At 49.1% G+C, this 144,179-nt stretch overlaps 1 protein-coding gene and 1 non-coding gene across 7 annotated transcripts; both read right to left on the bottom strand.

Moving 5' to 3' along the window:
• Nucleotides 1-37,229: 37,229 nt before the first annotated feature.
• On the bottom strand, nucleotides 37,230-131,199 carry Prdm2 (PR/SET domain 2). Of its 6 annotated transcripts, XM_048350274.1 has the most exons (10): nucleotides 131,158-131,199; nucleotides 118,882-118,955; nucleotides 104,665-104,782; nucleotides 103,006-103,109; nucleotides 94,253-94,405; nucleotides 88,020-88,146; nucleotides 66,185-66,295; nucleotides 58,716-63,147; nucleotides 39,174-39,310; nucleotides 37,230-38,414 (listed from the first exon to the last, which is right to left on the bottom strand). In XM_048350274.1, exons 2-9 carry the CDS (start codon nucleotides 118,888-118,890, stop codon nucleotides 39,193-39,195), a joined length of 5,172 nt encoding a protein of 1,723 aa, XP_048206231.1. In that variant the 5' UTR covers nucleotides 118,891-118,955; nucleotides 131,158-131,199; the 3' UTR covers nucleotides 37,230-38,414; nucleotides 39,174-39,192. The 6 variants fall into 6 exon arrangements, with proteins under 6 accessions (XP_048206231.1, XP_048206233.1, XP_048206230.1 ...); XM_048350276.1 differs by lacking the exon at nucleotides 118,882-118,955 and having other exon boundaries at nucleotides 131,158-131,175; XM_048350273.1 differs by lacking the exon at nucleotides 131,158-131,199 and having other exon boundaries at nucleotides 118,882-119,377.
• Nucleotides 74,102-74,209, bottom strand: LOC125355838. The gene has a single exon (XR_007211762.1). It is a non-coding gene; the product is annotated as a small nucleolar RNA U13 (small nucleolar RNA).
• Nucleotides 131,200-144,179: the final 12,980 nt, after the last annotated feature.

Raw genomic sequence — 144,179 nt, 5'->3', positions numbered from 1 at the left:
AGCAAGCGAAGGCTGTGATCGTGGGGTCTGCACGGCCTCCCTGCTGTTTTAGTTTCAAGGTCCTGACAGGAGGGATGATGGGGAAATTCCAGGTCCCAACTCTAAAAAGGAAAATAAGGAAGAATTTTCCGGATGCCGCCCGCCGCAGCCGCCCAATGTCTGTGGCAATCTGGAGAGAATGAGCTGAGATCTGGTCTTCAGCCACCGCTCCGAAGGAGCTTGCTGGTTCTCGGGGTGCCTGTGGCTCTTGGGGGGGCAGCACTGGCTGAAGAACTGCTCCCTGACACCCCACTCCCTCCACACCCTCCTCCGCGGCCTCCCCGGATTTTGCCTTTCACCTTTCACCTTTCACCTTTCACCTCCGTGGTTGTGCCCGCCTGCCACAGACAGCAGAGCTCTGGGAAGCACCAGTTTCTCATTCTAGTGAATTCCACACCGATGCAGGCTGCTTTGGGTGGAAGTGGCTGACTTTCGGGGGTCATTGTTCAGCCCGGGGGGTCCTGCTGTGCCTCCACACTGCTAAACATGTCGAACTGATGCAGCACGGGTATTTGGATGGGTTGTCACAAAGCGTATGAAATGGCGCGCTCGTGTGTGTGTGTGTGTGTGTGTGTGTGTGTGTGTGTGTGTGTGTGTTGTAACCAAGACTCAAACTCGGGTCCTTGTGTCCTCACTCAGCCTTCCTACTCGTGGCGGGTGCTCTACCACGTAAGCCACGCCTCCAGTCCAGCTTTGAACTGGTGGTTAGGTTGGCGACGGAGTCTTGCAGACTGGTCTACGCAGAGTGGCTTTGAACCACCATCCTTCGGGCCACACACCTCTCAGTCTGGTGAGTCGTTAGGATTACAAATGGCAGCCAGGGAGTGGCACCCAGCCAAAGCGGGTAGTGGCGAGGGATTCTTGGGGGGGTCGTTGTGGGGCTCAATGCCCAGGATCCAGGTAAATATGTTGGTGTTGCTGCGGCGGCTGCTAAGCCACTGGGGGCAGAGGTTCTCTGGGACCCGGGGCAGGAGGGAGAACACGGGCGTGCGCGGCAGCCCGCTCTAAGAACGCCACGCGCCCTGAGCTCCGGCTCCAGGAAGCCGCCCCAGGCTCCAGCCCAGCCCCTGGCTTCTCCCTACCTCTGGCTCTGCACGGCTCTGCCTCGTTAAGCCCTCTTTTAGGCCACAATGAACGTGTTCATGAAGGCCTGCCAGGGCCTTGCTAAGTGTTGAAGATGAGTTAAGAGGAATTCAAAAGCCCTATGTCCAGCGGGGATCCGGGGACTCAACGCCTGTCATCCCAGCTGCTCCGGGGGGGGGGGGGGGGGGGGGCTGAGATCTGAGGATCACGGTTCGAAGCCAGTCTGGGCAGAAAAGTCCTGGTGAGATTCTTATCTCCAATAATCCACTCAAAAACTGGAAGTGGCTCTGGGGTTGCTGTGTGAGGGCGCTAGCCTTGAGCACAACGAGGCTGAGGGACAGTGGCCAGGGCCTGAGTTCAAGCCCCGCAATGGGGGAACGTAGGTCCTATAATAAACGATACGGGACTCCAGGCCTTCACACACAGTGAGCCCCCCGGAGGAGACGCTGGGGAGAGGAACACGGGGGTGCAAAGCCTGTGTGCCTCAGATCCTATAAAATAATGGCGATCCCAATGAATTCTAGGAAATGGAAACAAGAGGATTTTTCTTTGTTGCTGCTTTTGTTTTCTTTTTGTTTGGGTTTTTTGTTTTTGTTGGGGGCTTGGACTCAGGGCCTGAGCACTGTCCCTGGCTTCTTTTAACTCAAGGCTAGCACTCTACCTCTTGAGCCACAGCGCCACTTCTGGCCTTTTCTATATATGTGGTACTGAGGAATCGAACCCAGGGCTTTGGGCATGCTAGGCAAGCGCTCTGCCACTAAGCCACATCCCTAGCCCTTGTTTTCCTTTTTGTCTTGTTTCTTCTTTTATCTGTCTTTGGGGGGGGGGGGGCACACAGAAATGGCGGGAACAAAAGCAGCAGTGGCACTCACTAGACACGACACTAAAAATGAACTATGTAACTTGTGGGTGGGGCAGGAGGGGAAAACTGGGAGAGAGGGAAGGGAAGGGGTAACACTGTCCAAAAAAAAAAAAAAATACTCGCTACCTGACTTAGGTAACTGTAACCCCTCAGTACATCACCTTTCGTGTTGTTGGTTTCGGGGCTCAGCTCACCGCCTGGACACTGTCCCTTGAGCTCTTCAGCTCAAGGCTAGCTCTCTACCACTTTGAGCCACAGCGCCACTTCCTGTTTTCTGGTGGCTAGTTGGAGAGAAGAATCTCATGGACCTTCCTGCCCTGACTGGCTTTGAACCACAATCCTCAGATCTCAGACTCCTGAATAGCTAGGATGACAGGGTTTCGGAATCCAGGGTATGATGCTCAAATGAGCCGCCAGTGCCTAGCTATCACCTTTAGAATAACAGTTTAGAAAAGGTTTACGTCATAGGTCCTACCCTCCGTGAGTTTACAATGTAATAGAGGGATGAAATAGATATTTTGAATCGGTGGTCTTCTTGGTGGTCGTTTCGCGACTTGGCATAACGTTTGGGGTTTCATCCGGGATAGCCCCAGAGATCCCCGACTCCGAAGCTAAGAAAACAGCGCTGTTCATTTGTCTTGTCCTGTAATTTGTCTATTTTGCTTTTGCTTATTTCTCGAAGGGGTTGTCGAAGCGGACGCGCTTAGTTGGCAATCCTGAGGAGACTGGGGAACACCCCAGACTCTCCACCCTTGAAGGGGGACCCCCTAGAACCCTGCCTTGATACTTGTAGGGCGCGAGTCAGTTCGGTTTGGGGCCGGAACTGACCGGGAGGGCCTCCTAACCGAGACTCAACCCGCCCACCTTGTACTTGGGTCTGCTCCTTCTGCTTAGCTTGCAGGAGGTTGTGGGCCAGCTTGGGAGAGCTCCATCTCCAACTCCTAGCTTTTCTTGTTCTCAGGCCTGTGTGTTTTCCTCCTTTTGTATTAATTGTTTTGTTTTTTGTAGCCTTTTGGACTGAACATCTGATCAGAGCTATGGGTAATGTTCAAAACAAGAAAGGAATTTTCAGGCTGGGAATACAGCCTAGTGGTAGAGTGCTCGTCTCGTATACATGAAGCCCTGGGTTCGATTCCTCAGCACTACGTAGATAGAAAAAGCCAGAAGAGGCGCTGTGGCTCAAGTGGCAGAGTGCTAGCCTTGAGCACAAAGAAGCCAGGGACAGTGCTCAGGCCCTAAGTTCAAGCTGCAGGACTGGCAAAAAAAAAAAAAAAAAAAGGAATTTTCAGTGTAAACATAGACGAGGACCCAGCCTCGTCACAGTGGGTAGGTAGTAGAGAGGAGCAGAGAGAGAACAAGGAATTCTCCTTGGGAACCATGAAGGGTGAACCCTTGACTGGGAGTTTTGGAGGCACTGAGGTTTGACCTCAATACCTTGTATTTGTTGGTTGGTGCCCTACCACTTGAGCCACACTTCCAGCCCTGATTTTGGTGGCTATTTTTTTGAATAAGAGTCTTATGGACATTTCTGCCTTGAACCTCAGTCCTCCAGATCTCAGCTAGGATTACAGGTATGAGCCACCAGCACCTGGCTCAGAGCTGAATTTCATATCAACTTCTGGGTTCTTTTTTTTTTTTTTTTTTTGTCAGTTGTGGGGCTTGAACTCAGGACCTGAGCATACTGTCCATGAGCTTTTGTTGATTCAAGGCTAGTGTTCCACCACGTTGAGCCACAGTGCCACTTCTGGTTTCTGAGAGGTTCGTGGGAGATAAGAGTCTCATGGGGACTTTTCTGCCTGGGCTGGCTTTGAACCTCAATCCTCTGATCTCAGCCTCCTGAGTAACTAGGATTATAGGTGTCAGCCACCAGCGCCCGGCAACTTCTGGGTCCTTTCCAAGAAGATTTATTTCTCTTCAACAGTGTTCTGTTGGATAACGTCTAGAACAAAAGGACCCCGTTGTGGGAGGAGCCTGGGACTGGTCTCCCTCAGCCCTGCAAGGCTCAGGTAGGGCTGTTTCCATCTCCGCTCTGATCCTTCCCTAACCAAGAAGCCCAGGCTGCAACTCTCAAGCGGGAAGATGTTGCATAATTCATGAGACAGGAGGACACTGAGCTCAACTCAGCCGCCCATGAATCGTCTTCCGTGGCCCTACTGAGATGAAGAAAAATATTTTCCTTGGGCCGTAAATGTGGCTTACAGCGAGGATTCATTAAGGGAGAGGCCGCTCACACACAGACATCTTTCTGCCTCGTAGCACAATTTCGAACAGAAGATGATGCCTAATACAAGAGAGGTGTTCCTCCCCCTCCATCCTGATTTAACAACAACAGCAAGAAACCCACAACCTGGCCCCAGTCACTTGCAGGAAGATCGGGGCGTGCATGGATGCGCTCGTGTGCGCGCGCACACGCACATACACGCACCGCTAAGTCCTCGCGAACGCGCTCACATCCCTGCGGCTGGACTGTGCGCGCGCACAGGGGCTCCGCCGGGCTGTGCGGTCGCCCAGGGAAGCCTTCCTGCACCGGGCCCTCGGGGAGGGCGGTGTGCGAAGGCTCGAGCGCCCTCAGGCTGACGCTCGGGAGCCGGCCGGGCTTTCCCGGTGTTTAACGGGATGGGTTTCCGGTGTGTTGTTTCCACTAGAATGTCTGCTGGGAATAATCATCCACAGGGGAGCGAAGGCTGCTTTCTCCTCGGTGAGCCCGTGGCGGGGAGGACTCGTCGTTCTCTGGAGGAGGACGATCATTCGATCGGAGCAGTGTGGACGCGTGAGGAGGAACTTCTTAGGGTCGTCCCGTCACGGGTGTTTAGGAATCTCCTTCATATGTGTTTCTCCTCGAGGATCAAAAGCACGAATGCCTCCCAGGACCCGCCGGGAAATACGGAGGATTGGTCCTGTGGACACTCGGAAAGGATAGAGGCCAATTTGAAGTCCGAGGGAGAACCAGACACCCAGAGTGTCCCAACACAGACGCCCAGGGGCGCAGAAAACCACCCAGGCGGCTGAATCGGGCTTCAACGCGCGGGCCAAAGCGGCTGTCCTGAGCACACGCAAGTCTGAGGGGAAATGGCTTCGGCCCGCGGGACCCTGCCCAAGAACATGAGGACGGTGCTTTCCTTCTCTTCTCAAAATATCTTTCAGTCAGGCACTGGCGGCTCCCGCCTGTCCTCCCAGCTTCTCAGGGGGCTGAGATCTGAGGATCATAGTTCAAAGCCAGCCCGGCAAGGAAAGTCCGTGAGACTCTTATTCCCAATAAACCACCAGAAAACCAGAAGTGGCGCTGTGGCTCAAAGAGGTAGAGTGCTAGCCTTGAGAGAAAGAAACTCAGGGACGGCGCCCAGGCCCTGAGTTCAAGACCCATGACTGACAAAACAATTTTTGGAGCGGCAAGGCAATACAGTCTGCATAGGGTGAAGAGATACCCCACGCAAGGGAGGGTATGGTTCCTTCCTTCCTTCATTCATTCAACCAGCATTCCACGAGAAGCTTCTCAGCGCCAAGCCCTCGACCCAGCAGGGGGTGGACAGAGGCTTTAGGCAGCTCTGAGTGCATCAGGAGCGCCGTAAGGTAGACGCGTGAAGCAGGTCGAGTCAGAGCTATGGCAGCACGCACCAACTGAGCACGCCCAGAGTCCGCAAGGAGCGCGGCTCCACCCCGCGAGGAAAGATGGGGGCCGGCACGGGGCACCCGCAGGCTCCAGCAGGAGCCCCAGCACGCCGGCACGAGCAGCCCTGGCCTCCGTCAGGGTGTGGTACCAATCACACAGGAGACGGAGGCAGAAGGGCCTCCGGTTCAAGGCCCACCTGGGTGAAGGTAGCGGCTGGACCAGCACCAATGCGCACACTGATCTCTCATTCTCACTCCCAGCCTGTGACTTGATCTCAGAGCTCACCCCGGCTGATGGGCTGCAGCCCCGTGCCCAGCACCCCCATGCCTGGCAGGCCCGTGGGGGCGGGGGGGACAGGGTGCAGTGGGCAGCTGGGTTCAGATCCTGGCTCAGCTCCTCTCCGGGTATCCGGGCTTCGTCACGGCGACCCGGCCTCCTGGTGAGGCGGAGCTCAGATCCCTCCGGCCTGGCTGGCGGAGGTGTGGGGAGCCCGGCTGTGGGGTGACCGGCTGTGGGGTGACCGGCTGTGGGGTGACCGGTGGGGGCAGCGGCATCCTGGGCAGATGCGACCTGAGCCAGGCCCGGAGGAAGCTCGGGACCGGAGCTGCGAGGCCCCAAAGACCCTAGGGCCCTGGAAAGATGGCCCCTCCTCTCCCTTCTTCCTTCCTGTGACCCCCCTCCCCCAAGCAACCCCATCTCCAAGAGCAGCTGGGTGCCATGGGGGAGGCCGGAGTCCCACCTGGGAGGGAAGGGGAGGGGGAGGAGGAGGAGGAGGAGGAGGAGGAGGGGGAGGAGGAGGGGAAGGAGGAGGAGGAGGAGGAGGAAAGAGGAGGTGTGGAAGAGGGAGGAGGAGGAGGAGGTATGGAAGAGGGAGGAGGTGGAAGGAGGAGGGGAGGAGGAGGGGGAGGAGGAGGGAGAGGAGGAGGGTGGAGGAGGAGGAGAGCTGCCCTCCCGCCCCAGGCGGCGCTCGCTCTTTTGTTGTCCTCTGCCTCCCCCTCCTGGCCTCAGATCCAATAACCACCATGGGAGGAGGAGCGGGTGTGGAGGACGGAGACCGGGAGGGAGGACGGTGGGAGGAGCAGCCACAGTCAGGAGCACCGAGCGCCGGGAGACCTGGTGACTCGGGGCATCGTGTGACATTGGGGTGTCAGGTGCAGCCGTGGGGTTGAAGCCAGGCCCGCTGCCCGTGGTCCCCGCTCACTGTGCACAGTGAGAGCGGCTCCTAAACCCAGAGGGGAGGGACGGGGAGGAGGGCTGGGAGGGAGGGGCACCAGCACTCATCCACTCTGGGGTGGGAGGACGTCTCCTGGGTGGGGGCAGCCCACCCCCGCCCCCCACCCCCTGCCAGCGCCCAACCAGGCACCAGCCTGAGCTGCAGCCCCCTCCCCCTCCTCCATCCCCTCCCCCTCCCCCCTCCCCCCACTGAGTGGGCAGAATCCTTTACACGCACGCCCCCCAGCCAAGGTGGCCCCCCAGCCTCCGCTGCCCGCTCTCCCCCCCCCTCCCATCCCTGGCTGCCCTCCTGCCCCAGGGCCTTTGCTGGAGCTGTGCCCCTGCCCCACACCCCGCTCCCCAGGGCAGATGGATCGCAACGTCCCACAGACAGGGGTGTGGTGGCCTTTCCTGCCCCGGCTGGCTGTGAACTGGGATTGTCCCATCTCAGCCTCCTGAGTAGCGGGGGTGGCAGGCGGGGCCCCCAGCGTCAGCCAGCCATGGCTTTCCCAATAGGAGGTCTCCCTGTTCTGCCAGGCCCAGGCCAGCCTGGCGGGGCTCATGGGGGACGGCCTGCAGGCCTGGCCCCGGGGGGGGGGGGTGCTCTCCCTGCTCACTGGGGGAGCAGAAGCGCTGAACCCCTTAAAGCAGGTTGCGGAGGGAGGGCAGGGCGCGGATGTGATCACCAGTGGCATTTTAACAGAGAGGGGGAGACACACAGCTGTTATTGACTTCGAAAATTCCGTAATTGCCCAAATGACAGGCTCATTCCTAAAGGAGCCAGAGGAACAGCAATTAGCATAGCATCTTCCCACCCAAGGCCCTGGGTAGAGGCTGCCGGCCTCCCCTTCGGGGTGTGGAGACCGCCGCAGAGGAGGGGCGAGGGGACCCCCGCAGTCTGCAATGTGGCTGGAGGATTCCAGTCCAGCCCTCCCCTCCATCCCCCCCAGCCCCCCTCCTGAGCACACGCCTCAGAGGATAAAAGGGAGGTAAACACCTCATGGCACTCTTCCTCGGCTCTGCTCGCTAGTGTCCACCCCAGGGCATTTGCACATTCTGCTCTGCGGCCTTACCCAGTCCGCTCCCTCCCCAGCCCGCCTGCCCAGCACCCCCACCCTAAGGGGAGGGCAGGGAGGGGTGAGGGGGAGGGCAGGGAGGGAGGCCAGGAATGGTGTCCTGGGCTCTGCCTCCCTCCGGTCAGGCTAGGCCTCACCTGCAAGTCTGGGTACTGGAGACACATTTGGTCAAGGAAATGAACCAGCCACCCCCTCCCAGCGAGCAGGACCGGGTGCGGGGACCGGGTCCCCTGTGCCAGCTTCCAGGGTATTGTGCCACAGTCCCCACGAAGGCGCCATTCCCGCTGTGGCCACCAGAGGGCGCCGTGGCCGAGCGCCGCGGCCCGAGGCAGGGCGCAGGCTCGGACTGCACTCTCGCAGGGCAGCGGGGTGGGGGCGACCCGGTGGGGACGGCCAGGCGGGGCCGGGGCGCGGGGGGGGGGGGGATCCCGAGCCGAGGCCGAGCCCGGCGTTCTGGGGCATCCTCGGCCTGAGGGGCCGCACAGTGCACGCACACGGCGGCGGTGGCTGTGAAGGAAGCAGCCAGAATGACAATTCCTGCACCACTGGCAGAGTGAGCCACGGGGACCTGTGCCTCAGTTTCCCGCCCTGTGTAGTAATAATCGTGCCTCCTGTGGGGTTTTGATGAAGGCTAATGCGGCCTGGCATGAAATAATAGTAATAACAATAACAATAATAATACCAGTGGCTCGCTCCTTGCAACCCAGGAGGCTGCGGCCTGAGGCTGGAGATTCCTGCGAGTACCCCCAGTTAACCACCAAAAAGCTGCAAGTAGAGCTGTGGCTCAAGAGGTAGTGCGCCAGGCCTGGGGAGAAGAAGCTCGGGGACCACTCCCAGGCCCTGAGGTCAAGCCCCAGAACCGGGACACACCCCCCAAAACAGAGTTGTAACTGATAACTACTTGCTACCGATTCCTTTTCATATCTGGAAATGTGATCTATAATGAGACACGTCATTACAGGTTTAACCGCCACCCCTCCCGGCTGCCAGCCCAGTGCCTAGCGGTACCAGCTCCACCGGGCAGCCTTCTGGGAGCTGCCCACCAGGGGCTACCATAAGCTAGGCAGCCAGGAAGACCCAGGCCCTGGGCCCCAGGGACACGCAGCCTAACCAGAAGCCAAACCGCTCACAAACCACATGAATTTAGCCGCAAGGGTTTGAACTCGGGGCCTCACGCGTGGCAGGTGCACTCTCTACCACCTGAGCCATGCCTTCAGCCCTGCGTCTTGCTGGTTGTTTTCAAGAACACATCTCCTGAGCTTTCCTGCCCAGGTTGGCTTCAAACTGCAATCCTGCTCTCAACCTCCCAAGTAGCCAGGACTGTGGCGCTAGGCCTGAGCCTCCAGCTCCCTCCAGGGAGTCACTGCAGATTTTCCCTTCCCAGGGTCCCCACAGGGTGGGTGGCAGGGGTGCGGGTGGCTGGCTCTCCCTCCTGGTCTCCTTTATAAGGGCACAGCATGGAGGCCACAGGAAAGTGGCCTTGAGCAATTGGTGTTTAAAGTTCTAGAGTGTGCAGCCCAGCTCTGGACAGGAAGGATTGATGATGGATGGATGGGTGGGTGGGAGATGGATGGATAGGTGGGTGAACAGTGGATGGATGGATGGATGGATGGATGGATGATGGATGGATGGTGGGTGAACAGTGGATGGATGGATGGATGGATGGGGATGGATGGATGGATGGGATGGATGGATGGATGGATGGTGGATAGATTGCTCCCCTAGGCCCACACTGATCTGGATGAAGATGCAACCCACTGCTCACAGCAAACGGGTCTTGACCAGGTCCTGGGGCTCCCAACTTCCCTGGTGAGAAATACCTAATGTTTCCACTAGGAGGAGCCAGAGGACCAGGGAAGGCGTTGTGCTGGGGAGAGCCCCTCCCAGCTCCTCCCCGCTCCTCCCGGCTCCTCCCCGCTCCTCCCGGCTCCTCCCCGCTCCTCCCGGCTCCTCCCGGCGTCTCCTGACAGCTCTCCTTGGGAACTGGTAAGAGCGAGCGCAGCACCAGCAGGGAGGCAAGCCCAGCTCGCAGACACGCGCGCGTGCTTCCTCTCCTGTGCGGAAGCCAGATCCAGAACACACCGGGGCAGGACGAGTCGCACGGGACTCCAGGCATCCACGGGACACAGAGAGGCCGAGGAGGGGCCCAGGGCCCAGGGCCTGCGCACCTCTCATTCGCCCTCATGAGCCCCAGGAAGGGGAAGCACTTCCAGGAAGTGGAAGTGGTTGCTGTTTTCCTTTTCTTTGGCGTTGTTTGTTCGTTCATCTGCCTTTGGGAGGAGCACAGAGATGGAGGGACCCCAGAGGCGCCAGGCGCTGTGTTGAAAGTGAACTCTACAACTCGCGGGTGGGGCGGGAGGGAAACACTGGGAGAGAGCGAGGGAAGGGGGGGAACACTCCCCCCATGACTGTGTCACTGTGACCCCTCTGTGCCCCGTGGCATCGCGGAGACCGGGCTGGCCGCCTGCAGCCAGCAAACCGTGTTCCCGTCCTCCCCGTGGGAGCTGACTGGGCGCAGGTGGGCTGTGGGCCGGACCCCAGTCACACCGCGGAGGTGCTGAGTCCACGCTGGTCCTCCCCAGCCAGGGTGAGCCTCGGTCCTCCCCAGCCCACGGCCAGCCTGGATCCTCACATGGGTGGCAAAGCCAAGGCTGAGGCGTGGTAGACTCAGACCCGGGACTCACACTGCACAGCCCCAGCTCCAGCTCTGCACCCGGAGGCCCAGCTCCCGTGACGGACGCAGGACCGGCTCTGTGGTCCTCCCTGGGAGCCCCTTACAAAGGCGTGGAAAGGCCCAGCATGGGGGTCCGGGCTTGGAATCCCAGTGCTGGGAGGCGGAGATAGGAAGACCTACCTAGCAAGACCCTGTCCCCTTGCCATCCCTCACCACAAAGATGCTTCTGGAAAGCCACAAAGAGGGGGGGCCCGGCATGGAAGGTCCCCTGCTGCTCTGCAGAAAGAAACCTGCAGGGGTCGTCTAGCCAGTGATGGCTTTCAAAGCCAACTGATCTAGAACCTTCCCCAGGAAGAACTGGTGCTGGCCCAGGTCCTGCAGAAAGTTGCATCTCCCAGCCCAAGAGGTCACACAGCATTTGGGGGAAAAGAACTCAGGAACACATGGCCATTTTATGCCAGCAGATGTGTTGGAGTAATTAAATGTGGTTCTGGCACACATGCTCTCGCTCTCGCTCTCTCTCTCTCTCTCTCTCTCTCTCTCTCTCTCTCTCTCTCTCTCTCTCTCTCTCTCTCTGCAAGTGCTGGGCGTGGAGTCTGCGGTGGATGACACATCTCCACGTCCACCAAGCGTAGCCACCAAGTGAGATGCAGCAGAGCTTTCCAAAGAAGCTTCTAGAGGCATCCATGGGCACCTGAGGGCGGTGGGTGTCCAGGCGCTGACCACAGGCGACCTCTGACCTTAGATTTCCATCCCCCCCGCTCGCTGGAGCCCCACTGTACCGATGGAGAAGAGCTTTGTCCGATCTCACCCAACCCATGAGGGAAACACTGTGGAGCACAGGAAAATGGATTTCCAGATCTAGACTTCGCGGAAGAGCCAGCAGAGTGGGGGAGGGGGTGGGGGGAGGGGTCCCCTCTACTCCCTTCCATCACGCTGTAGCAAGCAGGCTTAGAGAAAGGCACTTAAACCATGGCATGAGCAATTCCGTTGGCAAAAACAAAACAAACAAACAAAAAAAAAACGTGCTTCTGGACGGCAAAAATATCTGAGGCTCTGTTAAACTTTGCTGTCATGATGGAGCGTAGCAGCACATACCTATAACCCCGGCACTCGGGAGGGAGAGGCCCGGGCCAGCCTGGCCACAGAAGAGTCCCTGCCACCAAACAAAGCACAATGACCCTAGGCTTCCTTGGGGTTCACGTTATCTTCACGTATATTATTCATTTTACAAAACCAATAACTCTAGATTTTTTTTTCCAATGGCTGCCCTTGGCAGTGATTTTTTTTTCTTAAATCTCTTTCTGTTTTTCTGCCTTTCCTTTCTACCAGTTCTTCCCCCTGAAAATTCTCTTTGGTGTTTCTTGTTCCATGGTCTGCCGAGCTTTCGTGTTCAAGGCTCGTGCTCTACCAGTTGAGCCACACACAGCTCCACTTCCAGCTTTTCGGTGGCTAATTTGGAGCTCAAAGTCTCACAGACGTTCCTGCTCAGGCTGGCTTTGAACTGTGGTCCTTAGGTCTCAGCCTCCTGAATAGCTGGGATGACAGGCATGAGCCATCTATCAGAGCCCTGCTTGCTTCCCTGACGTTTGCCCATCGGTTCAGCTCTGTGCAGTGTGATTAGCAAATTCCTTAAGGGAATGTTTGCCCAGCCAACAGATAGACTCACACCACCTCCTTCCTCCAAGATCCCAGGGCCCTGGGTGCTGGCTCTTTCAGAGGCCTTGACTGTTCTCAAGCACATACATTTGGTGACAGTTTGGCCTGCTTTTATTTGGACCCAGCTCTTCTGTCTGCAGCAAGTTTCTCTTCTGTTCCGGGAAAGAAAACCTGAAACCCAGCGGTGCTGGTTCTGAAGTTGCCTTTGCTGCCAAAACTGTAGAGTGCAGAGCCCCCACTCCCGGCGGGGGGCGGGGGGAGGCGTGACCTGGGAAAGCATCCACAAACCCCATTTGCTTACTTATCTACCTGCCGGCGAGGGGGGGGGGCGGAATCTGTCTAATCGGCCTTGCCAAGGCTGGGAGCTGAAAAAGAGGCGTGTCCAGTCTAAACAAGAGGGGGGCGGTGGCCAGGTGTACAGAGGACCAGGGTCCCCCCAAGTTGTTTACCATCCGTCACCAGCACAGGGTTCAATCAAGCCCTCTGCTGGATACTAGAAGCTGATGCTGGAATCCTAGCTACTCCAAGGGCTGAGAATGGAGGACTGTGATTCAGAGCCAACCTAGGAAGGAAAGACTGCGAGACTCTTAATCTCCAGTTCAGTACCAAAAAGCTAGAAAGTGGGGTGTGGCTCATGTGGTAGAGCACCATCCTTGAGTGAAAGGGCTCAGGGGCAGAGCCCAGGCCCTGAGTTCAAGCCCTAGATCCAGCACACACACACACACACACACACACACACACACACACACACACTTGTAGACGACACCATAGAGAGAAAGTCTGTGAGGCTCTTATTGCCAAAGAACTAAAAAAAAAAAAAAATAGCCAGAAGTGGCGCAGTAGCTCAGGTGGTAAAGCGCAGAGAGAGGCTCAGGGACAGCGCCCAGGCCCTGAGTTCAAGCCCCAGGACTGGCAAAACATAAATAGATCAATAAATACAAATAAAACATTACTAAGTAGGACTTCCCCCTCCCGACATCACAAAATAACACGGTTAAATTGTTTTGTGTTTTTTTTTTTCCAGTGTGGTTTTTACTTGTCAAGTCCTCAGCCTCAAGAGCTCACCCTCTCTTCCTTGTTCAGGTTTAGTCCTTGTTCACCGGATTGGCACTGCAGGGAACTCGATTGGTCCATCTCCCGGGGATGGGGACCTCAAGGTGGAACGTGATTGGCCTTCGCGAGCGTGTGGGAGGGACCGGAAGCCAGGCATTTGCAGCACAGCTAGCTATAGCTGCGCTGGCCGCTGTCTGGGCCTACTCTGAGCTACACCTGTCACCCAAACACCTGGCTAAAGTCTCCTCGGCGAGAGGCCAGGTCCGCGTGCTCCAGCTGTGTTCTAAGTTGCAGAAATGAAACAGCACAGCTTGCAAAACTGCAACGGGGGTGAGGTTGGGGGGGGACAAAACCCAAAACAACTTACTGGGGCCAGGCTTCTGGCATGGCCTGGGAAGTGCTGGCGAGTGGCCTGCTGCGGACTCTAGGAGATGGAAAGCCAGCTCTGGCTAGACAAGACGTCCAGCGCTGAGTCATGTGTCCTCAAGGTGACCAGGGAGCCACCACTCTAGCAGGAAAGGCAGCCCTGGGCAGGGCTGCAAGCACTAAAGACCCAGCACCCCCAGGCAGCTCCGCCAGCTGCTGTTGGAAAACCAGCCCCCGAGAGAGAGGCAGGTGCAGAGCGTGTTCAACTGATGGAGATGGGGTCTCTAGAGGCGGGAGCCAGGGGGTCCCCATGGGAAAGAGCAAGAGCAACGCCAAGAATTCACGCAACCCTTTAGCTGGACACCCGGGGCTCACGCCTGTCATCCTAGCTCCCGAGGGGGCTGAGATCGGAGGATCACCATACAAAGCCAGCCTGGGCAGGAAAGCCTGTGAAATTCTTACCTCCAAGTAGGCCAGAAAAGCCAGACGCGGCACTGCGGTTCAAGTGGTAGAGCACTAGCCTTGAGCAAACAAGCCCAGGGCCAACAGCCAGGCCCTGAGAGCAAGGCCCGAGACCGGCACCAAACACACAAATACAAGGTTGGGAGAAAAATGCACACAGGCCTGGCTCTCCAGTGGCCCCAATAATAATACACGTAGGAACTTTCAGTATATGCAAAGGATCCAAAAATTTCCTAGAATACAAATGGGAGACATTGAAGATCCATACAGATGAGACAGAGCCACGTGCTAGTTAGTGACACATTATTACCCCAAGTACTACAGCAGAAGCAGAGAACGCCAGCCTCCTGGAGTAGGCCTGGAACCCACTCTTCCTCAGTTCTTTTTTTTTTTTTTTTTTTTGGCCAGTCCTGGGCCGTGAACTCATGGCCTGAGCACTGTCCCTGGCTTCTTTTTTGCTCAAGCCTAGCACTCTGCCACTTGAGCCACAGCGCCACTTCTGGCCATTTTCTGTATATGTGGTGCTGGGGAATCGAACCCAGAGCCTCATGTATACGAGGCAAGCACTCTTGCCCCTAGGCCATATTCCCAGCCCCTCTTCCTCAGTTCTTTCCGGTATCAGACCCAAGTGCATGAGCACAGCTGCATTTGTGCCGGTCCCTCCCTACATGAAGCCTAGGATACAAGAGCAATGGGGAGTGGGGTGGGGGAGGAGAACTTAAAAAAAAAAAAAAAACCTGGCCTCAAATGGCTCAAGGAGATCCAGACAACCTAACTCCGTCCAGCCTTTCCCACCCGCCATCCTTGGATCCCAAGAATCTCCGGAAAACTGCAGTAAGTAGGAGTTTGCTACGGTGCAAGGTGGGCCACACGCATGGGTAAGGGGTCGTCGACAGGATGGAAGTCGGCAGGATTTGATTCCCAGACTTCTGGCATTCGCAGAGCAGGAAGGCGTGGGAGAAGGTGGACTGGACGCGCCTTGGCGACGGTGGGCATAACGGTCCTTGGCCCGCTGCAATTCTGGAGCGCGTTGAATCCCGGTTTATCAGCACGCACGGGGGAGCCTCGATAGCACCCTGGTTGGGGTTTATTGATGGAGGAGTGGTCGGAGAAGAGACACCTCGGGATGACCGTCTTCTCAGGCAGAGCTTAGCAAAGGGTTTCCACAGAGTCCTGCTGGGGTTCGGCTGACTCGCAAGGCCCCCACCGGGAAGGGGGTGAGCCTCCCGGCTGTGGGCACGGGGGAGGCTTTTAGGTCATTGGGCAAGCCCTGGAGGGGGGTCCTGGAAGCCTGCTTTCTTCCCCTCCCTGCTTCCTGACTTCAGGGGACGATTTTGCTCCCCCCTGTACTCCCATCCCCTTGTACTGACTCGCCATGGGCCACGGTAATGGGGGTGAATCCCAGCACGTTTCCTCTGCCGCAGTCACCCGCAGAGATGAGGCAGCACCGAGGCGTCCGGGCCTCACGGGGTCCTGAGCACCCCGGGATTGGAAACGGGTTCCGTATCGCCAGCCTAAAGCAATCTGCCCGCTGTCGTCTCCCCCCAGGTCTTAACTGAGGCCGAATCATTTTTCCAAAAAGGTGATTGGAAGCTGTCCCCTCCCCTCATAAATGCTTCATTACCTCCCCCTCTCCGGCATTTTCAAGCCAGGCCTTAATCATAAGCCAAGAAGGACATTTAATCCTACGTAAGACCAAGCACTATTGATTTGTGGGTGCTGAGATGCTGGTGTAGAAACAGGGAGGCCGCAAGGGGGGGTTGCAGGGGTCAGGCGGCGGGGGTGAGGAGACCTGAGGAGATGGGTCTAGGCAAAGTCCTTCTTCTCCTCGGCCTCTCCATGCTCCAGGGCAAGTTTGGGGCGGGGGGGGGGGCTCTTCTTCCCTCCTCAAAAAGGAGAGAAGCCGCCATCTCTCCTCTTCTCCTTCTTCCCTGGAAGACACACACAGCCTGCTGTAGGTCTGACTTCCGCCTGCTGTTAGTGTCAGGAGGGAGAGCACTGGAGACAAGAACTTGCCAACCCCTCCCTGGTGGAGACTGTCCGGAGGTTGCAAAAGTACAAGCTTTACTGTGCTGACGATGTCGGAGCCAGGGCAGCCGCTCAGTGCCCCGGCTCAAGCTAGATCTGAGGATTACAAGAGTACTAGAAGCAGGGCCTTACGTCCATGTGGACTCGTGTGTGTGTGTGTGTGTGTGTGTGTGTGTGTGTGTGTGTTCTGGTCCCTGGGCTTGAACTCAAGGCCTCGTACTTTCCCTTGGCTGACTTGCCTAGCTGGCACCATACTACCTGATCCATGCCTCTAGTCTAGCTTTTTGCTACTTGGACATGGGGTCTCATGGACTTTCCATCCCAGGCTGGCTTTGAACTTCAATCCATCAAGTCTCAGCCTCTTTAGTAGCTCGGATGGCAGGCGTCAGTCACCAGTTGCTGGCTCTCTATGAAATGTTATACTCCCAAGTCACCCAAGTGCTTCTCTTTTCTTTGGTAGAAACATCTGGAAGGACTCAGAAAGCATCTGCCCGCGTATAGCAAGTGAACCATGGATGTCACCTGTCTCCTGGCCCGAAGAACAGGAGCTCCACCACCTCGGATGCAGCAAACAGCTGGGTGATACTTGTCCTTGTACTTTGATGTATTGACCTTCAAAACTTGCACATCACAAAGGCCTGAGCCGCTTGGCTGTGACACACACACACACACTCACACACTCACACACACACACACACTCACACACTGCCTCCATCATCTCTAGGGACACTTCTGACCTGCCAAATTCTTGGATCTATCAGGTGACAGGAGCAGGGCAGGTGCCACACTGGGCTCCCGTGGCAGCGGCCAACTCAGCCCCACGCAAAGCTCCGAAGGCCCCGCTGGCCGCCTCTGACCTGGCCCAGGCTCCGTGGTTCTATTCTCAAGCGCCAGAGGCCACAGAGGAACTTTTGTGTCAAGCGGGGACAATCGAGGTGATGTCACTCGACAAACTGGATTTTTAATGACTACTTGATACTCCGCAGACGGAGGCATGTGACCCGGTGCAGCCTGAGCCAGACTCGGGGTCACAGAGCGAGGCCTGGGCTGCAGCGGGGAGCTCCGGGCAGTGGCGGGTGCGAGTCCTCAGAGCCCCCCGCCTAACTTTCTCATCACCCTCAGAGAAAAGCACTGCTCCTACTGCAGGCAGCAGAACCTTCCTGGGCCACGAGATGACAGCACCCTGAGTCTTCCCCGTTCCAGGCCCCCCGGAGACCTGGAAATACACCATGTCTTTGGTCCAAAGCAAAGTCTGACAACTCTGTGGCAAGCAGAAAGAAGGACTCACTGCTAAAATGTGGCTGGGGCTTTCTTTAAATTCCTGTATTTCTGCAGGCCAGCTGAAAACAAGATCTCTCTCTCTCTCTCTCTCTCTCTCTCTCTCTCTTTCTCTGTGTGTCTCTCTCTGCTTCATCTTCCTGTCTGTCCAAGATCTAAATCCATCCCAGACAGAGAAGAACTGACTTTCGCTATGATGAATACACCATGCATTCTCTTTTGAGGAAGTACACAATCGTGTGTGTGTGTGTGTGTGTGTGCATGCACGTGTGTGCAGCAGTAGTGGGTGAACTTTGGACCTGGCCCTTAGCTTTTTCCCTCAAGGCTGGTGCTCCACCACTTGAAGCACAGCTCCACTCCCGGCTTTTTGCTGGCTCATTGGAGATAAGAGTCTCCTGGCCTTTCCTGCCCAGTCTGCCTTCTAACCTGGATCCTCAGATCTCAGCCTCCCCAGTAGCTAGGGTCACAGGAGTTAAAACTATGTCATTTTATAACCTCAACTAGCAATGGCACAAGAAGTAGCATCGAAGTCAAAACACTGGCAGTGGGGAAGGGGCTCTGGGGCCCACGCAGAGACTCCTCAGTGGACATGGAGTTCCCATCAGTCCCTCCCAGAGGCTGCTGGGAGAGTCCAGCCTGTGGCACCCACATTGTGAGACTGGGTGGGAGTGAGCGCGAGAGTTGGGGTCAGAAATGGTGGACGGGGAAGACATCAATGACTCTTGGGGGAATGTGACCTTTAGCGCCCCCTCCTGGATACATGTGAGCATACATGCACCTGTGCACACATGAACATATGCCCACACGTGTGTGTAAGCACATGCACACACATGCAACAGTGATTGTAGAAGGCTTTGCCCTCAGGAACACATGGAACTTGGATAAAACCAAACAGCAAAGAGCAAAAAGAAGCATGGCTCCCGTGGCTCACGCCTGTCATCCTAGCTACTCAAGAGGTTCCCATCTGAAGATCACAGTTTGAAGCCAGGCTGGGGAAGGAAAGTGTATGAGATTCTTACCTCCAATTGGCCACCAGATAGCCAAAAGTGGAGCTGTGGTTCGAGTGGTAGAGCACTCGCCTTGAGCAGAACAACTCAGGGTCAGGGCCCAGGCCCTGAGCTCAAGTCCAATAACAGTATTCTCCCCACACACACACCAAATAGCAAAAAGAGACAAGGGGGTTTCTCTGTGTCTGGCTGGGTGATGGACGGTGAGGACCTCCTTGCCTTGAGCCTGCCCTTGAATGACTGGGTACAAAGTTCTACTACATGGGAGGTTGATGCCAGAAATTAACATCGCTAACATTTATGGTACCCTGAGATGAAACCCTAAAACACAATTCCAAAATTCAGGCTATCAAACATGCTGTGTTGGAGGGCTGGGAATATGGCCTAGTGGCAAGAGTGCTTGCCTCGTATACATGAAGCCCTGGGTTCGATTCCTCAGCACCCTATATAGAGAAATAGCCAGAAGTGGCGCTGTGGCTCATGGGGTAGAGTGCTAGCCTTGAGCAAAAAGAAGCCAGGGACAGTGCTCAGGCCCTGAGTCCAAGCCCCAGGCCTGGCAAAAACAAAAACAAAACAACAAACATGCTGTGTTGGAGTTGACTGATGAGGACACAGAAGAATTGAATCCCAGTATGTCAGGAATTAATTACAAAATCCTTTGATCAGATAAACAGGATGTCAAATGGTTTGGTACATTGAGAATCAAATCAGCAACAAGAGAGAGAAGAGATTGAAGCTGTTTACACACACACACACACACACACACACCCCACACACACACCTGGAAGATTTGAAATGACTCAGGTGGAACTTCTGGAAAGAGACACTAAGTAAAAAACAGATTTCCTGAGGCTTGCTGAAGATTAGACACAGCCCGAGAGAAAATGAATGAACCAGAGGATGACTTTTTTTTAAAAAATATATTATGCATGTGTTAAGGAAAACCAAGGAAGACTGCAAAGGGATTTCTAAACAAGAGGGACAGCCAGAATGGGAGAGCATCGGCGCCCAGAGAAACAAGTACCAGGAGGGGACATGGCCATGCCCACCTCTAATCGCAGCCCTGCGAGGCTGAGGCGGGAGGACTCGGGTTCTGGGCTAGCCTGGGCTACGTAATGAGACCCCCCATCTCAAAACAACAAGAAGGTAGCAGGACATTTTCCAGGACGGAGGCAGAATTCGTCACATCTGAGAGCGAGGACAACGAAAATCAGATCCGCTCCCAGACGAGCTGTGACGAAACATACGAGGCCCCCCAAGAATCCTGAGCTTGATTGTGCAGAAACACAGCCCTGAAAGCCACTGGAACTGTCTGAAGACAGGGGCCCAGGTGCAGGAAGAGCGAGGCGGGGGACGCGAGAGATCCATGGAGAGCCCCCCTCCGTGCGTGGAAGCCACCCCGTGAACGCCCCCCCCCCCCAAGAATGAGTGGATGAGCAGACGAAATCCCTGCACGTTAGGGCTTCCCCGGTCCCGCGTCCTCCTGTGAGCTAAGCCTTGCCCACGGATGCGACCTGGGGCCCCCGGAGGGCGGGGTGGGCGGCTCCATTGCGCTTGGGAAGGGGTGGGGTCCTTGTCTGGCTCGGGCTGGGAGAGGATCTGGGCGCTCAGATTGGGAAATCGAGTCTTCTGACGGCAGGAGCTGCTTCCAGCAGCCACACCAGATTCGTTGTTCTGCTAAGCTGGACCGCCAACCAAGTCCAAGGACCAGAGCAGGTGCAAAGGCCCCGCCCCAGGAGCCGACCAGGCCACGCCCCGGCCACGCCCAGAGCCACGCCCCCCAGAGAGGCCGACCTCAGGCCCCAGTCCCAGGAAGCGGGCAATAGCCACGCCCCCGGGGGAGAACCCAATAAGGCCCCGCCCCAGGCTCCGCCCCCAGGAGCAGCTGGCTGTGACCACGCCCCCCCGGAGCCGCCAGCAGAGGCCCCGCCCCGGGGCCTGGAGGACCAGTGTCCACCCGGCCGCCCTGCTCCGCGGCTGCAGGGGCTTCTGCAGCCTCGCACAGATGGAAGGCCAGCGGCCGGACACGGCTGGTGGAGGCGGCGCCTCCCGAGCCTTAAGGCTTTTCTCCTTGGTCTGTGTTTTGGGGACATGCTGCTGGGTGTAAGGCAGGATCTTGCTGCTTCTACTTCCCAAAGTGCTGGGATGACAGGCATGTGCTACCCTACATCCAGCTTGCCGTTTCCAGCATCTTCCCTCCAGCAGACTTCAGCTCTGGGGGTTAAACACACAGCGCACACACAGCTCTCTGTGAGGCGGAGGGGCAGTGCCGGACCTCCCAGCCCCGTCTCAGAGCAAATATTTTCTCCTGTTGGCTTCTTCTTTCCAGCCTTAAGCCACTTCCTCCAGCTCGGATTCTCCACGTTTTCATACTTGACTTGTATTTACTCAGCTGTCTCCTTCTAAGCTGACATAAAACTTAGCACAGAAGGCCTCCTTGAGACTGATTGCCAGATCCCCAGAGAGACCAGAACGGAGCCCCCAGGCAAATGGTTAAACAACATCCTTCAGCTGGGTGGAGGAAGATTTATTTGAATCAGCTTTGTTGATTCCTGTCCCTGCCAGTCAGGGGAAGAACAAACACTGGGGTTTATGTGTTTCAAAACCACAATGATTGGCCAAGAAATAAAAGAGTAACTGAGTACTCAGGAAAAAGAAAAAAAATGGTGCCTATTATGAATGCTCTTAATTCCTAGTGTGAGGAAACTGCTCTCCCAAAACAAGAGTAATTGCACTAAACGGAAATAGTCTAGCACCAGGGACTCACACTTATAATCCTAGCTACTGAGATCCTGAAGTTCATGGCTTGAAGCCAACCTGAGCAGAAAAGTCCACAAGACTCGATTTTCAATGACTAGCAAAAAGCCAGGCTGGAGGTACAGCTCAAGTGGTAGAGCACCAGCTGAGCAAGCAAGGCAAGTGCGTGCAAGGCCTTGAGTTCAAACCCCAATATTGTCGAGAAGAGTAGGAAGGAGAGAGGAGAGGGAGGAGGAGGAGGAGGAGGAGGAGGAGGAGGGGGAGGGGGAGGAGAAACAACAGCAGTGACAGCAGGGTCTATAGAGAAAGCATCCTGGGAAAGGCAGGGTGATAAACACCACACAGAACCACTCAGCATCAGGCCCCACACAGCCCGATCAAGTAGTAAACATGAGGTTAATGCAAGGTCACACAGCTAGTGCGCAGCAGAACTGATGCTTGAACGTCAGCCATTGAGCTCTTAATTCCATACTAAGCTTGCTTCTGACAAACAGGTCTCCACAGAAATAGGCCTGCCACGGGAAGTCCTGCACCGCTCACACCTGGGTGCCTACCACACTGCTCTGATGCTGGAGGCCCAACACAGCGCTGGGGGCTTCCTCTCGCACAAGCGCCGTGGGTAGCAGCTTCTAGAGGTCAAGTTGAGGCCCGTGGGCATCACCGCCAGCGCCCACACCACCCGCCCCTGTTTCCCTGATTGATTCGCAGGGCTAACAGGAGTGGGAAGCAGCTGTGGGGAGAGGGGGTGGCACCTGGCACCCCAGCATAGCCAGCCCGGTCGGTGCCTTTTCCCCTTCAAGGGCTCGGAGGTGAACGCTCAGCTAAATGCCCAGCTGACGGCTGGGATCCATTGTGTTTCCCACTGGCCTCTGGTCCTCCAGCTGATTTCTGAACTAGAAGACCCCTGTCTTGAAGCCGGGCGTGGTAGGGCATGCCTGTCATCTGGGCTGCTCAGGGGGCTGAGCTTAGGAGAGCTGCAGTTCAAGGAGACAAGTTCACAAACAGCCCAATCACTCGCTAAAAGCTGAGCTCAGGGGCGCACGCTTGTCACCCCAGCTTCACAGGAAACGCACGCAGGAGAAGCCCAGCCCAGGCTAGCCCGGGGGGAAAGATTTTACCCCAAGAAAACAAAACAACAACCAAAGCAGCTGGCTTCTGCGGCCACTCGCCTGTAATCCTAGCGAGCTGAGGGTCACGGTTCAAAGCCAGCCTGGGTGTGGCATGAGACTCCTCTCCAATAGACACAGACACAGACACACACACAGACACACACACACACACACACAGCCAGTAGTGGTGCTGTGGCTCACGTGGCAGAGTGCTCGCCTGGAGCAAAAGAAGCCAGGGACAGTGCTCAGGCCCTGAGTCCAAGGTCCAGGGGCAGCATCCTCCCTGGGGACCTCGGGTCACAGTCATTCTGGGAGGCCCACCAGGCTTGCAAACCAGGCCCCAAGCTCCCGCCGGACCTGGCATTTGGGGTGGAAATCGACACCCTGGAAAAGGGGGGGGGGTTGCCATTTCCAAGGTCATGTGGCCATCAGGGACCGCATCCACCTGGACTCCTGAACCAGTGCTCTTCCCACCATCTTCAAAACAAAACACACCATCAGTATTTCTACACCCAGGGAAGCCACTGGGGAGACGCGTGCCCCGTCTCCCCACCGGCACGGACTCTGAAGGGGGAGTTAAGGGAGAGGCAGGCAGGGAGGGAGCCTCCTGGTGGGCGGGCTCCACCAGTTCTCTGTGGGCGCAATGCACACCTAGCAAGATGGCCTAGGCCAGATTCCTCCTCTTCCTCCCCCTTCCCCTCCTCCTCCTCCTGGATGACAACCCTGGGGGGGGGGGGGCTGAGGCTCCCCGAGAGCTCTCCGCGCTGACGGGCAGGGCTGGGGGGCCACGCTCCAGTGGACACTATGACCAGCATGTACATATCTCCAACAGCCAATGGTGGAGATGGGGTCTGGCTCTCACACCGGTCCCCAACCCAAGAAGCAAGTGACAGGGAGGCCCCAGCCGGACCCCTGGCCGCCCCCAGCCAGCCCTGGTCACCAGGCCACCGCCTCCTCAACCGAACCACCCAGGCAAAGGGGAAGCCGTCCCGCCAAGCCCCCCACACTTGGTCTCCCACAGTGACAAGTGCCAGGCTGCCGCGTCCCCAGGAAAGCCGTGCATCAAGAAGAAGGAGGTGCATGTGCACCCCCTTCCCCGGCTGGAGCCCCCCCTCCCCCGGCTGGAGCCCCCCTCCCCTCCCGGTCACACATCCACTGCCTACCTGCTTCCATCAGCCGGCACTGCTGACCAAAGACGTGGGAGAAGGTGACGGGCCCTGGGGCCGAGCCCGAGGCGGCCAGCGGGGACTCCATGGCTTTTTCTCTAGGATTGTTTTGGGGGGGTCATTGGTGTCGGTCACACGGCGGTGTCCCCCGGGGGGCCGCGGAGCTGAAGTCACTTGTCACTGCCCCCAAAAAATGTCCCCACCCCCAAAGTTGATGATCCCCTAGAGGGGCAGCTCAGGACGTCGATGCCAAAGGCAACATCTAAGTTTCCCCCCACTGGGGTGTTTTGGGGGTGCTGTGGTTCGGGGGAGGGGGGGAGCCCAGCGGGACGGCCGCCTTCCTCTCCGGTGACCGCGGGAGGGGCTGAGTCGAGCCGGGCCAGAGCGCTGGCTGCGGGGCGAGGGGTCCTGGCGCTGGGGCTGGCGGCTGAGGGGCGCCCGGGGCTCCCCCGCGAGCAGCCCTGGGCCCCGCGCGGCCGGCCGAGCCCCGGGGCGCAGCTGCAGTCTGCTGGGTTGACCTGGCGGGGCGCGCGGCGCCGACTCCCCTTCACGCCTGCCTCCAGGGGCCCCTGCTCCCCTCGGGGGCTGCGGGAGGCCCAGCCATGGCGGGAGGCCCCCCCCCCACGGCGAGGCTGCGACCCACCCCCGCCGCCCCGTGCACCCTCAGCCGGGATGCCGACAGGACCGGCGGCGGCGCTCACATCCTGGATGCGGGGGGGGGGGGGGGGGGGGGGAGTGCTAAGCGCGGCCCGGCAGGCTCCCGGGCGGCTGTAACCAATTCGTGCCCACGGCCCAGGAAGCGCCACCCGCAGGACACGGCCGGCCAGGGGACCCTCCCGAGGCGGGAAGCCAGGAGATGCCATCCCACCCCCACTCCCAAGTGGGGTGATCCGGACACCCCCACTGAGTGGGTAAACCCAGCAGCGATAGGGAAAGGGAGAAGTGACAGGCTCCCTCCAATTCTCTATGGATTCCAGATGCCCCCCACCCCCACCCCGGGGTGCTGAGTGCCAAGTTTGGGCGCCCTGGGCACCCTCCTGGCCGCTCTGGGGGATCCCGCTTGCCAGGGACAGGATACTGGCAATCCTCTCTTTAATTCCCAAGGAGAAGTGGCTGGAAAGCCCAGCACCCCAGTCTCCCCTGGGACAGCAGAGTTTGCACCCCACCCCTGCCAGCTCTCCACGGAGGAGAGGGAAGGTCAGGTTCCAGCTGACTTTGCAGCACCATCAAAGATGCCCTGCTCAAGTCGTGTCCGGGGGGCCTGGCTAGCTCAGCAGGTCAGGCTGAGCCATGGGAAGCCAGGGCAAAATGGCCCAGGAGTTCAGATAAAGGCTGACTCTTGCACTCTTGGCGAGCATTCAGGTCCCTGTCCCAGAAGGGGCTCTTCGGCACGTCATGGAGCTGCAGGTGGGGTATATGGGATGCCACTGTCTGTGACAGCAGGGGTCTGAGTGGCCAAGGACTAAAAGAAACCCCAACTCACTTCCTCGGAGCCATGTGGAGTAGGATGGACCCCACACGCGACTGCTACCACCAAAGTCCCAACACACGCATCCAACCCACCCACGTCTCCTTGCCTGTAGTGGATTTGAACCACTTCTCCATTGAGGCTTTGCCCATGTCTCCTCCCAGCTGTTCATTGTTCCCCCCCTGCCGTCTTCTCTAACTGGAAACACTGTCATCCTCGCTACTCACGAGGCTGAAATCTGAGCACTGTGGTCCGGAGCCATCCCGGGCAGGAAAGTCTATGAGGACTCTTGTCTCCAGTGAACCGCCAAAAAGCCAGACATGGAGCTATGTATGGCTGAAGACGTAGAGTGCTAGCCTTGAGTGAGAAAGCTAAGGGACAGCACCCAGGCCTTGATTTCAAGTACTGGCACCAAAAATAAGTAAATCAAAATAATAATACTCAGGAGTGTCAACAACATCATTGTGCTTGGGACTTAGAACTGATTCGGGGGTCTGGCATATAACACCTGCCCTCTATTATATTAATTACCATCAGCCCCCACGGTAGTTTTTCCTTCCCTACTTCCATCTACCTGGGATTAGGTGCAGAGCAGTGTTTATGTTTTTATCCACCTAGATTCTTCCCCATGCATAGCTCCCTCTGCAATAGACCAAATGGCAGAGAGAGAGAGAGAGAGAGAGAGAGAGAGAGAGAGAGAGAGAGAGAATGAGAATATTCTTATTTTGAAATTCTAACCCCCATTAAGCGCCCATTAGATAAAAGTCATGTATTTCCTCTCATATGTGGAAGTGAGATCTAAGGTTAAAAACACATAGGAAAATACATGCAGGGTCACGTGCAGATTTGCACACACAAATCAACTACAGTGTGGTACAGGCAGGTAACTCCTTTGCACAATTAAGTTAGGGTGTGACAGCATGGATACTGGGAATCCGGAACACTGTGTGTTATTAAGAGTTGGGGAGTTCACGAAGATGGGGGGGGGCGGCAGACTAGTGGAGACAGGAAGGACAGTCAAATGCAATCATCATATTCAGCGTACACATAGGAAGGTGGAAGGGGTAACTGGAGGGAGGGCTGGGGTTAGGAGAGACAGGGGTGGGGGGGCTGGAGAACCATGGAAGGGGGTGACAGCAGTCAAGATGCATTGTACTAACACACTGACATGCGGACTTGAAACACCTTTGTACAACTACTCAAAGATAATTAAAAAATAGAGTAGAAGATAGAAGAAAGAAGAAAAGAAGGGAGGGAGGGAGGGAGGGAGGGAAGAAGGGAGGGAAGGAGGAAGTCCCCAGTCCCAACTGGATGCACTTGGACAATGAGATCTTGAGGGCGGAGCCTGGTGAAGGACTCCAGCCATTGCCCTTGTTCTTCTCCCAGGTGAACATCGCAGGCAGCCGCAGCCCCTCACCTACTGAGACTCCTCGCCAGAACCACACCAGACCCTCAGTCTCAGCTTCCAGAATGGTAGGGAATAATTGTTGCCAGCTGCCGGAACCGATGAAGTCGCCCACACCCCGTTGATGGGGTCTACACCTGAGCCCGCCCCCAGGAGTCTACGCCCCAGCCCCCTGTCCTGTTCTTTGGAACGCCCCCCCCCCCCACACCTGCTATGCTGTCAGCATTCACATCTCAACATTAGTGACCACTATGTTATTAAGTCTGGATTTCAAATGTTTCCGAGTTGACAGTGTCCACATTGTGTGTCTCCCCCCACAGGGCTTCATGGCGGGGAGGGGGCAGGGAGGCCGGCTGCGTGTTCTACCTAGCCTGGTGGGCATTGCCCAGCCATCCAGACTCTTCTTCACAGAGGGCTGCTTAAGTGTTAGACGGGCCTCCAAGATGAAGGCTGAGAGAGAAAACCACACGAGAGACGTCATAACTGTGACCTCAATATTGATTACATGCTAGACGAAACAGGGGCAGAGAAAGTGGGAAGGGCAGAATTAGGAGACAGTGGGAAGAATAAGCCATCATCCATCCCTCATCCATCCCTCTATCCATCCATTCACCTATAATCCATAATCCATTCATCCACTCATCATCCACCCATCCTTCTATGCGAAAGGGAAAGGAAAGACTTTGTGGTGGAGAGAAGAGAAAGTAAACACCTGAATCAAATAATCACAGAGAGGCTCAGGAATAGAAGTCAGGATCATGCGGATTGGTGGGTGGGTGGATGGATAGGTAGATAAATAGATGATGAATGGGGAGATGGACTGGACAGTGGATGGAGGGATAGATGGATATGTGGGTAGGTAGATGTGTAGATTGGTGGATGGATACATGGATAGGTGGACAGGTGGGTGGATGGGTGGCTGGATGGATAGGTGGGTGGATGGATGGATGGATGGGTGCATGGATGGATAGATTGAGCGAGCGAGTGATTGGCAGATAGATTACACTAGTGGATAGATAGGTGGATGTGTAGGTAAGTAGGTGGATGGATGGATGGATAGATAGATGGAGTTGTTGTAACAGTTAATAATCAGACTAAATAGATTGAAAAATTAAAAACTGATGATCTACATGGAAAAAATAAATCCACAGGTGAACAGGAGAAAATGGCAACAAAAAGCACACAATGCAGAAGCAGAAATAAAACCCACAGGATCCAGTTGGTCTGTCTCCTTGAACTACATGAAGCCATTGACATGAAGGGTCAGGCAATGGCCGCCTTCAGGAGGAGGGAGGGATAAACAGGAGGACTCCGGAGGGGCTGCTGGGGGCTCCCAACGTTCTCTGGGCACTGGTGCTCCCTTTTCTGTCCTTTGCTCCTGTTCATGGAATTCTAATACTGCAATAAGGAAGTGGAGCTGTGGTTCAGATTGGAAGAGTGCTAGCCTTGAGCAAAAGAACCCAGGGATGGTGCACTGGCCTTGAGTTCAAGCCCCATGACCAGGAAAGAAAGAAAGAAAGAAAGAAAGAAAGAAAGAAAGAAAGAAAGAAAGAAAGAAAGAAAGAAAGAAAGAAAGAAAGAAAGAAAGAAAGAAAGAAAGAAAGAAAGAAAGAAGGAAGGAAGGAAGGAAGGAAGGAAGGAAGGAAGGAAGGAAGGAAGGAAGGAAGGAAGGAAAGAAAGAAAGAAAAGAGGGGCTGGGAATGTGTCTTAGTGGTAGAGTGTTTACCTAGCATGCATGAAGCCCTGGGTTCGATTCCTCAGTGCCACATAAACAGAAAAGGTCGGAAGTGGCGCTGTGGCTCAAGTGGTAGAGTGCTAGCCTTGAGCAAAATGAAGCCAGGGACAGTGCTCAGGCCCTGAATCCCAAGCCAAAAAAAAAAGGGGGGAGGGAGAGGGGGGGAAAAATCTAATACTTCAATAAAGTTCACTTTTGAATGTCTGGGTGGATATCCATTCATCTTAACAATCTCCCACCTGAAGCCAGGACTGTGGAGGGAGCTGTCATTCTTACTATTGACAATAGTCCAAAACTGCTATATATAGTGTTAAGGATTTAAATAATTAAATGGGGGGGGGGGGGCGGGGAATACAGTAGCTTTCACTGAGAAAGCTTTCTATTCTCCACCCATAAAAAAATGACTGCAGATTGGAGGAGCGAGCTACTAAATGACAGTGAGGGGTTCTTTATCTTCCTGGTGGCTAAATTTCCCCTTGTTCTACTTACACGCAATAGAAAGCCCACCATCAGAAGGAGGGCGTGCGGGGCCTGGGTTGTGGAGCTAGCTGCACTGGCAGGCAGGGTCGGCTCACAAACAGGCATGGAGGAATGCGCTCAGTCTGAGACCCCGGGGACTGGCATTGTTGCTAAGGGATAGATTTTCACCCCCACCCTCTGCGTGGAGTTGACTTCCCAATTCTGTGTCACTGAAGGGATGGTCTCCTTTATTGCCCAAACTGGGAGCCCTTGGAGGTACAGAGGCCATAGCGATGATGCCGGCCATAAACTGGGACAGTACTAACCAAAGCGGGAGGTCAGCTTGCACGCCAGCCTGGGACCAAGCCCACACCCCAGAAATCTCCCTGCTTCACCCCGGACGTGCTCGGAGATCGGAGCTGGGTTGCCCACTGTTATTCGAAGCAGAGCAACGGGGCTCTTCTTCCTACGGGGCAGCTCCAGCCGGTACATCTGAAATAGAAACCTGGGCTAAAAGCATCTTTTATGGGATGCGCGCACGGCCTTTTGTGTTCTCTCTCTGCGTTATTTACTGGGTGCCAAATGCTGTCACTGGCAGAAGACAGGCACCGTAGGCTTTGTCCTTGTGAGAGGCAAGTCGAAACCTAACTTCATCCTGACTGCCTCTCTCTCGGGCTTCCCCAGTTAATACTGGGGGCTGAAAAAATCTGGCCGGGTAAAGGCAGGAGACCCTAGCTGCAGGAGTTTCATCAAGAGTTGCTAATGTGGGCTGGGGATATAGCCTAGTGGCAAGAGTGCCTGCCTCGGATACACGAGGCCCTAGGTTCGATTCCTCAGCACCACATATACAGAAAACGGCCAGAAACGGCGCTGTGGCTCAAGTGGCAGAGTGCTAGCCTTGAGCGGGAAGAAGCCAGGGATGGTGCTCAGGCCCTGAGTCCAAGGCCCAGGACTGGCCAAAAAAAAGAGTTGCTAATGTGCAATTCCCTGGCCCTCCTCTTTGCAATCCCCCCCCACCCCCCGCCCAACCTCTAGCTTTCATACCCGCTGCTTTTCTGTGCCTGAAATGCTGCTCCCTTTTGTCCCTGGGTTAACTCCTTTCAGCCCTCAGTAACCGGGGCAGGAATCCCAGATGGCCCCAAGACAGAGATGTCTCTGTCTCTCCGGACTCTGACCTCCTGGGAGGACTCTGATTCCGATCTGAGACGCAGTGACCTTTGTTTAACTCGTTCCTGCCCTAGGGCCTGTGTACGTGCTGCTACCTGAGCGGGAGAGTTGCTGCCGGACTCCATCGGGAGCATCAGCAGCCGAAGGTCAGGGCCCTGCGGGCCAAAGCATCGTAGATTGCAGGCTGCTTCGCTGGCTGCTGGCGCCCAGCTCTGGAGTTGGTGTCACTGCAGGTATTTGCTTTCTTGCTGGTCGGGGGGGGGGGGGGGGGGGAGGGGGGGGCGGGAGGAGACGGCACTGCCTCTGCTTAGTCAGGGTAGAGCGCTAGCCTTGAGCTACCGAGCTCAGGGACAGCACCCAGGCCCTGAGATCCAGCCCAGGGCCAGAGGTGGGAGGGGTGGAGACCTTTATTAAGGTTGGGATACTTGGTGAGGTTAAGGAGCGCTTTTAGTTAAATATTGGATATTTTGCCCATAACTTGATGGGGGTTTGAGCCTAATTAAGCTCTATGCCTGCTAAATGGACAGCTCCACTGAGCCATGCCTCCCGCCCTGTTTTGCACTGGTCATTTTGTAAGACAGAGTCTCTCGGTCCAGGCACAAGCCTGAGCTGAGCTCCACCGACTCTAGGTTTCCCGTCCTTGCGGAGATTACAGGCGTGAAGCAATGTGTCCAGCTTCCTTTCTGTGGAGATGGGGTCTCATGGACTTTCATGCACGGGAACTTGATTGCGTTGCCAGAATTTCTAGACTAAACCTGTCTCTCGCGCTGTGGAATGCTAGTTGAGAGAGGGTCAAAAAACTGTTTTCACGCACACAGACCTGAGAAGGTTTCTGCTATTTTATGTAAGTTGGTTTTTTTTTTCCTTTTAGTATTTTGACAAATATGTGTTTCGATTGGCCTAAAAGGGAATCTTTGAAAGTGAAAAAGAAACTTGACCAAAAGACAGTCCCAAAACACTAAGAGCATGTCACCGTGGTGACAGGACCTTTAGGGCAGTGGGAACTCAGGCGAAGGCCCCTAAACATCCACAGTCAAGTGAATATGACCTGACATTGGCAACTGGCTATATCTTTCTGGCAAAATTAAAGACACAACTGGCAGAGACTTGAAATTCAAACCTACCAGCATTCTGGTACGCTTGCCCTACCTACGATATTAACAAAGATACCCCTTCTTCTTTCCTTGTTTTTCCTTGATGATGCTGGGATTTGGGCTCAGGGCCCTGGACTTACTAGGCAGGCATTCTACCACGTGAACTATGCTCCTAGCCCTATTTGCCTTGGTTTTTTTCAGATAGCATCTCACTGTTCCCCAGGGCAGCCTAGGACTGTCGGCCTCCTTAGACCTCCCTCTGGGATTACAGCTGTGCTCCGCTATACCCAGTCTATGAAAAATGTTTTCAGACACTTACAGGCACCTTTCCAAAGGTCCTGCCAGCCAGTGCCCAAACAGGTCCCCTCATCTGGCCCTCTGTCATTTGGTCTTGGTATCAGAGAGCAAGAAGGAGAAGCTGCTTAAACAAAATAACAACAGCAATAACCACACACCAAGCAAAAGTCAGAGCCACAATCCCAGGATGCAAGGGGCAGGCCTCGAGGCCACTTGAACACTCTTCAGAGCCCTGGTGGCTCCACTTGACATTGGGTGACCTGCCCATCCCGGCATGAGTGGCTCTTAAGAGTGGAGATAGCAGCCGCCCAGGCACTAGGTTGAGGGCGGGGGGGGGGGGGGGAAGGGGGGAAGGGTGCTGCAGTATTGAGCGGGAGACCCTCACGCTGACCCAGAAGAGAGGGCCGTTGCGCAGGGGCTCAGCCCTCCAAATCAGCCTGCAAGTCCTGTGAACAGCAGCCCAGAAAGCCCATCCAAGCAGACTTCCTGACAAAGGACAGTTGTCTTCGTGTGGGGCTGTCATGGACAACGTCTGGGACATACTTCAACATTAGACATTGGCGGGTTGACATTCACGTGCACCCAAAATGGTTCTTGCTTTTTGTTTTGTTCTTGTTAGGGCTGACCTGAAAACCGGAGGAACTAAATATATGTTTTAGTGTTAAAATCATAACAGCTTCTAAACCCTGGTGATGACTCCATGCTAGAGGGCTGCACCCCCACCTGTGAGACTAGTTTCTTATAGTTTGACATTTAAAAATGTAGGGAGCACTTGTTCACCTCTATACCTGGGTAGCAACCATGGTAACGGACAGTAAAAAATGATCATAGTCATAGACTATAGAAATAACCATAATAGTAGAAATGCCATGGCAACTGTTGGGTTGGTTTACTTATGACTGAGTACTGGATTGTTTTAGCCCGCTCAAGCTTGCTTAGTGGTAATGGGAAAACATGGTTTCAATTGTTAAAATAAAGTTAGTACTAGGTCAGCCTGACCGCAATATTCTGCTTCTGTAAATGGCTTGCTTAACCCATTTGTGACTTGCTCTACCCCTGTACTAACCCCCTGCATCAGTGCTACGTGACCACCTGTTGTCAATTCCTGATATCGAGGCCAGTTCCCGATATCAAAGCCAAAATAGATAACTGAAAGGGTAGATAGCCAATAGAAATAGGACAAGACTTGCTTGCTAAATGCCATCCAATCAAGTACCTGCCAAGTTGGAAATACCCTGCCCCTGTTGTAATCACAATAAAAACCCTGCCTATCTGAGGGTCGGGACTCTCAGTCCAGATCTGCTGCGTTGGTGATGGTTGGGAGTCCAGGCTCGAGCTTGCAATAAAGAGTCTTGTGCGTTTGCATCGGTATCAGCTCCTTGGCGGTCTTTGGGGACCAGAAATCTAGGCATAACATTCTTAGATGAGGTGGTTGGGTTATTTTTTTTCTTTGGGGGGGGTGTTGTTTGTTTTTGCTTTTGCTTTTGTTTGCTAGTCCTGGGACTTGAACTCTGAGCCTAATCACTGTCCCTGAGCTTTTTTTGCTCAAGGCTAACACCCTACCACGCCAGCCACAGCGCCACTTCTGGCTTCTCCTGTGATTAACTGGAGATAAAGAGTCTCCAGGATTCTCTTGGATGTGGTATTTGTTGTTGTTTCTTTTGTTTATTTGTTTTTTTTTTTTTTTTTTTTTGCCAGTCCTGGGGCTTGGACTCAGGGCCTGAGCACTGTCCTGGCTTCTTTTTGCTCAAGGCTAGCACTCTGCCACTTGAGCCACAGCGCCCCTTCTGGCTTTTTCTATATTTTCTATATATGTGGTGCTGAGGAATTGAACCCAGGGCTTCATGTATACAAGGCGGGCACTCTACCACTAGGCCACATTCCCAGCCCTTGTTGTTATTTCTTTATTCATTTGTTTTGGTGCTAGTACTGGAGTTTGAACTCAGGGCCTGGGCTCTTAGCTTTTTCACTCAAGGCTGGTGCTCTACTACTTGAACCGTACCTCCACTTTTGGCTTTTTTCTGGTTCATTGGGGAAAAAATAGTGTCTCAGGTGTGTCTGTCCTAGCTGGTTTTGAACCTGGATCCATCCCCAGATCTCAGGCTCCTAAGCAGCTAGGATTCCAGGCCTGAGCCCTGGCGGGGGGTGGGGGTGGGGGCTGTATCTTGTGTCTCACCGGGCCATCCCAGCTCTGAAGCCGTGAATTTAGAACAGAAGGCTGCCCTGGAGAGACCCGTCGGGCCGGGCTGCAGGTCCTGGCTCAGCATGGAGGCTGGGAACCCACCTGCATCTTTTCTCCTCCCCTGCCTCACACCATCCTATTCTGGAGCAAGCCTGGGGTGGGGAGGACGGGCGGGGGAGGGGGTAAGGGGGGGGCAGCCTGGGGTGGGGAGGGCGGGCGTGGCGGGGGGCAAGGGAGGGGGCGCTGCCCCGCCCCCTGGGCTGGGCTCCCAGGCCCGCTGATGAGGACGCTGGGGCTGAGCAGCCATCCATCCGGAGTCTCTGGTCCCCTTGGACCCAGTGAGCAAGGACCAAGCCCTAGAGTTGCCTCCCTTCCCTGTCCCCCAACCTCCCGCCCCGCCCCCCCCCCCCAGCCTTCTAGCAGCTTCTGGGCCTTCTGTCCAGGCCCACACACACACACACACACACACACACACACACGCACGCACACACGCACACACGCACGCACGCACGGCCTCTGGGACCTCACTGGGGACCGCGTGAGGGGGAGGGGCAAAGGGGAGGGGGCGGGGCCGCCGAGCCCCCGGACCGCCCAGCTCCTTCCTGCGCGTGCGCGGCCCGCCCCGCCTCCCGGAGCCCTTGCGGTAGCCGTGGCCCCACGGGTGGGCAGGAACCCGGGTACTTACGCTTGGCGACGCCTCGGACTAAACAGGTATAAACTGTGTTGGGAGCAGAAAGCTCGCGGACGCAGGCGGCCCAGGCCACGGCCCGGCCTTGCTCTGATCCCATCCGTTATTGTCTCCTTTGTCTGTGTGTGGGTCCTGGGACCCGAGCTCAGGGCCTGGGCGCTGTCCCTGCACTTTGGGGCTCAAGGTTGGCGCTCTGCCCCGTGAGCCACAGTTCTACTTCTGGCTCTTTGCTGGCTAATGGGAGATGAGAGTCTCACGGACTTTCCTGCCTGGGTTGGCCTCCAACCACGATCCTCACTCAGATCCCAGCCTCCGGAGATCTGGGATTGCAGGTGTGCGCCACCAGGTGCAGCTGGATGCAATGTCACCTCGCCAAACCAGCAGGCGACTCCAGCCACGGGGGCGTCCTCGCCCTGAGGAGAGACTAGAGCCCCTGCCCTCCATGCGCACTGGACCACCGGTGTCACTCTATGTTCAACCAAGGAGCAACGCTGAGCTCCGGGGCCAGCCCGGTCTAGTCCCTGGGAGCTGACCTGGGCTGGGCACAGGTGGCCACAGATCCAGGCTGGAGAGCAAGTCCAGTAGTGCCGTGCTGAGCCCCGACGGCTGCTCAAGACCTGGAGGAGCCGGCAGGGTGGAGACAGAGGCCAAGGCCGGCGCGGGGAATCCCCGGCCCACGATGGTCAGCCGTGTGGCCCTCACCTCACCGCCCAACCGCTCTGGGCAGATGGCTGTGGACAGAGTCGGGAGCTGTGCCGGACAGGCCCCGGGGCTTGGCAATGGTGCCGCAGGGCTGACTGAGCAGGCATGGCTGGGGGAGCGGACTGCCTCTGTGCAGAACAGACGCCGGACGTGCCAGGCCATCTGGAAGCTTCTGAGGGAGGGGGGGGGTGGGGTCTACAAGTGGACACCACCGGCTTTTCCACCCCAGCCCGCCTGCTCTTCAGAAAATGCTGTGATGGATGAATCTTTTTCAGGCCCGATGGGACCTAAGAGAACAGGGTCCCGATCAGGGCCTCTGAGCGTCTGAGTCCCTTCCTCCTCGCGGAAGTCCTCCCGGATATCCACCTGTGTGCTCCCAACCCGGGCAGCACTGGCCTCCAACCTGCTGTCTCCGGAAACTGTCCTCCTCCTCCTCCTCCTCCTCCAGCCTGTGCCAGCGTCCTTCCTGCCCCGCGCCACCACTCGGAGGCCGGCGACAAGGCCTGCCCGGATTGCTCCCGTGCGTGAGCGAGTGGGCGACTGGGGTGGGGAGAGGTGTCCCCTGTGGGGTTCTTCCCAGGAGAGATGCACCCCCAAATCGCAGACAGCTCCCCTCGTGTGGTGATGACCTCCAGCCTGCAGACCACGGGGCTTCTTGTTTTGTTGCCAGTCCTGGGCCTTGAACTCAGGGCCTGAGCACTGTCCCTGGCTTCTTTTTGCTCAAGGCTAGCACTCTGCCACTTAAGCCACAGCGCCACTTCTGGCTTTTTTCTATATATGTGGTGCTGGGGAATCGAACCCAGGGCTTGATGTATACGAGGCAAGCACTCTACCACTAGGCCATCTTCCCAGCCCGTCAGTGGGGTTTCTTGATCTGCATCTCACAGCGATTGGCTGGGTCTCCATCTGCTCTGCTTCCTGGAGACCCCGCCCCCACATCCCATGGCTTCTCCAAGGAAAGCACTTGAGTGAAGAGAGAACTCGGGGCTCTTTCCCTGACGGTCGTACAAGATGCAGACAGGAGCAGAGCCCTCCGGGGGCCCCACCCCAAACCCACCCCAGACGGGGGACCGCAGGGCCTCTCTTCCCATCAAGAAGTCTCCATCCTTGACCCCATCTGCTCCGAGCCCGGCTCCGCAACTCATGACTCACCTAGGATCATCCTTACACAGACACACACACACACACACACACACACACACACACGGCTAAAGCCCCTTCCTGCGGGTGTGTCTGTGCATTAGAGTGGCTAAAACCAAACCAAGACAGCAGTAAGTGCAGACAGACAGTGAGAAAGCCGGGCTCACGTTCACTGCCTTGGGAGCATGGTACAGAAGGGCCAAAGAATCACCGCTGCCCACCTCGCTGCTCACCCCGGAAAATTACCCACACCAGGCGTGTAATGATGCCATCCGTGTGTGTGTGTGTGTGTGTGTCCTGGGGTTTGAACTCACAGCCTAGGTGTGGCCCCTCAGCCTTTTCATTCAAGGCTAGCGCTCTAGTACTTGGAGCCACAGCTCCACTTCTGGCGTTTTCTGGTGGTTAATTGGAGATAAAGAGTTCATGGGACTTTTCTGCCCAGGCTGGTTTTGAACCGTGATCCTCAGAGCTCAGCCTCCTGAGTAGCTAGGATGGCAGGCGTGAGGCCACCAGCTTCCATCTGGGGTTTCTTTTGAGGTGATGAACATCTTCTAAAGCCAGATGTGTCCACTCACACCTGTAACCCCGGGACTCGGCGGGTAGGGACCAGGAGGATTACAGTTTGAGACGAGACCAGGCAAACAGCAGGACCTCCATCTCTAACAGTAAGCTGGGTGTAGTGGTGAGTGCCTGTGGTCCAAGCAATGTGAGAACACACAGGTATAGGTGGATCTCTGTTCAAGCCAGCCATTGGGGGGAAAAAATAAGCTAAAAACCATCAGGGCTGGGGGCATAGGTCAAGTGGTAAAGCCCCAAGTTCAAATCCTAGTCCCAACAGAAGAAAGGAAATGGCTGGCCGTGCTGGCTACACATCTCCAAACTGCCTGTGAACCGGCCGTCAACACAAGTGTGGAAAGCAACGTTTTTCTTTCCGTGTGAAAGGTGCCCCCCGCATGGACGGTCGTGGGTGGCCTTTTCGACTTGGATAAATGGCTTCCTTACTGCCTGGCGGGGTGTCTGGGGGACCAGAGAGACGAGGGGGCCGGGTCTCTAGACAAAAGCCCGTGTCTCAGGCTTTTTGCCACCCACCCGCCCGCCCGCGTGGAGGAGACCCGAGTGGAGATCCACAATGACCACGCCACTCCCTCTCCTCGGCCTTTATTTCCACCGCCTTCACGCGGCAGGGCGGGAGGCCCCCGGGGGTCCCCCACGGCCGGCAGGTCCGCTCCCCACGGGCCAGCCCCGGCTCTGTGAGTGGCGCAGCCGCGCGTGGATGGGGCACCGGGTGCGCATGCGGACAAGGCGGAGCCCTGTGGGCCAGGGTGATGTTGTGCGGGGGGGGGGGGGGCTCCTCCCCCCTTGGGGTGCCAGAGGCCAGGGGACAGTCAGGGAGTGAGGGCATGTACCGGTGAGGCACCCCCCCCCGTGGGGTGCGGACGGGTTTATACAAGTTGAGGACAAGGAACCAACGTGAGCTGGGTGGAAGCCAGGGAAAGGCTGACCTGGGCCACTGACGGGCACTTCTGGGCCCACGTGGCCTTCTTCCAGAGGACCCCCCCCCGAACCCCCATCCTGTAGCCAGGACACGGACGAATTTGATGAGAGGCATTATAAAACTTTAAAAATGGGGCATTTACAGTGGGGGGCATAAATAACGTGCTTTTCCAAAGCGTCTCCATACATATTTACAGCGCGGGGAGCTCGACACGGGTAGCCCTGACAAAGGAAACACATCTCCCTACGGTGTCGCAGCCTCCCCGGTGCTGCCCTGCCACCAGGGGGCCACCACCACGTCCCCAGGGGGACACAGCACCAAAGGGGGGGTCCCAGGGCGCCTCTGCCCCGGGTCCACCCCCAAGGCACCGGGCCCGTCCGCCTCACCGACCCCTGTGTCGCTGAGCCCCAGGCTGGGTCGAGGACAAGCAGGGGAACCCCAGCTTTCCTGGCAGGCAGCTCCTGGCCTCTGAAAGTCCTTCCTCCTCCCACTTTGCTTCTGGTAAATTCTTCCTCCACCCCCCCCCCATTTCCTCTATGTGTGCGAGTGTCTGTGTGTGTGCATGCAAGTGTGCACACACGGTCCTCTGCTACGGTCTCATGGGCAGGAAAGGGGGTTCCGCCCCCCCCAGGGCTGGGCTGAGGATTCAGGCTCAGCCTGTGGGGTCTAGAGGCCACTGACTCCCAGAGGGTGGGGGGAAGGGAGGCGGGGGTGGAGTCAGGGGAATGTGGCCTCTCGGAAGGCCTTCCCCAAGGGAGGACTAAGGCTGACTCCTGGGGTTAACCCAAAGTCCCCACAATGGCCAAAGACAGCTCAAGAAGGAAGAAAGTAAAAAAAAGAAAAGAAAAAGCAGGGCAAAGAGCTCTTGAGAAATTGCATAGTATGAGAGACCCCATCTCTACAGCAAGGCCGAGCGGCAGAGCACCTTCCGGGGCCACATCCAAGGATCAGTCCAGAGGACGGTGGGAGCCAGCTGCCTGCCTGCTCCCCGGGTCTGACAAGTGTGTGTGGGCCTGCAGGCCTAGACACACACACGCGTGCACGCTTGCTTGTGATCTCACACCACGGGGTTGGGTTGCTCCTCCTTGCAGGGTCGACGGCCGGTCCCTTTGGCTTCACTGATTCCAAGTCACTTCCGGTGCTGAGGAGAAACAGGAAACAAGAAACGACAGTGAGGACCGCACGCCTGGGTGGCTGTTTTGTTGTTGTCACGCTGGTCCTGGGGCTTGAACTCAGAGTCTGGACTCCGTCTCCCCTTCAGCTTTTCCTGATCCAAGGCTGGTGGTGCTCTAGCCCCTGAGCTCCACCTCCACTTCTAACTTTCTGGTCTGGGCTGGCCTCAAACCATGATCCTCCAATCTCAGCCTCCCGAGTAGCTAGGATGACAGGCGTGAGCCACGGGGGCTGGGCTGCCTCCTCGGATTTTACCGTCCGAGTCGACATCTACGGGTCGTGGGTGGGAGTCATTGGTGTCTTCAACCCCACTGTGCAATGTTTTGTGGACTTGAAGGTGTGATTATGTTGTTTGTTGTTTTTTTTTTTTACTATCATTGTATCACAGTACCTTAGGCTAACGCCCAGGCACGGTGGCTACGTGCTCTGCGCCCATTTCACTCTTACACTTGGCACGATCGCCTCACAAAGCACACTCTGCACACTCTGTTGTGTTCCCCATTGTGCAGATGTGGAAACTGAGGCCCAGAGATCACATGACTGGAGGCCTGGCAGTCAGTGATCGGCCGCGCTGGGGTTTGACACCCAGGGGCTCAGAGTCTGCGCCTTCAGTCGGCAAGGCCCTCCCGGAGGGGAGCTCTGGACGAGCCCACGCGCAGCCTCTCCACCCCAAGAACCAGCCGCACGACGCCAGGAGACACCCAGGCCACCACTTCCGGCTTCCTACCTGTCGGGCAGGCGAGCGGCTACTCCTTGAGGAAAGGCGCCTGGAACTGGGCCGCGGCCGCGGCCTTGACCTTCCGGCACTGCCTGGTGATGTAGGCGGCCGCCGGGGCGCTCCGGGATGCCAGGCGGAGGCTGTAGCTGCAGGGGAAGAGCAGGGATGGTTACGTGGCGCCCAGCCATGCCCCGACGCCGCAGGAGTCCTGGCCGCCAGCTCCCTGGCCCAGGCAGGACGGTGCCTCCTGTCACTGGGCGGCTAGGTGCTTGGTTTCAGCCCACGTGCCCCAAGGCGTTCTGCTCTGTCTTGTTGTGCCAGTCCTGGGGCTTGAACTCAGGACCCAGACGCTATTTTCCTGAGCTTTTGTTGCTCAAGGCTGGCACTACTGCTTGAGCCACCGCTTCCAGCTTTCTTTTTTTTGGGGGGGGGGAGGGGGGTTAATTGGAGACAAGAGTCTCAGAAACTTTTCCTGCCCGGGCTGGCTTCGAACCATGATCCTCAGATCTCAGCCTCCTGAGTGGCTGGGATTACAGGTGTGAGCCACCAGCGCCGGGCTATGCCATGAGTGAATCTTCAATGCATGCACTGTTGGGTCCAATCGATATGTCCTCTCCCCCGGGGGGCCACAGAGAAATGTGGGCAAGAAGAAATAAAGATCCGTTTCTGAGGCCCCACGATGTTCCCCAGTAGACAGCCAGGAAGAGCTCAGGCTGCAGAGACCACAGCCGGGCCGGCTCTGGCTCCATCTCCCACGCGCCTCCCTGGCCCTCCTGCCTGCAGGGCCTCAGCGCCCACAGGCAGACACACCTGTGCGGGGACAGAAGGGGGGCCGTGTCATGAACCCCCAAACCCAACATCCAGCCTGCATCTCAGGGGCCTCAGACACTCTGGAGGGGGGTGAGAGGAGAACCCAGATCCTTGGAGGCTGGCCCTGGATTGTATGACAGCCCGCTCAGTACAATGCAAAGGCTTAATACATATAATATTAATTATATAATACTTATCAATATATGTATTTTTTGCTTTTGTTTTTTTAATTAAATCTTATTGACAAGGTGATGTACAGTTACATAATAAGGTAGTGAGTACCTTTCTTAAAATATGTGGGTATATATATGTAACCGGTGGCTCATACCTGCAACCCCAGCGCTCAGGGGGCTGAGGCAGGAGCGTCGCACGTTCTAGGCCAGCCTAGGCTACCTACATAGACTCTGGCTCACAAGCCAAGCAACACAATGAGTCTCAGGTGCTGGCCGCGCAGTTGGGCCACGCCCCTCTTGGCACAGCCTGATGTCCTGGGCCATCTCTGCAGACGGACCAATAGGAGGGCAGCAGAGTGGCCATCTCTACAGACGGACCAATAGGAGGGCAGCAGGGTGCAGACGGACCAATAGGAGGGCAGCAGGGCGGCCATCTCTACAGACGGACCAATAGGAGGGCAGCAGGGTGGTGCAGACGGACCAATAGGAGGGCAGCAGGGCGGCCATCTTTGCAGACGGACCAATAGGAGGGCAGCAGGGCGCTGGCCCAAGCCACGGGAGGTGAGATGGCTGGGCAGGGCTTTGGGGCCTCCTGTCCCCCCGGTGGGGAGCCCTCCCTCTGGGTCCTGCTGCAGCCCGGGACGCCGGGGCTGACCACAGTGACTCTGGAACGAATGCGTTCTCTGGCGGTCTACACGAGCGACCTCACCGTGCTGGGTGCCTGCCCCCTGCCCGCCCCCCCAAGTCAGGGCCACCTGCAAGGTGCGAACACTGGTGTCGCCCAGTCTCGGCCCTTCCACAGGGAGGCCCTCGGCACTCCAGCTGCTACTAGCAGGGTCTGGGGGTGGCAGCATGTCCCCCAGAGAGCTGGGGGCCCTTCCCCCCATGCCATCCACGCTCAGAGCGGGCCAGCGATCAGCACGGGTGGCCTGCGTGGGAGCAGGAGGCACCGAGGACTCGCTGGTCACTTCCCCGTCCTCACAGGCTGACTGCCAGCCTGCGCCCCCAGCCCAGACCTGTCCTGGCAGGAGGCCGGGGGGGCTGAGGGTCCCAGCCTGCGCCCCCGGCCCACGCCTGTCCTGGCAGGAGGCCGGGGGCTGAGGGTCCCAGGCCTGCACAGGCAGCAAAGTCTGTGAGACTCAAGGCCAGCGAACCACCACAAGGCAGACGAGGGGCAGCGCCCAGGCCCTGAGTTCACGCTTCGGGACTGGCACACTCACACTCAATGAGTGGCAAAGAGACGCTGCCTGCCCCCCCCCCCCCCAGCCCCACGGCCACTCCTTCCCCTCGGTCCCCTTCAGTCCTCCTCGCCACACAATGACAGTGGCCTCGGAAGGACGCTAGATGAGACCGTGACCCCCGACCGCGTCCTGCCGGCCACCCTCGGCTCCCCCTCTTCCCCATCACTCTCCTCCCTCCGATGGCAGATGGGGCCTGGCCTCCCCCCTCAGCTCCAGGGCTTCTTGTGGCCCCCCTCTGCCTCCCTGCCCCCCCTATGTCTCAGGGATCCACTTCCGTGTCAACATGGTATTTCTCTACGGTCCCTTCAGTTCAGATCCCAACCCACTCTCTCTCACACACACACCTACAATCACACTCACACATTCACACACATCCCCCCACACTCACACACGACACGCATTCCCATAATCAGACACTCATTTGCACACACTCGCCCACTGGATCACACTCACTCTTTTTGGTGAGCCGCTCCCTGCTAGTGTCTAGCAGCAGTGTGGTTTTCTCCTTCCCTTCCTTCATTAGTTCGGGCCCCTGATGGCACCTGGCGTGCCTCCTTCCCTTCAGGGCTCTGTCTCGGGGAGCCTGGGTGAGGCCTCTGGAAGGGAGGGGTCCTGGGACTAAATACAGAGAGGCCGCAGCCCTGGCCACCCCTGCAGGGTGGAGCCTGGGCTTAGTCCTTCACTGCCGCTAGCACTTAACACTTAACACCGCACTGAGTGAACACACGTCTTTGAAACCTGACCTCAGAGCGCATGTGGGTGTGGTTTGCAGAGTCCACAGAATTCCCACGGCAGAGGCTGCACCAAGACGGGCTTAAAGGGCTCCTGCACACAGCCCTCCGTGACGGGAGGTGAGGCTCGCCACTCCGCATGCCAAAGCCAAGGCACTGGGCAGGCAGAGGAAGCCCGGCTCCCATGCATGCAGGGTGCGAGCGCTGGGTGCCGATTCTCACCCACAGTGGCAAAGAGGGGCTGCGAGGAGCCGGCCCCCCAGCTCCGCCTGGACTTGGCGCCCAAGGCAGGACAGCCACCCTCAGGATGTGCTCCTGGCCTTCCAGAAGCTACCACGCCGAGTCACACGTGGGCCACAAGGTCGGGGACCCCAGCCAGCTCCAGCTACCTCAACCAACAGCTTGTTTCCTGGGGGTCTGGCGCCCCTCTTCTGCCATGCCATTACCTGGCTCGCTCCTCCTGATCTTTGCACAGATGCCCCACCCCCCCACCCCCGCCTCTGTCCCCCAGTACCTGGGAGGAGGAGATTAGAGGGTTGTGGTTCAAGGCCAGCCTGGGGAAAAAAGTTAGCAAGACTCCATCTCAAAAATAAGGCAAGTGTGGTAGGCCACGCCTGTCATCCTAACGACTGGAAGGTAGAGCTAGGAGTAGGCCAGCCAGGCACAAGCGCGAGACCCTAACTGAGAAAACAAAGGAAAAGCAAAAGGACTAGAGGTGCCGCTCAGGGTCAAGCGGTCCTAGTGATTTTCGTTAAAGAAGAAAGTCCATGAAATATACAAGAAAAATTGAAAAGAAGAAACAGGAAGCCAGGCCAGCTGGCAGGGAAAAGACAGGGGAAACAGACTGGGGGTGGGGGTGGGGGTGGGGGGGAGGAAGGATTGTTCTAAAAGTGACCAGGAAGGTTCTAGAAATCCCAAGCGGACCAGAGCCACTCCTGGACCCCATGAGGATTTCTCTGAGATGCTCTCCCTCCCTTCCTTCCCTCCCTCCTGAAGCCATCTCCCCAGCACATCACAGACTCCAAGGCCAGCAGACGCAGAGAGTAAACCGGTCATCCCGTGGCCCCTCTGACCCAGGACGGTAATGGACAAAGATGCCTAGAGGGTGGGCCTGGAGGGCAAGGCAGGGGCTGCCGTGGGGAAGAAACCGCACACACACATCGAGCCAGGGCTTGCAGGATTGGGGGTGGGGTGGGGGGAGACGGACCCACACTGGGCCTTCGGCAGAGGAAGGGGGAGCCGGGAGACTGCCACTACCAAAGGCAGCGGGCGACGCCAGGAGCAGCACCTGCTTGCGTCTCGGAGGATGCCGGTTGCCATGGCAACAGCCCCCCAGCCTGGTGGAGATCCGGACGTGGAGGGAGGGGAGGGGGCCACTGCTTTGAAGGACAGGTGGGGGGGTCCCCTGGGGGCTCCTGGGCTGAGACTCCTGTGCGCCCTGGCCCTCCTTCTATCTCTCTGGTGTTCTTGTCAGGGCTGTGCTGGTTGGGCCCCAGGCCCAGCCCAACGGACTTACCTAACCCTCGCTTCTGGGACATTCTGTACTGTGTCTGGAGGGGGAGGGGGACGGCAGGTCGTCCAGTTGCCTGGCGTCCATTCCCCGGAGCTGTCCAGTGTCACCAAGGCAAGGCCCTCTTTGTGCCCCCTAGCCGGGAGCCGGGTGCAGGAGGGGAGGGGAGGGCTGGTACGCCCGGCTCTGTCACTGGCTTGCTGTGTGGCTTTTGGAAAATGCCTGTGCCTCTCTGAATCCAGGCAGACTCATGGAAGGGGGTGCAAATCAGGAAGTAAACGGCGGAGGCAGATGGGCTCCCTTCCCCCATGCCTCCTTCTTAATGGACATACATGGAGGTATCTGAATCTGATTTCTTTAAAATGCTTTAAAAAAAATAAACCTTGAAACTCTTCATAAATGGGTAGAGACAGAAAGAATGAAAGGTATGCGCGGCAGAAGGAGGCCCTACAGGTTATCTAGGAGATGGAGGGGGGCATCACCCATCTTACCCCCTCCCCCCCAAAAGAACCGCTGTCTAAGGCTTAAGAGCTGCTGGATGAACAGACCCGGGTCCTTGCCCGGCTCCGAAAGTGGAGCAGCCACGGGGAGGGGGGAGCCGCCCCGCCAGCCTCTATCTCCCGTTTCCTGCGCGGGGAGCACAAGAGTGCTCGGGGAAGGCTCTTCCAGCCCAGAAACAGCACAGCGGGGCCGGGCTCCCGAGGCAGACCGGTCCCCGCGCTGCCCCGGTCCCGGTGTGTGTGCAGGGACAGGCACCTGCAACCCTGGCTACTCCGGAAACTCTGTGTGATCCAGAGAATCACAGTCCAGGCAGGAAAGGCCCTCGGACTCCAGCTGTAAACCAAAAGCTGAGCTGGGAGCATGGCTCAAGGGACGGAGCACCAGCCAAGCAAGCAACGTGAGCGTGAGGCCCTGAGTTCAGAACACCAGACGGCATTTCCCCATTTAACTGGCAACTCCAGGCTGCCACTCAGCGCTAAGCCTGGGGATCGGGGGCAGGGGGCAAGGCGCATGCTCAGTTTTTAGTGAGGCGCATGCTCAGTTCTCACAGGAGTGAGGCGCGTGCTCAGTTTTTAGTGAGGCGCATGCTCAGTGCTCACGGGAGCAAGGCGCATGCTCAGTTTTTAGTGAGGCGCATGCTCAGTTCTCACGGGAGTGAGGCGCATGCTCAGGAGGCTCAGCGCTCATGGAGCAGGCGCATGCTCAGTATTCATGGGGGTGGGGATTGGGGGGGTGCGATGCGCATGCTCAGTGCTCACAGGCGCCTTCCCAGGACGCGGCTTTGCTCCCGGCTCTCGCCGCACCTCAGGGGGAGCCCCGGAAACATCACAAACATTTCCCAGGTTGATCTTGGATGGAAGTTTTCTCAACTCAGGCCCAGGAAGAGCCCTGCCCTGATGGGTGGGTCGGTCCTCTCGGTCCTCTCGTGGCGCGCACCTGCACACGTGTGTTGGACGGGGCCTCTCGTGGCACGCACCTGCACACGCGTGTTGGACGGGGCCTCTCGTGGCATCCCCCTGCACACACGTATTGGACGGGGCCTCTCGTGGCACGCACCCCCCCCCTGCTCACGCGTGTTGGACGGGGCCGGCTGGACGGCCCGGGAGACGTCCGCGGAGCTGGTGCACCTAACTCTTGTCATCCCGTCCTCCTCTTCCCTGGCATCGAGAGTCCTCGATCTAAGGTTCCCAAGCAATGCCACAGTCGTGGGGTGCTCAAGCCCCTGATGGAAAATGGGGCGGTGCTCTCACCTGTCATCCTAGCTTCTCAGGAGGCTGAGATCTGAGGATCTCATTCGAAGCCAGCCCTGGCAGGAAAGGCCGTTGAGACTCTCCTCTCCGCTAAGCTACCACAAAGCTGGAGGTGGGGCTGTGGCTCAAGGGGCAGAGCGTTACATTGGAGCAAAAGCAGCTCAAGGGGCAGCGCCCAGACCCCGAGTTCAAGCCCCAGGACCAAAATACCCAAAAAATGAGAGTAAAATGGGGTGGTATTTACACGTACTTGGTTGAGAATTAAGGAGATGTTTGTGCGTGGCAAGGGCACACACAATGTTTTCTCGAATACTCTCTAAGTATAGTTGGTTAAATGTGTGAATGCAGAACCCATGGCCAGATCCGGTGGGATGGGCTCAGCAGGCCCAGCCTGAGCTAGCACCCTGGGCTCCACCCGTGTGGGGCACAGGTTCTAGAAGGAAACTGTTATTTGCATAATAGGTAACACATGGTCATTGTGATTAGCACAGGGGAGGGTAAATAGGGCCTGCAGAGCTCAGCTCTAGAGGCCATGACGACGCTGTGTGTGTGTGTGTGTATGCACGCACACACCCGTCTGTATTCCTGTGTGCACAGCTTGTTCACACCCCGACGCTCAGCTCCCAGAAGAATGTTTTGATTTTGCTTCACTTGGTGGTGCTGTCTGCTGTTTAACGGTGTGGGGACACAGGGAAGAGAGTTCTAGCAGAGGATCCCTTCTGCTCATGAAGGCCACAACTGGGAAAGAAAGGGGGGCTCTCTGCGGTAGCCCACCCCATTCCTCTCCTCGCTGTGTCTGAGTCTCCTGAGACTCCAAGCAAGGCTCCCGAGGGGACACGGGAGCTGCAACTTGACTGATTGTCTCCTCCGGCCATTTTCTGAGCAGTGAAGAAGAAATCTGGTAGCCAGGGCCATTGGCCTTTTACAAGCAATGGATCTGTGGGCTTGGGAGCAGTGAGGAGAGCTCAGGGGATGAGGTCATGCCAGGCCAGCTGCAGGCGGGACCCCCTGCCCCACCCAACCCCAGTGTACGGGGGCGTGGGGGGGGCTGCCGAGGACGCGCTGCTGTGCACACCCAGGCCGCCTACGGTGAGGTCATGCAGCGTGGAGTGCACCTGCCCCGGGCCTGCGCACTGCAGAGCCACTCCAGCCCTCTCAGGTCCCTGTCCCCGTCTTCCACGCTCCATTTGCCCTGGGGCTCCTGAGGCAGCATAGGCTGTGGGGAACCTGGCGGTGCAGGGCAGTGTTCTCATGACCACCAGACCGCCCCGGATGGTGGTGTGACCTGGCTGAATAAGGGGCCACTGGGGCAGGGACTTCACACCAGCCAGGCCCCCAAACACCCCACCCCCCACCCGGCTGGACGTGTGCATGCACCCACCTGCGTGTTGAAAAAACAGGCATGCAGTCCTGGAGCCCTAGCTACCCCAGAAGCTGAGATCTGAGGATCGTGGTCCAAAGCAAGGCCAGATAAGTCAAATGGGAGAGATTCTTATCTCCAGCCAGCAAAAAGTCAGAAGGAGAGGTGTGGCTCCAGTGCTAGAGGGCCAGCCAGGAGCAACAAAGCCAAGCCAAGAGTGTAGAGGCACTGGGCTCAAGCTTCAGTGTGTGCGCGTGTGTGCACACACACATACACATGAAATTACTTTCAAAGTACATAAACATACAGTTCATTACAATGGTGAAATGATTCCACACAGCACATACTAGAAGAACGAGCAGTCCAGACGACTCATGCAGGTTCCTCCATGAAGGCCAGGTTCCCCCAGATCCGTTGCCCCAACTCCACCAGAGATCACTCAAAGGCGCCAAAGGCAGGCAGATGGCCTGAGTATGAAATTCACACTTGACATGATTAAATAAGTTACACAAAACTTCCAGTCACTTCCTGAGTCAAGAGGAGAAACCGAGGCACAGAACAGACCCACAGTCTCCCTCAGGTAATGAGAAGAGGAACCCAGGCTCTTCCCTGGGTCTGAAAGGACCTGGGGATCAAAGCTATCAAGATCCAGCCACCGGGGAGCCCTTGGCACTCCCCTGACCGCACACTGGATGGAGGGCAGTGGCGAGAAAACTCTTCTTTCAGAATCCAGCTCTTCCCGGGAGTATATCCCATCACCCTCACAAAACTTCCATTCTGTCCACAAGTCACTTATAGGATGTTTAAGAACTCACGCAAGCGAGGAGTGGCGGCACACCCCCAGAAGCCCAACTACCTCAGAGGTGGAAGGAAGGATGGGGTCTGAGGCTAGCTGAGGCAAAGATAGTAAGAGCTTCTCAAACCCAAAATGCCACAGGGGCAGGGCACTCGCCTAAACTAGCATGCATGAAGCCCTGGGTTCAATCTCCACTACTGCCAACAGGGGGAAGGAGCAAACACCACCGTCGCCATCTTGCATCCACCAATGCCACTCATCAGCAAAGAGCCAGGAGGTAAGACCGCCAGGGTGTGGCACGGCACACCGGCTGGCCAGAGATGCCTCGGCTACAGATCCTGCCTAGGACTTCTGCCCGGCTCCAGGTCCAGGAGGCCGAGGGTGGGGGCGGACGGCGCTGAGACGCGCTCATCCCAGCAAAGTTCTCGTCTTCAGCCTCTGGGGATGGGTGTCCGTTCCTCCATGGGACGGCCACGTGCCTCCAGAGCCAGGCGATGGCTTTGCGGAGGCCTTGGCCCTCCCACGTCCACGGCCGACACAGGTGTGCACCCAGCTCCTGCAGAGTCCCAGGCAGCCGCTACACGCATGTGCACATGCTCACTGCTGGGGCTTGGAACAGGGTTTTCAGGTACTCAAGGCCACGCCCCCCACAACCGCTAAGATGCTTTCCCTTCCCCCCCCCCCCCACCCCCGCACACACATTGCCCTGAGCCCAGGGAGGGCCGCTGTCCTCCTCCAGCTACTTCTCAGTCGCCCAGGCTGCCTGGTGCTCCCGTGTCCCTTGGCAGCAGGCCGGGTCTCCTGGCACCCCGAGGCTGTGGCTGGGAAGAGGAAATGGGGCGTGCTCACGCCCAAGACACCAGCAGGCCAGGGTAGGGAAACTCAGGATGGAGGCACCAGCTTCCTGGCTGGGGTTCCAGGCTCCAGCTCTCGCTCACTGCGCTCAAATCACTCCGCCTCCCTATTCCTCAGTTTCCCTGCCTTTGACATGCGAGGACTTCCAAGTATTTACTTCACAGGGCTCCCCGGGGAGACTGAACGGGGTCACATATACAGAGCCGCGAACCAGTGGCTGGCAAGATGAGAAATACTGGCAATGACAGAAGCGGTGACAGAGAACAGAATGCACATGGAAACTGATTTGTTGAACGGAAGCCCCTCTGCACACCCACTTATGCTATCAGCAGCCATCGGTGCGGCAGAATTCTGTCATTCAGTTTTCACGGTTGCAGCTGGGCACTAGCTACTCAGGAGGCTGAGATCTGAAGATCCCAATCCCATGCCAGCCCGTGATGCCTTTATCTCCAGTGAACCGCCCCAAAGCTGGAAGTACAGCCGTGGCTCAAGTGATGAGTGCCAGCCGAGTGACTAGGAAAGGCCGAGTCCAAGCCCCATACACACACGTACATGTACACACACACACACACACACACACACACACACATTCCTGGTTGCACAGAGCTGTTTTCTTTTGAAGTCATTTAAAAGTTTACATTTGGCACTGATTTTATGAAGTTCACTGACTTGAAAAATGACTTCCGGTCCAACACCTCACTCCTGTTTCTTGTGTTCTGGTAAGCTTGGGAGGCAGAGTGGGGGGTGGGGCACCCAGAAACAAATAGCAATGGTGTCCCTGGCGGCAGAGCCACTTAAGAGCTGTCTCGGCTGAGGAAGGACAGGATTAGCGGGTGCTCTGGCTACTGCATTCCAATCTCTCCTGAAATCTTACACCAACCACTGTTCCTCAGGTTCAAGTTGAGGTTCAAGAGGACCTCTTTCAACAGCAGCAGGGCAGGGCTGTGGCTCTCAGTGGTTGGCCGGCCTCTATCTCCTCCATGATTCTCTGTGGGCACAAAGATGGCCCCAAGTTTACAGAAATGGAACCACCTCTCCCCCACCCCCACCCCCCAAGAGGGTCAGTCAATAGCTGGCCGAGGATAAGTGCTCAGAATAAGTACAGGGTAGAGCCAAGGAATCAAATCGTTTATTCAACCAAGACTTACGGAGCAGCTCCTACACACAAGGCACTAGGGGCTGTACCCAGAGCCAAAGCTCCTGCCGCTTCCAGGATGGGGAGCCATTTAGCACACAAGCGGCTACCACCACGCAGAGGAACCTAACCCCAAGGACAGCGAGGCCGGTGGGCAGAGGGGCAGGGAGCACTGTTCCTCCGAAGGACTCTTGTTCCTCAGAGTTCCTTCTGCAGCCTTCTCCTTGGTGACCCCACACATCCACCCCTGCTCACTTGGGCAGATGACTGGACATCACCTGGCCATTAACTCGGGGCCGCCTTGAGTCTGTCACTGAAAGCACTCAGGCCGGCAGTCACTGCCACCATCGCCCCGGCCAGCAGCCACCAAGTCTTGCCTAAGAAACTGTGCCACGTGGATCAGAGCACGCACCTGGCCGGCTCCAAACAGGTACCTGGGAAGGAAGTGCCTGCCGCGGGAGCTCTAGGGCAATGCTTACTCTCCAACCACACAACCTCCCTGCAGCGAGACCTCCCGGTCACCTAAAACCGGGCCCCTCGGCTGGCACTTGCAGAGCACCCCCCACAGCTCCAGCCTGAGAAGCCTGTCCCTCCCGGCCGTGGAGAGCTCAGGGGGTTCGTGGCCGTCGGTCCCAGCCACTGTGCCGAAGGCCGGGCCCGCCCCACGGCCTGACATCCTTTCCATCCACGTGGGCAATGCAAGGATTTTTTTTTTCTTAACTTTGAAAAACCATATTGCTGCACGATGTGCTTAAGCTCACAGTTCCATTAATAGCTCAGGAAAGGCAGCCATCTGAAAATGTTCCTTCACTCTAGACGGGCTGGCAAGCGTTTGCATGCCATTATAAAAAGGGAGACTGTTACCACAAGGAAAATTGCATCCTCGTGAGTCTCTAAATGATTTCATTCCCAAAAAGAATATTACATTTTTTTTTGGCAAAATTAAGTACTAAGAAATGGGCAACTGCTTTCTTTCTATTAAATTTGTTTTTAAGTGAAAAATGAAAGTTGCTACAGCGGTACTCAAGGCCTTGCTACCTCTTGCTGAATTAACTTACCGTGCAGCAAATGCCAGGTCCTGTTTAAAATGTCCATTTGGACTCAGTGTTAAAACTATGTCGTGTTCAAATACAATCCTGTCCTCTCCCTCCTCAGTGACTCTGTACTGCCCACACAGGGAAGTGCGCGACTGGTACCCAGCTCGGGACGTGCACAAGCGGGGCTTGCAGTGGGCTTTCTGCTTGGTTTGTCGGTGGGACAAGAGAAGGCACATTTATTTAGGCAGCCATGTCTTCCGATTATTTCCATTCCTATCACAAAGACTTGCAAAGAAATCCAGCTGGCACCGGTGAGACAGGAAACGCAAATCCTGTCATCCCCGAAGGCTGGTAAACCTTACTCTCATAAAAACATTGCCAAGTTCCTTCAATGGTTGGCCACTGAGCTTGTTTTGCTAGTGTCAGTAACTATGCAGAATCACGATGGTTTCCCAATTCTTTGTAATCCAGGCAGTAAATGAGACCCCCCCAACACCCCCGCCCCCCAAGGCTAGTGGCAAAGTGAGCCTGGACCAACTGTTTGGGCATGAACCCAGCAAGTCAGGTCACATTTCTTTGGGGTATCTGAGGCCTGGGGTGCCTTTTAGTCCTCTCCCCAACCACAAGCCTTTTGTGCCACTGAGCCTGTTTTCCACTAGACCTGAGGAGGCAGCAGGGAGCCTCGAACCTGCAGTGGTGGGGGTAGGGAGCATATTCCTCCCGAGGGGTCAGGGGTCAAGGCCATCTCTAGTTCCGGCTAAAGTTCATGCTGAGGAGCGGCCTGCTGTCCAGCATGCTCACTGATGCCGGCAGGCTTTCACGGAGTGGTGTCCAGGTCGGAATTCTGCACTAAGGAAACTAAAGCCACTAGAGACAAGCGAGAGGGTGGCAGCCAACACTTGTCAGTGCTCTCCCAACAGAATCACTTCCAGTCTTCCAAGTCACTGCCAGTGACAGCCCCACCCGGCATGACAGCATCTCAAGTTTCTGAACAGCTTACTCAGCACCGGGAAGTTGGAAGAGGGCTTGTCTGGCCTGTGTGAGGCTCTGGACTCCATCCCAGAAAAGCGCTTATCCCAGCACCCAGCAGAGCAGCCTGGGGGGCAGGTGGGAGGAGAGGTGGTGTGAGACTGGTGGTGGCCGGAAGTGGGGGCTGGCCCCGTGGCATGGTGCCCATGAACCAGCCAAGGAGCAGTCGTGTCTGTGTCTGTTTTCCCCTCTGGGAACTCACATCCACTCACAGAGCTCACGGGCTGGTCCGTGTCACTACTGGCTTCCATCGGGTGACTCAGTCTAGAATGTTGTTACACATCAGAGGTGACACCCACCTGGATCTCATTTCTGTCAGCTGACCTCACAGCGCGTGTGTGCAGTCCCGCGTAAGGCCAGCCCTGCAGGAAGAATGGCCACATCCCCAACAGGGCTGGCCTGGCCACAATCACAGCCTACAACCCCAAGGCCCCTCCCCCGCCAGCACACAGGCCTTCAGCCTGGGGGATCAACTTGTAAGCCAGTGGCTCATGCCTGGGGGTAAAGGTACTGGAGGCTGAGATCTGAGGATCCTGGTTTAAAGCCAGCCAGGGCAGGAGAATCCATGAGATGCTCATCTCCAATTTACCAAAGTCAAAGCTTTGGGTGAAAAAGCCAAGGGACAGCACCTACTCCCTGGGTTCAAGTCCCCTAGTACTGGCAGAAGAAAAAGTGGCTCCAGAACAGCCCTGGTTCTTTACCTCTATCATCTCGCAGCCTTTAGACAAGGGCACTGGGCCACACAAAGACCTGGGGATTGCATGTGGCACTGAGTCTTGCTGAGTCTACCAGCCCTCCAACAATGAAGAAACAGAAGCATCCCTCATTTCCCAGCATGTGCTCAGGTTCTTCTGTGTACTCAAACTTCCCAGAGCCTATAAAGGCAGAGCAAGGTCTAAATAGTAAAAGGCTGGCCCCAGGTGAACCACAGCAGTAGCGAGCTATGGAGCAGTGCAAACTTTGAAACCAAATCAAAATCTCCTTCAATGCGACCTCTAACCCACGAAGTGAGCTCCATGGAGTGCAGCCCTCCAGGTGTCAAGTGAGTGCTCACTCAGGACGCCGGAACCACCGCTCTGAAAATGCAGGACAATCCAACAGGGCCGGGAATGACATCCACTCTGCCCCTCCTGTGTTCTAAGATCCAAAAACCCAGCCTAGCATGTACTGAATATACTCAAGCCATGACCATGGCCCTTCTGCAAAACCAGCCTGGACAGGAGCCTTCACTGCACACAGACTTTGACATAAAAGCAACCCAAATGAGGCAGCAAGACAGGGGGGTCAAGCAACTTGCAGGGCCCAGCTGTCAGGGCCAGGGTGGTAAGAACTGGAGCCTCACCAGCTCCGTGGAGCAAGTGCAATCACAGGCTGTCACATGGGACATGGGACCCTTTGTCCTCAGCTCTGTAAACTGGGGACTACGATCCAGAAAACAGAACCCCATGGCCATCCCTCCAAAGCAGGGACTACCTGCTTCCTGAAGACCTGGGGAGGAATAGCAGGCAGATACACTGAGGGACCCCCAGGTCTCCTGCCCAGACAAGGGGTCTGCTCCCCATGATACCCAGTTCTTCCACAGGAACGGCTGTGGTTGATATGCACCTAAGTGTTTAAAACCGCAAGGCTGAAGGCCATTTCTGAATTCCCACTCTCCCACAGCCCCCTCCCTAATGTAAGGAACCTAGGAGGCCTCAAGTGTGATACCCTCTCAGGGGTGGGGGAAGCAAGCTGGCCATGCCTATAGGATGCCGGATGGGACAGGAAGTGCTATGGTGCTGCCCACAGGACATGACTGATACCCCTACCACTTCGGTTCTTAAAACACTGCAGCTGGGGCTGGGGATATGGCCTAGTGGCAAGAGTGCTTGCCTCTTATACATGAGGCCCTGGGTTCTATTCCCCAGCACCACATATACAGAAAATGGCCAGAAGTGGCGCTGTGGCTCAAGTGGCAGAGTGCTAGCCTTGAGCAAAAAGAAGCCAGGGACAGTGCTCAGGCCCTGAGTAAACCCCAAGACTGGCCAAAAAAAAAAAAAACCAAAAAAACAAAAAACACTGCAGCTGGAGGAAACCTTAGCACAAAGGTTACAAGGTCTTTGACTTCTTGTCAGGATAGTCACAAACTATATAGTAAGCTCAGCAACCCCCAAATAAAATACTGTATTCACACTTACCAAATTCAGTCCACAAGGCACTTCCTGGCACTGCTGTCCAACTACATGTCTGCCCTCCAGACACGATACAGCAACTGGAATTAGCACATTTCCAGCCAGCGCCGAATAAAAGAAGCAGGCAAGGGAAGACCTCTGGGCCGGCCACATACCACGCGCTGTACTTAAAACACCATGCTTGCCTGGCTGCCCAATGTGGTGGTACAAGGCCCACAGAGGCAGAGTTTTTTTTGAAAGACTGATTCGAGGTCAGCCTGGGCAAAAGACATTAGTGCATCTCAACAGATAAGCCTGGTGTGGTGGTGTGTGCCTGTGATCTCACCTAGGTGGGATATAGCACGATGATATCCGTCCCCAGGCCAATCCTGGACAACAGCACAAGACCTTATCTGAGGGGCTGGGCTGCGGCTCAAGTGGCAGAGGCCCTGAGTGCAAATCCTAGTGCCACATACATCCCCCCGCCCAGGTGCTCCTTAGCCTTCCTCCTGCCCTTCACTGCTCCCACTGGTACAAAATGCAGTCCTTCCACAAGTGTTTACAAAGCTTTTATTGGTTACAGTGATATAAAATGTGTCATTAAAATTCTCCCTTAATGACTAGGTGTTTTGTAGTCATAACATAAGACATCTCTTTTTATACAGACAAGTCAAGGATGTATCTCCATGCTAGTAGGGAAAGGTAGTGACCACCACTAGAACCAGCTTCTCTCTCTCTCTCTGTCTCTCTCAAGGCTCTATTAGTTAAAATCAATGAGCAGCCTCTTTTGTACGTCAAATTGTCAATTTTAATGTTTTCATTAAAATAATCTTCTGTAGCACTTTCCGACAATAAAATAACTAACAGCAAACTTCAATACAAGACACTCTCCAGATTAACAATGCAAACAAAAATGAAAACGTAAATCACGTATGATACAATTGAAGCATCCAAAACAATTTAAATAATTTTAAATAGTTTATTTTTAAACCGCTACAAATGCATTTGATACAATATTTCAACATGAAGTCCTCATAACAGAAATGTAACAAAATGGGAATGACAGTGAAAGAGTTAAAGTGGCACGAGTTCACCAAACAAGTATTCAACTACAATCTTTAAGAGGTAGATTACTTTTGAAGTCGATAACAAAAACAGTATGAATAAAATGCAGGCATTTTCCACCAACTCAGTCATTAATTTGGGGGCAGGGGAGGCATAAAAATGCATGGAGAATGATACTGCTACACATAGAGAGGCCAATTTGTTGCTTTTAATCTCTGCTAGAGACTTGTGTGAGCCTGGGGTGTGCACTGATTTATACTTACGTGTGAACCACCCAGGCCTGCAGAGCACTCTGCGCACTGACATACTGACTGCTACATCGTCTCTCATAATAGAATAGCTATAAATTAGTGCCAGATACCAATCTGAGAGGACAATGTCCATTTGGATATATACAAGACATTAGGCATAAACGAGGCGTGAGAGTCCATATCCAATGTGGTTTCCTCTCCATTATGCTGGCAATCTGCTTATGATTTTTAAAAAGGGGTGAGGGAGGGATGGGAAGAGATCAGCCACCAAGTGCCTCTTCTCTCTCTTTCTGTGTAATTCACGTAACAGAAAGGCATCAAGAGCTGGTGTGTGAAGGAACGTTTTAAACTGAGTGCGTATTATGTCTGTTATCCCTGAAATCTACAATCAACTGCTGATAGAGAACTTGCTTTGCAAGGTTCAATTCAAGCATTCCCTTCTCCGCTATGTGCCAAACACACAGGGGGCCACACTGAGACCTGAGTCCCAGTCGTGACGAGGAGCTCGTGCGGCTAGCCCGTCTGCCAGTGCCCTTCTCTTTGGATCTCAGTTCCCTGGGAGCCCAGCTTGCCTGTGGGCACCAGTGAAGAAGCAGATGCCTGACTCTAACCAGGGCAACAAGGAGCCTGCCGGCACGCAGCTGTGTATTACAGCTTTTAAGTCAGCTTCAAATGGTCTTGCAAGGTTGGTAGATTTCATATCCTTTGCCGTAGTGCTTATCCTAAGTTGAGCATGCAATATCTTTTAGTCAATTAAGGGCTGTTTTGTTTGGGGGGCTTTTCTACAGGAAGTTCCTAGAAAATAAGAAAACTGAAGATAAATGACAACATAACACAATTGTACATGAACTGACCATGTTTAAAGAAAAAGGTGAAGGGACCATAAGACAAATGTTATCAAGACAAACAGAAATGACTCTGAAGGCATTCGCATTCGGATCTCGGGTGTCCCTACTCCAGAGCCGCAGGCAGGGACAACCACAGCAGGCTCATTTCCAAGCCACGTGGCAGACATGCATCAGGGGAAGTGAGTGCTTTATTCCAACTCAGTTCATCATAAACAGGAATCTGGTCTGGCATTTTGTCTGGCTTTTCTACCTTTCAGCTTTCTGGACTGGTTGCAATGGGAGCTTCATACAAAAACAAAAGCCCTGCTCAAGTTGGGGCATTAGAAAATATAAAAGCATCTTGGGATCAGTTTACATGAGCAAGAGCAGACAAAGGATGCAGCTCTACCCTCTCCTCCTGGGGACTTACTGGGCCATAGGAAGAAACCCTCGGCACTAGATCTCAATTTCCTACCATCCAGCTCAGGTAGGCTGAGTGCTAACTCTGGCAAGCCACAGCTTGCTTTCCTTTGAGGTTTTGTCTGAAGAAAAGGATTTGGTTCACCTACAGCTTTTGTGCACCCTGAATGGAACAAAGGCTGGTGCTCCCAGAAGTGACCAACTGACCAAGTCTGCAGAGCCCTCTGGTGAATGGCAAGCTAGCTACAACCACATGCTGGTGGCAGGCAGGCCTTAAGCTGGCTTTCGAATGGCGGCTTTTTATAAAGAAATAAGCAGGAAAAGGATATACCGCTATTTTCAGGACAAGAGCCCAGGATGCATGCGGAGGGAGGGAGAGTGAGTTCTTGGCTCACAGCAGGCATTCTGCATCACAAAACCAGCTCTACTTTGCACATGGAAACATACTGAAGTGAGAAGACAACTGGAAGGAAAACCATTCCATACCAGTTAACAAGCACATGGAGATGAGGTCTGCTCAGATCAGCCAGGAGGACATGTCATTATCGACATGCCCCGGGGTCTGTCAAAGTACTAAGACAACCCAGGTAAGCTCTGAAGAAATGCCCACCACTCTCGTGCCCAGTCAAAACAGGATGTTCTCTTGGACACTTGGCTTTTCAATTCCCCAAAACACCTCACATGGTCACTGGGCAGGTGTCCTGGGCAACAGCTGTGGTCCCACAGCTCCAGTGCCTTGCAGGGGACAAGCAGCCAGCAGGGTGACCACTGCTACCATCTATCTGTCTGCCTATCTACCAGCTGGCACATGACCTCATTTTCTTATCTGATCCATCTTTTCAGGCCAAATTTCACTCAAACAATGTCATCTTCTAACTATGAAGCAAAGCAAAACCATTCACATTAGAATAGAGGGGGGAGAAACACTTCTTAAGGCACGCTAGCCCTTAGCAACTTTAAGGGCTCATTAAGTAAGTACTATGAAAGAGTGAACAAACTTCACAAATGCGTCATTTCTTGACAGCTTTTCTTATCAACTTTATCCCTGAACTCTCACTGTGCTGCTGGCAGGGGACCTCTACGACACAGGCTGAGCCCACACAGGGACAGAGACCCATCCGTGGCTACAGGCAGGCAGCTCGGCATGTCAATCTACAGCTCGCCCTGGCCACATGATGAAATCCACCGCACGTTCCTCGGGATTTCGCTCCTTCACTTCCACAGGAAACCATGTCTTTAGCCTTGCTGCAAGGCTCACCAGCACCAAGAATTCAACACAGTAACCACCTCACCTCTGTGTCTGCCTTTCTCCAAAATGAGAGGACACTCCAGTTAGGCCTAACTGTCTGCTTTGAAACTCTGAAAATTGTAGCTATGCGAGCCTAGCGCCAGGTCAGGCTGCACACACTGGAAAGAGAAGATTCAAAAGCATTTGCAGAAATGCCATTTGATGACAAATGAGACACACACAAGAGACTAACCTATAGGCATTATTTGGGAACCAGCAAGAATTCTAGGAATGTGCATCAAATCAGGGTAAGTGGCTCAGAAAGCTCTGGAAGTCAATGTCACAAACTTAACGAAGGCCACATCTTTCCATCTGTCCCTGAGAACAGTTCTCAATGTGGGAAGAACATGGAGTAAGGCAGAAAAGTCAGCTCAAATCTGAGAGGAGTCATTAAACATCACTACTGGGGAAAAGGCACTGACCAATGGCCTGCTCTGGTTACCACCGGCCCAACAGAGCTGGGGGCGGGGGGCTGGGGGGTCCTGCCTCCCTGTAGCTCTGAGCACTCTCTCTTCCTCTCTTCACCTTTGGAACCTGGCTCGCTGGTCAATTGCCCTATGGCTAGAGGCAGGGAAGGGAAGGAGGACCATAAGGCATTTACAGAAATATAGTGTTTTGTTTTGACCAACATGACAAGTGCTTAAAATTCAAACTATCAGTGAGAGAAAGCATCGATCCTAAAAGCTGCACCAGTTTATTGCTAACTGTGGAAATGGCAACTACTACACAAGACCGGTTTGCTAATGAACTCACTCACATCCCGCCTAAACCAAAGACATGATCTACGATCAGGAAATAATACAAGTGACTGAGAAAATATCCAAGACATACACCAAGTGTGAGAAAACCTCATCTTTTCACATAGGGCATTTTCAAGGTCTTTCCCATGGATTCAAACTCAATTAAAGAAATGGTACCACTTTTTGAGTCCTTGGTCTGAAATAACAAATATTTATTTATTCATCTCTACAAGAGTCAAAGCAGTAACCATTCATGCCTACAGCTTATACAACAGCTACTCCTTTTGAATGCTTATGTCAAAATCTTGCAGGAGAAGAGTTAAGCAAGAACACACGCACCGTTTCCTGCACCATCCTTACCTCCCCCGAGCTCTGGGCTTACCTGAAGTCCTTCAGCTCGTGCCTGGCACTGCTGTCCTCGCTCCTGTTCTCACTCAGATCCGCAGCAGCTGCCAGCTGAAGGCTTCGGGTAATCGGGCCCCCACTCCGTTCTCTAGATTTTACATTGAACCGGTCTGTTCTCTTCTTACTCGCCAGAGCAGACTTACTTTGCAAAACAGCTTTGCTTTTCTGTACCCTCACGTGCAGGGTCCGGGACGATTTGCTTGAGAGTGAAGCAGCATGGTTCTTGGCCACAGCTTTGGATTTCCTGCCCTCCATGTGGGTCATTTTGGCCATTCTTACTGGGCTGGAGTTTCTTAAAGAGGAGGAGTTTGGTTTTTTGGCCTTGACCGAAGCTGCAAACTTGACGTTCTGCTTGGACCTGAAGGATGAGGAGGGCAGCGCGACTTGTCCAGGGCCTGAGCTGCGAGCTCTGGTCTTGCCCAGAGGCGCCTGCGTGCTCTGCATCTTGATCTCGGCATCTGCGGTCCGCCGGCGGTGGTTGCTGCTGTGATTCTTCTCTCCACTGGCAGAAGAGGGGTGGCCACCTTTCTTGGAGTGAGAAGCTTTTCTTTTGGAAGGAGAAAGGGGCTTTTTGGGACAGCTGAAAGCGGCGTGCTTGTTCAGGCTGCCAATGTACGTGAACTCCCTGTTGCAGTAGGGGCAGATGTGTGAGGACGACTCGGAAGCGTTTCTCAAGTCAGCCTTCTGCTTGGCAGATTTGTTTTTTTGAAGGATTGCTTTCTGGACAAGCTGATTTTTCTTCTTCAAGGCATTTAATTTCAGCTTGTTTGGTGACATTTTGCTGAGCTCCACACTGAAGTTCAGTCTTTTGGGCTGCCCCATTCTTCTGAAGGCATTTTTCCCAGGACCCTCTGACACAACCACTCCGTTTTTGGGCTGCACAGTTTGTTTCAAAGGTACGGGGTTTTTCTTGGGGGTGTATCTCTTCTTGTCGCTGGCAGAGGCACATGCCAGGATGTGTTTGTGCAACTCAGGCATGTTGTCAACACCTTTCCCACATTTTGTGCAGCGGATGGCTGTGGTGAAAGTCTGTGGGATATTGTGGGTAGTGAAGTTTGTGGCTGTCACCCCAATACCCATGGGATTTCGGTGATGGTACTGAAATGGGGGTGGCTTAAAGCTTGGGTAATGCTGATTCAGACCCAATCGAACATCTGGATCTTTCGTCTTTATTCCAGAAGCCATTATTTTTATGGTGGTATAAAGCTCCTCAGAGGAATCATTTAATTCCTCCTCTTCTTTAGAAGGTTCCAGAGGATCTTCTGGCAAGTCCTGCATATGCTCCATGTGGGCCTTGCTGGGGTCTGTAAAGTTCTGGGGTCGTAAGGTCCCGCTTTCGAACTCGTGGTGTGTGCACACCTTGTCTGGGTGAAGATCTCGCTGGTGTTGCTGTAAATTGCACAAAAAAGCAAATTCTTTTTTACATACGGAACACACAAAGATATTCCCAACTCCATGAAGCATAAAGCGATGCTCTGATAAATCAGTTTTAGCCTTAAAAAGCTGGACACAGAATTCACATTTGAAGGGCCATTCTTCAGCATGAATAGATAAATGCTTGGTTAGATCTTTAATGGAAAGAAAAGGTGATTCACAGACATTGCAAACAAAGTTTTTGCTAAATGTTTCCTGAATGACATCCTGTTCAACTGTAGGTTGGGGCTCTTCCCTGGGCTTTACACCTTCAGTCTCCAACTCCTCCTGTTTGAAAGTTATTGAAGGGAGAGAAGCCTCCAGATTGTCCCCAGAGGAAGCGACCGAAGACACTGCTGACAGAGGGGGTGGTGAAGGGGAGGAGGAGGCAGGGGAAGACGAGAATGAGGAGGAGGAGGAGGAGGCAGCGGCGGCGGAGGAGGCAGAGGAGGAGGAGGAAGAAAGCTTTGGAGGCCCAGGAGAAGCAGCAGACACAAGTGGCTCCACGGGAGGAATGGGAGAGGGGGCAGGAGACACCGTTGGGGACAGAATCGGAAGGGGAGACTGGGCGGTGGCATTTGAGAGTGGAGAGGGGCATGGGTGAGGAGAGGCATTGCACGAGGGGGCAGGAAGAGGGACAGTAGGCAGCAGCGGAGGGGGCGGGGTGGCAACAGTTAACACAGGAGGGCAGGGTGGAGGAGAAGACGGGTCTGTGGGGACCAAGAGAGGAGGCAGCTGACTAGAAGACAGGGAAGCGGTCTGGAGGGTGGGTGATGAAGGACAGGCTTCAGGTGGGGACTCCACAGCAGGGGCAGAGAAGCCAGAGTCGGGACCCAGGTCAGGGTCCGCCTGGGCATCAACGGGTTTACAAGGACTCGGGCTCCTGGCCACGTCGGGAGCGGCTTCCCCAGGCACGTCGATGCCGTTGTATTCGTTGAGCAGGACCTTCTGCAGCATGCACGTGGTTGGTTTCTTTTTCTTTCCAGCACTACATGCTGGCGGTGCCAAATGGTTTTCTTTGAATTCCTTGCCCTCAAGGTCCAGACAAGGCTTTTTATGCACACTGAGATCTAAGACAGCCTCCCACTGGACTGGGGTCTTGCCTGTGCCTTCCGTCTTCTGTTTCATGCCGCTGGACAAATCCAGGGGCTGCTGGTTGCACACACTGCTGAAAGTAGAGGAGGCTGCCCACTCTTTTGACATTTTGTATTCTTCAAAGCAAGGAGGGCTCCCAGTTTCTCTCTCATCTCTTCCAGACAAAGTCCAGGCAGGCGAGTCGCCATGGCTTTCTAACCTGGGCTTCTTGGAAGTCAGAACTGCATCTGTCCACACCACTTTCGGATCACTTGGCTTCCCAAAGTCCCGAAGGGCAGGGCTGTGCTGAGGAGAGCTGGGTGGGGAGCTGGTCCGCCTCTTAAATCGACTGGAGGTCCCAGGTAACATGGAAGCCGGTGCAGACACACACACAGGACCTAACTTAGGGATCTCAGTAGCTGACACCCCTGCAGGAGGAGTCAGCTTGTCCTGGGTTTGGAGAAGCTGCTTGAGCTTTGATGACAAATACACACTCTTCTCTTTATGGAAAGACACTGCCTCGGTCGTTGCTACACTAAGTGGTAGAGTTAAGGAGCACGGTGGGGCCACAGGCTCAGGATCCATTTCCATTTTAATCTTGGGGAGCACGGGTGGACTGGCAGTCCTCCGTTTCTTGGACTCACAGTTTGTGCTGCTGGGGGGCTCCTTTGGAAGATCATCGGTCACCGGGACCTGGGTAGTCTTTATATTTTGAGTAATCTCCACCGTAACTGGAGTGAGAAGACAATTTATGCCATACAAGTCTGCCGAATTAGACTCCATCTCAATTACGTCACAATTACTAGTGCTGCTGTTGGTCTGAATCTTACCGTCAATGTAGTAATTTAAGTTTTCAGAGATATTGCTAGAAATGTCCATGATGTACACATCATCTGCCTCTCCTTCCTCCTCTGGCTCGGTGCTTGGAACGTAGACATTCTGGGTGGGCTGGGCTTGTTCTGCCGGGGGCTGCGGCTCTTCCACAAGGCCTCCTTTCCGCCGGACGCCTTTGGGAATCAGGTGGCGTTCGTGAACTCTGCGCTGATGCCGTCTCATATTGGTATGCGTCCCGAAAACCTTCTTACAGTATTTGCATGGATGAAGTTCTTTCACTTCCCCGTTCTCCTCTACAGCAGAAGAATTCACTGTTTCCTGGGAGGCTTTCTCTGAGTTCAAGGTCAAACAGTCTTGCCCAAGTGGAGGGGGATTTGATTCATCTTTAGGAGGAGCCTTTTCTCCGGAAGCTTTGCCATCAGCCAGGTCTTCTGGTGGTTGTAGAGCCAGGCTGGGTTTTCGTTTTAACCCTGCTTCGTGGCGACGCTCATGCCGCCTCCTGTTGATCTGTGTGCCAAATGCCTTCCCACAGTACTTGCACTTGAAAGCATGATTGACCGTAGACATGTGGATATGCATGTGGCGTTCGAGCCCCTGCTTGGTTGTAAACTTCCTTTCACAATGCTGACAAGGAAACATGAACGTGTCAAGCACATCCCCATTGGCTTCCTCCTTAGTTCTGGGGGCTTTGGTAAGAGGTGGCACTTCCCCAGAGTCTTCGGGGATTTCTTTTGAAATGGTTTTTGGTTCTTCTAACAAATCCTCTAGCTTCTCATCACACCGTATTTCTGGTTCTATTACAGAGCTTTCGTTCGGCATGTCAGCTTCTTCCTCCCCATCTTCTTCCAGCTCATCCTCCTCACCATCCATCTCCTCTTCCTCCTCCTCTTCCTCCTCCTCCTCTTCCACTTCTTCCACATCATTGACCTCACAGCCTGTGGCTTGTTTCCCGGCTGGCTCTGGCTGTGGCTCACAGGCAGGGAGAGGAGCAACCAGCTCTGGAGGCAGGTCCTGACTCACCACCTCTGGGACAAGAGCTGGCTTTTCAGGCACTGAAGCCAAAGGCCTCTCTTCCTCTTCTTCAGGACCTAGAAGATACAAGGAAGCCAAAACAAAGGTAAGGGCAAAACTAGGTGCTGTCTCTTAATTCCTGATTCCAGCTACTTCTCACCTAAAATGCCCAGGAGTATAACTAACAGTAACTTCCATTTACATACTTCATCTATAAACCTTTCATCTGCTCACTGCACAAATCTGTATAGAGTACCTATTTTGTAGCAGGCAACATTCTGTGCGCACAGACATGGTGGACATTCTTTTCTGTGTCAGGTCACACACACATAGATCTTTCTTTGCAGAAATTATAAACATTAGTATTCAATATCACATTTAAGCAGGTTGATTCTATGCCCAGTCCCATCTCGAACAGACAGGAGCCAGGCTGCAGGGTGGGTGGGGGTCTCTAATAAAGTGACAACAGAGTCAGGCAATTGTGTTCCTCCTGTAAATCCTACCTACTCAGGAGGCTGAGGTCTGAGGATCGTCGTTTGAAGCCACAGGAAAGTTCACGAGACAATTATCTTCAATTAATCACCAGAAACTGGAAGTGGTGCTGGGGCTCAAGGTGGCACTAGCCTTAAATAAAAAAGCTCAGGAACAGTGCCTAGTGCCCAGGCTGAGTTCAAGTCCCAGAACTGAACCCCTTCCTCCCACAACAAAAATGACAACCTAAGAAGCCATGCAAAAATCAGGGGAGCCAGCAAAGGTACAAGCTCTCTGGAGTCAAGAGGCTGTGTGAGACAGGTTTAAGGGAAGAGCTATGAAAGGATCCTTAGAGGATGGAGTGGTAACCAGGGGCCTGGTTACCTCTACCCACTAGCATAAAACATCACAGGCTGGTGGCCTTATTTTTGTGTCAATAGGGACCCACCAGAAAAAAACCAATGGGCAAGTGAAATGACTTAAATAGTCAAGAGAATCATGTTGGTTGCTAGAAGGAAGGTGGACAACTGGAGGTGGCCAAGGGAGGTAGGCCGAGTATTTTAGAAGGGCAGGGTGGTGACATGCTGGTGGCAGAGTGGGGGAAGGTGGTGCAAGTAGTCAGACTGCAGACATAGACTTTGGAAATGAAGCTGACGACTTAACACTGGAGCCAAGCAAGGGCTGCAGGACAAGCAGGTGTGGTCTATGTACTCCTGCATGCAGTGGAGGTGGACGAGGGGCCAGGGAGAATTGCTGCTGCAAGCTCTGAAAAGCTCAGTATCCACTCCATCCCTCTTGCTACTCAATAGCAAACAGGCCCCGCTTTTCTACTATTATTTGTAGTCCACCACTATATCGACTAGTGACGATGCTCTTGTTTCTAAATAGAACTAACTAACCTCTCCCCTAGACAAATTTCAGAAATTCTAAGAGTTTTCCACAAACCGGAAGCTCACTCAATTTCAAATTATGTGTCTTCTCAAATATATTTTCAACAAAACACCTAGAATGTTGTTCCAAGACAACAACAACAACAACAACAAAATGTACTTCTAGGGCTCAGGAATTGCTTCCTACAAGTTCATTTCCTGTTACCATTTGTGGCTTCCTGGGATTAAAAAAGACAGTGAGATAAAAGCTACAGGAAACTAAATTAACACTGACACCCACACCAAGGCGTGTCTATACACCTTGATGTGGTCTGCTGAGACCTGAACATAAAGAGATGTGAGGGGAACACAAAGCATAGTCTCAATCATTTGCTCATCATATAAACCATTTGCTGAGAACAATGTAAAACACCCAGGGAATTTCCAATCACACTGTTCAGGACCAACCTCATTCTGATCAGCAGTACATCAAAACAGGGTATCTATCTATCTACTGTCCTTTTCTCTCGGGAAATTTATGATACATCAGGAAAAATACTGTTAAAACTGCTCAAGAAAATAAGTCTGGTGAATTTTTATAATTCACCACAGGCAATAAAGTTTTAAAATAATTTCCTTGTTGTTCAAAAACATGTCTTGGCAAATCTACAGTCAGAAAGTAGAACTTACATTTACAAAGCTCTCGTCTATTTTTAAACTTTTTTTCTTATCTTCAACGAAGTAGGTATTTGTAGCTGACATAAAGCATGCAGGAGGGTTTGGGAACAGAGGTGGGACAGCTTTGTTCTTCTCCAACAATTCCTTGTCCTACATCACACTGACCTACCCCCACCTGCCTCTCCAGGCTACCCTAGGTCATCTGCACTTTGGTCCCAATGAACTTCGTATCAATGCCATGATCACAAGCACTGCTAATAAAATGAAAATAAAAAGTACCCAAAATATTGTTGCTTTTTTAAAGCTCTACAAATGTTTCTTGAGTCACAAGCTTGTATTGTGAAATCTACCTGTTTGTGTTACCATAAACAACCCTTAGGCAAAAGCTCCATTTGTCTGTAACAAATTGGGACACATCTCCCTCATTTCATTTCTACAGCAGTAAGACTCAATATGGTGGTTCAACTGCAACAAGCAAACTGCTTCACTGACTCAATCCCTGCCTCTGAGAATTCTTACACAATCAAAGGCCTAGAATATTAATGCTCAAAGGGTCTATAAGAAAATCTTGTAGACACCCACAGGAGATAAAAATAACCAAAGACTTTCATTGTTTTATAAATTTTAAATGTAAAGCACACACTTATTAAAGTGGACAACTTATAAAATATACATATAGCAAGGTAATTCTTATAAAATAAATGTCTATTTAGTCAGTGCACACAGATCAGCAGTCGAACACTGCCTGTGTCCTAAACCTCCCCCTTTCCCTTTCAGTCCTGCCTTCTGTCATCACAAATTTGTGTTGATGGCTGTGCACTTCATTTTCTTTGTAAATGCAAATGGGAGGTTTCATTTTATTTCAACGAGAGAGTAAGTTTGTGTTTAATGAAGAAGCTCTTGGGTAGCTGCTTGAAAGGTAAGATGTGGAAGGTTTGGGTCACCGGATTAAATGTCAGCAGTTTTGTTTTGTTTGTTTGGCTGTTTCATTCCTATAACTGTTGGATAATTTTCAGAAGAACAAGACAGGCAACAGTAAGGAGAATTCATTGGTGGTACATACCCAAATCAGACCACTTCTGCACCACGAGCTTACCTTCTTCAGAGTCTCTCATATTTGCACAGGTGGAATCTGGATCACTGGCTTTCAGCTGTATATTGTGGGCTTTATTTCCTTTGTTTTTATTTTCCTGGGATTTTTTCTTCCCTGCAACACAACATTTATTTATTTGCTCACTCATTTGTCATCACTCTGAATTTTGGAAGGAGATGATTATTAACTCAATCATGGTACACTGTGTATTTTTGTAGGAAATTATTAACACTTTGGATTCCAAAAGAAAAGAATGCATGATGAATATATTTTTAGGTCATCTTGGGTATTCATTTCCTTCACATCTACAGTACCCATCAAGTTCATAAAAACATACGTACAAATAAGAAAGACACAGAAGCATATTGGAGAAAAACAGTACAGTATAACATAGGAACCCTCTTGGTTAAGATATAACTATTCCTAACTGTCAAAGCAAAACAAGAGCAGAGATTCCAGAGTTGTAAGGGCTATGCACACACAGGGCAGGTATCAAATACAGAGTAATTATGAACAAATCACACAGGTCAGCATGTCTCTCAAAGGGCCCTACAGAGGAGTTTGACTAAGTCCAACACAGTTTAGCATTTCACTAATGGTGCAAGGGATGAAGTTCAGGAAATACTAATGGCAGCATTTCAAGTCATCTCACACTTTAGGAACTGGGAAAATGAACCAAGGGAGAGAATGCCATAAGGACGTGAATATGCTATTGGCAGGTTCCAAGGCATAGGCATCACCCACAATTGCTACCCTGCCTGGTGTATTTTTTTCCCTGACAGCTGGTGTTCCGCCATCTCCAGATGCAGGCAGATTCACACATCTCCCTGGAATACTTCCTTCTCTCTGGACCACTCTCCTCTACAGACCCCTTTTGACACAGCTGTTCCCCTCTTTAGGAACAATCCACCTTTATCACCACATTAGCAAAATGAAAAACAAGAACCCATTCACAGGTTCTGAAATGCATGGAAAATTACATTCTCTCCAATAGAGAATCAGCAGAGGAACATGTGGAAAGCAGATAACATAAAGCAGCACCAAAAATACATACAAAATAATAATTAGGATTAAGCCAGGTGCTAGTGGCTCTTGATTGTAGTCATGGCTACTCAGGAGGTTAAGATCTGAGGATCGCAGTTTGAAGCCAGGCAAAGCAGGAAATTCCATGAGACACTTATCTTCAATTAACCACACACAAAAAAGAAAGCTGTAAGTGGAGTTGTGGCTCAAGTGGTATAACATTAGCCTTGAAAGAAAAAAGTAAGGGACAATGTGCCTAGGCCCTGAGTCCACGAAAAAAGAATACAGAAGATTTTTAGTTTGGTTGGCTTTTGTCCCACCTCATCCCTTGAAACTATATAGTATGTAAGGTTTCTCTGAAATTCCTAGTAATAGGTCTGTTTTTATCCCCAGGTATTGACGATGGCTTGAGACAGAAGCACATGCTTCACTACAGCCACATCTGGTGCAAAGAAGAGAAAGGGCAGAGGACAGTGGAGGGCAATGGATGCAGCCTATTCATGGCCCTGCATGGAGATGGGCATATGCCTGTTCATATGGGCACCTCCCTTTGCCTAACTAACAGCACTTAGCCCAAATCTGATGGCAACAGAGGCTCTGGAGGAAGCCACTTGTGTTGAAGGGAAATATGGGTTGTCTCTCCTTAACCAGCTTTCTTGTCCCCAGTATGACACATGCCCTTCCTGTGTGAGGCCATATTAGATTACTGATACCAAATGCAGTGTTATCATCCACACACACGCCAACAGAAGTGACTACCTGCCCACACGGTGACCTAATACTCTTGACACCACTGCTGCCTGAGAAAAGCCACACTTCTTTCTTACCTATGAAGCACCCCTGGCCCAGCCCTCAACATGCTTCATTCAAAAGTTACACTGTTTTTTCTTGAATGAAAAGCCACAAAAATCTTCTAAGACATCAATCAGAACCACCATATTCCCACAAGCAAATAGAAGAATGTGACTTTTTCTCACTGGCCACTTAACTTTTCTACAATGTATGAGATTTTAAGATCAATTAAAGTGGACAGATAAGGTATCAACACAAATCTTACACAGATTTACAAGTCAACACTGTAAAATGTAACAGGAAAACGAGTGTCACTCTGTTGTGATGCAGTCCCTTCCAGACACCATGCAAAGGTTTCCTGCAGTTCATGGCTGTGCAAAACCCAGTCAGCAGTTCACATGCAAACAAAATCACACAAGTACTGAACAAATGGAATTTGTATGCCTCTAGTACAACAAAGGAAAAGACAATTTTCCTAATACTGTTCACTAAGAAGTAATCAAATGTTAACTGCATAACTATTTTTAAAGCACTATTTTCTTCTTTCAAACCAATGTTATGTGCTCATTTTTGGACTACTTCCCAAAACCTACTCAGAAGTTCCCTTCTACCTCAGCAAAGATATTTGCGTTACAAGTCACGACTGTGGAAGTACAGCCCACTGTGAATCCATCAGAAGCACTTGTGCCCTGCCACAGATGGCTACAGGATATCCAGGCATCTCAGCAGCACATAGGATACTTGGGTTAGGCTAATGCAGGTTAATTCTTTGTTGTGGGCAGAGCTAACTCATCAGAGAATGATGTGCAGCTCTGCTGTGTCAACCACAAGTAAGCAATAGCCCCTCCCCACCTGCAGGTATGACAGCCCCATAACTTAAGACATGGCCACTACCCCCTGGGAATGAAATTTCCCCGTGCTAAGAGCTACTAAGCAAGCCCAATATACTGCATTTGGAAAACACTGAAGACATGTAAGACTGTAGTGTGTACGTGTATTAGCAAGTACTTGAATAACACTGATAAACCATTTATAAAAATAGAGGAATGCAACAAGTAGATTTACCACCAAAGTACTTTGGCAGACAATAACCCAGTGTACAAGGGAGGAAGAGTCCATGGCCCTATGACTCTCTTCATCGAACCCAGACTGCCCACACATCAGATGATTGTCTCATTTCACCAGAACTCTCTCTCTCAAGACCCCAGAGATGAAGGCACTCTGAAAAATCACCTGCCCTATCTGCTACTTTGTAGGAGACACAACGCTGGGGTGTGAATCAGGTTAGAACCAGAGTTCCTGTTCACACTTATGCCTAGGGTCACGGGGTCACGATACCCAACAGTGCAAGGACAGACAGAAAAATCTGCTACATTTCCACAATCAGGAAAACTCTTCCTGATACTTGATTTCTGTATTCCATGTCATCAAATTAAAAGAAAAAAAAAAAACACTGGCAGGACAGTGCCAAGGGGGAGAGGGGACTTGTGAGCTTCCATCTTCCAGGCAAGAGGTGTGGCTGGCACGTGGCAAGTACACAAGTGCACTTACCATCGGGGTCCTGCAGAGTCCTGCATGGCGCTACTGCCAGCTGGCTGCTCCACTTGGTCTAGACAAGAAAGATACAGGAATGAAACACAGGAAGTGAAATGGCAATGAAAACAAAGAACAGCATGAAGGACAGGACAAAAAAATGTTATGTACAGGAAGAAAAGTGATAGGGAAGGAAGAAGGCAGCAGTTATCTACCACAGTAAGACCTCCACACAAAATCTCTGCGTACTTAGCTGCTGATGCCAAGACCAAGGAAGTAGATTCAATTTCAGCCCTGATCAGCATTCATATTTAACCCGATGCCCTTACTACTATGGACTACTCTGTTAAAGGCCCCAAAGTCCCAATCTATCCTCTTCTCTTTTCACCAAGAAAACACTCCTAGACTAGAGATGAGTGATACCTGCCTGAGGTCACTTGGCCTCAGGAGCCACAATTAAAACTCAAAAGACAAGAACTCTTTCTGCTACTGTTAAGCAAAGAGCAACAATGACAATAAGCACATCTTTTATTCTTTAGAGAACACACTTTAAACCTATTGTTTCACTTGGCAAAAGAAAAACAAAGTCATAAAAACTGAACACAGTTCAGTGGCTCACACTTGTAATCACAACTACTTAGGAGGTGATCAGGAAGATAATAGCTGCCAGGCCAGCACTGGCAAACAAGTTAGCAAGAAACAGCTAAACTAACAAACAAGCTAGGTGTGCTAGTACACATCTATAATCCTATAATCCCAGCTACACAGGAGGCATAGGTAAGGGGATCAGTCTTGGCAAGTCCCAGGCAAAAACCACAAGACCCTAAGGGAAAATGACTAAAGCAACAAGCATTGGGGTATGGGGGGGGGGGCATGACTCAAGGGGTAGCTAAAGAGCTTGCTTACACAAAGTGTAAGCCCCAAAGTTAAACCTCAATACAGATAAATAAGTAAACAAGTTACATAAAAACTTTCACTGTATTTGTAAAGGAACACCATCAAGTTGTAACTCAGCTTTTTTCCATTTCAGTTTTTGTCCTAAACAAGATCCTTCAAGCCCAGAAACTTGATCTGAAAGGTCTGCCTGGCAGTGAACAATCTCAATGGGCGGGGCAGGCCTTTTTAGTAAAAGCCATACCAGGACTTTGGCTTCCTTGGACAATGGATGGCCAGCTTTACTCGGCTGGGACCTAGGGTGGGAGTTGCAAAATCAAAACTGCCTAACGCAGCACAAGAGTAATTTAACCCAGGTCTGGACTATGTGCTACTATTCTAATAAACTAGACAAATACCAGGAAATTCTAGAGAATAATGTTCCACTTTTAAAAATGTCCAGGCTGCAAAGAGGACGCAGAATTCCAGAAGGTTTGCTCAAGTTACATTAAAAATTCAACACATGCATTTGGCAATTTCAATAATGGATGTGTAGGTATGCTGTGTCCTCAAAGTCACAAGCTAACTGCAGTATAAAATCAACTACACTCCAGAGCCCAGAAGCCAGGCCACAAGTCTTTCTTGAACTTTATACTCTTATTTACATGCAGAGTTGAGGTGATTCCAAATCAGTCAAGACTGAATTAGAGTTCCACAGTTGTGGCATGGAAGGTCATGGAGGGACAGGACAACTCTGGACAGAATCAACTAACTCTCTAAAGGTGGTCTGTGCCTACTGCCTCCTCCCTGCCCTCACCACCCAGCCAACCCTTCCTCTCGGCAACTCAACATGCTCAGCACTCCAGTGGAAGCCCACCAATCTCATAATGTAACGTCTAGTATCCTGGGTTTCTCCTTGCTATGTTGACGGTGTGACACACTGACCTAGCTTCTCTTTCCTACAATTCTGCCCAACTCTGTGAGGCTGCCCTGAAGCTTGGCATAATCTTCCTTTTTTTTCCTGCCCCTAGTGGGAGGGCCCTGGTGGCCCATCTGAGGACTGAAACTACGCTTTCACACTAGGCTTCAACAAATGCAAACAGCTACATGGAGGGCAGAAAGGCTTGGGGAACACATAGATGTGAGACTATGACGTGAGAGGGAAAAGAGACTGAAAACCATGGAGCAGGGGAGTCTTGATGATCATCCTGATCAGCTTCCCAAAGCTCATAAACATAGCTCCGAGCTTCATGTCATCCCATAAACCACCTCAATGCTCCCATCCAGTCATTAGTGACACAGACTTCAACTCCCATCCAAATCCACCACTCTGACCTTTGTGTTCCAGTAGGACTGGTAGTGACAAGTTCTGGGTTGTAATTTCACTCCTAAAAAAAACAGACCTAACAATGTCATCTGCCTGTCAGGAAAATATGAGAAATTCACTAAAGCTTCAAGTTCATCATATATCTTTTCACATTTTTAAAAGGAATGACAGTAGACTGTTGATACTCAGGCACCTGGTTTACAAGGTTTGAGTTGTAAAAGGACAAGGAAGACATCCTAACATACATGCTAAATGATTCCTTCCTATGGTCTTAAAAAGCTGAAATCCCTGTTTGATTATGCTGGTAAAGGAGAATCGATGTGGCATTAAGAAGTCAAATGATGCTTTATGAGAACCAGCCAGTGGGTGGGCAGTGGTTGTTGGACTGCAGAAGTTTTACATGTGGTAGGTATGCAGAAGATGAGAAAAGCTGGAAACAGGTAAGAGAAGGTTTTCCCCAGGAACCAAGGTTCTATTTCAAAAGTCTGCTTTACATTTAGTGTGTCCAGAAAAACACTACACCCAGATGGCTTTGGTGGAGTCAATAGGGTCATACGGGGGATGTGGTAATAGGCTAACAGTGGGCAAAGGGAGATCAAGGGAGCCAGGCTGGGGGCCCTGTTGGAAGATGCTGCTCACTGTCTAGATGTCTAGACTTTGAAGTTCACCTGATGGAAAGAAAATTCTGCTGAGGTCCTTTGGCAAAATCATAAATCTTTTCCTGCAGTTTAACTTGTCAAGAGCTGCTGTCTGTAATCTTGGAAGTGAATTATAAAAATAAAGCCTGCTTGGTTTTAAGTTCCTTGTGGTATTAAAACAGGGCTGGAGACTTTGCTTCCAACAGAAACAATGGAAAAGTTCCGCATATTGCAGTAAATTCCTGACATAGCTGCTCCCTACCAGGGGGTGGTCGCAGCGCCTGGCTGTGGGCTCCCCACGCTTCCACAGGGCAGGCTGGTAGGAGCTGGCAATGATCACATCTGAAGGGAGTCATGCTTTTAAACTTTTCTTTAAAAAAAAAGAAGAAAAAAAAAGGCTTTTATAGTGGCTCTGACTAGGTGATTCCAAACCCCACAATCGGCTCCCCAAATAAACTTCAACAAACTCAAATTAAGAAAAAATTTAAGTTTTCTTAAATACTTTGAAATCTCAAAAAGACTGTCACTAAGATGTAAGCATACTGCTGCCTGTTCTATTTTATAATTTAACTTCTAATTTCTTCTCATGCTTTTTCCGGTGGCCTTTATCTGTGTCAGTCCTCCTAGGCCATGGAGATCAAGAGGGATTCATTCCCATCTAAAAGCAAAGTCCCTCCCCTCCCTTCCCCTCCCCTCCCTTTCCATTCCTTTCCTAGCCCAGGAACTTTATAATCTCATGAGTTTACTAATAAATTCCATTCATTTTTAGGAATAATAATTTGTGAGTAAATCTAAGATAAAGTACAGTTAAAACACAAAATTAATTCTTTACATAATTGTTTATAGAAATGCACATCAAAGCAAACATCATGCTGTATCATTAACTAATAAAAATCAGTGTAAAATGCATCCATAGATGGAGATTCAAGGAGAACGGGTGTTCAGCAGGCCCGTGACCCCAGGGCTGTGATGACTGGGGTGGGCTTTCCTAGTTGACTGTACTAAGATGAACATAACCTAATAGATTATTTTTCAAAACATAAATGTCATCAAAAGCAAAAATTAATGAGAAAATGAAAATGTTTCTTCTGGTTGAGATTAGCACCCACAATTTTACAAAAGCAGAACCTGGAAAAGGCGTCTATTTCAGCTGTGACTCTACCACAGCGGTACTGTTTCTCTGTCCTCCAGTTCCTTCTTGTACCCAGGTACAACTAACTGTTCCTAAGTGCACGATTCCCAAACCCATACATAACCACTATACACATCCAAATGGAATTTAAAATATTCCTAACTGGTACTAAATAGCCAGAACTGTTTATGCATTTGAATGACTGCTGCTGACCTTTACTGTATATATCCCAAGTCTTGTTTGTATCACATGACTTCAAACAAAAACCTAACATCTCCTATCTCCTTCTTCCAAACAGCCACATGGAGTCATCTTATTTCACTGAACTCTGTCATTACACCTGCCACTATGTAAATAAAAATTCAAACAATCCTGTCTGTCAGTTTTAACGTGAGGGTCAACATTATAGTTATGGTAATATTATCAGCTCTTATTTTGTATCTAGCTTAAGACTACACATTTGAATATGTTCAATTTTGGTAGAGGTTTCTCATTTCTAAGCACTCGAACATTTACAGATCTAACACCTCTTGGTCCTACCATGAAGCCAGGCACTCTTGCTCAGATGTAATTGCAATTCTGTACCATCATTTTTTCCCCCATGTCAGACAGGTAATGTGCCCATGTGATAACAAGGTTTGAGGGAGGCACACATCATATCACATGAGGCCGTGAGACCCAGTCATCATGTGTATGAGCTGGAAAAGGATCTGCTCCATCTTTCCTGCCAGGCAATGCAGTACTTACGCTGGCAGCTCTCACTGCCATCCAGCACCCTCCACACCTGTTGCTATGTCCTTACCAGAAACTAAGGACCAGGACACACATGGTGGCTCATGCCCATAATCCTAGCCTACTCAGAAGCAAAGAATCAATTGCTATGGAGGCCCCATCTCAACCAACAAGCTATATGTAGTGTGGCTCAATCTGTAATTTTAGCTAGGCAAGAGGTATGGGTAGCAACAATGGTCAGAGCCAGCCCAGGCAAAAACAAGACCCCCATCTGCAAAACAAACAAACAAAATCTAAAGAAAAATAAAAAAGGCTTGAGAGCATAGGTCAGATGGCAGAACACCTGCCTGGCAAGCTCATAACCCTAAATTCAACCGCAGTGTTACAAAAAAAAAAAAAGGGTGGGATAGGAAGGAAAAACAGAGAGAGGGAGAGGTGACATTGTCCAAAAAGAATTTACTCTTAACCTATCACCTATCTGTATTATCATGTTTATAATAACAATAAAAGATTTTTAAATATTACTCCAACGATCAGGACTAGAATTTGAGTTTATCCTAGGTCAGTGCCCATGGGTGGGGAAAAGGATCTCTCTCAATCTAGTCCCTAGTCCCTCCTTTCACATGTCCCCAGAAGGTTCCCATGCCCAATCTCTCCAAGGCCACACTCCTTTCAAAGAGCTAGTCCAGCCAGGCACTGGTGGCTTACCCCTGTAATCCTAGCTACTCAGGAGGCTGAGATCTGAGGATCACAGTTCCCCCAAGCAGAAAAGTACTATGAGGAGTTAGACAATGCATGTAAACAAGGGCACAGTGCCTAGTACAGACTCAATAAACTCAGTCCATATTAAGCAGTATCCACTGTAGATTTCACTGAACAAGTTGCAGAATGCTTATGCCTGCAAGTCTAAATTGTTAGCAGATGTTCCTTCTTATGATGACAACGCCATTCTGCTTCCACTAACAGTTCCTAAGTCAGCCATTGGTTTCCTTCCATCTTACAAGCCCCGGATTCCCCACCCCCCAACACTCGGGATGTTACAAATCCACCAAAGACAAAGAAAGGAAGAAGAAAGGACACTCCTGTCACTCCTTCCTTATTTTACCACCCATACTGATGCTCTCACAATGTCAGGTGCGACTATATTCATATTTTATATAAGCCTCTGATTTTACATCTTTAACCATTTCTACTTAATTTTAGGGCCTCTGTGAAAATTGGGCTAACACCTAAACCTTCTCTCCAGAAAGCACCTAGCCAAAGATGCAGGCCTCCTGGGACTAGGCAGGTGGTATGATCCAAGCACGTCTTGAGGAAGGAACAGAAGCAAACCACCCTTATGCTGCCTGAGAGTCCCAACTTCTCACAATGCTCAATAAAGATGTACCCCAATGTCACAGTTGTTTCTCTGAAACCGTTATTGTCCACTTAATCACTTGTTAAAAAAGGCAAAACAGGGCTGGGAATATGGCCTAGTGGCAAGAGTGCTTGCCTCCTACACATGAAACTCTCAGTTCCATTCCCCAGCACCACATATATGGAAAACGGCCAGAAGGGGCGCTGTGGCTCAGGTGGCAGAGTGCTAGCCTTGAGTGGGAAGAAGCCAGGGATGGTGCTCAGGTCCTGAGTCCAAGGCCCAGGACTGGCCAAAAAAAAAAAAAGGCAAAACAAAACAGTTCTTGGGGCTGGGAATCTGGCTTAGTGGTAGAGTGCTTGCCTTGCATGCATGAAGCCCTTCCTGGGTTCGATTCCTCAGTACCACATGCTCAGAAAAAGCGCTCTAGCTCAAGTGGTAGAGCCCTAGACTTGAGCAAAAGAAGCTCAGGGACAGTGCCCAGGCCCTGAGTTTAAGCCCATGACTGGCAAAAAAAATAAACAAAAAACAAACAGTTCTTTCACACTTCATTTTTTTCATAATTTCTAATCCAGAAAAGATGGCAAAGAAATCTGTCATGTTACTAGTAATGCTTATACTATTTATTATAAGTTAACAGGAGAGGGCATGAACTTTGTTTTCTACAATTATGGTATCATGTAAAAGTTTATACACACACAACTTAAAACAAAATACTCTTTTTTGGTTGTTGTTCTGGGCCTGGGTGCTGTCCCCGAGCCTTTTGTGTTCAAGGCTAGCACTCTAGCACTTGAGCGACAGCTCCACTCCGGCTTTTTGGTAGTTAATTGGAGATAAGAGTCTCATGGACTTTCCTGCCTTGGCTGGCTTCAATCTCAGCCTCCTGAGTAGCTAGGATTACAGGTGTGAGCCACCCATGTCCAGCTTATTTACTTACTCTTTATTCCACTTAAAGAATTTACTAATGTATTTGATACTTTTTTTGTCCTCCCCAGCCATAACTACTATCTTGAATTTTACTAAATACTCCCTTTTACTATTTATTATTTTCATCTTGTGTATCTAGTCCTACTAATACTGTTTATTCCGTCTGGAGTTCATTGAATTTCTATGAGGATTCACAGTCTTAATAAAATTTACTACAAATTAAAAAAGGTATATATGTCATATACAGCCCGGTAATTGCTTCCGAAGGGTTACTTTCACGGCTGTCACATGAATGTCACATATGTCATAAGAAAATAATACTTCAGTAGAGTTAGGAGTGGAATGATCCACATAAAAGGTAAGGCAGAAAGTAAGCCATTTCTAAATGTGGTACATTTACACAATGGAATTTTATGCCTCTATCAGAAAGAATGACATTGTTCCATTTGTAAGGAAATGGAAGGACTTGGAAAAAGTTATACTAAGTGAAGTGAGCCAGACCCAAAGAAACATGGACTCTATGGCCTCCCTTATTGGGAATAATTAGTACAGGTTTAGGCAAGCCATAGCAGAGCATCACAAGGCCCAATAGCTATACCCTTAGGAACACATAAGATGATGCTAAGTGAAATGAACTCCATGATATGGAAACAAGTGATATATCACAGTTATAACTACTTTCAACGTCCTATGTGAATGTGTAGTTTCTATTATTGATGATGTTTTGTATCACCTTCCTATGTTTGTACCTACACTATCTCTGTAATCTTATCTGAGTATATTGGAAACCGTGTTTACTGGTATTGGAAGTAGGAAATTCAAAGGGAATACCAAATTCGAGAGACACGGGGTAAAAAAAGAGAAATAACTACAAAAGCAATACTTGCAAAACTGTTTGGTGTAAGTGAACTGAACAACTGGGCGGGGGGGAGGGAAGGGGGGGAGGGAGGGGGGCATGAGGGACAAGGCAACAAACAGTACAAGAAATGTATCCAACGCCCAACGTATGATACTGTAACCTCTCTGTACGTCAGTTTGAAAATAAAAATTTGAGAAAAAAAAAAAAAAAAAAAAAAAAGAAAGTAAGCCATTTCTTCACACAAGAAGCCAATAGTGAGACACACTCGCTTCTAACCAGACACATTAACATTAAATCGTGAGAGTCATTTACCCAACTTTTTAAAGCAAGGGTGTCCTAGTTTGGGTAATAAGCAAAACAAAGTAGCTTTGAAGAGAGAAGCAAGCCTCTGCATATGGGGAAGAATGTGTGTGTGTGCGCGCGTGCACGCACACACGCACAACACTAAAAACTCCACAGTTCAATTCTTGCTCTTACTGGGCTTTCTTGCCACAGTAGGAAGTTCTGTAGTGCCATAATGTAGAATTAGTTACAGGTTCAAAAAAGCCCTTTGCAAATCCACATAAGTCCATATTACAAAAGCAAAACATATGGATTTTTTTTTAAGTTAGAAAACACCTGAACTAGGGAAGGGAAAGAAAAATGAGGGTGTGACAAATATGACAAGAAATGTACTCACTACCTTATTATGTAACTGTACCCCCTTTGCACATCACCTTGTCAATAAAATTTATTTTTTAAAAAAAGTCAGGAAATATCTCTGTAATCTTATCTGAGTATATTGGAAACCGTGTACACTGGTATTGGAAGTAGGAAATTGAAAGGGAATACCAAATTTGACAGACACAGGGTAAAAAAAGACAAACAACTACAAAAGCAATACTTGCAAAACTGTTTGGTGTAAGTGAACTGAACACCTGGGGTGGGGGAAGGGAAAGGGGGAGGAGGGAGGGGGTTATGAGGGACAAGGTAACAAACAGTACAGAAATGTATCGAATGCCTAGCGTATGAAACTGTAACCTCTCTGTACATCAGTTTGATAATAAAAATTTGAAAAAAAAAGTTAGGAAACATTTATACTGTTCCTTTTTTCCTAAGTGTGCTGATAAACTCAAGTACCCCCCCCCCCCCGCAATGGTTGATGGCTATACATGGGGAGGCTGTTACCCCATTTTGCAGACAGGTAGACTCTAATGACCAAAATATGTAATCTGTCCAAAGTAAAATGATAGAACTGATATTTGACAATGGTCTCTTAATTCCAAAACTATGTTCTGGGACACTATAATAAATTCCACATTTTGTACACTCAAGATATGGATGAGTCTGTAGTTTTCCCCTTCTCTCCACCAAACATACACATACTAATTTTAGAAGCTTTTAAAGAAGCTATCTGTAGGTTATCTGAATGCAATGAAGAAGAAAAAGGGTAGTATATATTTCCACTCGGCATAGAAAATGAAAGGGGGGACAATTCCACATACTATCCTCATGATGTTAACACCTGGTCTCTCTAAAACAGTAAGTAAGCATCTTTCTCATTTAGTATTTTCTATATTCCACTGCAGCCATCAATTTATCTTGGCATACAGACAGTAATAATTCATATTATTTTCAATCCTGAAGTGCTGATTTTACAGTTTTGATTGAATCATGACTGTAATGGGTATAATAAGTATTTATTTGGCCTGATGCTCAAATTTGGTCCTATCAAGTATTTCTATGGTCCACCTAAACAAAGAAAAGATTTCCTGCAATACTTCATTTAGCAGCTACAGGCAAGTAGATTCAGAAGCCTAGGTCCCTTATTCAAAAACAAAAAGCAACCAACACTGCAACTATGGACAATCTGGTTTACTTATCTGGATGCTAGTGAAAGGGAACTATAAATTCCAACTTCACTCTTAATCCTGTTTAAAAGGCACCCACTCATATGTAAAAAGATAGGGCAACTTCCACATGTGGAAGACTTGGCACAATGACTATGACCACCATGGGCTGCCTGCAGCACAAACCTGTAACTGGGACCTCCCCACCCTAAGGGCCACCAGAGAGAGAATCAAGGCAAAAGGCAGAGGACAGTGAGCCATCTACTGTTCTGCTAGACTCTAGCATTCTGCTTAAAGCCAGCGGTCACTTCTTCCACGAGGAGACAGGCTCTGATAATCTGTGAAATTAAACACAAAGCAATGGGCAACAGACCAGGAAAGACATTTCCTGCTGTTCAACCTGACTAGAGAAGGAAAACTGAACCCAAGAAGCCAACGGAACAACAAAAGCCCAGAAAATGAACTGTAACTTCAAACATTGCACATAAATTCCATTTTGAGACTTAAACATGGGTGAGCAAACCAGTTTGCCCTCATTTTTGTGGGCATGTGATGTTTCAGGAAACCGGTAAAAGACTGCATCAAGAGGTAGATTAGAAACAGGAGAGAAAGTTGTTTATTGTTGTAGCTTAGATGGAAGAAAAGGAGGGAGGGAGATTTTAGTCTAAGAGCTATTTGTTTTTCTTTTTAGTCAAAGCAAAAACAACCCTTCCCTTTTCAACTATTTCAGAACTGGTAACATGCAGCTAATTCATTAATGGGGGAACAGGGCTTTGATCATTCAGATGCTGCAAAATCCATTAACATAAAATTTCAGGTTTTTAAAGCATTTTTATAGGCAGTGTATGGCATGCTATTAATTTATTATTATAATAAATCTCTTGCCTCTGAAATTATCTGGATTTGAAGTCTAGCTTCACCTCACTTGGCTTTGCTTTTCCCTATGTCTCTGTGAGAAAAGAATCCTCTCTATTAAAGCAGTTTGTTAATCTTGAGAGAATTGTTTTTCTGAAGGATTCCTGCTTTGGCCAGGTGGCTTGGCCTTTGTGAATTACATTTTAGTTACATACATCCTTTTCCTGAGCTCTTTAATTAACACACCCTATTAGAAGCTCCTTGTGTTTTAGTTGTATCCTGTTAATTAAGCTGTATCCTTTTGCAGATGGTGAGCCCTAGCTCAGCCAAAGTGAGCAGAGGAGCAGGGCCTGCTGAGTTAGGGGATAAATAGGCAGCTACCCATCTGCAGAAATGAATGTTTTGGGTTTTGTGTTTTTTTTTTGCCCGGGGAGTTCCTGTCTTTATTCCTTTGTGAAACCCCAACATCCAGCATTTTACTATTGCTTTTTGGAAAAGGAGTCTCATGGCCTTTTTTTATTGCTTGGGCTGGCTTCGAACCTTGATCTTCTGGATCTCAGCTTCCTAATAGTATTACAGGCAGAAGCCATTGGTGCCCCTCTAAACGTAATGTACCTTTGAGATGCAATAATTACCAGTTAATGATTAAAATTTCCATTAAAAGTACTGCAAAGCTGAGTGTGGTGGTGCATGCCATGTAATCCCCATGCTAGGGAGGCTGAGACAGGAGGCCTCAGTTCAAGGCCAGCCCAGGCTATAAAAATGGGTCCATACCAAAATGTTTGGAAATTCTGGGATCATGACCAGACATAGAAACAAAAAATAGCTACAATCAGTGCTTCAGAACCTATTTCTAATCTCATCCCTCAGGTTCCTCATAATGTACACACCAAGTGCTTTATGCTCGGGTTCTGCTTGCAGGCAACAGCTGACACTCTACCACTTGAGCTGTTTTTCTCTAGTTAGCTGGTGATGGAGTCCCATGCACTTTACTGCCCCAGACCCTCTGGGTCTCAAGACTCAAGCTAAGGATTATGGGGGCTAGAGCCTCTGGGTAGGACATGTGCTTCAAGTCTGTTTGCCTTCTCCTAGTAAATTTCTGGGGGGGAAAAAATGGTAGAATAAAAACTGCAAGAAATCTGAAACAACAACAACAACAACAAAAAACAAACAAACCCCAGACTGGACGTGGCTATCAGGAGGATCCAGATTCTAGGCCAGTCCAAGCAAGCTGCTATCATTTTCACTGAAGTAGTGACTTCTTACCTCCTAACAAGATAGGCAGTTAAAGGTTAAACCATTAGATGTGTCCATATCAGATACAGCTTAATAAATGAATTCAGCTAAGAACACCTGTAGCATTATGAAACTGGCTTAATCCTAGTGGCAAAAAGATCAATAGCTACTTTCAGTTTTTGCTTAGAGAAACCACAGTAGAATTTTGAAATGGTTCTTCACTTCCCAGGCTCCTCTAGCCATCAACACTAATAAAACTCAGGCTTTGGAGCTGTTTTGGCAGTATGAATATGAACTGGTAACCTGCCTGCCAGCAGAGAACCACACTGGACGTTGCCATCTGCAACCTAGTTCTCTGCTCAACACTTCACTGGGGCAGCTCCTACTGATGTTTGGTCTCCAAAATGGTGCTCGGGCTGCTTAGCCAACCCACACTGCCTCCTTAGAGGCAGCTTCGAATACACAATGGCATCTCCTCCCTACCACAGTCCCACGAGCAGAATGTCATATATTCTAACAATAAAGTGGAATGAGAAACTGCCAATTTTAGAAACAGCTTAAAAATCTGAAATTTAAGGAAAGAACCTGGTATTTGTACTTAAGAGTAGAATAACAGACTGCATTTTTTTTTACTTTCAAATCACAAGCAGATTTCTAAAAAGAAACCCCAGTTCAAATTAAAACCTTTTAAGAAAATGTAATCAAACTTTCAGTAATCAACTCTTAACTTTCATTTACTATATGTACAGAAACAATGGACAGAATCTAACACAGTCCTTAATATTCAATGTTAGCTGAAGCTTTTCTTGATGGCATTATGAAAGAACACTGAAGAGTCACTCACTATGGTTGAAATTTTCCAAGATTTTTGGGAGATAATTTTAGCTAATTCACATAATTTCCCTGTAAATACAGTTATAACTAAGAATCAAGGGCATCAAACAAAAGCACTGACCAATAGTTTAGCCTGAATCAGCAGCAATTCAGTGACAGCAGAAGCAGAATTAGAAATCCACAAAACAATTGAAACTGAGTTTTTAACAACAATCCACCATGGTGGCAGTGGAGCCGGCCCTGGCAGCAGCTACTCTGCAGAGGTGAGACAGTCAAGGCTCAGCACAGGCGCCACTCAGCAGGAAGACAGTGGGAGATACTGCTCAGGCAGTTCTACCAAGACCCACCACACAGGATGCAGACCACCGGGGTCCTATGTAGTCTCTGCTTCATGACTTAGAAGCCATAGAGCAAGCAAGTCCCCTCCAACTGCCCCACACCTTCCTCTGTACCTATAAACAAGAAGTACAAGCAAGCAGGCCCAGGAGGTATTAAGGCTGTCTGCCATCATTCCTGCACACCACAATCAGGCCTCTCTTGCTCAGCTTTGGGCAGGGATCATGAAACAGCAGCCAGCTGCTACAGAGGATGAAGATAGCACTCTACAGAAACCTACCTGTTCTCTGCATTTATTAAATGCATTCTCTATGTTCATTACAAGCTGAAGAACCTTTCTAATCCTATCTAGCACAAACATTGCACATACAAGTGCTCAAAACATAGCAGGTCATCTATAAGAAATAGCACCAGGCACCTGGGTTCAAGAGAGATCCTAGACAAGTCGTTGTCTGAAGCTTGGAGAGAGCACCCCACTAGCCAGGCCAATAGCTGCTTGTGGGTGCTTTCCAGGGAGCAGATCTGTGCATATCTAGGAGGTCCCACAATACCACCAGACCTTCCACATCTGCTCCCCACCTGTTATCTAGCCATTTGCTGTGGCCTCTCGTTCTCTCTCAGGGAGAGACATGCATTAACTCTGCCCTTCTTCCACTCCTCATGTACTCTCAAGTCCTCCACCTCCAAGAGTTAATGCGATAGCCCACTTCCTCTTTCAAGGAACACCCATCAAGAGCCACTGTCATTTGGCTCTAATGACACCAAAGGTATCTAGTGATGCCAATCTCCCCTAGCAATCCAGCCATTTATGGGATGACAGCAGGAAGAAGGCCAATATAGCCACTTTCAGAACTCAGTTTCGTAACTCAAAAATACTCAAATGGAGCCAGGCACCAGTGGATCACATCTGTAATCCTAGCTACTCAGGAGGCTGAGATCTGAGGTTCATACTTGGATTCTAGCCTGGGCAGGAAAAGTCCATGAGACCCCTATTTCTTCAATGAACTACTCAGAAAAAGCCAGAAGTGGCGTTGTGGCTCAAGTGATAGAGTGGCTCAGGGATAGCACCTAAGTTCAAGCCTCAGGACTGGCAAAAAAAACACACACACAAAAAAAAAAAACACCAGAAATCTCAAGTGGGTTTCTATAGCAGCAGAAATGCTACTAGAACCTCCTGTGTCATTTATGCTACAGCCTCAGGAAGGCTCCTTGTCCCACCTGCCCCTTCCTCCCATGCTGCTGGTATTGAGGCATGTCTTGCTCATAGTCCGGGGTCCCCTCGACTCCAGAACTCTTGGTTCTCTGCTGTGTCTGCATCTGACAAGAGGAGAACTTGTTGGAAGAACAGAAGGCACCTCAAGGTACTTGCAACTTCTCTGATGTGCTCACAGCTCTTTGTCCCTCTGAGCATTCTCATCCCACCACCTTTTCTAAAACAAGGCCCCCTGGCAACCCACCCAAACAGGAGTGACTTTTCCTTCCTCAGAAACACAACAGTTCTGGCAGCCCATTCAGTGTGAGAAGAAAGGCTAGCACTTTTCTTCCTCCTCCCTGACACAATTTGAATTCTTCAACACCTTTGGAGATTTCAACCACTTGAGTGTTTTGTGCTGCACCAAGGTTTGTCATTTGAACAATCTGTTGTAACGTCAGTGCTCTATAGCAGACGTCACCTAAAAATGTAAACGTGTTGGTATTTTCAGGCACTTTAGGTCTGATAAAGAATTGAGAATACTAAGTAAACTTAAGGAACACTACTCACTATAACTCATTATTGCATTTGTTATAACTCCTCTTCAGTGTCCAGTTCAGTATAATACTTCCTGCTGCTATAAATAACACCTCTCTAATGTGCTGGACTAGTGAGGTCAGTAGGTTACAAGTAGGCTTCCTTCCAGTAAGGGCAAATCAGCAGACAGAGCCTTAGTGCCGGGCATAGGGAAGACCAGGGAAAGAGACTTGATGTTCTTGTGGAGTTACAAGTATCCATAAATACCTACTGGTTAAAGGAGTTACAGACTCATCTCAGGCTCAGGAAGTCCTTAGCAAACATGCCTGCACACACAACACAAATGGTGCAGCCAGCCTGAGGTGTGGCACCTGTAGTTAGCAAGAGCCCACTCTTTACAAACTGACTTCCACTATCTTGCTTGCTTGTTCTCAACTGCAATGACATTAGCACTGCTACTATGACATGTTTTTAAAGCTGGAGAACGGCACCTCAGTGACTTGACTTGCCCCTAACAGAAACCTGTGACTGTTCCTCATTCCTTCCACCAAGCCCCCTTGCGGAAAGCATCTGTTGCTTCTTGGTTGAAAGGGTTTTGGGTAAGGCTGCTGCTGGCATTGGCAAGAGTGATTACCGGGCTGGGATGCAGTACCATGCGCTACAGCGCCTGCCCAGCATCTGCAAGGCTCTGGGTTCCAATCCTAGCATGGCAAGAAAACCCAAAATCAACTGAAAAGCAACACTTCATCTCTCAGTTCTCACAGTCCCCAAAAGGGACCAGAGATGCAGCAGCTGACTAAAACTTCTAAATGTGGTCTTTCGCTATGCTACTTCAGAGAATATAATCTACCTATAGTTCCCATTCAAATACTCTGAAACATCAAAACACTGAAGCCCTCTTTTCCTGTCTACCAGGAAGATTTATCTGTCCCTTCCAAGATTCAACCATACAGGAACTAGTCAGACATGTTAAAAAAAAAACAACTAAATACAAATACAAAGCAGAGTTAAATATTCTAGTTAAAAATGTGTAGTGTACGTACAGTATGTGCAGCTCTGGCCCATGGCAAAATGGCATGCTCCTTGGTCAGAGACTCCTTTATAACCTGTGTTCTCACAGCGCGATGTTCTTTTCCTTCTTTACATGTTGTTTGTCTTTGTTTGCTAATCAGTGAGTATTTATTGAGGGCCTACTACCTGCCAACCAGCTGTCCTGGTGCTGATCGGCAACTTACCAACACTCTGCTGCTTTGCCAGACTGGATTGCAAGTGCAGACTCCAGAAGAAGAATTACTGCTGATTTTGTGCACAACCCAGCAGAAAGCCTGACACACAGCAAAGGCTTCATAAACATTAGTTTGGGAGTTAATGAGAGAGAGAGAGAGACAGTCAGACAGAGATAGGCAGAGGGAGGAGGGGTGAGAAGGGAAAAGGAGAGGAAGGAGAGGCAAGCAGAAGGAGGAGAGGAGCCAGTTTGTTCTACATAAAGGAATTTGAGTTTTTTTCACTGCCCAAATAGGCAGTGCAAGCTGATGAATTCTGAAAGGCCCCATATTCAGTGCACAGCTGTAGACACTGCTGCTGTCAGGCAAAGGAGCCGAGGTCCAGAATAATGAAAAATTCTGCCCCCTTTTTCCCCCTCTCATCCTTGTCCCCCTCCCCCAAATGAGGAAAGACCCAATGCCAAGCTGTCAGCTCTATGTCTTCAACATCTGAATTTCAGAAAAATGAAAAGCTAATCCTGCTTCTGAGAGAAATTTATGTTGATTTTCTCTCTGACATCATTGCCTGGAAAGGTATTATTTAAAATGTCTGAGGTCATACATAAGACCTAGATAGAAGTAAATTTATATAAGAAGTTTTCCTTTCAGGTCTTTGCAAGCCATACTGCAGCTTTCATGGAATATTCAATTTAAAAATATTTTTAAAAAAATCCCCGGGCACCAGCGGCTCAGGCCTGTAACCCTTGCTACTCAGGAGGCTAAGATTTAAAGCTCATAGCTCAAAGCCAGCCCAGTCAGGTAAGCCTGGGAGACTTCTATCTCCAATAAATTACCAAAAATAGCTGTAAGTGGAGCTTGAGCAAAAGAAGCTCGGGTACAGCATCCAGACCCTGAGTTCAAATCCCTAGACAGACAGACACACACACACTCAAACATAAAGTCCCTAAACTTTACTTTAGTAGGTCACAAGAGAGTAAATAGTAAGTGTCCAAAACAGGCTGACTGTGTGTGCCAAGGATAAGATTCACTCAGGTCTCTTAATTAAAACTGATGACTCAATAGGTTGTATACTGCCCAGAGTCATTAAAAAAACAAATGAAGACAATAAGAAATACTAACTGTTCAATTCAATAATCCAGCAATGAAGGCATGAATGTGTAAGTTCATGTATCACTAATAAACAAAAAGATTATTTTCAGGCTTTTCTTCACATTTAACTAACTAGAACAATAAATTAAGGATAAAAAATACAAAAGAACAAAAGAATGAAACAGCGTCTAGGCATGCACACCCAAGTATGCCAAGAAGAGAAAAGCCTTAATGTGAGGGCTACTGAGCTACAGTCTGAAGTAAATGACTGCATTAGTGTGCAGTGGGTACAGTAAAGAGCCCAATCTTCAGCTCCTGCAAATCACGACTTACCTGGAAAAGCTGCAAACATGAATTGTACACAAAACGTAGTCTAAAAAGAACAGGTCATGTGAAGAGTTTGCAAAAAGCAACAGAATCCCCACAGTTGGAAGAGTTTAAAATTAAAAGGACCTGGAATTTTCTAGACTGTGATCACCCAATACAGAATCAGAGTGTTTAATGACTAAATGCAGCAGCTGTATGAACTTCAATAAACTCACAAGTTAGTGACCACAGGCCCACCAATCCTTTTTTGGGTCAATCTCTCCCTGAATCATTCTGTGAGATACAAAGAACTTGTCATTGAAAAATCAAAATGGACTTCTTGTGTACATTTTAAATACTGCTTCAAAAACTTCCAAGATTTAAGTTTCCTTTATGATTTTATTTACAGTCTGACACTGCGCACTATGTAATGTTCTGGATTAAGGACAAATTCGTTTGTTCCGATATTACAAGAATTTATTTAGGACCTTAGGAGGGCAACAAAAACCTAATGTTTATTATTCTAAGAAACAAACTATCATGTCGTGCCTTGGTATATTCCAACGAGGGCTCTATAAAAGATACCCAAATCCACATTAAAATTCTATATAAAAAGAATTCCAACGACGTATCAGCATGCCAGATGGAAATATGATACAGCCAAGCAAACTATTTTCCTACCCACAAATTATGCCCTCCCTTTGTAAGTGCAACTACACTCTGCCTCCTGTTCACGACCATCAGAGATGAGAGGACACTAGGACCAAGTCAAAATGACAGCGGCCAGGGTCCGGCCGCCCTGGCCCTGTGTTCGGGACCCGCCCCCCCCCCACCCGGGCCGTGTTTAGCTCTGCCCGTCCCGGTCCCGGTTCGCTGCGGCCCGGCCCGGCCTGCGTCCTCCGCGGCGGGCTGTCAGCGGGGCCCGAGGGCGCCGGCCGCCCGCCCCGAAGCGGAGCCCATCCCTGGTCGGGTCGGGCCGGGCCGGGCCGGCAGCAGGCCGCGGCGCGCTCTCCGCCGCGCGGGCGCTCCCACACAAGTTCACACGCAGCCCGAGCGCCCGACACTGCCGTGATTCAGCAGCGGGCCGGGCCGGGCGGGGACCAGGAAAGGTCACGGAGACGCCGCGGGCGCCGCGCCGGCCCGCCACCCGGACGGCGGCTGGAGGGGTCGGCGCGGGGCCGGGCGCAGCGGGCGCCGGCCCAGGGTCCTACCTTTCCGGCACTTCGGGGAGCTCCGCTTGCTCCGGGCGCTGGCTCGCTCTTCCTCAATCGCAGCTGCTATCTCGGGGTTGTCTTCCCCATTGTACCAGACCAGCAGCTCCTCGCCCGGCGCGATTGGCTGCGAGAGAGACGAGACAAGCACGGGGCCAATCAGGGAAGCGGTTGTTGGCGGAGGCGGGGCGGCGCCGCGGCGAGCGGGAGCGGCGCTCCGGTGGCAAACAGCTGTCGGGCGGGCGCCGCCGCCGGACGCGCGCAGGAGGGGCCGGCTGGGAGGAAGGGCTCACGGACGCGCGCGGGGAGGAGGGGGCCGGCTGGGAAGGGCTCGCGGGCGCGCGCGGTGTGGGAGGAAAGGCGCGCAGGAGGGGCCTGCTGGGACGAAAGGCTCGCGGACGCGCGCCACGCGGGAGGGGCGCTCGCGGTCACGCGCAGGGAGGCTCTCGGGCCCAGGTTGGGCCCCGCAGCGAGTCAGCGCGCAAGCAGGGGCCAAGGAGCGCTTCTTCGAGACTCGGGCGCCAGGGGCGTCCACGTCCCCGAAGTACTCGAGCCGAGTCTCGAGCCGTGAGGCCGAAAACCCCCGAGGCGAGGAGGCTGGCGTCCGCGGGCCGCGGCCGCAGGGAGACCCTAGGCGGCGGCCCCGCCGGGTCCGGGAGACCAGTCCAGTCCGTCAGGCCGAGCGAAGACACCACGGCTCCACACCGCAACTTTCGGTGCTCAAGGAAATGCCTAAAATGCCTCCCAGGTTGTTATGCTCCCAGAAGACATTCCTCCCATTCCGGCGAGGCTGGGGCGCGGGATCTCCCCCCCCCCCCACCTCACCCCACCCCCCGACTCACAAGAGAAAGGCGGGCTGGCTCCTAATCCCAAGATGCAAGAAAAGACCACCGGGAACCGCAGGACCAGAGTCCTCCGGCGACGAGTGAACGTGTGGCGAGGAAAAGGGAAGGCCTTCCCTTAATGAGAGAATCAGAAATCCACCCACGGCAATCGGCATCAGAACGCTGATTGGGAAGACTCGCCAATGGATGCTCAAACTAGTAAGTGGAAGTCTGGAGTGTAGCAAAGTACTTGTGCAGTCTAGAAGTATCTCCCCACAAAATGTCATTAATTACATGGGGGATGAGACAAGAGGACATCACAGGTCCTCCTGATAGGATGCAGAGACTCCCGGGAGGTGTATAAGGCATGAATGCAATTTAGGAAGACACCTAAGAACCATTTTTATTCTGTAAAGAAATAATTGCCATTTCTCCTCAAAACTGAATGATTATCAAAGATGAAAGCACCATCCAAACTAAAGAGACAAGACATTGGACATCCGAATACCACAGCCTTCTTTTCTGTAAGGAGATACAGTGAGTACAGTGTAGAGACAATCAGTGGAGTACAGTTTCAGTGCTGGCTCTCTGATTCTTACCACTGTGCCAAGGGGAAGTGAGAGAATGGGCCACTTTGTGGCACTGTCCCTGAGGTTTTTTGCTCCAGGCTAGTGCTTTACCACTTAAGCCACAGCACCACTTCCGGCTTTATTCTTTTGATAGTTTTGGGAGGTAAGAGTCTCTGCCTAAATAGTAGGATTACAGGTGTGAGTGAGCCACAGGCACCCAGCTTGATACTGCTTTTGTTAAAGAAAGGAAAATCCACCTAAAATGACAGTTTATACAATGATGAGATGCTTTGTACTCATAATCAGACTTGTGGAACTGAAGCCCCTTCGTACAACTACTTAAAATTATAATTATTTAAAACCTAATAAATATACAAAATGTCAGTTTGGAGACAATATAGTTCATGCCTGTGCCTTGTTGTTTAGATAAAGCACTTAAGAGTAACATGTAGAACTCCTGGTATGTAGCTCACATTCAAAATACTCTCAATTCTTCAAACTGAAATAAAAAAGAGCCACTGTTTCCTTTACTCCCTCAGAATGGCTAAGCCCTGTCATCTTCTTATCTTTGGTCCAACACATTATTTCCTTTCTTGAGTCGGTTAAACCTTAAAAAAATAATTTATGAATGAGTTAAAATAACTCACAAATACATTCTGGCTCTGACCAGCTAAGCTGTTCCAAAGTAAATTACTTTTTGGCTAAGAATATGGCCTAGTGGTAGAGTGCTTGCTTCTACCCTGGGTTTGATTCCTCAGCACCACATATAATGAAAAAGCTGGAAGTGACGCTGTAGCTCAAGTGGCAGAGTACTAGCCTTGAGCTTAAAAGAAGCCAGGGACAGTGCTCTAAGTTCAAGCCCCAGGACTTGCAAAAAACTAAACAAAGTAAATCATTTTTAAAAAATAAATTATTCCTAGATTATATAAATTCAAAACAGTTTATTCCTCTACCTTTTGGTTGAAAGTGACACAAAATGATATCAAATAATATTTGAAATGGCTAGGGGCCTAGGAAATATATAACATCTTAAAGCCAAAGCGAATGGACTGAGGACAGACGTATTTTAACATGTTTCTCACAAACGTCATCACTGGAATACCAACTACAGTCCACCACTGGCACCCTCAAGAAGCCTCCCAGAATGAGCGTGCCTATTCCTACCTTCCTGTTTGCACATCCAGTCTTCTGCAGGCATCATCAAGAACCTTGGTTATCAGCAGAGCTGGGGAATGTGGCTCAGTGGAAAAGCACTTGCCTTGTTGGTTCAAGGCCCTGGGTTCAGTCCCCAGCACCAAAAATAAGAGAACAAAAAATATTAGCCCAAGCTCTTTAAGTAGGATGGCTCACTCCACTTCTTGTTGCCAAATACACACCATGAAACCACATGAATCTGTTTGTAGGGCATATATAAAACGTTTTAAACACCAATGGGCTGGTGGAATGCCAAAGAGGAACTTGACTTATTTGCTACTAGTTTTCAAAATGGTTGGCAGCCGAGATAGACTACAGAGCAATACATTTCCTGACTTTCATATTAAAGCAACTACACAGATAACAATCCTTTATGAAGAGGAAAATCATTTTTTTTAAAAAATCAAAGACGTTTCCCCCTCCTGTACAATGCTATTTTAAATTCTTTGCTCCTCGCATTTTCAAGATTTCTTGTCCCAAATTGTGGAAGAAAAGCTGTGATACTAAACAAAGGAAGTGGCTGGGAATATGGCCCAGTGGTAAAGTGCTCGCCTAGTATACCCGAAGCCCTGGGTTCGATTCCTCAGCACCACATATGTAGAAAAAAGCCGGAAGTGGCACTGTGGCTCAAGAGGTAGAGTGCTAGCCTAGAGCAAAAAGAAGCCAGGGACAGTGATCAGGCCCTGAGTCCACACCCCAGGACTGGCAACAAAAACAAAACAAACAAATAAAGTATAAATCTGTATTTTAAAAACAAAGTCAAAAGACCATACATAGTTATGCATCTCATGGGAGGAGACGCCTTCAGAGAGAGGTGTCTTTAAGCCATCTGGGCTGCAGGACCACCACCATATGCCCACATAAACTAAGACATTTACGGAGACTGTCATCCTGTGCCTGTGGTACATGATTGTGTTGTATTTTCATATTAAAAATATAGACAAGATTTCCAACCCCTCCAACTTTACCTTTGAGTGGCAGGCTTTATAAAAATGAAGCACACTCCCTTTTCTAAATCATCAGAATATTTAAATTTAAGTTTTACCAAAACAATTAGATGAGGCCAGGTTTTCCTATTTCTGCAGCTAGATGAGAATGCAAAATCACTGCGCACAGAGCTCATCCCCTGTGCCCTCGTTGTCCCCGCCCCCCCCCCCCAAGCCATTCCCTAGCTTGGTCTCTATGTCACAATCAGAACTCAGCCTCAGCTCTGGAATGGGCGCAGAGTTGAAGACTAACATTCCTGCCTCTCCCTGTGGGTCACGGGGCCCCACCTGGCATTGGCCCTCTCCATCTCACTAGCCTCACCTCCTGACTCCTTTCCTTCCCCCCAGCTACACAGGCCTCTGCTCTACTCTAGTAGCAAAACAACAAAACCAAAACAGTCTCTTAAAACAAAAGCTACCTATCTGTCCACACTTCAAGCTATTTCTTTTCCTGGCCCATGTTCCTGCATTCCTCCCCCCCCCCCCCCCCCGCTCTTCTCAGGGCTGCATCCTTTTTGAGGGTATAGTAGAGAGTGTAAGGGGTAGAACTCAAATGTCACTTCTCACAAACATTTGCTCTGACCCCTTGGAGCCAAAGTAGGCTTCCCTCTATCTAGTCACTGTCTAAAGCACTTAACTGTTGACTCATTATTTTCTTCCTTCCCCATAAAACGGACAGATGTTCCATGAGACTAGAGACCTTGCCTGTCCTGCTCATTACTGTACACAGCAGACATGTGACCAATACTTGTCAAATTAATGAACAGATGAGTAAGTGGACAGAGGCTTAACTATTCAACTGTGGAGAACTTAAAACAGCTTCCTTTTTTTTTTTTTTTTCAGTGCTGATGGTACCAGTTTCTTGGATGGAATACAGGGACCAGAGAATAGTACATGTGATTCATTTACAATACCCAGAAGAACACACTTAATTTTGTCAGAGAAGGGGGCTTGGGCAGATAGACACCAGAGGTGAGAAATCAGAACCATGCTGTTTCAAAGATAGGCAAATAACAGTTCTCCAGCCAGTAGGGTAGCATCCTACTTACAGTTACAGTAATATGCTACGTGGTAGGGCTTGGTTAGTTACAACAAATGTAAGAATTTGTTTTAAGTATGCCTAATCCCCAAACTCAAAACCTGAAATGCTCCAAATTTAAAATTCAGCATAAGTGGAAAATTATACACCTAACCTCATGTGGCAAGTCAGTCAAAAGACAAGGATACTAAAAATACTGTGCCAAATGTCTCTGTCTACCTACGTAAGATGAACTTTGTGTTTAGAACCGGGGCCTATCCCCAAGACACCACATTATGTGTATGTAGATACTCCAAAATCCAAAGCAATCCAGAATCCAATATGCTCCTAGTTGCAAGCATTTTGGAGAAGGAACCCTCAACCTGCCCTACTACTTCATCTTCATCTACAAGAAGACTAAGAACAAGATCAAAGAACTACAGAAGCCCGTATCTCTGCTAGAACCCCCCAATGCTGAGCACAGCACCACTCCTCACCACAAGTGACAGGCGTCATCCAATTCTGTCCACATTCACCCATGTGCTCACCACACAACTCTGGTTCATACAACCTCTACCTGTATCTTACCACAAGGGAGCGGAGGCCCAGACAAAGGATTTGCTCACACAAGTGAGGCAGAGCAGACTCAGGGCCACCCTGTTGACCACATCTGGCTTCTGGGCATTCTGCTGTCAGGGGTGAAGCATGTTTAACTTGATGCCTAAGGAGAAAGCTGTGCAGGTGCCCTCCTCTCATGAGTGACTGGCGCATATCATCCATTGTTTTAAAGCATCAACCATCTGGGCTGGGGATATAGCCTAGTGGCAAGAGTGCCTGCCTCAGATACACGAGGCCCTAGGTTCGATTCCCCAGCACCACATATACAGAAAACGGCCAGAAGCGGCGCAGTGGCTCAAGTGGCAGAGTGCTAGCCTTGAGCGGGAAGAAGCCAGGGACAGTGCTCAGGCCCTGAGTCCAAGGCCCAGGACTGGCCAAAAAAAAAAAAAGCATCAACCATCTAGCTTTCTGGCTTCAGGATTCAGCCTGAGAACATTTCCGGGTGTGGTATGCAGCCCTGGAGTATGTGAGGAAGAGCATCTTGCCTGCCTAAGGAAGGCAGAAACACACAGGGCTTCCTAGCTGTAAGGCTCCCAGTGTGTGGAAACTTCCTCGCAGCCTGAAAACAACTGCCCTCTCCTCCCCACTTCAACGCTTCATGCCTTCAAATAAAGATTTGTCCCAAGGAAGAAACATGCTTTGTTTTGAAGCAAAGGAAAACCATTGTGAAGCTTTGTTTGCACTGAAGATGGGCTGTCTTTGGTGAACAAAATACCACCTATACCAATGTGACACAGTCGTGTGTGTGCAGCGGGGGACAGAAGGGGCCCCAGCAGTCGTCACTGCGTGGAGAGTCAGCACTACGTAATTACTGCATGCAGTCTCCCTCACACTTCAGTGCCCTGGCCCGCACAAAGTGGCAGCAACATATATTTAACCAGCACCCTGAGAGCAGGGCTCACAGGACCCACCTCAGACGTACTCCTTCCCTGGCCCCACACCACTACTGTCAATTACAACTCAGACCCAACTTAGAAAAACACATGCAGAATAACGGGCAGTAGGATAATTCCAATGCTGTTACCTTCAAAGTTTTATAGTAGATTGCTCTGTTGATCTCCAGTGGAAACAAATTCTGCTCTTGTCCCGAGCAAGCCCAGTTCACATAGCGCAGCCAGTTTCCCTTCTCTGGATCCGTGGCATCGACGCACATCCACCCCAGGTTCGGGTAGTACACCTTGGCAATGGGAAATGAGCCTGGGTTAAAACAGGGCTCCACTGTCAAGTTCGGGAACAATTCGTTTTCATTACACACAAGTAACTCAAGCATTTCAGAAGAACAAAAGCAAGCAAGCAATAAAGAAAAATACAAGGCAAAAAGTGAAACCCAAAGCTGTAATTCTCATTGTTTTTCTATTGCTTATTTTTTCCTCTAACTGTAAGGCATTGTAGGCAATACACTTGCTCTCCAGATGGGTCCTGCTTTAGTAATAAATACGTCACCTGTACACCCAAGGACAAGTGACAACTCCATTCCCCTGGGTGAACTTAGGAAAATGGCAGCAGTGCCAATGACAGCAACCAAACCCCTGAGTTTTCTGGAATGTTCTGCCGGCCCATGCATGGCTGGATTGCTGGGCTACACAGTTCTGGCAAGTTGGACAAGAATCAAGCACACTTGGTGAACCAGCATCTGTACATGTTTCCATACAGAGCTCACTGATAATGCCCACTCCATCCCCGCACACCCATCGGGCTTGCGGTGCAAGGGGCCTTCTCTGTGCATTATGGTGTCTGGCAGAGAGAGCTCCTCCTCCAAGAGTCACCACGGACCCATCCCACAGCAGCTTCCCATGCTGGCCTCCCCGCTGTGCACAGCACTGACTAGTAAGCCTGCTCCTGGACACTCGTTCTGACTTCTCTGTACGGTGCCTCTGCTACCTCCACCCATGTTGGCCTGTAGTGAGCGAACAGCAGATAATCATGGTATGAATGAAAGGTATCACTGTCCATGACTGTGTGGCCCCAGCGAATGAGCACCTATCACATGAGAGGGACAGGCCTAAAGTGCTGTGCAGTTCATTTATTTAACAGTAAGCCCCCAGATGAATACTTGCACTGTTATATAATTATCCTTATGAGTTTATTTTTTTTTAAATGGGTCATTTACTATTCTAAAGAAAGGTTATCTGTGTTGTTAAAGATGCCTTTCTGCCCCACTATCACACTCTGCTCCTACAGGGACAGACACAGACAGATACACACGCACACATGGAAGACACAATAGCCCCCAAATGGCAGGTCATGAAGAGATAGTATCATAATGTAAAACTAGGCTAAACTTAACACAACCAAACAACAAATGTCACTTTTAGTTTAAATGTTTACAGGGTACTTTGTCATGTTTGCTGGCACAGTAAAGCATGCAGAGTAGAAGGATGGTCATGAAACACTGCCTGTCCACACAGCTCAGAGATACCCCAGTGGACTTCAGGGCCCCCCTTCCCACACACCCTGGCACAATGAGAGAGATCGGCAGGACAGCAGAGACCCACAAATGAAGAAGGCAGCCAGACTTTCCACATGCTCCAGCATCAGTGCAGGTTCTGCTGGAATTTCCTGGCTCCCAAGTCAGTAGAGACCTTTGCAAAAACTGAAGCGTTCTAGTTGACTGAGTTCTTTATGCACAGCTCATAGTGCTCCAAAGGGAACTAGGGGATCTTCTAAGTACACTAGTGTGCAAAAAGAAAAAAAAATCACCTGAACCTTTTATTTTTAAAACTAGGCATATAACTTACAAAGAAACATATAACTGAAACTGCATAAGAGAAGAAACTTAGCCAGGGGCTGGCGAGTCATGCTTATTATCCTAGCTACTCAGGAGGCTGAGATTTGAGTATCACAGTTCAAAGTCAGCATGGGCAGGAAAGCCTATGAGACTCTTATCTGCAATTAAACACCAAAAAAGCCAGAAATGGAGCTGTGGCTCAAGTGGTAGAGTACCAACTTTGAGCACAAAAGCTCAGGGACACTGCTCAAGCCCCAGGACTAGCACCAAAAACAAAACAAAACAACAACAACAAAAAAACAGAATAAACTTAATAATAAAAAATAGTTTCAAAAGTTGTTACCTAGTAAACTGAAAGCAGGTATTTAAGAAAAAGAATACTTTGGAAGCACTGTGTGAAAACAGATACTCTGCCCAAGTATTGATGATCAGAGAACACACTGGCAGGATTTTTCTTCTTTTTTCTGGTACAAGACCAGGACTCAAACTCTATACCTGCTGCCTTCACTGGCTAGTGATGTAACAACTAAGGCATGCCTCCAACTCAAGGATTTTTTTGTCAGGTGTGAGGCTTGAACTCAGAGCCTTTGCGCTGGTCCCTGAGCTTTTTTAGCTCAAGGCTAGTGCTCTATCTAGCACCTTGAGCCACAGCTCTACTTCTGGTTTTTAGGTGGTTAACTGGAGATAAGAGTCTCATGGCTTTTCTGGCTGAATTGGCTTTGAACCCTGATCCTCAGATCTCAGCCTCCTGAGTAGCTGTGATTATAGTTATGAACCTACAACACCCAGCCCCCCAGGAGTTTATTTTTTTATAAAATTTAGCAATATCTGAACTAAAGAAAATGTTCTATATGCACATTTAATCCAAAAATATACTCGGAAGAAGTTATTTTGAGATAACTGGACAACTGTACCCAGACATGTATACAAAGATGTTCATAGCCATGTGGTTTACTACTAACCACTCTCAAATCATGGAAAGATGGAATACAGTATGGCATTAATTTAGCATATTACAGCACGAGCATACAGCAGGATACCAAGACACACTAAAAAGTTGTACAAATGATTAACTAGATTATACAGAACCTTATTTTCTGTTAATTATTTCTACATTGTTTTTTAAACAAACATGCATTATTTCTATAATCAAAGGAGAATAAAAATGCTACATGAAACCCATTATTTTATAGTTAATAAAAATAAATATATGTAACATTTATAATGAATGCATATTTTAATATTTTTAAAAAGGTAAATAGATGTGCAAGTCTATTTACTGAAAAATATTCACAATAATTTGTCACTGAATAAAGTCATTAATGGATAGAATGGATTGTTTTGTCTGAAAATATGAAGACAAAAATAAAGAAAAGCCAAATAAATAAACAAATAAATATGTCAACAATGGTTTTTCCTCCCAAATAGGATAATTTATAAATATTATTTTTTTGGGGGGGGTGTCAGTCACAGGGCTTGAAACTTGGGACCTGGGAGCTGTCCCTGAGCTCTTTTGCTTAACGCTAGAGCTCTACCACTTTGAGCTATAGCACCATTCCAGCTTTCTGTTGGTTAATTGGAGACAAGAGTCTCACAGACTTTCCAGCCCACACTGGCTTTGAACCAGGATCCTCAGATCTCAGCCTCCTAAGTAGTTAACATTATATGTGTGACCCACCAGAGCCCAACTATAATTCCTATTTTCTCTTTTCTTTTTCTGAATCTCCTCTGTCCTTCACTGATTTTTCTTTCTTTCTTTTTTTTTTCTTTCTTGGTGTCAGTCCTAAAGCTTGAACTCAGAGCCTGAGTGCTGTTCCTTAGCCTCTTTGTGCTTAAGACTAGTTCTCTACTACTTGTGCCATAGTGCCACTTCTGGCTTTTTCTGAGTAGTTTAATGGAGATGAGAGTCTCAAGGAATTTTCTGCCTGGACTGGCTTTGAGCCACAATCCTCCCATCTTGGCCTCCTAAGCAGGAAGGCCTGGCACCCGATCCTTCACTGATTTAGGAGAATATGTACCACAAAGAAAGGTTTTGAGAAGAGTAAGCCAGACTTTTGGAAAGCAGGAACCTAAGGTCTTCTGAATGGTAAGTTATGCCCTCCTTTGTATCATTATCCTATACACTGATTTTCTAAATAATAAAAGAAAAAACAGGGCTAGGAATATGGTCTAGTAGTAGAGTGCTTGCCTCGTATACATGAAGCCCTGGGTTTGATTCCTCAGCACCACATATATACAAAATGCCAGAAGCGGCACTGTGGTTCAAGTGGTAACTATCCTTGAGCAAAAAGAAGCCGGGACAGTGCTCAGGCCCTGAGTTCAGGCCCCAGGACTGCCCCCCCCCCCCGCAAAAAAAAAGGAAGGAGAAAGATAGAAAGAAAGAAAAGGAAATAACAGTGAAGCATAGCTTTCTTGATTTTATTGAGCTTGATGTCATAATTAGGAACTTGAATAAAAGGTTCTGATATAATTCACCTCTTAGTTGGTCAAACCTTGGTTTCCAAGGACTTAATTTCACTGACCAACACACAGAACTTACTTTCAAGAGGTAACAAAATAACTTTGTTTAATATAACTATAAATTAAAACTGCCAGTCCTCATCAGCCAGGGTAGAGGAAAGACAGTGGAAAGCTAACTACTCTCGCTTCCTTTCAAGCAAAGAAGCCTCTCACCTAAGCTCTAACTCAAAACCTGCATGTGAGCAAGAAACACTCAGCTCACTTGACTCCAAAGAGAGATACTACATAAAATCAAAGATGGTTTTCCTGATAACTGGATTGTTTTCCAATCCATAAATCCATAATTCCTTTCAACAAAGCAGGGGTCCTACAAAGCACGCCCAACAAGTGAATTGAATTGACTGAAACTCCACACTTGGGAAAGAAGAACCAGCACCCGAGGATTCCCACCATGCCAGGCACCAGGTGTTCCATGTTTCTAGGTAGGCGCCCACCCAGAATACTGAAATCAAACCAAACCTATCCCTAATCCCCAGGTTATCAAAGCCCTCTCTGCCTCTGTCATTCAACAGAGACCAAGCGCTCTTTATCGAACTGTGATTTTCACATCACCCAATTTTCATTCCGCTTAACAGTCATTTTGAAATAGTTATAGAATACAGAATAATCTAAATTCAAAATTTAATACAAAGATGTGGGTGAGCCTAAGGCCCAACTCAACCTGAGAGTTGACAGTATAAGGAAGTATCTTCACTGTCTTAATTCCTGGGTGTGACTTCTGTCATAATTGATTGCCTACTGCAAACTGGGGTTAGTCTAGGATGTTTCTAGCCAAAAGAAAAAGAATCAAGTGATGGTGTCCTTGTGTAAAGTAAATGAGAGGTTGGTTTGTTGTTTTAATTTACAAAGTGAATGAGTATGCTCATACATAGAGCAACAAATAAATGAAAAGTAAGATCATACTTTTTTTTTTTTTTTTTTTGGCCAGTCCTGGGCCTTGGACTCAGGGCCTGAGCACTGTCCCTGGCTTCCTTTTGCTCAAGGCTAGCACTCTGCCACTTGAGCCACAGCACCACTTCTGGCCATTTTCTATGTATGTGGTGCTGGGGAATCGAACCCAGGGCTTCATGTATACAGGGCAAGCACTCTTGCCACTAGGCCATATTCCCAGCCCCCATACTTTGGTTTGTTCTTAGCAAATCTTTTTCTAAATGGCATGAAGTTATAATTTTCGATGTGTGTTTAAAGTGGAACATTTACTAAATTTTTAATTTGTTGCAAATAAATAAATGCAAAGAGACGCAAGGAACTACCAATTAAAAGAAAAGATTGCTTAAAAACTTTAAAAAGGTTATAAGTACTAAGTTTCATAAGGCTAGGGGGAAATACATAGTGTTGGTAGGCTGGAACACAACCATTCTGGAAAGTAGTTTGCAGAAGTTCCTAAAGATTAAATAACTTTCTGACTTACTTTAAATGACCTTTGGATTCACGTTTATATTTTTCTGTACTGCTCACATTATTTTGTAATGAACATATATCATATATTACCTTCAAGTGTTCAATACTTACTAGAATGTATACCCCCAAGAATGTGCCCTACATAAGCTATGAACTCTGGGTGACAGTGACGCATCAATGCAGGTTTCACACAGTGGTGGTGCCCTAGTCAAGAACAAGATGTGGATGGTAGGGAAGCTGTAGATGTGGACAGGGGCAAACAGAAAGGCTCTGGTTTAGGGGGTCCCAAAGCACAGCATTAGGGAAACTTAATCCATGCGACAACATTGAAGTGCAGGGCTAATGGTAGGAACTTAGGTCACGATGAAGGGATTAATGCAAAAGGGCTTGTCCTGGGCTGCTTTACCAAGCAGCTCCTTGATCTCAGACTCATCAGCCTGCAGTACTCTGGGCCGAGTATGTGTCTACAAACTGCTCTGTCAGTACTGTCATACTATAGCAACACAAAACATCACAACAGAAACCTTCAGGTCAATATCTACAAAACTAAGACTGTTTTTTAAAAATTATATTTTTAAAAGATGAAAATCATTCTTATTCCAACAACTTAACCCTTCTGTTCATTAGGAGCAATCTGAGCCCCAAAGAAGTGAATTGGAAAGGCTTTTATCAGAGGTGGTTGAAAATTCTGCTCAACCTAGGAGTGGACAAGAGAACCATGCTAACTCACAGTCTGTACCCCAACTCCATCACAGGCCCCCCACTGGGCCATCAAAGTAGCTCCTCTCTCCTCTGAGAACTCACCTGGCTTGTAAGTTCACTCTGTGTATACCCCACTGTTTCTGTTACTCTTTATTTAATAGAATATTCTCCATGGAAGCTTAGATGATTTAAGAAAAAGCTAGATGCTCAGCAATGTAACACTTTGTCTTAGAAGTTCCAGCAGAGGTAAAAAGATGTTGCCGTGGAAGACTCACTAGGCATAGAGTGCTTTTCTGGAAGCCCAGGATGAGGGTCTAATGACAAACTAATTATATAATCAGTAGTGTTCTGGTGAAAGACCAGGGCTGGGATAAATTAGGGGAACATACTAATTTTTACTTTGAGTTTCAATTTTGTTTTTATTGAGAAATATATATTTATACTTCCTACGTGTTACCATATAAATAAGTATAGATGTATGTATACCCATACATATGTCACCAATATCTATCTTCATTTTAACTGAATTTATAATAAAAGGCTTTCACTAACTTTTTTTTTTTTTGGTCAGTTGTGGGGCTTGAACTCTGGGCCTGGCTGCTGTCTCTGAGCTTTTCAGCACAAGGCTAGCGCTCTACACTTGAGCCATGGCGCCACTTCCAGTTTTCTGGTGGTTAAATGGAAATAAGAGTCTCACAGACCTTCCTGCCCAGGCTGGATTTGAACCTCAATTCTCAGATCTCAGGCTTGAGCCACTGGTGCCTGGCTACATTCACTTTTAAAATGCAAGGTCCCATATCAAACGTATGCATGTAGAAGGAGCTATGTGCCCTGCCTGCCTTCACCATGCCAACCCTTAACCCTGACCACGAACCCTCACAAGGACTTAGAACTGCAGTGTGTAATGTGAACTGTCTCAACAATGGGAGGTCACAAGTCTGTAGGTTCCAAATCACAAATATTCAACAAGCTCCTCTCCAGTGATACTCAATGAAACTTCCCTTACATGAGGCAGGAATAACCACTTATACAGTATGCCCAGCAAACTCAAATTGTTACATGTGGCAAGACAGGCAACAGGTAGTACCATCAACTTCCACTTAATGCAATGGCATTATACACAAAGAAGCTGAGTCGGCATGCTCTGGCTCCTTAGCATTACCCTGGCTATGGTGAGTACTAGCCTGGTTTGGCAGGTTTGCTTGTTTCCTTTGGGAAATGTCTGAAAGCAAAAATGTACTTTATTGTGGAGACACTTTTAATGATGCAAACATGTCTTTAGTAATCAAAGCATTTCTTGCCAGGGAAGTCTTTCTACAGTCACAGGGCTGTGACCTCAAAGTGGTGAAACAGCATGATGCAATGACTCATGGTAAGTCCTGTTTCCTAAGGCCCCTGGGTTCTCTGTCAGAACAGGTTCTCTGTTAGGTATGCCCTAAGTGCTTGTAAGAAATACTCCAGTAACAATGGGAGTTGCTGGGAGCAACAGTGAGATCAACCCAAGAACCCTGGGGCAGCCTTGAGGAAACAGCCCTGCCTCCAACCTCCCCATGCCGCAGATTCCTAAGCCAAGTGCCTAGATACTTCCTAGCCATATTTTCCTTCCAGGCTATTATAGGCCCACATGTGAGAGACAGATGTGAGAGCGTATCATCTCACAGTTGAATTTGTTTTAAAAGGGCTCACACCATGGAGGTCTTCTGAGACTACGGAGCTGCCCCAAGGCAGTGACCTGAACTCCATTCTACATGAGTGCAGGATCCAGTCAGTACCTTGGGAACAAATTTTACCTCCACAACTCTCCTGGTGAAATGTGTCCTAGTATCACCATTTTCTTTTTTCCAATTCAAGTACTTGCAGCCCTAAGATGACACAGCCTGCTCAAAGACACAAAACTAGACCCGAACCCAGGCAAGGGTGCAAATATTTGTAATGGCCCCAGTGCTAGGCAGGAGACAAGGATTTGGCTGGGCCTGTTTCCTGGCTGCTGCTCCTCTAAAAAGGATGTGCTGGCTACTGCCCTGCTCTCCCTTCCCAGGCTGATGGGAGAACACAAAAGACAAAGAAAAGCTTGTGTAAAATTAAAAGCTCTATAATGTGACCGACTCTGACTATCCCAGTGACATTCTGAAACAATGACTCCTCTGCAGCCATCTTGCAATGTCGTTTACGGTGACTGTATATCTAGTGTCACCTATAAAGTGATAGACCAAAACACAGGAAGTCCAGGCCTGAGGTGGACAAAGCAATATAAAAAATAGATTTGACATTTACTTTTGAGGAGAACAAAGCTACTTCAAAAATAAAAAACATATATAAATAGTCTGTATCCAGAAAAACACATTTGATGATTATTTTTACTTCAAACTATCACATCCTAAGAAAACAGAACAGTGATGTCTCAGTGGAGCTGGAGTTCGCCTTACCTCCCACATGTATACATTGTTCTTCACCTGAGATCTTTTCTTCTTTTCACCAACGAATGGCCCAAACTTCTTCCCTTTTAAAATTGGTTTAGTGGCCCAGACACCTAAAAAATAAAACCAATATTTTATGGTTTATTGTGGTTATTTTAAAGACTGAACGCATTCAAATCAATTCAGCTTCACAAAACAGTTAAAAATAAAACAAAATAATGTTAAATTAACTGTGATCAAGTTAAATCATATTAAACCAAATCCTTAAGGGGCTTTTGATTTCATTTGATTCTATACAGATAGCTTCTGTAAAGCATCTTCATTTTTTTATAACTGGATAAGAGTTTTATGATTTGCACATATCAAGCTAACACAAGATAATCACTTTTGCCCGAAGAACAACATGATCCTAAGTAAAGAAAAATATCAGACCGTGGTAATTCTGTCTATGGATTCAAGTCATTTCTACTTAACAATGTTTTTGTAGAGGACTCCTGACAACGTGGCAGCTGGGAGAACTTGTCTTCAGTTTCAAATAGCCAGAGTGCACACCTATCTCTATGCTCTATGCTATGCTTGTCAGGGAGCAAACCTACATGCAGAAGAAGTCATTAGAAAAGGGGCGGGGCCAGCCCAGAGCCACCAGCTGGGAGCCACAGGCTGGCATCCAGCAGTGTGCTCCCCAGGTGCCTTCATCTTTGGGCTTCAGGCTCCTTACCTTCAGGGTGGGAGGTAGAGGCAAAGCTCAGATATAAGCACTTCACTGTTTTCTACGCCTGCTTTGAACTAAATTTGTAATCAAGTAGTTGAGATATATATTCAAACTTTTTTTTTTAATTTTGTGGGAGAATGCCAGTTACGAGGTTTGAACTTAAGCCCTCATACTCTTGATTGGCTTTTTCACCCACAGCTAGTGCTCTACCACTTCTGGCTTTTTGCTGGATGATTGGAATCTCAAGAATTTGTCTGTCCTAGCTGGCTCCAGAGATTCTCAAATCTCAGACTCCTGAGTAGCTAGGATTATAGGTGTGAGCCACCAGTGTCTGGATAAAAATCAACTATTTTTGTTTGAATACTATAAATATGCCAATTACTCACTGACTAAACTTAGAATGAAAATTAGGAAACATACTAATTAAAACATGCACATGCAGAAATATATCTAAAAAGAAAAAAGAAACAGGATATAAACATATCTTTCAGGACTAAATTTTTATTTTTATATTCAACTCCCTTAACTTTCTATCCAATAACGAGGCTACAAAACATGAGTGATACTTGGTTGTACTGAACATGAAATCCCAGCCAAAAGCATTTGAATACACTAGTCATGTCGCTCATTCAAATACCTATTGAGGGTTCACACAGTTAATGACAGAGGCAGATGTAAAGACCACTACAAAATCATAAAATAAACATAATAACAACCATACTGAGTCACACTCTGTGGGAAGAGGCCCACAGAGATGAGGAGGGTGAATCGCCAAGAGTGGGGCTTGCGGTAGGAGTGGGGGATGTATTCCTACTTTCATCCTCTATGTCCACCCTGGATTTGTAAGGGGAAAACACATAAGCACCACACAGTGAAAGTCAAGGGCCGCACCTACTCCCACAGGAAGCTGAGCTGCCTGCTCTTCACTGCCCATCTCTCTGTGACCGAGTACTCACCAATCCGGGCCTTGTCCACAGCAGAGGGTAAAAGCCTTACTTCCTCCGGAAGTCCTCGCAACACATGCTCAGGTACCTCATCCAGGGTCTCAGTGGCTGCCGCAGGCTCAGTAGGATTCTGTAAACCAAGAGACAGAGGCTCATACCAAAAGAGCATCTAGTAGTGTTTCTGAGTCTTTCTTTCTGGTCCAATAAGCAAGTGTGTAAAACTGTAACTGAAACCTGAAGCAGGCAACCAGAGCAAAACTTGACATCAAGCATTCAGTAGTTCTACTGACGCTTGTTTATAGTATCCAGAGGAAACCACTTCAAGCCTGTCTATGTTGACCATAGACTACCACGTAGAACCATTTTTTAAATGCCTGAATCTTTAGCATGACATTGCTAACATTCTAACAGAATCTGGCAGCAAAAGGCGCCTTAAGTTTGCTTTTAAATCAAAGGCTAAAGGCAACATATCTGTACATTAAAAAAAAAATAAGAACCAACACTCCCCATTAAAACAAAACAAAACAAAAAAACTACTTTGGGCATATCTTGTAAAGGCTGTGCCAATCTGGACGCCAGTGGCTCATGCCTGTAATTCTAGCTACTTAGAAGGCTGAGATCTGAAGACTGAGATTCAAAGCCAGCCCAGGAAGACAAACCCAAGACTCTTTTCTACAATTACTCAGCAAAAAGCTGGAAGTGGAGGAGTAGTTCAACTGGTAGAGCACCAGTCATGAGCAAAAAAAAAAAAGCCAAGTGAAAGTTCAAGGGCAGACATTAGCAGGGCAGAGTACTCCACCAGGAACGCAGCCCCTGTGGCCCTTAATGTGAGCACAACCTTCCAGGATGCAGCAACTCACCACTGTGTATGGCAAAGTCACCCAGACACCCAAGCATCCACAGAAAACAGTTTTATACCATTACATGTCCGAGTTGAGGCTAGAATCCATCCTTCTTAGGAAGTAAGACTGCTACGAGGTATGAATGGAAGGCGGGGGGGGGGGGGGGGGAAGGGAGGGGGCGGCATGGTTGCTACTTTAAGAATAACTGTGATATCTATGGGAAATGCAGTGGCCATGCACTGTCACACACCCGAGAAAGGAGTGAGAGCTCATTGAATCTGACAGCCCATGACAGGCCAGGAACGTGATGGGTTTTGAAGTGTGAGTGCTCTGACCTCATGGCAAAGGTAAACTACGGACCAGCAAAGGAGCCAACATAGGCAAAAAGCAAACCCCAAGCTCAAAAGATTCCTTTCTCTCACAATGAAGCTCTTGTAGTTTTTAAAAATGTTGTGCCAAGAAAAAATTTTTATCCAAACTTGTAGCCTGCCAGCATTCCAATTTTTAAAATGTCATCAGTCGTCTGCTTAGAGAGAAATCAACTCAGAAGCTATACAGAAGGCAAGCTGGCTGGCTGGGGGTGGGGCTGGGCCATGGCAACTAGGTCACCTCATGGGCGGGGCCAAGCCACCTTCAGAAGCACAATTTGTTAGGTGCTGAGTTAGATCTCAGTCTCAACAAAATCCCCAACACACCTACCAAAATAGAGGAGCTTCAGACTGTCCCAGAAAATGGCTCTGCTACCTTCTAGCAGCTCAAGTACAGGTAACTTCAATATAGGCGTTTCTCACTTCTAAATAAGAGAGTCTCCATTTTTACACTTTTAATCTGTAAGTTGGGTTTTTGGAAATTTGAATAAGCTTTATTCCAAAGAGGGAAAAGGTATACAATTGGTAGCTGTAGCCTAGAGTACATAATGATTATTGCTTGACACTAACAACTATGCAATGTGAGTAGTTCTAAGTCCAAGAAGCACGGCCACTTAGAAGTCAGTTTCCTTCCCATTTCCCATCAGTAACACTGCTTCCCTAGCCCAATGCTTCTGGTCCAGCGATAAGCCTGGGGTGCAGGGTGCCCTTGGTAAACCAAGAGACAATACCCACATGCAGAAAAGGAAACTGAGGCTTACTGAGTACTCTAAGTGGCTCATGGTATGAATGTACAATCTGACCAGCTCTGTCCTACAACCCCAGACTTCCACGGAAATGTCAGCAGGAAAGGTAATTCCCCCAGGGGCAATGTAGGATGGGAGGACAAGACAGGAGACCGGGTACACAAGCATCTGATCTGCCAAACACCTGTGACTAGAAAGGATCAAAGCAGAGCATAGCAGAGTCAGTACTGGTTCAAATACACCCTGCAAGAGCTGCCGGGGGAGAAGAAAACCTCTCTGCTAAACTGGTTTGGTACTCTGTTTTGTGTAGAGTCTCACTATGTACCAAGGATGGCCTTGCTCTCTTGAGCCTATCACAGCCTCTAGGTGCTAGGATTATAGGCTTACATTACCACTCCTCGCCTCAACACATGGCCTTCAAAGTGCGCTCATTAAAGTGGGCTCGTTGCTGCCTACCTAAGTAAGCAGATATTGGTGGAGCCAGAACCTCCCCTCCTACCTGGCCCAGCTGCCAGAACCTGGCTCTGGCTGCAAACAACCTGGCACATCCTTAGAATAAGAATGTAGATGGCCTTCCCTCTGCCTTGCCTTTCCTCCCATCTGTCCAATTCGGTGTGCCTTCCCTGGGACTGCCTCCCTTCCACTTGTTACTCTAATGGGAGCTTACTTCTTAAGACCAGCAGTGGACTCAACCTGTCTGCTGTCACTTACACACCCAAATGTGTATGAAATGAACAGAGTAGCTGGAGCAAAGGAAGTGAGAAGCAGCCAGGGCTGAGGCAGGGGAGCTGAGCGGCGTACAGGGGCTGCTGCTCCTTCCAGAGGCTTTAAGTGCTGTCTGAAGGTTCTCCCACGGACTGCAGAGCCCAGCATGGCCTTAGAAGCCACAGCCTGGCCACTATACCAGTGTACAGCCCTGCAACCACTAGCACTCCATCTAGTGTGCCATATCATCAGTGAACTTAATTACCTGCTCATTACTAGTTGTTGATTTCCTTCACCTGAGCTTTCCCACTTCCTGCTGCAGCCAGCACAAAGTCTTTATCCTCTCTCTTCCCCAGTAAAGGCCACAGGCCTCTGCTTCACTGGAACCACTGTCCCATCACTAACAAACACTTCCTACAGCTGGTTCCCTGCTCCCTCCTACCTGTAAGTTCACAGGATCAAGCAGGAAGCCCACCCACTAGGCAAAGGGACCTCTGCTCCTTCCCCTACCTGCAAGCAACCTGAGAGATTTTCATTCTCCATGTGTGACTGTCATCCCCTACATGGGAAGGGTCCTGTGCACTGTCACTTGTTGCTAGCTGAGTGGGCACTAATAAGCTTGCTCAGCACTCCTTCCACTGGGCCAAGATCATGCCAAGCCCTGTACTCAAGATCCTTCACTCCAGCATCCTATCAACAATAACCTGAGAGAACAATGATGGACTCAGGACATGTCACTCACTATTCCAAGCATTCTGGGTTGCCTCTTTGCTCTCTTTCTCCTCTCCCCCACCCCTCCTCTGTCTCTCTCTGTCCCCCCCCCACCCTCCCCCACACCTTTCTCTCGCTCTCTCTTTCTTGTGTTACTGAGATTTGGATTCCGTGCCTGGCACCTCCTAGGCAGGCACTGAACTTAGGCCAAGCCAAGCCTGGGCAGTGATCCTGTTTATGCTTACCACCATAGCTGGTATAACAGGCATATACCATCATGTCCAACTATTGGGCTGGTTTTGAATCTATGCCGCCAGAGAGGCTGGACAGAGGCATCACACCTGGCTCTCATTTACTCTGCATTACCATCTGCTGTAGGTACTGTATGGTCTCTACAGAGGAAACTGAGTCTTGTTCACTGTCACAGACAGTAAGTGGCAGAACTATGTAATTCCAACCCACACAGTCAGGCTTCCAGTCCAGGTCTCTCTGATTCCAGGCCCCAGAGCAACCTCAAAGAGTTCCACAGTTCTAAACTCATGGAGCCAGAGTGTATATATTATCACCAACCAGGCATCCAGAGCTCCGAGAAGGACCTTTCAGGGTCCACCAGGAGAGGGCTAGATGACAGCACCTATCTTTTTCTCTCTGATGTGCTGAGTGCAGTTTTCCCAGGGTTATGCTACAGGATGACATCATGTTGACAGCTGGTGTGACTATTTAATTTTATATTTTAAAATTCTCTGCTTTATGACCATGGCCAACATACTAAAAGTATACCAAAGCAACCTCTGAGTTTTGCTAGTCCATATATCCACAGGTGAGACTGTGGCTGCAGGGAGCTAAGATGAAAGAGAACACGAGATTCCAATGGGTTTGGGGGGTGGGGTGGGGGGAGAGGGATGCTGATCCTGCAGGTTGTTTGGGTGCTGTCCCTGAACATTTTTACTCAAGGCTAGCACTCTACTACTTGAGCTACAGCCTCACTTCTGGCTTTTGGTGGTTAAATGGACAGTAACTGGAATCTCACAGACCTGAGCCTGGGCTGGGATCCTCAGATCTTAGCCCACTAAATAACTAGGAATATAGGTATGAGCCACTGGCGCCCACCCCCCCAGCAGGGTTTTACTGGAAGGTTTGGCACTAGTCTCTAAAAGAACACAGGAACAACCAGAGCTGATGGATATGTGCAATAGCTTCTGGACTACTGCAACACTGCCACTGCTACAGTGAACTCCAGGCTAATGTAACACTGACCACACTGCAGTGAGCTCCCAGCTAATGCAACGTTGGCCACCACTGCAGTGAGCTCTGGGAAAGGGACAGAGAGGCTGGACAGCTCCACATCTACTGAACCTCAGGGAGCAAGGGCCTTTCAAGATGAGGAACAGTCGAGGGCAAAGTACATTTGTACTGCCCTACCAGGGCACCTATGGCTCCTGGGACTCAGACCAGCATCCTCCTCTGGCAGGCGTTCGCCTAAGGCTCCTTACCAGCTGGGGTCCTCCCTCACCAAAATCACAGAGGGTCCTAGGCGGGCTGCAGGAGCCAGAGGCTCTGCTTTGCTCACACAGCCATGCCTGGGGCTGGTGTGTGGGCTGGTGCAGAGCACTGGCTGCTGTCACCACAGCTGGTGATGAGGTCCTGGAGTAGGATGGGGATGGAGAACGCCAGGCCTCAACAGCCTTCCATCCAGAGTGAACAGAAGAAGAGGCCAAAAAGAGCCCTTGTTTAGAAGTCAGGGCAGGAGCAAAAGGGATGCTAGAGAGGCAGCATGCCAATAGCCAAGCCTTTGAAACTGCTCTATCTGATCCCTTCTTCATCCCCATGGCCACAGCCTGTGTTCAAACCTGAAAGAGCAATCTCCAACGGGCCCACATGAGCCAGCATGCATGGGCAGTACCCTGCTCCCTAGGCCAGCAAGCAGGGCAAGTCCAACCCACTCCGCTTGCAACAGAGGCCGCTAGGGAGCTGGGGTGTCTTCACTATTACCAATGACATCAGAAGGGAAACAACAGAGCTAGAGGTATAGCTCAGTGGTAAAGCATCCCCCCCGCCCCCCAAGGCCTCAGTTCCCTCCACTCCTGAAGCACACAGGCTGAGAGAATGGGTCAAGGTGGGATGGGGGGGGGTTATCTCTGCTGCCCCCCCACCGAGGGACTCCTGCTGATAGACTGAATTGCCACATCTGGACCCATCCCCATCCAAGGCAGCGAGGCTTATCTGTTCTATCTAAGGCTTTATCTCAGGAAAAACTATTGAAGGAATCATAGCTATTCCCCACTTCACTTTTCATGCTCCTCCGTGCCGCACGTATGGCATGGAGCTCCAGGCCTCCTTGCTCCTAGGTAAGGTCCTCTTCCTACCTGCAGCTGTCACAAACCAGCCTTGCAGCTGCTACCCAGCTGAGTCCATTTGCCTCCTGGCCTCCCTACTTCTTCCCAGCAGTGCCATCCTCTACTGCCTTCCAGGTCTCGTTCAAATGCCAGCTCATCCACAAAGACATTCAACACCTCATCTCACTGCCCCTTTTCTGACTTCCTGCATGGAAGTCTTAGGGGCCCTGGAGAAGAAGGTTCCCTGGGAAGTGAATCACTCAGGAGGTGTGTGAGGATACCTGGATGTGCCAGGCAGAACCAGAACCAGGGCTGGCCACTGGCTGAACACAACAACTCCACCCACCACCCACCACCACCACCAGGCACTGGCCTCAGGACCTCATGTTCTGGGGCCTCATCAGATAAAGAGCAAAGACCAAGAAGCCAGGTGACCTGCCCAAGGCCACAGGGCCAGTGGGAACAGCAGTCAGAGTGGGAGGAGGGAGTGAGACAAAGGGCCATGAAGAGGAGGTCAAGCCGACCTGTCCCCAATCTAGCATGTCAACATCTGGGCAGGAGAGAGGGCCAGGTTTCCTGCCGCCAGGCCTTCTGGTGACTCATGGAAATGCTATCCAAAGAGTTAACATTTTTCAAATTTTAGAAATAATGCAATACTTTCATTCAGAAAAACAATGTCCCAGATTTTATAAAAATTGTTCATTTATCTAGAATACATGATTCAAAATACGATCTAAGTCCATCCTTACTCAATAAGTTAATTTCTTTTTTTTTGGCCAGTCCTGGGCCTTGGACTCAGGGCCTGAGCACTGTCCCTGGCTTCCTTTTTGCTCAAGGCTAGCACTCTGCCACTTGAGCTGCAGCACCACTTCTGGCCGTTTTCTGTATATGTAGTGCTGGGGAATCGAACCCAGGGCCTCATGTATACAAGGCAAGCTCTCTCGCCACTAGGCCATATCCCCAGCCCCTAATTTCTTAAAATATACATTTATTGAGACTTAAGTCCTAACACATAGAACACACCTTACTAGAAAATATTTTTGTAAATAGTTAGATGTTTGTACTTAAAAAATATCTAATATGCTACATAATTACCACATGTTAAAACAGTAAATGGTTTTAATTTTTTTTTATACCAGGTATATTTTTAGGATTAGAAAAGAGTGGTAAAAGGACCAGGCAGGGATAAAGCACACACCTATGAATCCCAGCTAATCAGGAAGTAGAGAAAGGAAAAAAAAGGAAGATCATGGCTATAGAAGAATACAGGCAAAAATCCTATCTGAATAACAAACTAAGTAAAAAGGCTTGGGAATGTGACTTAAGTGGGGAGCACTTGCCTAGCGTGAAGCTCAGAGTTGAATTCTCAGTACAGCCAAAGGAGGGAGGGTCAGGTGTGGTGATGTACACTTATAATCCAGCACTTGGGTAGCTAAGGAAGGAGGATCCAAAATTCAATACTAAATTTGGTTACATACCAAGAGCCTGTCTGGGGGAAAAAAGAGAGTGAAGAAGGAGGGAAAAAAGAGAAAAAGTAAAAAAAAAAAAAAAAAAAAAAAAGGAAGAGAGGAAAGGGGGAGGGAGGAAAGGGGGAAAGACAAGAGGAAACATGAAAGAAAGAAAAAAAAAGAGCCAAGCCAGGGCTGGATTTACGAAAGCCTCTTCTTCCAAGACGGTCTCTAGCGAAAGGAATGAAGTCCTGATGTGGGCCTCAGGCGCTCCATCTCAATGGAAGAGTGCTGACCTGACAAAGGCACACAGGAAAGGGCGGGCAGCCAGACCACCACTTCTATGAAAATCTAGACCAAGACAAACCGATCTACTGGACAGAAGCTGAGCAGTGGTGGTCAATCAGAGACTAGAAGCATGGGACGAGAGAAATGTCCCATAGCCTGACACTGGCAGTAACCACAGGAGGGCAGACATCTGACAAGCATGCCATGCCCTTCGCAGGGCCACATCTGACCACACCTGGTACACCTCAAGAAGGACTTTTAAAGTCAAATCACCAGCTTAAGTCTCTAACTGCTCAAAGTCTGCTCAAGTGAACCCTTAAGGCACCAAGGAAATGTTATAAAGAACAAAAGTACCAACACAATAGAAAATATTTTTTAACTTGTTTGTCTGTTCTTTTAGTTTGAATTGGTTTTTGTTGGACACAGGGCTTGAACGTGGGGCCTGGGCACTGTCCCCAAGCTCTTTTGCTGAAGGCTGGCACTCTACGACTTTTTTTTAATTAATTAAATTTTACTGACAAGGTGTTGTGCAAAGGGGGTACAGTTACATAATAAGGTAGTGAGTACATATCTTGTGATATGTTACACCCTCATTTTTCTTTCCCTTCCCTAGATCAGGTAGGCATATATACAATATCCAGTGTACCAAAATTGTATATAGTTACCACGCGGTGTACGCCACAGGAAATTCACCTAGAACATTAAATGTAACATCAACAATAGAATCCTCCTGTGTCCTTCTCTTGGAGTTGTTTTTGCTTATCCTCATATCTTATACGATAATGTGTACATAGCTATAGCTGTTGAGCTATTGTGATCCACTGAGAGGTCTATTCTAGACCTTTTTATGTTTGTTTAGTAGTTGTTTGGTTTTAGATACATAATGTAAAGTCACTGACCCAAACATGTGGAAATACCATTTGAAAAGAAGTTTGTTATTTTGCAGACCTGGTCTCTACTGTCCCCCCGCCCCCCCCCCCCCCCCCCCCCCGCCATCAGTCATATATCAAGGAGACCATCTCTGTGTTTTAGGCTTGTCTCGCTCAACATTATTTGTTCAGGCTCTGACCATTTCCCTGCAAATACCAGTATTTTATCATTTCTAATCACTATGTAGTATTCCATTGTGTACAGGTACCACATTTTTTGGATCCATTCATCTGTAGAGGGGCATATGGGTTGTTGCCATATTTTGGCTACTGTGAATTGTGCAGTGATAAACATGGATGTGCAGATGTCTTTATGATATCCTGAGACCTGGTGTTCAGGATAGAGTGGTATGGCTGGGTCATAGGGTATGTCTATGCTGTGGCGCTCTACCACTTTAAGTTGCAGTGACACTTCCAATTTTCTGATGGTTAACTAGAGATAAGAATTTCAAGGATGGCTCTGACCCATGATCCTCAGATCTCAGCCTCCTGATTAGGATTACAGGCATAAGCCATCAGCGCCTGCTAAGGTTTATTTTTTTAGCACAACTCATAACCATCCAAAGTCCCCCATGGCCCAGGAAAAGTCTACTGTGATCCCACTGGGCCCACGAGCTGATGCCAGCCCTCTAGGCTCCAGGTGCCCACTCCATACCCTGGGCAGTGTCGGGCAGTAGTAGGGGCCCCGTGTGGCATGCAGACACCTCACTGGCACTGGCTGCTCCAATGTAAAGCTGCTATGCCACCTACAGGGCAACGCCTATCAATGGGCTTTTAAATGTACACGTTCTACTAGGTTTTAATCTAGTTTTACAAGTATTTCATGAAAACATAACTATATATCCTTGTCAGTTTTAATTTGCTTAGATTTATAGTTTACAATTATTTATAGTTTGATCAAAGCTCATATTAGGGAATGAGAACAGAAGGTAACAGAGCTAGGCATTGGCTCACACCTGTAATTCCAGTTAGGAGGCAGAGAGGGGGGAACTGTGAGTCAAAGTCAGCCATGGCAAAAAGCCAGTGAGATACCATCTCAACAAGTACATCAGGCACAGTGGTACAGGCCTATAATCCCAGCTACACAAAAGGAGTAGGGCAAAAGAAGAACTTCAGCCGAGCAGGCCAGAGCTGGGGGAGGAGGGAATAAAGCAAAATAGGGCTGGGGGGCATGTCTCAAGAGACAGAGCGAGCACCTATCCAGCCAAGTGCAAGGACCTGAGTTCAACTCCAGTTACGAAAAAAAGAATGTCAGAGTAGATTCATGCCAAGATATGGATTACTGCCACAACAGGGAAGAAATAGAATATTCCCCACAGAGAATCTGAGTATTAGAAAGCTCTCAATTTCTAGGGCCCACTTGAGACCCTGTCTCAACAAATGTGCGCGCGTGCGTGCGCACACACGTGCACACACACACACACATACACACGGTTCACATACACTCAGAAGACGAAGCTACCACTGGAGGGCGGGGGGAAAAATAGGATTCTGCAGCAACAGCTGGGTTAGCAATCAATAAGCTCTCCTCAAGGAGAACAGAGCCAGGTGGAAAAGAAGGTTCCAGTAAAACAAGCACTCGTCTTCCAAGAGTGGGGGCCATGAGCTCATCCAGTCAGTCTCACCAACAAGCGAGTGAACCCCATGTGCTTACCTGCACCCAGCCCAGTCAGGGCTCTGGTCTAAGCATGGAAATCAGAGTGTGCCACTGTCACTGCTTCCCAGCTGTAATTGTGGTAAAACAACACTCTTCATGCTCCTTAAGGCCGCTGAAACATGGTCCTGGCCTCTCGTGCTGAGTGGCCCTGATTTGCTCTCTGCTCCTTTAACCAACCAAGCCCATTCCAACCCCAGGACCTTTGTACTTGCTTGGTATCACTCTGCCAAAATGTCCATTCCAGATCTCTGCATAGCTGGTTTCTGAGGGTACCTACACCAGAACCTCCCTCCCTTTCACCTACCTAGCCTGCCGTCTTCCCACACTATTGCTATCGTAACTGTGGAACCTGGTCCACACTACCACCATCTGCCAAGAGGCTGACAGACAATTCAAAACTTTAATAACAATTTGATTTATGCAGACTCTGGGAAAGCACACCTGTGGACCCAGTAACCTCATCCTCACGGCAAACAGGAAACCAGCGTGGCTCTTTCAATGCCACGGCTCCCCTGTGCCGGGCACCTGGGGGACCAGAAGCGCAGTGCAGCCACAGCCAGTCACCGCATCCTGACACGCAGTCAGCCTCCACGGCCGCAGTCCTCAGGACGGTGACAGCAGGCCATGGCACCGACTCACACTGGATGTGCAGCAGGCACAGGAAATACATCAGGGCTCTACTTAGCCTCCGAGATCTGGGAATTGCCTACCTCAACCTTCTTTATCTTAACTTACACAACCCTATAGCAAGGTGATAAAGAATGTGGACTTAAAAAAAAAATCAGCCTGTCAAATTCTAAACTCAGGACCTAGTACTGGCAAGCACTCTTACCACTTGAGTCATGCCTCCAGTCCTTTTTGCTTCACTTATTCTTCATATAGGATCTGTTGCTTCTGCCTATGGCCCACCTCAGAATAGAATGCTCCAAACTGAGATGACAGGTGTGTGCTGTCACACTCAGCTTGTCTCTGAAGTTGGGTCCTGCTAACTTTTTGCCCAGGCAGGTCTCCAATCACTATCCTTTTGACCTCTACCGCCCAAAAAACTGGGATTACAGGCATGAGCTACTGAATCCAGCTCGGGCTGAGTGTGTTAGATGACAAAGCTCTGTCACTTAGTAATGGAGTCATCACCTCTCTGGCCTTACCGTCTTCATCACAAAATTAAGTTCTAATCACTGTACTCCATTAGCAATTAAAAGACTGAATCAACAGGAGAATGCATACTCTGTGCCAAACAGATTGCCTACATGTCTGCTAAGCACTCTGTAGCTAGACAGAAATTAGTATTAAACGCCAGCATATCTAATATCTAATCTAGGTTACCATAGGTGAACATATCTGTATTATGTCACTCAATAATCCCAGAAAGGGTAGAACAAGAAGGAAGTTATATTTGTTCTCAAGATGGCTCCACCTACCATAGTCTGACTTCACGATGTTTTATTGGGATGCAACCCACACATGGCTGAGAAGCGCCTGCCCTGGGCTGTCCATGAACTGCCAATGAAGGAATGGAGGACAGCTGCAATTAAAAAATGGAGAAGCAGAAAGGAGGACGTGATGGCTCCTGCCTGCCAACCAGGCACAGGGCATGGGCACAGTGAGAAGGAACAGGGCTAACATGCAAAGCAAGGTGGACTCTACACTTAGAGGAAGAGAGATGGCAAAAGGATCAGTACTGAATAAGGAGCGCAGGTAGCTGGACACAACTGGCTCCCACCTATAATCCTAACTACTCATAGTAGTATGGAAGATCATAGTTCAAAGGCGGCCTGCGCAGAAAAGTTCTCAAGACTCCATCTCCAATTAACTGGCAAAAAGTCAGGCTGGAAGTATGGCTCAAGTGGTAGCACACCACCATGAGCAAGCAAGCCCAGCAAGTGTGAGGCTATGAGCTCAAGTCCCACAACAAGAGGAAAAAAAAAAAAAAAAAAAAAGCAGTGGTGCCAAGGAAGAAAGCAAACACACATGCTCTGGGACGTCTGTGGAGGTCAGAGCAGGCTTCTGAGGGGAGAGTTATCTTGGATGCAGACACAATGCCTTCAACAGAACACCACTTCAATGCTTCAACGCTCAAGGTCATAACACCGGCAGTGCTGGACTTCACTTTCCTCCTAAAGGAACTGCTTGCAAGCAATCTGGCACGTCCACACTTGGGATGCTTCAGCCCCTAAACCTCTGCTGATAGGCACTTATGAAAGTGATGTCTTCAAGACCACACCCACCAGGACAGATCTGACAGCCCAAATTCCTAGGCTAAAGCCTGTCAGTTCCCAGAGAATATCCCAACTGTAAAATAACCATTAGCGTTGATGTTACAAGTCAGTCAAATACAAATTTTAGTATGGCATTATTCTGACGTTTTTCAATGCATTGAAATGAGCATTATGAAAATGACTGACCAATACAAATAAAAACCATAAACTATCCTGAATTCTTCATTTTTAAAAATCCATAGATTTAACTGCATACATACATTTTATGTCAGATATAACCAGATACATACAACATAACCACCTCTTAACAGCTCACAGCTAATCTTCCAGCAAAGAAATATGACTGAGAATATTGAAAATTTCAGACACATAAAGTGTGCCTAATTTTCCTAATGCAAATTAAACTTTCATTACTAGCAGACTCCTTATATCACACCCCAGTGAGCAATATGCTGGCCATTAGAATGAGAGGAGCCCATCCACTGATGCCACCTCTGCCACTAGAAAGAGAGGAGGCCCAGCCACTGATAGCACATCTGGCATCAAAGCAGACCTCTACACTTGATATTAAAACTTGTCAAAAATAGAGATTGTAAAAGAGCCAAGAAAAGAAATTGCTGTTGCTACAACTTTTGAATAGCATGCAGACTTTTATAAACACAGGCTTTTTTAATATGTAGAATATTAAAGCCAAGCACACTAGAAATATGACTAGCCTAATGTGATGTAAGAATTAATAAGCCTAAGGTCAAACCTGTAGGCACCTCAACGTGCATACAGTGGTGTGCCTGGGCACAACAAAGCACTTCTAGGTTCTATTCTGGAAGTGTTCACTAACTCAGTAGAGAAGCAAACTCATTTGGTGACCAGATTCACATTAGGAATCAATCTTAAAACAGGAAAACAAACAAAACCTATGGCATGTAAGTCTATAACTATGGTGGGTGGGCCTGATGATCTGTTCTGTTCTTTCTTCCCTCCCCCTTGCCATTCCAGAAATCACGAGCCTTCAAAAGCACGTCACTGAATCTCTAAGTTTCAAATAATAGAATCCACGTGCCCCATGTGTCTCACTCTTTATGAAGGAGTCGTAGGCAGTAAAATAAACAGATTGCTGATAGAGAAAAATAATGAAAGGAAATCAAAAGAATCCATTCCACAAATTTCCCATCTCCTAATGCCACAAAGGGTGATTTATTGAGTGTGGCTGCCTGATGAAGCTGGACTTGAGAGTTCTGGTTAGGAGCATCGGTATGCGGTCAAATGTATCTGAGTCTCCACTGATGGACAAAGGATGAGAGACATAAATTGTTCCCAAGTCTCAGAGCTCTGAGCAAAGGAGTCACATATATGACATAGGCTTTAGCCTTTATGTTTTTTAAAAAGTGTTTTTACTAAGATTTTTAAGACAGATGTTTCTGAAACCCATAAATTTTTGCAACTACAAATAAGATAATATTGAGACTAGAAAAAAAGAATAATTCTCTAGAACACATAAAATCCCTGTAATGGACACTCTCGATGTTGTAGATACAGCCAGAGCCTCTTCTAGGAAGAGGATTTTCCAGGACAAAAGACTTAAACACTTGTGTCTGCTCCACCGTAACCTCCAAAAACCACATTTAATATTCCCTTTCCAATCAACGGAAAATTATAAAACAAAAAAGTGCTAAACATGAAAGTTGAGTAAACTTCAAAGAAAGGACAAAAATCTCAAGCTGGGGAAGGTAAAACAGAAAGCCTGAACTAAAATCCCTACAAATGAGACGCAGGGGCCACGGAACTGCCAGCTCACGCCCAGACACGCACAATCCACTCCACACCAAATGCACACAATGGAAGAACACACGGATGCATGGTGTGAAGAAACAAAAATGAAAATCTGGAGGAAGGAATGTGGGTGGTGCTATTCTTTTTAAATCAGTAGCTAGTCTAACATCTAGGTCATGAATTCATATAAATTTTTATTTTTAAACTCACCTGATTCATTTTCAGTTCCTGTTGTGTTCTGTAAAGATACACACAACAAAGAAACTTCTTTGATTACATGAGCCCTAAAAAGAAAAACAGACAATTGTAATATGTACCTGCCTACAAATGCACAGCGATTTAAAACCACATACAGAACTGCAGTTTGCTTAGGGGACATTCACACAGCAACTGGGTGCCAGATCATCTTCCAGCTATGCTATGCTGACAGCTCACTGCTCAGCCTCCTTTCCACAGCAGGATCCTAGGATCCTCGCCCAGCCCTTGGTTCCTCAGAACTACAGCAAATCTTTGCTCAGGAACTGCATCATTCCTAAGAAGTGAATTAGCTTTGTTAATAGTCGGAAGCACAAAGCACTGAGGAAAGGCCGCAGTGCCTCTCCCGTCCAATAATGTGCTGCATGCAAACAATGAGACCCCATTACATTCCTGTTTCTCCAGTTCTGGAGGTAGAAAGGCGGATTTACTAAACTGGCTACAGGAAATTCCCTTTGAGAAAAAGAGTACAAAACATGCAGTAAAATGCAACGGTATTAATGAAAAAGGCTTGGAAACAGCTACAAATGAATCACATTTGTGTTCAACATATTCGTAGTATAGCAAAAGATGGGCCATACATAGAACACGGCCTCCCCGAAAATGATCTTGCCTCATGATGCCACACAGCTTTCTCTACGTTGTGTTAGCACACTGATGATGGTCACAGGGACAGGCTGCCTAATGACCTTCTCAGAACATGGCCTGTCCTTAGGCGGTGCATGACTGCATTCAATGCTAGGTAATAATGCAGACGGCCCTTTGTATAGTACCCATCTCCAGTCACTTGACATCGTTCACAATATATGAAAAGCACACCACTTTAAAGAGACCCACCACTGTCATTTCTGAATGTTTCCAGTACTTACACAAATACACATACATACCCCATAAAGTCTAATTCTTATTTGTTCACACACTTGCCAGAAATCACTTCTCTGTCCTTCCTTGAATCAGAGACATAGCTATACTCTAACCTCCTGTTCCCACTGTGAATAACCCAAAGAAAATGCAACTGAATGGCATTCTTCATTCTGCTAGTAATACCCTTGCCTTCTACCATCTGAAAGAACTTGGCTTTGACATTTTACCTTTACCTCAGTTCTATAGGAAGGAGGGCTGTGTTCCCTTTTCTTGAACTACCATTAGCAAGCAAAGGCACTTATACTTAAAGCTGGACTAACTCACCTATTTTTTATTTTAGTGTTACAGAATGTATGAAAGTTACATCTTGAAAGAGGTCCCTGTTGGCCAAACTAATACAAACTCTTTATACACAAATAGCCACTGAATGAAAAGTCAAGATAACTGAAAGATATGCCATGAAATGCACGTCCATAAGGTCTAATATTGAGCATCTTCCTGTACATTTAATGTCCCTTACTGTACACATCACATGTTGAAGATAAGCAACTCTGTTGTATGAGATGATTGATTTCAGGTTACATTAAAAATGGCTATCTGGCTATACGAGTATCTGGCTATAAAGCAGCAAAGGGTTCATGGTCTCTAAGATTACACAGCTGAGGCCCAGACCATAAATGCCCACTGAGCACCATCAGTTCTATGAGGTGGTCCTACTGGCCCCAGGGCTTCACCGTGCTGCTCTCCGGGTGAGGGGGCATTTCCACTCCTTTGCAGAGGCTGCCATATATCACAGACTTGCCTCCTGTGAAATGCATAACTCAAAGTACTAATCCATCACAGAGCTGTGTAGCCATCACCACCATGAATTCTGGCTGCTCTCATCAGCACAAAATGAGCCCTGTACCCCATGGCAATGATCCTGTCCCTTCCTATACCCCATCCCCACACTAGATAACTAATAGTCTATCTTTTGCCTCTAAAGAGTCACAAATTCTGGACACTGTATACTGTCAGAGGTCAAAAAATTTACTTAAAGATCTTGTGATATTATTTTCTGCCGGTCATGTGGCTTTAACTTAGGGGCTTGGGCGCTGTGCCTGAGCCTTTTTGCTCAAGGCTAGCACTCTACCACTTTGAGCCACAGCTCACTGACTCTCCTGCCTGAGCTGCTCCTTAGATCCCAGCCTTCAGAGTAGCTAGGAGTACAGGCACTCAGTCACCAGCACCTGGTGTTTAAGTGATATTCTTAGGGGTGTCTCTGATCATATAAAGTAATATTTATCTAAATGAACTCCAGGAAATGAGAACGAGGGGTTTTTATTCTTCGTTGCTGTTTTTGTTTTCTTTTCTTTTTGTCTTTTTTTTTTTAAATCTGTCTTTGGGAAGGGGGGCACAGAAATGGAGGGACAAAGGTAAACAAATGCTGCAGTGGCACTCACTAGACACTATATTGAAAATGAACTATACAACTTGTGGGTGGGGACAGGAGGGAAAAACTGAGAGTGAGGAAAGGGGTGCCACTACCCAAAAGGAAATGTACTCTTTACCTGAGTTATGTAACTGTAACCCCTCTGTACATCACCTTTGTAATAACAATAAAAGAAGATCTTAGGTGGTTTATTTTGCAGTCTAGAACTAGGTAACACGGCCCTCCATAGCGAAGGGTAAAGACTGCTCCTGCCTCCCCATTAGCACTTACTATGTTTCAAGTACTTTTCTTGAGCAATCAACAGGGAAGGCTCCTGTACTCCAGGAAGGGGGCTAGTGACAAATACATAAAAGGCATAGTGAATCAGGAAAGATGAGTTACATCTCTGCCTCCACTTCCATACCCAACAACCCAACAACCTGGTCTTAAGGGGCAAAGGACAAGCTCCTTGCTAGTGAATGCTGGGAAGAGCCAAGAGTTCAGAAGCTACAGGATGGAACTTCTCACCACAGGAAGGAAAGTGGGAGGACGGCTGTGAAGCAGCCTCAGGGCTGGGCACAGCGGTACGACAACTCACTAAGCAAGAGATAGTGCTGGCTCTGCCCAGGTGGGAGAAGTGACTTGGTCCTGGGGATACTTTAAAACCAGAGCCTGGGGTCGCTGCTGTGTTAGATGTGAATCAGGAGGAGGTCAGGGATGATAGGGAGGTGTCTGTCCTGAGTGCAGGGAGGATGATGGGGCTTTCTTGGGCGTTGCCATCATCTCCCCCTTCTAGTTACTTTGCAGTTGCTAGATCCCAGGCACCACCTCAACAGCTTCCCTGGTCTAACTTTTACTCTGGACTAGCTAAAACAGCACAGAACTGAAAACACTGCATTCTTTCATTTACTATCAACCAGTGGCAACTTTTTCTAAACTGAGAAAGTTACAGTCTGGTCAAATTATTACATGAGTAAACATCTTTTCTGATTCTCCACACTATCTGTTCCCTCTTTGTCCAAACACAAATTCCTCATCCTGACTAGAGAACTCTTTTGAAGGTTCACCATGGACCTGTGAGCAGGCTCCCTCCTCTCTGTCACTTCTCATTCTAGTTGCTAAAGACCAGGCCTCGGTCTCGCACTCCGTCCCTCCTGACTCACAACAGGGTCAAATTACATAGGTAAAATATTTTACAATACCAAAAATATCACAAACCCAATACTGGCTTCCCAACTGCTAGTTTAAAATTAAATTCTGTACCAAGTTCCACTAAACATGAGTTAAGAGAGGTGAAGCTAGCTAGGCACAGTAGTACAAGCGTGCAGTCCTAGCTGCATGGGAGAAGGAGGCAGAGGGTGAGCTCAGGAGTTCAAGACCAGCTTGCGCAATCCAGCAGCGGCCTCTGGGCAGTCCCCAAAGGCAGAACGTTGTAATGATATGCAGTAGATCACAGACAGGACTTTCTCAATCTTCAAAAAACACATGGAATTTTTTAAAAAATTAAAACCATAGAGAAAGCCAGGTACCAGTGGCTCACACCTGAAATCGTAGCTACTCAAGAGGCTGAAATCTGAGGGCCATGGTTTGAAGCCAGCCATGACAGAAAAGTCTGTGAGACTCTTATTCCTAATTAGCCACCCAAAAAGCTGATAGTGAAGCTGTGGCTCAAGTGGGAGAGTGCTAATCTTGAAAAAAAAACAAAAAACCCTCAGGGCCAGCATTCATACCCTGAGTTCAAGCCCTAGAACTAGCACCACCACCCCCCAAAAAGAAAAGGAAAGACAAAAGGACCACAAATAAAGCAATCACTTTTCAACTTCAGAAAATGTTCCTCTATGCAGCCCAGCACACCTGAGTTCCTGAATGAGCAGTGAGAGGATCTGATGCTCAAAACACAATTGTATACAACACACTCAAAAACAGAGGGCCTTCTACCCCCAGGGGCTTTAAAGCATAGAGTGCACATGAGAAAATATGACAATCACAACTTTCTTTAAAATATGAACGTGACAGAGCTGAGAGGTCAACAGGCCTCAGGCTCCAATGGGCCTTGAGCAATTAAACATAACTACATTAAAATATCAAAAAAGACAGGAGCTAAGAAGCCAGGAAAGTACTGTGAATCAGCATTCAAATAAAAATACAAAATACATAAAATATGAAAATAAAATTACTTTTAATTTATATGATATAAATAGCATAGATAAAATTGTATGTATATATACTACATATAGTATAAATATAAAATAATATATAACATATTTATAAATATGTTTATAAATATGTAATAGACTTACATAGGTATAAATTTTATATATCTACAAACCTATATTAAACATGTAATATAAACGTCTTATATACACATATACGCGTATATACAAATGCGTACATATGTATGAGGGAAATTTTTGGAAAAATACTGCTTCTGGGCTGGGGAACTATCTCAGTAGTAGAGCATTTGCTTGGCTTATGCAAGGTGTGCATGCCGCATGTGCACACACAGATACACACACATAAAAATAAAAACAAGGGGGCTGGGAATATGGCCTAGTGGTAAAGTGCTTGCCTTGTATACATGAAGCCCTGGGTTCGATTCCTCAGTACCACATATATAGAAAAAAAAAAGCCAGAAGTGGAGCTGTGGCTCAAGAGGTAGAGTACTAGCCTTGAGCAAAAAGAAGCCAGGGACAGTGCTCAGGCCCTGAGTCAACGCCCCAGGACTGGCAACAAAAACAAAACAAATTAAAAAAATAAAAATAAAAATAAAAACAAGGGCTGGGAATATGGCCTAGTGGCAAGAGTGCTTTCCTCGTATACACGAAGCCCTGGGTTCGATTCTCCAGCACCATATATATGGAAAATGGCCAGAAAGGGCGCTGTGGCTCAGGTGGCGGAGTGCTAGCCTTGAGCAAAAAGCAGCCAGGGACAGTGCAAGTACTCAGGCCCTGAGTCCAAGCCCCAGGACTGGCAAAAAACAACAACAACAACAACAACAAAGTTCATTTCTCTTCCTGATTTTCAAGTCTGTCAGAATATACAGATGTGAGAGATTGGATAGGAAAAGTGGGGCACAGGAATACAGTTGCTCTCAGATCAGCCTGCTCTCTGGGTAGGTTGGGGGGGGGGGTCTCCTGCCAAGACCAGGTTACAATTCCCATTCCTCCTAGCAAAACCACAAAATAACCCACTGTAGCTGTACGTTCTGCAATCAGCTGTATATTCTGCAAAACAGTTCTGAAGGACTTACTCTCCCTTGTTACTATGCGAGAGCTTTATATGATTATAAAAGGAAAAGAAAGTCAATTCCTCTCTTAACCACTCAAATGCAAGCTTCAAACAAAATGTCCCAAGCAAGGAGCCATGTGCTCACTGCACAAAATGGAAGTACTGACTCTGGAGGTACTGGTTCTCCCAGAGTTGCCAATGCAAGTACTAATCTTGAGAACTCTGAAAATTAGTACGTTCAGGACGAGATTAACCTGTTCCTGACAGCACTTTTAAAACAACAGCAATGCCTACCGTCTGCAAGGTATGCAGTGCTCTCCAGTTTAGCAAACCTGTAAACACATCTGAGTTACTTTTTTTTAAAGGAAAATGTGCCTTCAGCAAATTAAGTTATCTGTAGCTGTCATTTCAAGCCTCTTCACAGTCTCCTGAGTTGGACCCCAGGGAAGATCTACACAGGCAAGAACAGGACAGCCAAGGTACAGCTTGAGCTCCAGGTGAAAACTGAAAGATGACTTTGTGGGCAAGGCTCCCTAGATACAGTGCTAGAAGTTAATACCCCATTCCCCAAAGCCCTGAGACTCTACAGCAAAAGACACAAGAGGAATTCTATATAGAACTTTTTTAAGTTACATCTTATAGTAAGAAAGATATGACAGGTATTTTAACTTTTTAATCTTTATTTTGCAATTACTTACCGACTCACCCACAGTGTTTTGTTGTTAGCTGTGGGGCTTGAACTCAGGGCCTGGGCACTGTCCCTGAGCCTCTTCGTGCTCAAGGCTAGTGCTCTACCACTTGAGCCACAGTGCCACTTCCAACAAGAGGAATTCTGAAAGGAGGGCTCATGGCGGCAGCAGGAAGCAAGCCTAGTTCCAGCATAGCCTGTGAGGAAGACTGCTTTAGTTAGCTGAGTTGGGCGATTAAGTGCTTCTCACTGAGGTTGTGCCGTAAATAAAACAGAACATATTAGGAAGGTTAAGTAGACAGGAAAGAGTCAAGTGGAAAGCCAGAAAGATGGGGCAGACTTGCCAGTTAAGAAACCAAGCTAATAAGCAATTAGTGTCTGAACCACAGAAAACAGCTGGAAGTGGCAGCGGCAGGCCTGCAAAGCAGAGGAAGAACAGGAGGGAAAGACAGCCTGAAGCATGGATGTGGCTGGCTGCAAGATGGGGCTTGAACAGATCTGCAGAGGTGTTCTGGAGAGTAACTCTGAGGAAAGACAAGAGACTCCCACAGAAAGCTCAGTCAGCCATGGTCTCTGCATACTCAGGCATGGCACTTGGGGTAGAGATTCCTAAGTCTTCAGTTCTAAGAGGGTGCTCAAGGAATCACCAAGGTAGCCAGAGAAAGGAGATAACATGAATTTGACTTCGTGAATGACATGGAAGGGGCTTGAAAATTAACTACCTGTTTCTCTGTCCAGCAGGGAACAAAGTAATAAGGTCAAAAGGCCCAAGGGCTTGGGAGATAACATGCAGGGGTGAACAACTGTGCCAAATTACTGTTCATGACCTGCTGTAGTAGGAGAGAAACATGACTCATGTTTTCTGAAAACATGAAGTTGCTTGCATATTCTTAACCTCTAAGCGGAGGGAAGTAAAAGTGCTGTTACTTTACAAATAGTAAAAGAAGGGACAAGTGTTCAACCAACCCCCTTCACATTACACACCCAGAGAGCTGCTCCATTCAATCACCACAGGACCTGCTTCTCCTGAATCACTTGCGTCTCCATAACTGCTCACTCCATTCCTCCTAACCAATGGAGTAGAGCTTCACAGTTAAGATTGGAAATGTGGCTCAAGAGCATGAAGACCTGGGCTCAAACTCTAGTACAGGAAAAAAAAAAAAAAAAAGCCTATATTTACCTCCAAACTAGGATTTTCCAAATATGTCTTAATAAGATCTTAGAAACTATACATATTCATATTAAAGTATATGCAGGTTTGGAGATTCCCACAACTCCTCTGCCAATGTTCATGGCACCATTTAAATTATATGACAGTACCAGAGAACTGTTCCTGCCAATGTTTAACCAAGACTTAAGAAAACTACCGATAAGCGTCTATAAAACGTGTAGGGTTAGCAACTTCCAGACTGGCTGCCCTAGGTAATCAAACTCACGGCTGCACTCAGTTTCCATATTCCAGGCAAACTGTGTAAAGTGATTCTCCTCTTTCATAGCAAAACTTAATACATGATTTATTGCAAAAACTATAAAATATTCTTCCCTCCAAAATGGCTGGAAAATACATAAGTATTCAGTGAAACCCCCTTTATTTCATGTTCCAAAGGACTAATAAATACAAACACAGCATAGGTGCAACATGGAACAGACTCTGTCATAAATACTATGCAGGACTGGGAAAAATATTACAAGCATATTTCACTTCAAAGGAATCATATCCAATGCATACAGTAATTCTAACTCTAACTTGCAATTTCACAATTCAGGCTCTGAAAGAATATTTACCCCACTGCCATGAAAAAAAAGAGAACAGATGCGTTCATTCCAGTGAAACCCACCCTATTAGCACATGTCGCTCCAATGGAGATCCTTCTGTATGCTTCATTTACCAATGTCTAATGATTTCTTATTCTAGAACAAAAATCTAGTATAAGTTACCTATACTTAGAAAAATTACACATAGATATTTGATATTTTCTTCCCCAAGGTGCATTACTGATACATGCATTCCATGCAGATCAATAAGCTATCATTAAATTATAATGTATTAGGTTAAAGTTAGGTAAATACTTGAAAATAACCACCTTTCCTTTGGACAAAATCACTACTTCTGTATCCCCAAACTGATGATTAGGAAGGGAAAAAAAAGTACTATTAAAAAAACTGGAATTTGGCTTCTATCTTCAAGGGGTTGCTTCAACAAGTCTTATTTTCTAGAAGAAAAGACAGTTACGTCTGAGCTCTTCAGCACAATAGACATGTTTATACTATTCACTAGGCATCAACTCGATACAATTTTTTAAAATTTCATAGTACTTTACTCTGCATACTGAGAATGCCACTCCTATGTCATCTCCATGTCCATGGTCTCTCCATAGTCTCTCACATTGCTGTATCTCTGCCCTCTAAGGAGGCGGATGCAAAACTGCTCAAACTGACCACTCACAAAATCACAGAAACAAAAGCTGGAAGGAACTGGGACAGCACAGGAAGCCCAGTCCCTGCTTTCCAGGGACAGTGCACACCATCTATTCTTGCAGTTCTTTTAAGCTTCTTCTACTGCTTCAATGATTAAACCATTCAGTCAGAGGAGCCTTCCTTGAATATATCTTTTAATGCAGCCATTGAGGACCATTCAATTTTGTCCCCCCCCCCCCCCCCCGCTGCAAGCCATAGAAATGTAATTTGGTAATGCCTGAAGACTTTATTACCTGTCTTAAGGGGGGGGGGGGGGGAACACCACATGGCCAGGGGAAAGAAACTGTTAAATACACAAGAGTTCCCCCTCCCCAAACCAAGAGTGAGCCAGCCCACATGTCAACAGCTCAGAGCTGAGAAACCCTGCTCTAACGGAACCCAACCAGTGGAGTCCACAGCTTCCAGTCTGTCAGCTCTACAAAGATGATTTCTTACAGCTCCAACTAGAAACTTCTGACTTCAAAGGAGAAAACCAAAACACAATCCAATCTCTAAACAAATGCTGCAGTGAGTGAATACTATGATGTTTCGAGACACGCGTGGGCAGAAGCAAGCATTTCCAGAAGATAGACAGATAAAGTGCCACGACCCACGAACTCCTGCTGCTGGCCCTCACAAATTACCCTTTCCACATCCACACTTCTCTTCCACTCCCCACTGTGGAGGTTTCTAGAGGAAACCCACAGTTTTGGGTGTTTCTGATTATTTTTTCTGCATGAGCATTCAAAATAATATGAAAAGCTAATCAGAAGACACAAAAATTGTCAATAACCTAAGGTGCTTTCCATCTTAGAAAATAATTTAGCAGGACCTAAGAGGTTTGTAAATCATTTCCTTGAAGCTTGAAAAGAGATGAGCAGTTTAAAGGACAGTCTCATGAATAAATAACCACCTAAAGTAAAATAATCATCAAAAGAAAATGTGCACAGAGTTATGTACTTAATTGCACAGATCTATCTGAGAAAAGACAGGGAGCTGAATGTTACCTTAGAACTGTACTTGCCAGAAAAATATGTGCTGAGAGGCTGAAAAGTAGAATTTGTGTTTTTATATATCTTACAAGACTGAAGAACTTTAAAACTAATAGGAAAAAAACCTTAATTTTAGTGAAAAGTAAATTTCAGGCTTCAGAAACCTGAGGGATCAATATGGAATTGATTGGTAACTCATGTCCCATCCACATTTGAGACAGCCATTAAACAGCACCCTGAAGAACTGGTGTTGACAGGGACAGAGGCTCACAATACCTAATGAGGGAAGACAGGTTACAATCAATATACAAAGGATATGAATGCTGTGTTTATAAATTTATAAACACACATACTCATCAATGAAGATAGGAGATTTACCAATATTAACAATATCTTTGGAGAGGGAAGGTTATGGCAATTCCTCCTCTCCCTTTGTGCTTTTTACTATTTCCCAACTATTCTACAATAAGAATATTTTGTCGTTTTGTATTTACAAAACTAATAGGTTACTACAAATTTTCACCCTGTTATTTCAAGCACCTTCTACAGTATAAAAAAACAACCTGAATGAATGTTCCAAAAGAAACTGCCTTCCAAAAGCAAGTATGCTTTGAGCATTATTATTCTGTGGCTGGCCCTTTCCTAAGCAGTTTAATGTACTCACTGATTTAAATCAAACCAAATGACTATGAGGGATAAAATAAGCCCTGGGAAAACAGCAAATGCCTTTGTGGTTGGTTGCCACGACCAATTCCTATATCCTTTTCCATTGCTTGAAATAAAATGGTTTGATGAAATTATCTTTGCATTTCTCAAGGATAAACTGAGATTTCACATGGAAAAGAATTCTGCCAAGTGCAGTGTTTACAAATAAGAAAGTTTCCAGTGGCTTTTGAGTCGGCAGCTGGGCACTGTTTCAAAAACACAAAACCCTACTACAAAGAAACAGGACCTATCTCTCAATTCGTCATCCTTACTATTTCTTTCTACCCACATTTCCTATCATGTTTAAAAAAAGAAAAAAAAGGAGAAACTACTGGACACCAGTGGCTCAAGTCTGTGGTCCTCAGCTACTTAGGAGGCTGATAACAAGGATGGGGATCTGAAGCCAGTCCAGACAGACCAATCTATGAGACTTTTATCTCCGATCAACCAGCCCAGAGCTGAAGATGGTGATGGAGGTGTTCAAACCCCAGGACTGGCCCACAAAAAGAAAGAAAGAAAAAGGGTGGGGCTGGGAATGTGGCTTAGAGTACTTGCCTAGCATGCATGAAACCCTGGGTTGGAGTCCTCAACACCACATACATAAAAAAGCTGGAAATGGTGCTGTGGCTCAAGTGGTAGTGTGCTAGCCTTGAGCAAAAAGAAGCCAGGGACAGGCCCTGAGTTCAAGCTCCAGGAATGGCCCAAAAAAAAAAAAAAAAAAGAAAGAAAGAAAGAGAGAGAGAGGGAGAGGGAGAAAGAGAGAGAGAGACGGGTGGAATAGTGGGAACAAATTGAAATAAAAGCGTGGTGCCATTGTAGGTAAAAGGATGAGTAAGAGAAGTTGTGGCTGTTGAAAACGTTGCAGTCACTTGACAATACATCCAGAGCCATAAGATATATTTTAGTCGTGTTTAGGGTAAAAGAATTGTTCCAGGGACCATCATTTCAGTGCCTTGTGATTAAAGGGTTCTGGTTCTGAGGATAGATTCCAGGGATCCAGCCAAGGGCGGTCCACGTCTCGGTACACCCCCAAACCTCCATACAGCACAAAAGGCAACAAGAACCTCACTTGTCAGAGGAAATTCGGCTGCGTAGTCGGGGAAACGCGGCTTCCAGGCAGGCTGTGGGGTCGTTCCCTCAGCGCCCCGGCCTGACACAAGGTTGAAGGTTGGCAAGGGAGTCTGGGGTGGAGGCTGGGGTCGGTGGTCCCCGCGTGGGCCGCGAGGAATCTCGAGGGGGTGGAGGACGCTGGCGTGTTTGGGTTTAACTTCTGTCCCTTGCCACCCGCAGAACGAGGTTCACGGACGGCTTTGGGGACCAAACGAACCGTGCAAACACAGGTGTGTCTCACACACACAGCGGGTCTACAGAAACATGGAGGGGGGGGCGGTTCCCAGGTTTTGATCACACAGAAACTGTCTAGGAAACACAAAGACACGAGGGAAACTGAGGCACAAGTGCGGAAGGCACACTCAGTCTGGGCACAAAAGGAAAAAAGCGCCACGACCTGACAACCGGGGCGGCCCCCGAGGTCCGCGCGAGGCTCCCGGGGAGCCCCCACCCGTGAGCGCCGGGCCCGCCGCCCGCCACAAAAGCTAGGGAATCCCAACTTGGCGGCGAGGACCCCGAGCCCCGCCACGAGGGCCCTCGCGTCCCTGCGTCCCCGGCCCGCGGGGGACCCCCGACCTGGCGGTCCGCACCCCATCCGGAGTCCCCCGGCCCCATCAACCTGTCGCGTCCGGGACCGCGGAGGGGGCGCGTCCGCCGGCCCCAGGGCCCCGCGACGCCCGGTCCCCGGCGTGTGTCCCCCGCCACCCGCCACCGTCGCCGCGCGGAGCTGGCCCCGAACCCAGCGTCCCGGCGCCAGCCTGCCCCGCCGCCCTCACCTGCGCCTCAACGCGCCCGGAGCCGCCGCCGCCACCGATCCACCCGCTCCGGCAACCGCGGCCGCGCCGCCGCCATCTTGGACCCGGCCGGAAGTGACGTCAGGCGACGGCGCGGCTTCCGCGACCCTCGACCTCGACCTGGCGCGGCGCGGGCGGCCGCCGACCGCGGACTTGACGCGACGACACGCGACGACCGGACGACGGCCGGTGCGGGTCCCCGCGCCCCTCACGGAGCCCGCGGACCCCGGGAGTGCGAATGCAACGTGACCCCAGCCTCGGCCTTTGCCCGGGGCGAGGACGGAAAGCGCCATCGAGACCCGAGACTCCCCTGACGGCCCCCAGGAAGATGGCGTCCACGACGGAATCCCGCGGCCCGGGACCTGGCGTGGGCCTGGCCCTCAGGGGGGAGCCCGGGACGCAGGCACGCGGTGTCCTGACAGGCGTGGACCGGGCTGGATACAAGGTGGACGTCCTGAGCGAGGGAGGCCTGGGCCGCCAGGGAACGCGTCCCGACCTGCAGGGAAGAGACCAAGCCGAGGGTCGTCGCATCCACGTGCATCTAAAGTCGGGAGCCCCTCGAAATAACGGCCCCTGTGAACGAAGTCAGGGAGGAATCCAAATATGCTGGGCAGCTGGGTACCTGTGGTCCACGCCGGGAATCCTAGCCACTCAAGAAGGCTGAGACCTTGGAGGATGGAAACTGGAAGCCAGCCCTGGTAGAAATAGAAAGGTCCGTGGGACTTCATGGAATCGGGGCTCAACTGGAGGTGTGGCTCAAGTGCTAGAGTGCCAGCTGTCTACTTGAACCCTGGACTCCCACCACACACACACACAATAATAATTACATATGTAATATAATGCACATATTTCCAGGCATGCCTTCAAATCTCTGGAAAGTCAGGAGGAGCTCATTTATGTAACTTGAATTTAAGGAAAGCACGTTGTGCCCACATCGACCATAATCTCATTGTGCATGAAGCCCTGGGTTCCTTTCCTCAGCCCCACATAAACGGAAAAAGCTGGAAGGGGCGCTGTGACTCAAGAGGCAGAGTGCTAGCCTTGAGCAAAGAGAAGTCAGTGACATTGCTCAGGCCCTGAGTCCAAGCCCCAGGACTGGCAAAAAAAAAAAAAAAAGGGGGGGGGGGTGCTTCATGCTGTAGCTGGTAACCTGGTCCTGGTGAACAAAGGAAGATAACTTCAAAGGAAATGTCAACCAAAATGACAGGATCAGCAAAGAAACTATGAAAAATGCAAATCAAGCCTCCAAAGTTTGCTTATTTCTTCCACTATGCAAGGAAAAACATCTGTAGATCTGAGAGATACTTGAAAGCAAGTCACTAAAGTAGTATGTTTCGTAAGCCAGGCAAACCATGAGACTACTGTACCCTTTACCTTGATTAATACCTTTCAACTTGATCCCTCAGAATCATTCGAGGTATCTATGGGGGGAAAATAGGAAGAACTCACCATTCCATCCACTACCAACACACACACACACACACACACATTTTAAAGGAAGAGCTATATTCCATGGCATCTAATGGAACGTAAAAGGACAATCAAGTGTTGAGTTAAAGGTGACAGGAATTGTGTAAAAGAAGGTTGACCGAGTAGTTGGTTGTTGACCTTCCTGTCATTAAAGTGACTGGATAAATTTGTTTCCTGAAACTGCCACTACACATCTGATGATTGAAAACAACAAATTTATTCTTTTAAAATTATTGATTCTGAGCTGGGTGCCAGTAGCTCAAACCTGTGGTTCAAAGCAAGCCAAGGCATTAAAGAGATTCTTCAATCTCTTTAATGAGATTCTTATTTCCAATAAGCTACAAAAAGAGCTGGAAAGGGAGCTGTGGCTCAAGTGGTATAGCACTAGCCGCAAGCACAAAAGTGCAGGAACAGCATCCAGGCTCAGAGTCTAAGCCCCATGACTGGCAAAAAAAATGTAGATGTTGGCCAGGTGCCAGTGACTCATACCTCAGGATGCTGAGATCTGAGGATCACAGTTGGAAGCCAGCCTAGGGAGAAAAGTCTGTGAGATTATTTCCAATTAACCACTAAAAAGCCAGAAGTAGAGCTATGGCTCAAGTGGTAGAGTGCCAGCCTTAAACACAGAAGTTCAGGGACAGTCTCAGGACTGGAGCATGCACACAGTCATAAACTCTGGAAGTACAAAACTGAGTGTGTCTGAGAAAAGGTGTTAGAAAAGCCATGCTCTGGGGCTGGGAATATGGCCTAGTGGCAAGAGAGCTTGCCTTGTATACATGAAGCCCTGGGTTTGATTCCCCAGCACCACATATATAGAAAATGGCCAGAAGTGGCGCTGTGGCTCAAGTGGCAGAGTGCTAGCCATGAGCAAAAAGAAGCCAGGGACAGTGCTCAGGCCCTGAGTTCAAGGCCCAGGACTAGCCAAAAAAGAAAAGCCATGCTCCCTATAAAGCCTCTGGGAGATTCACTACCTGTGTCTACCAGTTTCTGGTGGCTGCCAGCATCTTCAAATCTCTCGTCTTCCCATCATCTTCATTAGTCATTTGCGGGTTTGCTTCAAACCGTCATCACTTAAGTTGCAGCCACCTGAATAGCTAGGATTACAAGTGAGTCACCAGTACCCAGCCCTGTATTTTTCATCTGTGTATTTTGCTTGAATATGTGTTTATTTTTCAACTTGGACAGCAGCTCAGGGTAAATAATTTTATGTTTTATGTTTTATATATTTAAAAAACTAGCATCTTCAAAATTTCAAAAAAAGAAGTAGCCAGGCACTGGTGGGTCATGCCTGTAATCCTACTCAGGAGGCTAACATCTAGGCTCTGGGTTCAAAACCAGCCCAGACAGAACAATCTGTGAGACTCTTTAACCACACAAAAGCTGACGTGGAGCTGTGACTCAGGTGATAAAGTGACAAACTTGAGAAAAACAATACAGAAACAGCATCTAGCCCTGAGTTCAAGCAGCAGCACCAGCACAGAAACAGCAATGTACTTTAATAAGCGATTATTATCTTTGTGGAAAGCTAAATGTTACTCTGAAATAGTGACCCATGTTGCTGAGTGGTAAAGGGAGGAATTTTCATTGCCCTTTTCATCACATTTCCTGTGCCATTTCTATATTACAGGGTGAGAGCACAAAATGTACTTTGTCAAAATCTAAAACGAGTGAAATAGCCAATTGCACAGATCAGCTAGCACAGCTCCAGTCAGTTTTATTGCTGACCATGGTATGTAATTGGCACTCACCACAATATCCAAGGAGCAAGAACACTCATCTGTATGTAGTAAACACTATAAACGGATACTTTTGTGGGGAAAATATCTCCCTAGCTTTCTTGAAGTATATAAATTAAAGTGTGTTGTAGGTCAAACATTGTGTGTTGGGGGGGGTGTTTGTTTTGTAGGTGGTGGGGCTTGAACTCAAGGCAGGCACTATCCCTGAGCTCTTTTGCTCAAGGCTAGCACTCTACTACTTTGAGCCACAGCTCTTCTGGCTTTTGAGTGGTTAATTGGATGTAAAGAGTCTCATGGGGACTTTTCTGCCCGGGCTAGCTTTGAACCATGATCCTCAGATCTCAACCTCAAGAGTAGCTAGGACTATAGGCATGAGCCACCGGTGCCCAGCCATTGTATATCTTAAAAACATTATACAACTATAATTGGAACCACATCAGTGTCTACAGCATTGTTCCTAAAGAGATTAAAGATGCTGGGGCTGGGAATATGGCCTAGTGGTAAAGTGCTCACCTCGTATACATGAAGCCCTGGGTTCTATTCCTCAGCACCACATATATAGAAAAAGCCAGAAGTGGCGCTGTGGCTTAAGTGGTAGAGTGCTAACCTTGAGCAAAAAGAAGCCAGGGACAGTGCTCAGGCCTGAGTTCAAGCCCCAGGACTGGCAAGAAACAGAGAGAGAGAGAGAGAGAGAGAGAGAGAGAGAGAGAGAGAGAGAGAGAGAGAGAGAGAGAGAGAGAGATATTAAAGATGTTATAACCAAGATTAAAGAATCTACAGCACATTGCCCAAAGCTCCCCAAATGGTAAAAGGACTTGTTCTCTGAGGGGACCCGCTCTCAATGTTTTGCTTGGATTATATCACTTGTCCTCTTAAGAACACTGTGGAATAGGCACTGTTCCGGAATACAGACGAGGAAACGTAAGGCCAGGAGTGGTGAAAAGGCTTGCCTTAGAAAGTTACATGACCTGGTCTGAGCTTAGAGAGTAGTTCCTCTTCCTCATATTGGTGAGTTACGTGGGTACACACAGGCTAGGTATCAGAAAGTATTTTAAGTATCTTCATAAAGAGGCCGTTCTAAATACTAGCACCAGCAGGCAGGAACATTTGTTAGGAAAGGTTATAGGCGCCCAGTACCTATAATCTTAGCTACACAGGAGGCTGAGATCTGAGGATTGCAGTTTGAAGCCAGTTAAAGCAAGAAAGTCTGTGAAATTCTTATCTCCAGTGAACCAGCAAAAGAGGTCATAGGCTTGGCTGTAGGCTGAGGGCTCAGTGTCAGAAAGACAGCCTCAAATGAACTAATGTTTGGTTCAGATAACATACTGCTTACCTTAAAAATAAAAAAAAGTCCCTTTACTGAGGCTTGAACTCTTGCTTGGCTTTTTTTTGTTCAAATCTGATGTTGTACCACTTGAACCACACTTCCAGTTCTTACAAAATTTTCAGTAATGCCCAGTATCTCTCTTAGGCTTGGTCACCTCATCCTTCCCTGCTACCACCCCGTGTACCATCTCACTGGCCAAAAGCAAGGACTGACATCCAGGCCATCACCAAAAGATGTGCAACTTCTACTCTGGACTTTGATCATAGAGGAATAGATGAATAGAATAGAGGAATGAATAGAGGAATAGATGAAAGAGAAACACAGAAACCCCGCCGGTAAAGGTGTCCCATTTGTGTAACAGACCCTTTTGGCTGCCCCTTTGATGAGAAACTTAACTCAACCTGGGGATGAGAGGTGATTGGCAGTGATGAAACTTGCTGTTGGGAAAGGGAGAGGCCATCACCCAGTCTGCACTTGATACTGTGTCATCATTTCACCTTTGCAGCTATAGTAACAGCTGCTATTTAAGGATGAATACACTGACCTGAAACTCAGCTGATTACAGCCAGAAGCAGACTCAAGAACTTTCAAGGTATCCAGTCCATGATGAGACAGGCACGTGTGGCTCACGTCTGGAATCCTAGCTACTCAGAACGCTGAAATCTGAGTATCACAGGCCAGGCAGGAAGGTCCGTGAAACTCTTATTTCCAATGAACCACAAAAAGCCCAAAGTGGAGCTGTGGCTCAAATGATAGAGCACTAGCCTTGAGCACAAAAGCTCAGCCACAATGCCCAGGCTCAGAGCTCAAGCCCCAGGACTAGCAAAAGATTAAAAAAAAAAAAATCTGTGATGGACCGTGGGTCCAGGGAGGAGACTGGGTCTATAAACAGCTTAGAGGGCAGAGGGAGGCTCTAGAAAGGCACTGTGGCATTTCAGATATGCTCTGGAACAATTGGCCCCTCCCTACTTGTGTTTTCGGTGTTGTTTTGTACTTTTTAAAAAGAAGGTAAGACTAGTTCCACAGTGCTAAGAAATTTCCAATCAATTCATATCCAGGGCCCCAGAGATAACTTCACTCCATCCTACAAGTAAATGCTAAGCACTGATTCTAGATTCTCCCACTGCAGTTCCTATGCCACCTGTATTTTAAGAAGCAAACATGTTAATAAGTCAGAAGCAGTTCCATCCTTTCCCACCCACGTGGCCCCAAGTAGCAGAGTTTGCTCCTGTCGCAGACACCCCAGTAATGAGCTCTAAGACAGATGCGGGTTTGCTGCGGAGAACACAATGGGAAATTTCTGTCTTCCTGGAAGGCAGAATTAATTCTCTAATACACCACCATGAGAACATGAATAAAACATACAGGCTGGAACAAAGACATGAAGTGAAAACATTTTTTTTTTCCTGCAGGGGGAAAAAAAGAAAAAGCAGTGTGTGAGAAGGAATGGAAGCACAATCATGTGCTGAAATCCCCAGGCCTCAGTGACGGTGACACCACAGCTCCATGCGTGCAGATGGGGGGGGGGGGGACTGCAAACGGGGCGACCCCTCCTACGGACATACGCCCGTCACGCAGGGGCCTGCTTCTGCTTTGACACTGTCTTCCGAGCTGTGTGTCCTGGAAACCTACAACTGCTTTCTTCACCTTCCCTTTTGCCTAGAATTCTCGGCTCGTCCCTTCAATTCTGCATCCACGTTTTGCCTGGCTCCTAAAGCCAGCGGTGGGATGCAGCCCTTCTCCAGTATTCTCTCCCGGTCCTGCAGGGGCCGGCAAGCTCAGGGCTGGCTGGGAGAATGCCTCTCTCAAAGCTTTAGGAGTGTGCTCTGTAAACACCTGGCTCCCTCCCCACCACCTCTTCCTTCCTGTGGCTGGCTTGTTGCAGCCCCTAGACTTGAGGTTCCACACTCTACCAGAAAGATGTAACCATCTGTGCTGACAAAGAGGGTCACCATCTGAGGTTGGGGGTCGGGGGACGCATGAATTTAGGGGAGATACTACCCCAGTACAGAAGTACAACCCATGGGAATCATTTCCTGTAGTCAGACATGTGAATCTATTCTATCCAAAGTCCCAAATACATCCTAAGCCCCTGGAGAGTTCATCACTGCTGCGCACATGTCTTCGTCAATCAATGCTGTGGATTAATAAATAATGGTGCAATGTTTTTTACCACATAAATATCTCTGGAATGGAAATAGATTGGCCACAGTCAAGCAAAAACTTGGGCTGCGGATGTAGCTTGCTCTTAGAGCCCTTCCTGGCCTGTGCAAGGCTGGGTTAGATCCTCAGTGCTGGACTGAATTCCCTTTGCTTCTCATTTCATCCCCTCCTTCACCCCTCCCAAAGGATTTAAAATCTGTTGTTTTAAGATTCTTTCACTACTGATAGAGATAATTCTTTATCAAAGCTTTGTAAGCAAATTTGGCAGTCCTGGTGCTCATGGCAGAGGTCATTTAAACCACAGGGGGTATCTCGGAGGTAAAATGTGTGTTTAACAGGTACAAACCCCTGGGCCTGAACGCCAGTCCCAAAACTGAAGTGATTAAGAAACAGTGGATTCCGATTTGAAAACATTAGCCAAGTACAGTTGCTCCACATTGTAATTCCAGCTACTGAGAGGGCAGAGATGGGGAGGATTCCAGTTCAAGGCCAAGCCTTGGGGTAAAAACTCAGTCAACAAGCAGATCAGGAAATGCAAATGGGATGACTGTGGTTCGGGTCAGCCCAAGGCAAAAGTACAAGACCCTAGCTGAACAAAATTTAGAAAGGGCTAAGGGTGCGGCTCATGTGGTACAGTGCCAGCCTGGCCAGTGTGAGGCTCTGAGTCTGAACCCTAATACCACCAAAAAAGTGGGGTGCTGTTGACTTTTATTACATCTCTTCCCCCATTATTTCTTAAAACTGAATATTGTTCATGTAAAACGGCTTTCCTTTACAGGATTTACAAGGAGTGCACTTAGCAGATCCAAAGATGCAGATAGGCCGAAAAGCTGAGCTTCACTTCCAGCGATGTGGTCACCTGACCTGAAAACACCCCGCCCCTGTGCCCAGTCTCCTTCCGGACTGGAGAGGAACTTTGCTCCATCCAGGGGTATTTCATGATGCAGCGCATAACCACAGCCCTGTAGAAAGATCAATATTGATAATGCTCTCGTTATGTGTTCTGCTCCAAGAGCAAATGTCAAAAAAAAAAAAAATTAACCAGCAAGACTGATGGTTCAGAACCACCATCTTCCAATAGTGAGGTTGCGGATCTGCTTCCTGAGAGACAACCACAGACGAACGGCACAACCTGGGCCACGATTTTCAACATTTCCTTCTTCTGATGTGATTACAACTCACCATAGGCATGCCCGGGGCTTGTGTTTTTAATCACTTGTGAAATTCCCAGTCACTATGCTTCAACTGGTTTGTTTTGCTGTTTCTGTTTTCGTTCTTTGGTGCCTGTCCTGGGGCTTGAATTCAGGGCCTGGGCGCTGTCCCTAAGCTTTGGTGCCCAAAGCTAGTGCTCTACCACAGTAAGCCACAACTCCACTTCTGGCTTTTTTTTTTTTCTCGGTAATTAATTGGAGACAAGAGTCTCATGGACTTTTCTTGCCTAAGTTGACTTTGAGCCTCGATCCTCAGATCTCAGCCTCCCAAGTAGCTAGGATGACAGGTGTCAGCCACTGGTGCCCGGGCCTCCACGACTTTTTGTGTTGAATGTGAAGAAATGGGGTAACTGTAATTACAGAAGAACAAACATTTTAGTAAAAAGGAAGCTAATCTTTCATCTAAGTATATTCATGGTGCTTAAATATAAAACAGACTCCTGTGTTCAGAATATTTTTTTCATCTTTGGAAATCTTCTCTTTTATGATGTATTTTTTTAAGGAATTGTTATAACTTTATTTATGATCCCTAACATCTCTGGGCTTGATTTATATTATATCTGTAAAATTAAGAAGCTAGAGTAACCTGCTAAAGTCCCCGGTAAAGTCTAGCCTTCTGGTTGTATTTTACTCCAGGACAGTTTCATGAGGCAAGCACTCTACCACTGGGCCCTATTCCCAGCCCTCCAGAACAGTTTCATAATTGAACAGTAAGTCAGCAATGTCTGACAACATGAAGCATGCAGAATTAAAAATAGGATATTGGGGCTGAGGATATGGCCTAGTGGCAAGAGTGCCTGCTTCATATACATGAGGCCCTGGGTTCGATTCCCCAGCACCACATATACAGAAAATGGCCAGAAGTGGCGCTGTGGCTCAAGTGGCGGAGTGCTGGCCTTGAGCAAAAAAGGAAGCCAGGGACAGTGCTCAGGCCCTGAGTCCAAGGCCCAGGACTGGACAAAAAAAAAAAAAAAAAGGATAGCTAAAAAAATAGGATATCTCTCCGATTATGAGAAATGCTCTTAAAAATAACTTTCCAAATGGTAGTGCATGTCTGTAATTGCAGCACTTGTGAGACTACGGCACCAGGGTCACAGGTTCAAAGATCTGCTTGGGCTACAATGTAAGACTTGTCTCAGCAACCACTGAAGTAAAAGTCATATGGAAGTCACCATATGCAAGCCCAATTGGGAAAAGTGCAAAAGAAACCAAAATAGAAACCAAAAGAAACCAGGTGCTGTGGCTCATACCTATAATCTTAGCTACTCAGGAGGACGAGATCTGAGGTTCACAGTTCAAAGCCACCTGGGGAAGGAAAGTCTGTGAGACTCATCTCCAATTAACTACTAAAAAAATAAACTAAACAAAAACAGAAGTGGAGTTGTAGCTCAAGTGGTAGAGACTTAAGCAAAAAACCTCAGGTACGGGCTGGGGATATAGCCTAGTGGCAAGAGTGCCTGCCTCGGATACACGAGGCCCTAGGTTCGATTCCCCAGCACCACATATACAGAAAACGGCCAGAAGCAGCACTGTGGCTCAAGTGGCAGAGTGCTAGCCTTGAGCGGGTAGAAGCCAGGGACAGTGCTCAGGCCCTGAGTCCAAGGCCCAGGACTGGCAAAAAAAAAAAAAAAAAAAAAAAAAAAAAAAAAAAAAAAAAAAACCTCAGGTACAGCATCTAGGACCTGAGTTCAAATCAAAATGCTCTGTAACTTGAGATGCTCTCTTGTATTCTTTTGAAATGTTATCATGGAATTTGGACATTCATAGTTAAATAAGGTTTTTTAATTTAAAGTTCCTTATTTATTCTAAGACTAGACCCACCAGGTCTAGCTATTACTCACCGTAATACTAGCTACTCAGGAGGCTGAGGTCTGAGGATTGCAGTTTGAAGCCAGCCTATGCAGGAAAGTCCGCGAGACTCTTTTCTCCAATTATCACCAGGAAACTAGTGTTTGAGCTGTGGCACAAAGTGGTAGAGCGCTAGCTTTGAGCGAAAAAACTCAGGGACAGTACCCACGCCCTGAGTTCAAGCCCCATGACTGACAAAAAAAAAAAAAAAGACCAGATCCCATTCCTTTGTAATATATAATAAAATATACATAAATGATATATAAGTATATATGTCAAAATACATAAAGATATATAGATGTGATGTAAAATCTAATATGAAAAAGGCATGTATATTTATTGAATAAAAAATATAACATTCTAGTGTTTTCACACCTATAACCTGTAGCTACTTAGGAAGCGGAGATCTGGATGATCATGACTTGAATCCTGGCCCAGTAGGAAAGTCCTGAGACTTCATCTCCAAGAGAAAGCTTGGCTGGAGGTATGGCTCGAGCGGTAGACACCAGCCTAGCGGGGAATCCAAGCAAGCTTGAGGTGCTTAGTTAAACCCCCAGTACTGGGAGAGAGAGGGAAGGTCAATATTTTATCTATATATGAGTCAATATTGTGAATGAGAGAACAGAACGGTGTAGATATTATGTATACATATGACAGAATATAATGCAGTAGAGTCTCACTGGGTAGCCCAGGCTGACCTCTCAGATCATTCTGCCTTGGCCTTCCAAGTACTGGGAGTGCAGGTGTGCACACTACTACAACGGGCCTTATAACATCTCTTTTCATTCAAAAAAGCATTATACATTCTCTCACTGAGTCGGAAGATTCCTGAATAATAGAACAGAATTTGACTTAAAAAGAGGGAGGGAAAAAAACCTTGCGAAAGGTATAATGTATATTTCAACAAAGAGTCCTATGAACATAAATAAAATAGTAAGGAAACCATGTATGCAACTAATCAATACCATAGCAGGGTCTGAATCCTTTCTAGCTTCACCAAACCTTTCTCTGATAAGATGTTGAGCTAAATGTATGTAGGAGGCATCTACCGACCGTACTAATGGATATTCACTAATTCTATGGACTGTGAACTAATGAGATGCATTTTTTTTCTATTTCTCTGAAATAAGACTGGTTTCCACACATACATACAGTACAACAGAACAAAAACAAAGCAAAGTGGAGGAGCAGCAAAACAAAAGATGAGCTCAAGAGGAGTTCCTATATTATGATCTACATAGCATGCATGCCCCACAGCAGAGATTTAAAAATCCCCGCATGGGGAGGGCAGAGAAGAGAGAGCAAGCCCGCATTCAGATGACACCGAGACTGTATTAACTTCCCCAGAGAAACAGGATCAGTGGGAGATGAGAGCAAGGGCAGGCGGGGGGGGCGGGGGCGGGAGATTGATTTGACTTGGTTTAGTAAGTTTATATGTTTATGGAAGCTAGCCTTTCTAAACTGGGCCCAGTTCCAGCCTGAGACTGAAGAACTGCTGAAGCAGAGGAGTTCTGATACAGTCAATGTGCTGGAGAGTCTCTATTATTCCTTGTTCTATTGATGCCCTCGGCGGATGAGGAGAGGCCCAGTCAGGATGGAGTGCAGTCTGTTCCGCCAAAAGCTTAGTGACCCATGTGCCCACTCAGCAAACATACCCTCCACACCAGGCACCCTTGGCTCACGCCTGTCATCCTAGCTACTCGGGAGGCTGAGATCTGGGGATCACAGTTCAAAGCCAGCCCAGGCAGTAAAGTCTTTGGGATTCTTATCTGCAAGGAACCAGCAAAATACTGAACTGGAGGTGTGGCTCAAGTGTTAGAGCACTAGCCTTGAGCACATAAGCCCAGTGACAGTGCAGAGGCCCTGAGTTCCAACCCCAGGATGGGCACCCCCATCTCCCTCCCCCCCCCCAAAAAAAAAACTGGAATACATGATCAAAGCTGGGTGCTGGTAGCTCACACCTACAATCCTAGTTACTCAGAAGGCTGAGATACTGAGGATCACAGTTCAAAGGCAACCCAGCAGAAAAGTCTGCAAGTCTCACCAGCTTTGAGCAAGCAAGTTGAGCAAGTATGAAACCCCTACTGGCAAAACAACAACAACAAAATCAAGTGTAAGAATCAGTGTTACTAGTGTTGTTTTAAATAACTATCTTCGAGTCTACAGAAATGGATGCTTGCACTTTCCATTTTCCTTGTACCCTTGATCTCTTCACTGCACTGTTCATTAGTTCTGCTGTGAGATGAATTGAGGCAGAGATGGGAATGAACGGCTATTTGTATCACTACATTGACAAGGTGCCCGCTTGCGTTGCCATGGGTCCAAATTCCTTCGTTCGTGGGGCACAGATTTATTAAGCACCTTGCAAGGGGAGAGAGATTTAGTGTGAGCAGGCAGACCTCGGCCTTCATAGGACTGAGATTTACAATCTACTGATCCAGGCTCGCTCCCTTCTGCCTGGCTGTCAAGGCCTCTTGGGCCAGCACCTGCGGGCCTTGTCCACCTTAGCCCAGTCATCCTGCGTCTCTTCCCCATCTGTCCCCCTTCAGGATGCCTGGTGCTCCCATCGGCTCCCTCCTCCGTCCTCTGCTCAGCTGTCTCTTTATGAGTCATCGCTGGTCCTTTCTTACCCCACAGCCGGGAGGAATCCCTCTCATTTCTATACTCCCTCGACTTCCTAGGGCCCATCAATCCTCTCCAATGGCAGCTACAGCTGTCTACGTATTTGCATATGCGCCCATCTTGTTCTCTAGACTCATTTGCATACACACCTACCTCATTCTTTCCATGGCTAATGATCTCAGGAGAGTCCACCACTATCCCTGCTACCTGACCAGATCCTACATAGGTTAGAAATCCACATACAGGACAAATACATTAGTTAATGGGCTAGGGGAAATCATCCAGTCTCCTGAGTGCTGATTGGAAAAAGCACCTAGGTGAGTGGTGCAAACGCCAGAATTCTAGTTTTGTAAGTATCTGCAGTAGCAACTCCTCCTCACACTTCCCCTTAACTACTGAAGAACAGATTCACCATCTTTCCATCTTATTTAGAAGTCTAGATCTATGATCGTGAACTTAATGAACATAGAGTATTTGGGGGAAAGCAAAGGAAAGGTGCCATCCATTGTCCAAAAAGTACTGCTTTCATTTCCTGACTTATGAAATGGTAATCCCTCTGTACAACACCTTAATAGTAACAATAAAATTATATATATGCCAGTCCTGGGGCTTGAACTCAGGGCCTGA

Source organism: Perognathus longimembris, chromosome 7, assembly GCF_023159225.1.
Source record: "Perognathus longimembris pacificus isolate PPM17 chromosome 7, ASM2315922v1, whole genome shotgun sequence".
Classification (NCBI taxonomy): domain Eukaryota; kingdom Metazoa; phylum Chordata; class Mammalia; order Rodentia; family Heteromyidae; genus Perognathus; species Perognathus longimembris.
This window is presented reverse-complemented; position numbering and strand designations above follow the sequence as displayed.

Excerpts from the sequence above, each read along its gene's own strand:
- Prdm2 (XM_048350272.1), bottom strand. The coding sequence starts at position 104,821 with ATGCTCTTTTGGTATGAGCCTCTGTCTCTTGGTTTACAGAATCCTACT. Across the intron at positions 88,147-94,252 it reads TCTACTATAAAACTTTGAAG|CCAATCGCGCCGGGCGAGGA; the intron begins GTAACAGCATTG and ends TCTCTCTCGCAG. Across the intron at positions 63,148-66,184 it reads TATGAGAGACTCTGAAGAAG|GTCCTGAAGAAGAGGAAGAG; the intron begins GTAAGCTCGTGG and ends TGTATCTTCTAG.